The sequence below is a fragment of the Rousettus aegyptiacus genome, unplaced genomic scaffold, assembly GCF_014176215.1.
Source record: "Rousettus aegyptiacus isolate mRouAeg1 unplaced genomic scaffold, mRouAeg1.p scaffold_m13_p_1, whole genome shotgun sequence".
NCBI classification, from domain to species: domain Eukaryota; kingdom Metazoa; phylum Chordata; class Mammalia; order Chiroptera; family Pteropodidae; genus Rousettus; species Rousettus aegyptiacus.
The window spans coordinates 185,018,756-185,160,043 of record NW_023416284.1 but is presented as its reverse complement, the minus strand read 5'-3'; the positions used below and the strand labels follow the sequence as shown (position 1 = coordinate 185,160,043).

The window sequence follows — 141,288 nt, the reverse complement described above, 5'->3', positions numbered from 1 at the left end:
TTGGAGCGGCCTCTTCATTGTTCAGCTTTTGATGCCAAAGCCACCTTCTCGGGGGCTCCCGGCCCACCTACACCCACCCAGACTCGGGTCCACATCACCCTTGTCTTCTCCACGGCCCCACAAGCACCTGGCCTACTGTCCATCTCCTTCCACGGTGGGAAGTCATCTCCTACTGGTCACTCCGTGTGGTTTAGCGTCTCTGACACTTTGAAAATTCTCAGGGTGTTTCATCTGTAAAATCTTCAGCCTTCACCTGTGATGAAAAATGAGCATGGCTTTTCGGTTAAGCCAACTACTGTGAGCTTGACCCTAACTCACTGGGTGACCTGAGTGAGTGGCAAACCTCTGAGTCTGAGATTTTTCATCTCTGACACAAAAATGATATTTGCTCTAAAGAGTTGTTCTGGTGTTAAAAGAGAGAATGTGTAGTTATCAAAGAAAGTTTGTCATTGAGAAACTGTTTTTGCTGCCCTATGGGTGTTATAGGTCTAGGCTCTGTGTGGACTTTGTCCTGTCGACTCAATTGACAAACACATAAGAGATACAAAATTCGTCAAGGATTATTTGAGGAGCGAGATGTATGAAGATAGAGCACCTCGCAGTCTGCTAAATGAGACAGATGCAACATGAGTCTCATACGTATGTTGATATGTGTCCTGTGATGTACGTTTTGTGCATGTGTTTTATACCTAGTCGCGTGGAGACCGTTTAACATGTTACATACACACGAGGCCACCTCAGCGCTGAGCGGCAAGTCCCGAGGTAAGGGCAGTAGCACACGGGAGGGTGTGACGGTCGGCTCAGCACTCGCCAGCAGTGCAGGCCTGAGTCTAAATTTATCTAGAATCTGAGCTTGTCAAAAAATTCTTTAAAACGCCTTCATTTCTTTTATAAAACTTAAAAATATATACATAGCTTAAAAATTATATCGACCCGATTCTATTACTTTATGTGCTAGAATGCAAGACAACCCAAAATTTGTGCAAGCCCATCCCCCACACTTCCAACGAGAAACTGAGTACACAAAACTACAAAGATTTGACTAAATCAGCCAGATGTCTGCTGAAATTATCCCTCTATTAGTGTTTATGTACATAACCACTTAAATGACATGTTATGAAAATTATGCATTCATTTAGAGATGCCTCTTTTTGACCCTCCCATTTCCTGAGTAACTTTATTTAACTTCGTCACTGGCATTACTTGAAACCAATGACGCTGGTCGGCGGAGCCACCTCTGTCACCTGCCACATGCTCCAGATCGTATCATCTTCTTTCCTAAGTTATTGAGTCTGAAGCAATTTTAAATGTGTAAGACGAGGGGTGGGCACGGCTGACCCCGCCACAGGGCGGACCAGCCCCTCGAAGCCATGCCCTCCACCGAGCATGAGCTCCCTGCTCCCCAGTCATGAAACCGTTTTATGAGAAATGCTCAACACGTGCTCGTTCTGGCCAACCACACGAGAACGAAGGAAACGAAGAGTCCTCGTGAGCGCCACTGCCCCAACACGGCTGCTAGTAGGATTTGGCGAATCTCCTTCCTTCGGTTATGCACGAGGCTAGACTGTGTGTGTAGTTTCCTATCTTGAGTTTCTACTTAACATTTTCGTGTGTCCACCTTTAGCATTTACACTCTCCCTCAGTATAACAGTGTAACTTACACGATAGGCTCCTAAGATTAGTCATTTCTCTTTTTCGCCACCGGCTCTCCTGTCAGTGAGGCTGTGACGCACGGCTCAGTGCACACTGTCGCACTTAGTGTGGGGTTATCAGCACACGGAATGTGACTTTTAAAGAAAATTGGTGCATTGTCAAAATATTTTCCAGAAAGAGTATATCAGTTACGTTTTCCATTAGAGAAATGGAGACGGGCGCATCTCGCCGTACATACCCCAGCTCCGAGGATGTGAGTTTTCAATTATTTGCTAACTTCATAGGTGGAAAGAGCATTAGATTACATTTCCCTGCACGTTTGACATGAATTTATATATATTTTTCAGCCATTTGAGTTGTTTACTCATGTTCTTTTCTGTGATTATAGTATTCATGGCATTTGCCAACTTTTAATGCAATTTTTTATTATTTTTATTGGTTGTTATATGTGCTTGTTTAAGTTTAGCAAACATCATTTGTACTTACTGTTGCGACTTAGTTTATAAAGTTTAAACATCTACCTTTTGTTTATAATACTAAATTAACTGATATTCCTCTTACTATTTCTCGAGTTTATACTTGGGGAGCTCTTTCCCATCTTGGATTAAGATTACTATTCTCCCACATATGTGTTCAGTTCTTAAAAGGGTTTCCTTTTGATCTTGGTCTGGAATTTATTTTGAAGAACAGTATTGAATAAATATTTAATCGTATTTTTGTATAAACAGCCATTTTTTTCTCAGCATGATTTCTTGTAATCCTTTCCTGGCTCTTCCAAGTAAAACAGAATCGTTTCTTCATGCGTGAAAAGCGTCTCCATATGTAGGAAGCGCTGGTCACTCGTCTGTTTACTCTTGTTCTGAATTTCATGTCTCAGAGGTATTACCGTAACTGTTGTCGCAATTTTGGAAGCCTGAAAGACTTGAAGCCAAGCACAGATCGACCTCTGCGATCGTCGTTTCTCGAGTATCAGTTTAGGTATTTCGCATGTCCATTTTCATGGTGACTTTGTGTGTTTCTCCTTATAGTGTGTGGACTGTTGTTCTCACTAGTCACATGACCAGAAAGCAGACTTTTCTTCCCCGCCATCCTCCTCCACTTCATGGAAATACAGAAGACGTCACCGCCGCGGGGCGGGCACAGGACAGAGCCTCCGAAGGCACCTGCTCCGCACACGCCGACCAGGCGCCCGTGTTCCGAGGCAGTTTCAGACATGGAGGGTCCAGCCACAAACAAAACAGACAAAACTCTGCTCCGCGGACCTTAAGGGAACAAGTAAGTGACGTGTTTTCACGGCAGCAGGGGGCAGGGGTGGGGGACAGAGGTGGAGCTGGCCCACAGCCTCAGGAGAGCTGAGGGGTGCATTTCCCCCTAGCTAGTAATCGGTGACATTGCGGTGACAGTCTGACATAATACAGTGGGAGAATGTTTCTGCCAAAGCCACACAAATGCTACAAGTCAGGCTCTGCTTTTTCATGGGGGAGCCGATTTCTGGCGCTCGGTTGGTGACAAATATGAAAGGGAGAGTGAAGCGGGGGAGGGAGACACGGCGCTGGGACGGGGACCAGGACAGGACGGGGACCAGGATGGTATGGGGGCCGGGGCGGGATGGAGACCGGGGCGGGAAGGGGACCGGGACGGGACGGGGACGGGGGCGGGACCAGGACCAGGACGAGCGTCTGGGATTTAGGCGCGAGGTCAAGAGGCTGCCCGACGGCGTGACATCGCAGTAAAGACCGCGAGGAGCACGGGAACTCGCCCTGCAGATTCTGGGGAGGGGGCCTGACGGGGACGCAGAGGCCGGGGGCGGGGGTGTCAGGCGCGGGCAGAGGGGGCGGTGGGGCTGGAGCAGAGCAGCGAGGCGGGTGGGCGTGGGAACCGAGGTCCGAGAACGGAGGGCGCCTTGCAGGTCGTCGTGTGACCTTGGATTTCCAGCCGAATGAGGGTGGACGGCGGTGCACCGCGCCTGGTTCGTGGGCGCCCGAGAGCCCGCCGTCCTGCTCGACTTACCCCTCTCGCAGTCCCGCTGCACCGAATCATGCTGGCTCGGGCCACCAAGTGGTCGTGTGTGCCTGGTGAGGCCAGATGGCGGCTTGCGGGTTTCACCTGGGTCCTCGGGGTCACTCCGTATGAAGCCGGCTGCTAGGTCCAGAAAACGCTCAAGCAGCCCCGGGGAGCGGTCCCCTTGGAGAGGAGCCAGCTGAGCGCCCTCCCTTGCAAGTGACGCCAGTGGCTCCGAGAGACCCTGAGCCTGGGCCGCCTGAGCAAGCCGCCTCCACATTCCCCACCTAGGGTAAAGGCGAGGCCACAGGGGGACGAGGCTGGTGTGAGCCGCCGGGCGCGGGGGGCGCGTGGCTGCGGGAATGGCAGCCGTGGGCTCCGTGGCATCGGAGTGGCTGGGCGTGGAGGGGGCGGCAGCCTCGCGGGGAAGCCAGGAGCGGTCTCAGCAGGCGGGGCGGCCCGAGGACAGTCGACCCCAAGGGGCAGGTCTGAGCAGTTGCGAGGCCTCCTCCCGGCCACGTGATGGGTCGTGAGGTTTGGGGTGAAGCAGGGCTTTGGTTTGACCCAAGATGGTTCTAGAAAATACTGCAGGTGGCAGGAAGACCTGGTTGCCACAATGTCAGAATTAATTTTAGGAAATGTTGGGCCTGTGTGTCAAACTCTCAGCATCAGAAAGACAGTCTACCTTTCAGGGCGTGTTTCTCAGTCTGGCCGTGATGGTAGCGCTGCCCTCTCTCTGTCCCCTTCAAGGTGCAGCCGGTCTCTGCCAGCAGCGGCTCCTGTCACAGCCTGAACCGCCCCGCGCCCGTCCCTGGAGCTGCGTCGCTGAGTTTGCACAGCGCTGCGCGGGACACGGAGCCGGCTTTGCCCACGTCTCGCACCCACAGGCTCCTTTGTCTTTCATTATTAATAGAAAGTGAATGTTTTCCGTTCCAATTTGCACATAGCTCTATAACTTGCTGACTCTTGGATGCAGATGAAGAGTAAATGCTGTGTTTCTTCTTGAAACATGCAGGACAAAAATATATAGTTTTTCATTTGACCCACATGTGGACCATGGCCATCAGGGGCTAGCATCATTCATAAAACAGGCTTCATTCCAAGGCGAATTTGTATGTAAACTCAAAATCTATCTTAAAATTGATCTACGAATGAAGCAGACGTGGAAAATTGAGTGATTTGGCCAAGTATACATCCCCAGCGCTGGTAGCTGATGCACGTGGCCAGGCAGACTGCAGCGGCACGTGCCTGATCACCGCGACTTGCCACGGGCCAAGAGGGCGCCACCCCCAACAGATTTAAAGCGTATTTATATCTGTGAGTCTGGTCTCACTGGAGGACATGCAGATCACACTGAAGCAGGACTTAATTAAGCTGTTTGTGTCCCTCCGAAGGTGGCAGTGGCGTCACGTGACCAGGTCCTTGGGAGGTGATCTTGACTTTCTGGGTTTCAGGCCCCGTTTCTTGGTCTCCAAGGCTCTGTTTATCCTGATATCCTGCGTGATATTCATCTCCTGCAACGTCGCTCACGCTCATCTCAGGTGTGTCTCTGTGCAGGCGTGGGTGCGACCCGATAAATTAATCACTCGCATTTCTCCCTGTTTCCCCTGACCCGCCTCCTCCCACCCAGCAGGCCCATGAAACACCCTTTTCCTGAAGCGAAAAGAGGAAAGTGTCAAGTCCTGACATTTGATTTTCGAAAGCCGAGGCCGCAAAGCAGGGCTTAGGGAAAGGAGAAGCGCGGATCGGCTTCTCTCGGCACCTCGGCTCGCCGGCTTCCGCGCATGGCGCGGGGAAGAAACCCCGGAAGCAATGAAGAATTCAAGGCTGCCGCGCGTCCCTGGGCAGGGGCGCGCTGGCCGCCCCGCCTCTGCCAGCGGATTGTGCTGGAGGAACGAGAGGCCTGAGGGGACCGGGCGTCTGGGGACAGAAGCTCCTCCCCCACGTCTGGTTCGCAGCGGAGAGAGGAAGAGAAGTCAGGTCCAAGGGAACAAGCACGGCTCGGCGTTGCCCTGTGCCTGCGAGCACGGAGATGAGCAGCGATGGCCTCGCTGGCCGCTCCTGTGAGTGGCGTCGATGGCCACTGGGTCCCCGCTTGTGACATTGTCTTTTTTGACGCATGTAGAGATACATAGAGTGTGCTGATTAAACCGAAGGTAGTTCATGTGTGCAGATCCCGATGCTGGTCTCCCCAAAACCAAGGAGTCGGGTGGAGCCTAGGATCGAAGCACATGCCAGGGAGAAAGCAGCATGAGGCCACGTCTTCTGTGTGGCAGCCATGGCTTTCCCTGCTGCAGAATGAGCGTGACCGAACGGGTCGAGTCCTGGCCCCGTGGAGCTGGCTTCGCAGTGAGAGAGATCGGGACCAGACGAGGCGAAGCCACTCTGGCTGCCATGCTGGGGAGAAGCCACTGCCCCTCGCAGACGACACCATCCTGACCCCGCATGGACGCTTCGGGAAGACCTCAAACAGCTGATGCGTTCCCGGGGCCGCGGCGGGGACCCCGAGGCAGGCTGGGTCCTTGCGGCAGCGCCCTGCTGCACGGGGGACAGTCCCCCTGGGGCCGCGTTCTGCTCGCTGGTGCCTCCCGCAGGACGCCTGGCCTCCAGGACTCAGACATGCGCTGAGCGGCGAGCATCTGTTGTTTTAGACAGAGTTCCAGCCTGTCATTATTTACATACTTAAGACTGTTTGATTCCTCAACCGCAGCCCAAATATTTTCTTTTAAAATCTCTGTAAGTATCAAGACACGGTCCACAAAAAGCGCAGTGTGTTCGCCCTGAACACAGTCGCCTCACAAAATGCCTGCCTTGTCTGTTAGAAAAAACATGTAACTCATTTCTTGAGGTCCAGCCATCAGCGCATGGACAGAAAATGCTTTCTGAAGAAACAGTCCTTGTTAAATTAAAAATATATATAGAGATGGTGACTTTGCTAGGTATTTAGAAATCTCTCCCGTGGTGAAGGCGCGTGAGCCCTTCCCAAAACCATCTCGGGTTAAAACGATAAATTATCCGGAGTGACCCTCTCGTGGCAGGGTTTCTTCTGCCGCGTGCTGCAGCCCAGGAGCTGCGGCCAGAGCCCGGCTTCGGCCTCGGAGGTGGAGGAGCCGCGGCCGGCACCACGTGCATCATGGCGACCCGTGTGCGCCAGGGGCTCAAGAGCCAGCACAGCAGCCCCGTGTCCCCCGCCCATGCTGGGCTGGCTCTGGCCGCTGCACACGTGTCTCCGCGAGCGAGGCGTGTCCAGCCGGCTGGTCGCTCCGCCGGCAACCAGTGCCCACGGCGGTGCCGGGGCACCTGGGGTCAGAGACGAGCAAGGCCCGGCCGGCGGGGCGGCAGGTGTCCTGCCAGCAGCGAACACAGGCGAGGCTGTGGGGCGACCGCGGCCGGGGCTTGGCCGGGGCTCGTGTGCAGACTTTGGCTTGGCAGCCGCCGTCGCCACCGCCTGGATCCCCGGCTCGGCCCCGGCGCTCACCCTTTCCCTTGGCGTGGGTGAGGCGCTCGCTCTCCGGGCGCTGCAGGCCTGGAGGGGTGTGTGGGCGGTGGCTCCGCGCACCCGTCACTGCACCCAGTGTTCTGGGCAAGGCCCGCGGGCGCAGACGGCCGCTCGCCGCGCGGAAGCCTCGGTGCGTTCGCTTCTCTTCCTGGCTCGCCTTCCGCTCGGTGCCCTTTGTTCTAAACCCACAGGCCGGGGAGGCCAGACGGCTCGGGGAGAAGGCGCTGCAAGACAGAGGCGCCTTTACGGGTGAAAACCTAAGCGTAAAAGGCAGAAATTTCTGCGAGTCTATCGCCGAGTCAGTACTCTGTAATAATCGGCAGAAGAGAAACTTTTCTTGATACAGCATTTTACTTTTGGGAAGAAGAATGAGGAATATTGAGGAAAACAAAAAGGTGAAAAAAAATCTTATTGAATAAAAAACAAAGTCTCAGCTGCTGCTAGTTCGGTAGCAAAAATTCTACCAAATTTCCAGATCTAGACCAGCATAAACAATACTAAAGAATACGTATTCCTCCAAGCAACCGCTGCAATGAACTGTCTGGCCTCTCAGACAGGGCTCAGCTGTGGAAGACCACGAGTCTGCGAGTCTTGATTTATTCATTCACTTACGCAGTTAACATTTATCGAGTGTGGGCTTTTGCTAGACACTGATGTTATAGTGAACAGTCAAAGAAAAACACACAATAAATAAGTGAACAAATGCATAGACGAAATCATAGCACATTGAAAATGTATAATTGAAATAAATACGGGCCTGAGAGAAAGGGCACAGGAAGAACCCACCACGTCCCGGAAGTCGATGAGGCCCCGACAAGGACCCGTTCGCAGTGGTACCGAGGCCGAGACCAGGATGTCCCCAAACGGTGTGGTTTAAAGAAGCATTTGTGATCTCGGTCCCGCAGGCCAGGAACCCCGTGTGGCTTCCCGGGACTCTGGGCTGGGGCTTCGCACGGGCCTGAGTCAGACCCCGCCTGGGGCTGTGGTGGCCTCTGCAGGCGTGACCGGGGAGGGGTCTCACTATAAGCTCGCTGCCTTTGCGAGCAGGATGTGGCTCCTACAGGACTGGTGGCCAGAAGCCGACATCAAGTCCTCGCCTGCGGGCATCTGCTCAGACACTCCCAGTAAAACCACTGGTTTTATCAGAGGAGGTTGCAGACGTCACATTCCGTCAGTGGCATTCCGTCACTGTTGCCGTAGTCTGCTCATGAGGAGTGAGGCACTGGGTTCAACCCACACTTGGGGGATGGGGTTCCCCAGGGCGGGAAGACCAGGAGGTGGCCGTCACTGTCACTCGGGCAGTGAACGACTCTGGCACCAGGACACGCAGAGGCCAGGGGAGGAGCCCAGGAGGGATGCGTGTCTCGGAGCCGGCGGGGAGGCATGACGGGCCAGCGCTGAGGGCTCTGGCGGTGAAGCCCCCGGCGATGACAGGCACAGAAACTGGAGCGAGAGCCGGGAACGTCTAGCTCCGAGACGAGGTCATCGATCAGAGCCGTTTGCTGCTCGCAGCCCCGTTTTTTTCCATTTACTTTGGAGGACCGAGTTTTGACACATCAGCTCATTACTCTTAAAAACACCTGCTCCAAAGCCGTAACCCAAGATACGTTAAACACCGTCGCTGTTGACCTAGCACTTCATAAACGCGTCATCATTTCATAACTGTTTATTAACTTTGCATTTTTAGCATTTACAGAATCACATAAAAAGTCTGGTTTTACTTGCAGACCCATTAATAGCGGTTAACAGACGCTCTGGTCAGACACCACTCTCTCTGCTTCAGCGTCTGGCTCTGTGACCTTGCACACGTGGACAGACGCATGTGCCCAGCCCTGCGACCGGGTGCAAAGCACGGGCTTTGCGTTCGAAGAGCAGCTTTGTTACAGGTGCACGCGGCTCTCGCACGTGCACGGCTCTCCGAAACGTGGCTGTCGTGAAGCTTTCTCGTAAAATGCACACGGCATGCTTGAGATAAAACCAGAAAGGGGCCCTTAGGGACGGTGGGTGCACGTGTAGCAATTAGGACCGCGTAAGCTACAGCGTTACCTTCTCAAGGTACGTTTTCTGCTCTAAAATAATGCAGAGAGACCTAGATTTTAAAGATATGGACTATTTCAAATAAACAATGTTAAGTGGTTGACAATAAATCTAAGTCAATGCGTACCGTGATAGTTTCTTTTTTATTATTGTATTCTCTCTCTTTATAGAAATGGGGAAAATGTTTCTAAATTTTGTCAAGAGAAGAATCATGTGCTCCTTTGAATGAGATAGATGGAGACACGGCCCCAGGCCGGAAGCCGAAGGCCCGGGCCCTGCAGAGGCTGGAACAGCCGCCGGAGCCACCCGAGGCGTGGGGGCAGCAGATGCCTGTTCCTTAGCATGCGACATGAGACGTGATTGTGACGAGTCCCACAGCCGGGCGACTAGGCCCAGCTGCCCAGCTGTGGCCGTACCCCTCGGAGCCCAGGCTTGCCCCCCAGTCGGCCAGGCTGCCCCGCGAACCCGGGAACCTGCTCTCCAGAGGAGCACGGCTGTTGGCGACGCGATCTGATCCTGCCTGGAACAGGACGGGGGGATAAACGCGTCCGTCCACGACGGGTAAGCAGCTTCAGTCACGCTGTTTTCTGCCCACACGTTAACGATTTGTCCCTTGCAGAAACTCATCGGGTAACAGTAGTTCAGGACAGACCCTCTGGTTCCGGCGGTGGCACGGTCTTACTTTCCGTATGTGACTTTAAAGCGTAAGCGTGTAACGGGAAGCGGCCGGCCGCACACTCTCTGGGCGTTTGCCTCGTAAATAAAAACTATCGCAGCTACAAAAACGTGGTCGGTGTCCCCAGTCCCTCTGCGGACGGAGGTCCCGGGCCCGCAGGAGGCCACTCTTCCTGGAGACGGCCGGAGCACAGCTGGCGGTGGGCATTCCGCCAGCCCCGGTCAACGAGCAGCGGTGGCGCGGGCAGGACCCTGTGCTCACGCCACGGTTCACGGGCGCTGGAGACAGCGCGGCTCGGCCACCTCCCCGGGCACCCGGCGCCACTCCCACTGCATGTCGGCCGAGACGCGGGGGCGGCAGCTGGGCCACCGTGTTCCCCTGTGCCGCGGAGTCCCTGCCACCTCGTGAGGCGGGTCCTGGCTCTGCTCACTCCGCTTGTTAAAACAGCCCTCTGACCCCCGGGGGCACGGGGCACGGGCCTCCGGAGAGGCGTCAGGGTCCTGGCTGGTGGGCACCACCTGCTCACGTCCCGTTACATCGTTCCACGTCTCCCTCCTAGCAGCCGGCTGGGGACACCGGCCCGCACGTCCCCCGGGAGCGCACCAGGCTGGGCACTGTGCAGGAAATGCGGCCACGCATTCCTGGTGCGTTTGCACTTGGCTCGTGGACACCGCTTTCTTGGGGACACTTGACATCTGAGAAAGCACCGCAGCCTTTTCCTCGGCCCCTCCCCCACAGCGGCAGCCACCGGAGCACTGAGCCTGGTTTTCATGCCGCAGCCACACGGCCTTAAGCGGACCGAAAGCCCAGAGCAGAGCAGGGGCCTCCCCTCAGGAGCGGCGCTCCGGGCGCCTGGCGAGGGGCCAGGGCGGCCCGCGGCGACGCTGTGCGGACCGGCCTCGTTTGACCAAGGACGCCTCCGCCTCGGAGAGTTTGTTCACACAAAACCTCCCACTGCATTAAATAACGTTTTCGCGTGTAAACACACGAAATAGCAAAGCTTTCAGAAACCACGGCAGCGTGAGCGGCGTCCCGGTGGATGTCGAGGGAGGCGAGATTGTGAAAGCGGCCGAGGCCGCGAGCGCTGAGTCACCGCCGCCCCCTGCGACCCTCGCGCCCCGCGCCAGCCCCGGCCCCGCCGCGGCGCAGTCACACTGAAAACAAAGCACGGAGCATTTTTCCGAGGCCAAACGTGTGAACGAATCTTGTGCCGATCCGACCTTGTTTCCGAGCTGGGTGTTTGGGTAGCTCGGCGGCCAAGTTCACGAGGTTTTAAGACGCTGTTTCAAGACCTTCCTGAAAACAGAGCCCAAAGCTGGGAAACTGGCAGAGCCCGCAGGGCCCCGAGGGACAGCCCCGGGGCTCCAGCCACCGCTTCCTGTGCCACCTGGTGACAGAGCCGTCATGCTGTGGACTGCGGTTCCCTTCCCTGCTGAGCATCCGTCTCCCTCGTCATTCCTGAGAAACAGCCCGTGACACATCCCACCAACAGAGGCTATTTCCAAACATTTCCAGGACGAGGCCGTCGCCGCGGGCCTGGCCGCCGGCTCCCGGATGTGGCCTCTGCCCCGTGCTGACTCTGCCGGCCTCCCGGGCGGGCACGGACCAGCCCAAACGCTGCCGCCGGGCTTTAACCGTTAAGCGTCCCGGGAGCAGGCACGGGAGGTTAACGGAGGCCGCGGCTCGCGTCTCCTCCGGCTGTGACATCCGGGAAGGATCTGACTTAAGTCGCCACGGGCCCCGCGGACGCAAACCTGTGCAGGCAGGAAACGGAGCGGACGCCTCTTGCCTTGCGCTGTGGCTCACCTCCCTGGAATGTGACCTCCAGCTGCCACGCTTCCGAAGGTCACAGATCAAAACTAACGACCTGTGTTTTTGAAAACTGTGCTCTCAGCAGGCGGACGACACTGAACTGCGCACCAGCCTTTGACAGTCTGCAGACGGTGTCTGGGGCGCAGCCCGGGCCTCTGGGCCGGGTCCCCATGACGAGGAGCCTCTTAGGGGGACCCTGCGCGTTGGGCCTGAGCCCTGCGCCTCGTCGAAGCGCCTCCCTCTGCAGCCCGTTCACGAGCTGTCACAGCGCTACCCGCCGGGCTGCGTGTGTGGACCTGTGTCCCAGCAGCTCAGAGTCCTAAGCTGGGCCTAGGTCCTTCGAAGTTGGAAGTGTCTCTCGTCTTTGGACCGGCCGGAAGGAACCTCACCGGAGGCCGTCCCACCAGCGGTCCCCAGCCTGTCCCACCGCCAGCGGACCCCAAGTGTCTCACGTCACCTGCCCAGACATCTGGTGCGTGGGACCACACTGTTCCTACCTGGCCTTGAAGTGGCGTGTCACACCCCCCAACGTGACCGTGAACTTAGTGAGCTGCCTCTTCTCGAAGCGGTCACAGCGCAATGGAGAAATTTTATCGTTTTGTATTTTTTTTCTGGTTGCGAAGTAAATACATATTCACCACACGAGCAAGAAACAGTGTGAGGAGGGACCGCAACATGCCTGTCCCGTCAGGCCCTGGGGCCCCGCCGTCACCGCGTGCAGGATGGGCCGCACGTGGGCGCCGCTCGCCGTTCTGCCTGCTTCTTCAGGGTGACGGTGGCGCCTGAGGGGAACCGCCCGACTATTTGAAGCAGGGACCCGCCGCTCTGCGCCCCCGCGCACCCCGTCAGACCCGCCGCTCTGCGCCCCCGCGCACCCCGTCAGACCCGCCGCTCTGCGCCCCTGCGCACCCCGTCAGACCCGCCGCTCTGCGCCCCCGTGCACCCCGTCAGCGGCAGAGGCGCCCGGCTCCCCGCCTCCCCGCCAGCTCTCGCTATTTTCCTCTTTAAAAATCACAGTCACTCCCGCGACGTGCAGCGGCACCTTACGGCGGTTTCGATTTGCGTTTCCCTTAACGACCAACAATGTTGAACCTCTTTTCACGCACTTGCTGGTCATTGTGTTTAATTCTTTTTTAACATAACTCTGAGTCTGATTTGCTAGTATTTTGCTGATTTCACATTCATAGTAGTTGCTGATCTATAGATTTCTCATGATGTGTTTGTCTTGTTTGGGGTCTGGATAATGCTGACTTTATAGAACGAGATCTCTTCTAATGTTTTTTTATTGGAAGCGTTTATAAAAAAATTGATACTCATTCTTTAAAAATATTTTGTAGATGTCAACAGTACACCCATTTGGTCTTGGGCTTTTCTTTGTGAGAAGTTTTTTGTTTTTTAATTAAATCGATGTCTCCGTTTGTCATAGAGCTGCTCGGGTGACTTGGTTCTCTCGTCGGCCCTTTATTATTTCCTCGTGTTGCTTGCTTTGGGTTTAGTTTGCTCTGTTCTTCCAGTTTCTTAAGGTAGGGTGTTAAGTTATTTATTTGGAATCTTTCTTCTTTTAAAAAAAATTTGTTTACCTTCTTGGATGTGTAGATCAATGTTTTTCTCAAATTCGGGAGATTGTGAGCCATGACCTTTCAGACGTTCCTCCTGGCGAGAGCTCCGTGGCCATGCTCATCGTCACCCCTCTGCGCCCTGTCCCTGGCGCTGTTAAGGCGTGGTCTTTTTCTCGGTCTGCAGAAAGTCGAGTGTGATATGCTTGGTGTCATTTCCTTCACGTTTTTGTGCTTGAAACTTTTTGATCTTCGGGATCTGTGAGTGAATAGTTTTCATTAAGTTTGGACACATTCCAGGCAGTATTTATTTAAGCACTTCTCCCGACCCCTCGCCGGCTTCTCTTCTGCTGACTCCAATCACGTTTGTCAGTGTGCTTCAAATCACCCCACTTATGCCATTTTATTTTTTCTCCATGATCTCTTTGCATAGTATCTATTTCTCAGTCTTCAGGTTCACTAATATCATTTTTTTATTTCAGTGTCTAATCTGAAATTAATCTGATACAGTGTATTTTTCACTCCAGACATGTATTTACCAATACTTAAAGTTTGACTTTTGTCTTTTTCACATCTCTCAGGTCTCCTATTAAATTTTTGAACATTTGAATTCTATTACAATAACTGCTTCAATGCCCTTATCTGATAATTCTACCATCTGCGTCTGTTTTGGGTTAGTTGTAATTGATTGACAGTTTTATTCACCATGAATCATGTCTTTCCTCTGCTTAGCTGGCTTGGTAATCTTTAATTGGATACCAGAAATTGTATATTTTACCTGATTGGGAGCTGGGTATTTTTGAAGTCTTATGAATGTTCCTGAGCTCTGTTCTGGGTTGGGGTTGGTTTACTTGCCAGCAGCTTGGTCCTTTCTGGTCTTGCCTCTATGATTCATTAAGTGAGTGTGGAGCAGTGTTTATTTTAAGAATGATGATTTCCCACTATTGAAGCAAGACTCCCCTGACCGCTCTAACCAGCGCCCGTGGATTACGAGTTTTTCCAGGGTGGCTGGTGGGAAAGGGCGCAGTTCTCATCGTGTGACAGTGGCGGCCACCGTCCCCTCGACCCCTTTCGGATGGTTCACTTCCCAGCCTGTTGCCCGTGCACTCACTACTGCTGTGCGGAGTGCTGGAGGGGGCCCCCACACCTCCGGCTTCTCCCCAGGGGTATCGTTCCCCTCTCCAGCACTGCACCTGCGGGGTCCTACTCGCCTTGGTCTCACCAAATGCTCAACTCCGTCTCCTGCACTGAGGGATCTGGCAGGTTCTGCCCGGCTCTTTCCCCTGGGACTCAGCTGGGACGCTGAGGGCCGTGAACCGAGGCAGCCACAGGTCTCAGCCCATTTCCTTCCCATCTCTCGCTGGTCGCTCTCTCTCATCATCTGAGGGCCAGTGCTTTAAAAATCATTTTATATATTTTTTTCTGAAATTTTAAGACTGTTTCAGGCAAAAATGTAAATACAGACCTTGTTACTGAACCTTGGTGTAGTAACACCAATCCTAAAAATATTTTCTCAGGAACCGGAACAAGAGCGAACACTTCTCAGCTTGTTTCTGGGCTGAGCATCGCCCTGTTGCTAAGTCTGGGTGGAGATGCTCCAGGAGGGGCAGGGGGCGTGGCAGGGGCGTGGCGGGAGGAGGGGCGGTGAGGGGCGGGGCATGAGGAGGGGCGGGGCATGAGGGGCGGGGCTTCCCGGGCGGCCGTGGCCTGAGCCCCTCCCTCCGGAGCTCGGTCGCCCCCTCCTGGAGGCCGTGCCGCCCGCTGCGCGCCTGTCCCCTGCCACCTCTGTGACACAGTCTATGCCGCGCTCTATTCCTGGGTCACCTGTTCGAGTCCCGGCACGCGGCGCCGTCGCGAATCAGCAGCGCGGGCGTCGCGGGCCGTCGTCGGCGCAGGTCTCAGCCGCTGCGCGGGAACCCGAGCGCCGCAGCGCTGCCTCCCGGTGTCCGAGCTGCTGCCCCGCACGCCGCCCCCGGCGAGGCCTGGGGACCCTCGGGCAGCGCGGGAGACGGGGCGCGAGCTCCGCCCGCCCCGCGCGCGCCCCTCCCCGGCAGCGGGCTCCGCACGATCCCGTGGGAAGCGGGTTCGCGGACACCGCGCGCCTCCCGCCCGCGGGAAACCCGCAGCGCACGGCGCCCTGCGCCTGCGCGGCCCCGTGGCGCGGTCCCCGCCGGGCGGGCGGGGGCGTCGCCGCTCTGCTTCCCCCGGCGTCGGGGTCGGTCCGATTCGGACCAGAAGCGTTTCCGATGCGACCCACGCACTTGGCGGAGCTGCACGGAGCCGGGTCCCGACGCGGTCCGCGCCCCGCGCTCGTCCTGGCGAGCGGCCTGCGAAACGCGCACGCGCCGGCGGGGCCGGCAGGGGGCGCGGGGCGCGCGGGGCGCCGCTGCACGGGGCCGAGCCCTGCGCATTTCTTTCGCCATAAGCTGCCGCCGAATTCGCGATGCCGATGGAAACATCGGGCCGCTCAGCTTGCCGTGATCTTCGTGTGGTTTGGAAGTGTAAGAGACGCGCACACGGAGGCCCGGCCTGCCTTCGCCCCACGAGGCCCGGGAGCCTCGGATGACGGCCCAGGATTTTTAGACTTGGCAGGGACGCTCCATACAACAAACATATTTGGAATATAGTTAAACAGAGTTAGACAACCGCTTATGAATAAAGAGCGACGCCTACTCCTTGTTGCACATTTTCCTACTTCACACGAGTGCCACTGGGAGGCGGGACATGTGCGCACCTTTGATCTAGGCCGTGGGAACAGAGAAAAACAAGAAAAGTGAGTTTTCCTTAATAACTAATGGGCAGAAACTGCAGCTTCCTGAAGTAATATAACCGATGCGCAAACATTTTCAAAACGCGATGTGCTCTGCTGGTGTCCAGAGGCACGATGTAAACGCTTAGGCCGAGACGCTCCTCCCTTCTCCGTGGGGCAGCGAGCCGAGCCCCGCCCAGACCCGGCTTGCTGGTCATTCTGCCGACCCCAGGGTGAGCAACTCGCAACCCCTAGATTCCCCACTCTAAATGTCTGCACGCATTTCCCCTTGACAATGCTTTCCTCTTTTGTGACAATTTTTAGTAACTTGGATGTTGGAGTTTCAAAAAGACATGAAGACTATGTTGTAATGAAGAGCCTTCGATCGAGATGGGCCGGGCTCATTTCACATAGTCATCGGCTGTACTCTACACACCGGGAGATTTGTTTGTTTTAGATGCACGTTGGCCCGCGCTTCTGTCACTTGGAATTTCACCATCACTATTTGTGATACGTGAAGGAAGAAAGTTCTCCAGATCTGGAACAATCTGCATAACAGAAGGAGGCTGGGCCCGGGGACCACTCACATCCTGAGTATCATATACAGAGTTTTCAGGTTGGTTAAATATTAGGCGTTGATTTCATGCCAGGTTGCCCACGGGGGACTCTCGCTTGAGAAACACCGTTATCGAATAAGTTAGAGAATGAAGCGATTGCGGCAGCGGTGATTTTTAAACGAGCTTCCAGGGTCCCCGGCTTTCGAAAGCTCAGCAGGCAGCCTCTCCGGGCCCCTCACAGCATCTGCATGTGTCGGTCATCGCCGAAGACGAGGAGCCAGAGGGTAAAAAAAGAAGCAACGGGCTTGTTTATTTGCCTCAAAATGAAACCAAATATTTGTTTGAGGTTCCAAATATTTAGGTAATTTGCCCACTAATTTCTATTTTACTTCATGTTTAGAGCATCCTTTCCCAGAGCCGAAACGCCCTTCCCTCCACTTTATTTGTTGATTTAAATGTCTTGTGCAGAAAGAAACAGTAACGGATGGATTTTTTTTTTTAATGTGAACAGTGCAATTCATCTGTGCCTCGTGAAAAAACTTGATTTTTCTCACCTTTTCAAATATTTTCTTACGGTTTGGTCTTCAGTATTCCAATGAGGACTCGTCCTGTTTGTGAGTCACTAAACTTTTGAATCTGTGAGCTTTTGTTCTGAAGCACCTGTGGGAAGCTGTTAGTCATTACTCCTCCAAATAGTTTTTCTCCAAGCGTCGCATTCTTTCTCCTCCCGTCCTGGCACTCCGGGGATGAAATATCAGACTTCCGACGTCGTCCCGCGGGTTAAGAAGGCTCCGTGCATCACTCTTCTTCAGCTTTCTTCCTTTCTGTTATTCGTACTGGGAAATGTCTATTGATCTAGCTTCCCGTTCGCTGAATTTTTCTACATCTACGTTCTCCTAGGAGGTTCATCCAGTGGATTTTTTACTTCACCTCTTGTATTTTTCAGCTCCAAAATGTCCACGTGCTGCCTTTCCCGCGGCTTCTCATTCTCTGCCGAGCACTGCGGTCTCGCTCAGCTCAGGAGTGAGCACTCGGTCTAGGGAGCTCGGCTGCGGCGGTCGCCTTGTGGTCTCCGTGCGTTTCTACACCTGGGTCGTCTCGAGAGTGGCTGCCCTTTTCTTAGATTTGTACTTATAATTTTTTTATGTTAAAAATTTTAGATTCTATTCTGAACATGTTTTGATGTTACATTATGGAATTCTGGCTCCTGTGAAAATCCTCTGGAAAGGTTACATCTTGTCATCGTCGTTCACGTGCCAGGCCATCACCCAGCTGGGCCGAGATGTCCGCGCGCAGGTGGCCTTCAGGTCGCAGCTGGGAGGGGAGGGGAAAACCCTCCCAGTAGGGCTTCCCTCCTCAATGGGCTCCCCCTCCTCACCCTGTCCCCAGCAGCGGCCTTTTGATTTAATTGGCGTTTCCATGGTAATCAGGAGGCAGGCGGGGGGGGGGGGGTCTTGGCAGCAGCGGTGTGTGTTTTTCTCACGTTCCAAACTCCTCACCTTGTATCTGTGTGTGGATTGTGAACTATGGTTAGGCAAAGGGAGAGAGAAAGAAGAGAAGAGAGAGAGAGAGAGAGAGAGAGAGAGACAGGAGAGAGGGAAGAAAAGCATTGGAAGCTTTGGGGAGGGGAGACTTCTTTTCCTGGGACAAAGATGCAGAGTGTTGTCGCCTTGAAAGAGGAAGTAAAACCAAGGGCATCGGAGTTTCCTCCTTTCTTACAGAAAGCGGGGAAGGCCGTGTGCGGGTGGGGTGGGGTCTGCGGAGGAGGCCCGGCGTCTGGGGTGCAGCCTGCCCCCCGGAATCGCGGTGAGCTGGTCTGTGGAGCAGCAGCCGTCTGCGTGGCCGGGAGGGTACGACACCGTCTCTGCCCCCAACACGGGTGTGACGAGTGGAATGAGACCCAGGCGCGGCAGAGCCTTGCCCCGTGGGCGCCGCACACAAAACGAGGTCGGAACACAGGTCGCGCGTTGTCATGACCCCGTCACGAAGTTTACAGAGCGGCTCTGGCCAAGAGCACGGGCCTGGGCAGGATCCCGCAGAGCTGTCTATTGTCATGATTATTACACCAGGTCCAAGTCAAGGTCACCGAAGGCCTCAGGGGCTCCTCGCTTGGGCTCCCCGGGGGTTCTCCACCACAGCGAGGCGCCCCCTTTTCAACCCAGGTGGGGGGTGGTGTACGTTCTCCCATCCTCGCTTGAACATTCACGGGGAAGCTATTCTGAGAATGTGAAAAACTGTGAGAGTGTGCCTTGCATCACAGAAAAAGGCTGATTCCCGACTTCTGTCACAGAGACTGGCCGTGCCGGGGGTAAGTGTGAGTCCGAGTGCGGGAAGGGAGAGGGGACCTCATGCCTGCTCGGGGGCTTCAGGCAAAGGAGGATCAGACGGTGCGGCTTTAAATATCCTTTCTGAAATGGCGACGCCACTCAGCGCAGAAGCTACAGCAGCCGTCTGCTTGGGGCCGGTTGGTTTCCGGCAGGTGCAGTGGCCACTCCGTGGCTCATGGCACCTTTGGGGGTGGAGCTGGGAGGCTACAAACCACAGCTGGGACGGTAAATCTTGAGCCTGTGAATAAAAGTAAATAAATAAAAAGGTGAAAGCAGGAGAGACAATGGTCCCGGCCTTCCCCCGACTTGTCCGCTGACTGACAAGTTTGTCCAGGTGACAGATTTAATGGCTTCAACTACATCAGTCATTTTCTGGGAAAATAAATTTAGAACTGTTGGAGAGCAAACTGACAGGTTTACTTACAGTTACCTCTGCAAAGAGGTAAACTGAGGCCTGTCGTAAATGTTAAGAGTTCCTCTGAGCAAAACTGGACTTGGACCAGCCACACCAGGCTGACGGGGGTCGGAGGCCCCGGCGAGAGGAGCTCAGAGACGGACAGACGGAGGAAGCCGCGGGAGGGTGTCACTGTCCCCACGGCCCAGTCGGCTGTTTGTGACCGGCGTCCCCAGGCTCTGACGCTGCAGCCCGAGGCCTTTGCAGGCTGAGACTCCATGTCCCTGATGTGGATGCCCGCCCTGGAGCCGCACCCCGTTCCAGGCTTCCTTGTCTAATTAATTTAACACTTTCCAGGCTCTGTTTTCCATTTTCACGAAGCCACACTCCTGGCTTCCGGAAGGCCTCGAGAGTCCCCATGGACACGTGCGATGCCGTGGCCTCGCAGCCGAGGGCACGGCGGGTCCCGCGGCCAGGTCGCTGCAGACGCCCCTGCCGGGGGAAGGGCCTTGGCCGACGACGTGTTTCGAGATCTTCTTGAGTCTAAGAGGATTACATAGAATAAGTGCTTCTGGAGTTTATTACTTACAATAATGACCGTGTTTATGGGAGCGAATGGCTTACGACCGCGGGACCCTACACGGCCACCTGCTGGCCGGTTCTCGTCTTCCGTCATGTCTTCTGTTTTTACAGATCTGCCTCTTAAAAAAACTAGTGTCGAAGATACTTATTAGATCTTCCATAGTCTTTGCATAATAAAATAAAATATCTGCCCTATATAAAATTAGCCTCTAGAAAAAATGTTACTTTGTTTTATCTTTTGCAGGTGAGCTTAAAATATTCACATTCTCAGAAGTTGAAAACTGTTTGAATAATTAACTTGAAAACCATAGCGGTGCTATAAGTTATTTCTTTAATTCTGATGTCAGAAAGCATACACTATCCTCCCGTGACAGCAGACTGTTTAGATTTATAGTTAAATAATTTATTATATTATTGCACTCATTATCATTCTGTGGGTCTTCTTGAGATTGATATAAATCTTAATTAAATAAATGTCACTCCACTTAATTAAAAACGCTCAAAGCAGCTCATTAACAGAATCCATAAAACATGAATCCAATTCCTATATATAGTAGCTATATTTTTATGAAGCAGTCACTCAGAAAATGTGAGAGAAAAAGCAAACATTTGATTAGAGGCTGAATAAAAAAGCCACAGATAAGTATAAGAGGCCTCGAAACTCTGGGAAGATGAAAAAATGGCAATTCTCTTCAGATTATATAAAAATGAAAGCATCCTTATAGCAAATTTCACAAACACTCATTATAACAAAGCAATAACAGCAATGAGAGTAATTTTTTTCAAAATGTAAACTTCTTATATTTCACAATAGAAAAGAAAAATGAAGCATCCCAGACTCAGTATAGTAAATTCCGACTCGGCTTACAAATCGGAGGAGCGCTTTCTGGGTCAGCAAACTTTCCGACCTCGACGCTGTGTTGGGGACATGAGAGATTATGACGCGATGGTGGCACGTAACTTGGACCAGGGCTGTGCGGCCCGTGGGCCGTGGGCCGGGCCAGGGACGCTGCCCGTCCTCCCGTCACGACGGTGACTGGTGGGCGGTGCTGACTCGCCGGCCGCTGCTTGGAACCCGTGGGACAGCAGCCCCGAGATTTCTTTCTTCTGCTCTCGGGAACGTGTGTTCACACGGACTAGGCACAAGTTCTCGGCCATCTTCAGGCCCCGATCCCCACGAGGACAGAGCTGAGGATGAGTCCATCACAGGGTCCAGCATGGCCTGGACGCCCGGGAGTTGGGCTCAGTGCCCTGACCCCACGGGGGACAGAGCGGTGCCCGGCCCGGCCCGTGGCCCCGGAGCTGGCCCTCGAGGTCCCCCTGCTCCCCCGCGAGGACCTGCCACCCGGGGAAGGGGTGAGGGACGGCTGCTGGGAACGGAGAGTACAGACAGTCCGCCCGCCAGGGCTGCCCTCACGTCGACGAGCCGACCAGCACGGTCCACACCGATTCGCGGCATGCGGTCGGCTCACCCTCCCCGTCCCATCCCAGTGGCCTGACGTCCAGGACCCTGCCCAGCCTGTCCCCACCTCCCGCCCGCTGCACGAGGCTGAGCACAGGGCGCTGGTCTCCCCGCCTCTGCCCTCGCCTTCCCTGCCAGGGCCCACCCAAGGCCCCAGACCCTCCCCGTCCGGAGAGGATCCTGCCCATGCCCCTCCTGGCTCAGTGGGTGGGGCCCTGAGTGCCCCGAGCGACCCTGGCCCCTCACCCCCCAGGTCCCCGCAGACCCCCGCTGAGCCTGTCCTGCTGGACCGAGCATCACGGGCCCTCCCGGCCCTGAGCATGCTCGGGTGTGGCCCCTGCAGCTGGGGACAGCGGCCAGGCATGGGGACCTGGGACGGTGACCTGGACTCCGCGGGGCTGGGCGTCCGTGTGAGAAGGACGGGGACGGGCAGCGCTGTTGAGCTGACAGAGGCTCGCAGGGCCACTGTGCGGGGGGACCGCGGAGGTGGCTTCCGCACCCGGTCGCAGCCACGCTCCGTTTCTGAGCATCCCTCCCTCCCGGCCCACCCGGGGGCCACCGCCTCACGCCAGAGGCCAGGTGCCGGGGACCCGGCGTCCCAGCCGGAGTCTCATCAGCCTTGTTGGCGTGAACAGAGGGTGCCGGGGGGAAGGGCGCCGGGGGGAGGGCGCCGTGGGCAGAGCTGCCCACCCGCCGGGGGTATTTGCTTTCTCCACTTAAGTCACATTGTGCTGAGATAGGAGCTTTTCCCGTAGCTGCCGCCTCCCCACCCCCGCAGCCCTGGCACCCCCAGCACCCCACGGCACGGCGGCTGCCAGGCTCCCGGGTGGTCCCGCCCGGCCCAGGGCCCCGGGCGCGGAGCGGCTGCCAGTGTGGGGTTACGCGGTGCGGTCGTGCACTCAGAACGCCTTTCATCAGCACAGGGCCTCTGGCCTCGCTGTGTGGGCACCGGCGGGGGCCCCACGAGCCTGCTTGTCGGATGGGGGTCGCCTTCCTTGGGCCCCGGCTTCGCGGCAAGCTGTCGCCGGGCAGGCCACCGTCCTCCCGCCCTCATGCAGGCTCGTGGGGCCCCCACCAGTGGCCACGTAGGCCCCGACGGGGAGAGGGGCCGGTCCTTGGCGCGTGGGGCTGCAGGTGGTGGCTGGAGGCCATTGGGGCACTGTGTCCCCATTTGCCCCGGATCAGCACCGTGTGGCCGGAGCCCCCGGGTGGCCCTTCCCTCACCTGTCTGAACTTCACCATCCATGACCTGCAGAATTCCGGAACGGGTGGCCCCTAGCCCAAAAGGGTAGACGTGTTTATCCACAAATATGGCCAGCTCGAGGACCAAGTCCCATGAGGGTCACCATCCCCCTTCCCAACAAAAGGCGACTAATACGTTGAACTGCCCGAGGCTGACTGCCCACAGCACCTCCGTGAGGGGATGCCAGCCGCCTCCCCGGTCCCCGAGGCGGGGGGCAGGCAGGGCCTGGGTACCGTCCTAAGGTCAGCTCAGCCACTGGGCATCTCCAGGCCAAAGCAGAGCGACGGTGAGGTGGATACCCACATTCGTCAGCAGCGTTTTCAAGCTGCCGACCGGTCGCGGAGGCGGAGACTCACCCACCGACCCGGGGCCTGCTGCGCACCTGCCCCCCGGCCGGCGCTGAGTGCCGTCTCCGCGTGGCGACTGCGAGGGACGCCCTTGCTCGCTGGCTCGTCCTCCCCGCGGCCAGCCCAGGGCCTTCTGCCCGTGCTGTGTGCCCGGCCACTCCTCTGAGCCCCGGCACGGCTGCTGGCCCGCCAGACACAGCTGGGCTGACGTGGGCCGGGCTGCCGTGGGCTGGGGGACGTGGCCTGGGGGACGTGGGGCTGGGCGACGTGCAGCCAGGCAGACGTGGGCTGGGCTGACGTGGGCCGGGAGGACGTGGCGCGTGCTCCTCCCCCTCCACAGAGGCCCAGGGGCCAGGCTCCTTGTCACTCCCTCCCAGCAGGACATTGCAGGGTTGAAGGTATTTTGAAACGTAGCTGAGCATCTTGCTCCGTGAAGCTTCTCGATGACTTTTTATCCTTAGAGCACGGCCGTGCCTCCCACGCCCAGCCTGTGTCCTCCAAGTCACAGCAGTTTCAGGGAACAGGCATTTGGGAACAGACTCAGTGACCAAGACGCCGGCCACCCGCGACCTCCAGGGGGAGTCAGGGCACAGGAAGTCCACTGCGAACAGACTCAGTGACCAAGACGCCGGCCACCCGCGACCTCCAGGGGGAGTCAGGGCACAGGAAGTCCACTGCCTGGACAGGGCCGGGGTTCCAGATGCTGGCAGCCTTGCCAAGCCCGTGCCGAGGCCGTGGGAGCTTCCTGGGGCCCCGGGACAAAGCACAGCGACCGAAGAGTGACCCCTGCACGTCCCGAAGCTGGGAGGCCGGACCGAGTGCCAGGGCCGCACTCCTGCCGAGACCCGCGTGGACTCCGGCCTCTTCCTGCCTCCGCCCGGCTCTGCCTCGGGCTTCACGTGGATCCCCAACAGTGTCCGCGGCCACCGTGCCCATACGCAGGGGTCAGGGCCCGCCTGCAGAGACCCTGTCCCCAGGTAAGGCCATGCCCCCAGCTGCCAGAGGTCACAGCTTCAACACATGGTGCAGGGGACACTGGACCCACGACCGATGCCTGGTGATACACCTTCTGGTGACAGTCCCGGGGAGCCGCCCCGTGTCTCATGCAGCCCCCCTGCCCCTCTACCACACTCACGGAGACCCCCAAACTAAAAAATAGAACGGCGAGAAATATCACAGAAGATAACATGTTTTTCCACAACGTTTTACCCTGAATACAGTAAAGAATTCTGCAAAGCAGCTGCAATGTGGATCCAGCAGCCGTCCGTGCGAAGGGTCGTCCTGAGCAGCGGCCACGCTCTCACGGCGCTAGGAGTCAGGAACTCCTTAGGCTCAGCGGGAGGAAGGGCGCTGGGTTTGGGTGCCGGTGGGGGGACTAAGTGCTCTCAGTGTGGCATCGAGTAAAAATCAATCAATCAATCGATCGATAAAACCAAGCCTAAAAGTTTGTATGCAGAATTAGTCCAATTCTATAAATATATGCATAAAAAGCTCAAATAAAAAGGTTTACAGTAATTCTCACTGGGTGGCAGAAATGTAAGTTACTTAAATTGATTCTGTATACTCTCCCTGATTTTCTTCTCTAAAGTAAATAGAAATTATATTTCTATAGAACAAAAAGGAAAGAAGCATTATTTCAAAATAAATACAAGTTATTTTCTGACAGCCACAAAAAAGTGGGAGCCAATTGGCACAATTGGAAGGGAGGGGTGGGGGAGGGAGGGAGGGGTGGGGGAGGGAGGGAGGGAGGGAGGGAGGGAAGAATTGCTAAGCAGAATGACAGAGTGACTGGCAGTTCGGGTTTCTCGCCGACTCTGCTCGTTTACTGTCCTCGGCGTCCGAAGGCAGCACCTGCCGTCACCTTGCTCCAGGGACTGTCCGCGTGTTTGAATTTCAGCTGCATGAGCCCAAAAACTTGTCACATGTGGTATCAGGAAAGAACTTTTTAAAATCAGAATTAACTTTTTCAATCCCGATGTGAGGAACAGCTCATTCTGTTTGAAGACGGACGTGATTTACGAGTGTGGACTTCATTCTAACACGCTAAAAGGCATCGCGAGCCTTCTGCTTTAGTGAGAAGCCGGGAGGCCCTGGAGGCCCCCGGCCCGCAGTGCCCCGGGGAGGGGGCTGCAGCCCACGTGTGGCCGAGGCGCTTCTCCGGGCGTCTCTGTCTGTGGGTTTTTGTCATTTTCCTTTTGAAGGTCTCCTGCCCCTCGACCTGTCCCTCCTGTGAAAAGCCTCGGCAGCCGAGAGGTGCGCTGTTTCTGTTTTTATGAGCTTGTCGCCCCTCGACCTCCAGGTGTGAGATGCCCGACAAGCTTGAACTGTGACCAGTTTGGGTTGTTTAGAGAAGTTGCTCAGGTGTCTAAAGGGGCCAGCACAGCAGTCAGCAGAGCGCCCAGACGCTCGCGCTCCGGGCCTCTGAATCAGGCTGTTAGGACAGGTGGCTGCCAGGGTGCGGGGAGGCGGGGGAGGCGGGAGGGTGGAGCCTGGCCAGCGGGTGGCCTCGGACCACGGGGAAGTCCTCCCTGCCCCACCTCATCGCTCCGGGAAGGAGAAAACCACGAGCCGGCCACATGTCACCGCTGGACAAGCACGGTGCACACGAGCGGGCGACTAGCGTTACGCTTTTGATTTACGCATGTTGTTTTGAATTTCGGGCCTGTTATTAGGATTTTGTAAGAGGAAGGCAGTTTTCCGAGACGTGGGCCGCAGAGCCGGGTCCCGAGGGCCGAGCGACAGGGCGCCCCGAACATCGGCCGCGGCTTCGGTTCCACGTCCGACCTTGGCGGTGTCCAGAGTACGGAGCGGGACACCGTGTTTTCGTACTGGCCTTTTTTAAAGTTTATTTTCATTTCAAAATGTAAAATTATTAAAAAACGGTTTAATTGCTGGATTTGCTGTCTCATCTGAGCAAGCCTCGGCCCGACCTCCCCACCCCCCCAACCCCCAGCCCAGCTTTGAAGCTGTTGGTGCCTCTGGGAACACAGGAGTTTTTCCTAGACAGGGTTTTTATGGTTTCATTTTGTAACATTTAACTGCATGTTTGATGAAGAAACCACAAAACCTCATGGACCTATGTGCAATAACGTCAGATGAAATCTGCTGATTTTGTCCGCGGCTTCAATATCGCCATATGATTTCAGTCAAAACCATGCAAATTAAGGCAAAAGCTGGAGTGCAGACCAAATGACAGGTTTGGAGGCCCTGCGCACTGACGCGTGGGGGTCACCGGCCTCCCCGCGACCCCCGATGGCGTCACTGCTGCGGGCCGGGCCCTTCCCGGGAAGGGGACCGTCCCCGGCTGCCAGGCACCCTTGGCGGGGTCGCGGGCCGTGCTCTGGGCCTGCGGGGCGCGCGGTTTAATGAGCGTCCGGGGAGTGTGGGAAGCTGCGGGCGGCATCCACGGACCTGGCCGGAGCCGCCCCCGCGCGCCCGCGCCCGGGACCCCGGCCAGCCTCGCCTCGGCCCGCCCGGGTCGCCTGCCCGCCCGGCTGCGCAGACAGGAGAACAGACGCCCCCAAGACACGCGTGCGGCCGCCTGCCCCACGCGGGGGCCTCCCCGGGAGCTGCCTTCGGGCGCCGGCCGTGGCGTGTCCGCCCCGTGAGGCCGCGGCCTCTGTGCACACGGCCCCGGCACCGGCGCAGGGCCGCTGGGAGCACGGGGACCGGCGGGGACACGGAAGAGCCCGCTGACGCCCGGGAGCCAGCGCCCGCCTTCCGACCCCGTCAGCACCGTGAGAGGCAGGGAGGGGACGGAGGCCGCCGAGTGTGTCTAGGCCAGGCGTCCGCTCGTCGCTGTGATGCCGACGGCGTCCTCGTTACAACGGGCAGGGACGCGGCCTGACCAGTGCGGGCAGCAGCGTCCCCCGCCGGACTCCGCGTTACTGACCCAGAGGCGGCGTCTGGCCCTGCAGAGCCCTCGCCCCGTGGGTCCAGGTCGGCCCGCTTCACCCTCCCGCCCCAACCGCAGGCTCCTTCCTGCCCCAAAGGCCCCCCCTCCGGCTGCCCTCCTTCCCCGCTCTGCTGGCTCGGGGTGGGGGGTTTAGTCTCAAATACGGAAGACGATGTGAAGGGGGGAGAGGGGGATGCGGGGAGGGAGGGAGGGCGCATGGGGCCCCGAATCCTCGCGTGGGGCGTGGGGCGTGTCCCCTGAGCAGCCAGGCCGGCCGGCCGTTTGTCACACAGCTTCTGGGGCAGCCGGGGGTGCGAGAGCCCGCAGCAGGTGCTGGCCGCGGGGACTCCCACACAGGGGCAGCGCGGACGGCCTCGTGAAACCGCGTGCAGAGCCCAGTGGGCGTCACGTGGGAGGGGCAGGGAGCAGGGATTCGGGGCCCTCCTGGAGGTCAAAGCCGAGCGCGGGAGCGACCCCGGAGGAGTCAAGGTGCCGGCCGGGCTGGGCCGATCGAGGCGCGGCCGCACCGCCGCCCGCCAGGCGGTGAAGCGCCTCCCGGGAGCCCTCGGCGCTCGGCCTCCAGCTCAGAGCCGCCCCGTGGTGCCCTCTCCGCTGCGCCCGCGTCCCCAGCGGCGTTTGACGACCTCGCAAGTCTCCGCGGAGGGTGGAGACCGCTGACCGAGCGTGCAGAGGGGCCCCGACCCCGGCATTCTTCCACTAACCGGCGAGGTGACATGTGCTTACGGGCGGGAAGCTGTCGCGCCCGCTGCTCACGCACCCGGTGCTCAGCCCCACAGCCCGGACGGCCCCCAATCCCGCACCGCCCTCTACGCCACAGGCCCGGCTGAAAGGTCCCTACCTCCCTGTTTCCGTGGAAACGTGTGGCTCCAGGCGTTTGCCACCCGCCTTCCCTCTACTGCCCCCTTATCCAGGCCACAATAGCTGACCGCCACAGGCCGGAAGTCCAAGGTCAAGGGGCCGCAGGCTCAGTCCCCGGTGAGAACCCTCTATCCGGTTCACAGACGGCCGTCTCCCCGCTGTGTCCCACGTGGAGGAAGGGGCGGGGGGCTCACTGGGTCCCTCGTGTGAAAGCGCTCACCTCATTCACGCCCTCGGCACCTCCCAGAGGCCCCGCCTGCTAACGCCATCACCCGGGGGCTGGGACTTAGCACGTGGATTTGGGGAGACACGAACATTTAGTCCGTATCCTGCCGCCTACGTGTGCCCCAGGACCACAGCCTCGAGTTCAGCGATGACAGGGACCGTCCGCCTCCCCGTATACTCCCATCTCTGCCCCCTCGGTTCTGATCTCTCCAAATTTTACGTTACCGCGTTTCGTCCGCGCTCCACGGAGCCTTCGTGTACGTTCTGGCTTCGGGCTGATTCCGTTTTGTGCCCTTGCAACAGAAATTATGTTTGTTGATGACACCACATAATAAGCCTAGACTTCCAAAACAATGACGCCAAGTACACATCCGCTGTCCCAATAAATGCCAACAAAGAAAACGCAGAGAACAAGACACGGAGGAGTTGGTGCCGCGGCCAACGCGCCGGCCAAGGAGAGTTCGCGGTCATCGCTCGCCGACCGGCGTCCGCCCGTGCGATGTTCTCAGAGCTCTTCTGTCTGCCCTTCGGCGACCACGTGGCTTCCTCCTCCGAACAGAAACACCGAATGCGAAATCCGGTGTCAGCGAGGAAGCCCGGCGTAAGCGAAGAGAGAGGGTTCTAAGTAACTGACATGATGACGAGTCTAAAGGACGGTGTGGCTCGTGCGCTCGCTGTTTACCTGGGAATGTGTTAGCATTTTAGACATCGAAAGAGTAAAAAGTAAAGAGCATGTGTACTCTAACATTTATGAGTCAATTCTTAAATAACTACAATGGTGATAAAGTGCATTGATTAACACACAAGCTCTGCCAAGCACGCTGCGTTTTATGAACCATTTAATCTTTATTAAATTCTTAATATTAAATTTCATTTATTAACAATTTAATCTTCGCATCAGCCTATGAAATAGGCTCCGTCGTACGAAGTGAACCCCGCTTTTACTGGAGGTATAAATTTGCTCATGAGTTTTCTTTGGCCACATCACTCTTGTGTTCTTACCCTCCGCGACTCACATCAGAAACGTCTCCAGTTCCCACTCTTCATTACGATCACTCAAGACCATTCCAGTATTTAGTTACTGAGTCACAGTGTTGATAAACAAACGGAAAATTTCCAGAAAAGTGCATAGCATAAAATGTTTGTATTTAAATTACTTCCTTGATTTTGCTAAGATTATCATGCCATTATAATCGTTTCAAACAATACAGAAACACATCCTCCCCCGGCGAATATGCTTTATTTAATACCCAGCAAGGCTTCGTCAGGAGGAGACCCGCTGGGGAGGGGCAGAGCCCGTGAAGCCAGCCCTGTGGTCTGTGCCCCCGTCCTGCTGATGGCCCGTCGGGTTCGGCTATGACTCAAGGGTCATACAGAGAAGGACAGTGTTAGCCTATCTTTCTGTGCACTGTTCTTTCAGTGGAGTCCTCTTCTGGAGCCACGATGGGCCTCCGCCTGGAGAAAGAGAAGTAAGGGCCGCCTGGAGGCATCCGTGCTCAGACGCGCAAGGCGGAGGAGGAAGCGCGCCTCCGCCCTGGGGCCGACCGCCCGCTTCCAGCTCCCCTGCCTTGCAGGCGCGAGCGAGTTAACTCCGCGCAGCTTCTTGGAATCCAAGGTGGGGGAGGTTTCGCTTGTCTGGGGGAAGACAAACGAGGAGGCTCTGAAGACAGATCTCGGGAACAGGCGCCCGTGACGAAGGCCCCCGCCTGGCCTCACCTGCTGGGTCCCGCGCGCCGGGGAGGCCCCGGAACCGCAGTTCGCGTCTGACGGAGACTCGCCAGCTCTTCGTCAGGAGCCTGAACGGACTCCTTCGGGATGGGGCACACGCATGTGAACCGCATTGTCCATCTTGAATCCGCAGTGTGGGATTTTTTAAATGACAAATACGGAATTCTCTTTATACTTGTAAAGTTCCATGTGCAAACGCAACTGAAGCAAATTCGAAAGTTACAGATATCTAATAAAAGCCCTTAATGAAATTACCACTTCGTGTCCCAGAAAGTAAAACAGCAGCTTCTAATATAAACGCCGTTATAAAAACCCGTCAGAAAAATCTTGCCCACAGCAGCAGCAGAACGCAGGAATGTAAGTTCAAAAAGGCCCATAAATCACTTTAGACATACTCGCTTTCCCTTCGTCTGCAGAGAGTTATTCCAGATTTGGCCTGGACGGTCTGAGGCTGAGAGGACAGGCCGGGCAGGGGAAGGGCCGTCGTGGAGTACGCAGCGACCCCCGAGAGCTGTCTGCGCGGCCTCCACCAGGGCGGCCAGGTCACCCTGACGTGCGGAGTTGAGGGGCGGCGGGCGCAGCCCCAGAGGCACCGGTCCTGGCCTGGAGAGATGCTGCCAGACCCTGAACATTCGCCACAAGCCCACTCTGCACCGTGATGTGGAAAACGGGGCCTCGGGACCTGGTCATCGTCACGAAGGAGCCCGAGCCTCACGAGGCCACAAGGATGCGAGCATGGGGTGCAGTTCTGGGCTGCCGAGCGGGGCCTCGCCAGCCGCTGGCCATTAGGCGGGCCATCCGGAGGGTCATCGGGCGGGCCATCAGGTAGGCCATTTGGCGGGCTATCTGGAGGGTCATTCGGTGAGTCATCCAGCGGGCCACCTGGCGGGCCATCCAGCAGGCCCAGGTACATATCTGGGGAGGAATGAGACCTGCAGAGTTTACTACATTTCTCTGTCACTCCCTATCCTGTGCTGGGTCACTGTGCGTGAGGTCTCGCAACTGGCCTTGGTCACTTGCGTCCGACCTGACAGAATGACAAGGCGATGCTTTGGCTCCTAATTCGTCCTTCACCACGAGAATGAGACTTTGCTGAGGCTCTAGGACGAGCTGGATGGATAGTCTTTGCGCGATAATCGAGGACGCTGTTTCACGAGACCCCGACGCCCACGGCTGCCTGAGCACCCCCTGTCCGTCACGCGGGAAATGTCCCCCGACGGAAATCTAGAGACGACGATTGCCGTCCACCCGCTCTTGCCCGGCTCCCGGCTCGGTGCCCACACGTCCTGCCGTCTGACCCACAGCCCGGGAGGCAGGCGTCCGGAAGCCCTGAGTAACCGCCCGGGGCCCACGGGCAGCGGTGGGGGCCAAGGTGTGACCTGGAACCGGGGCTCCCCCCGACTGCACGTGCTGCCTGCTGGTGAAACCCGACCGTTGCCGGCCACGAATGTCGCTGTTTTTTGTTCGTTCGTTAATTTTTACTTTTTAAAAATTAGTCATGGTCAGAGTAAGAGAGTCTTAGCAGCAACTAAGAAAGCGGAGGCAGGTGGCATTTCGCACCATTCACCGTGACATAGGAGCGGCCTGGCCGCCCGTACGATGTGGACCCCGGCGATGAGAAAGGGCCCAGAGCGGGTCCTCGGGCAGCGGGCTGTGCAGAGACGTGGCTCTGAGGCCGGCGGCTCCGTCTGAATGCCGGGGGTGGGGGGTTATTTCCCTCCTGTGGCTCGCGACACATTTGCATTTCTTGCCGTTTCTTGTTTCGTGTCATTTCCTTTTCTGCAAAACACTGTGATCATTTTGGAGGCGCAGCGAGGGGATTGCACGAGGTCCCCCGACCCCGTCCCCAGGCAGCCTCGGTGGCCGCGGCCCTCCTCCCCCGGGGCCCAGGTGCCCGTCCCGGGACAGACGCGTGGGCCGTTCTCGTCCACTGGACTCCACAGGGTCCCGCGAGCTCTGACCCCGCCGGCTGCGGTGTCCCTGGACGATCGTCACTCCCGGCAGCCGCCGGCCCCACCGGCAAGCCGAGGGGACCCTGCCCAGGGCCCCGATGGGGCCGAACCTCCCCCGCGCCCAGCGGCGGCCGTGAGCGGGACCCACACACGTGACGGGGTTCAGACCGAGTGAGCGTGAGGACACCCCGGGCCCGTGCTGTACCCCCAAAGGGCCCGGCCTCGCCGCTCGAGAGCCACTGAGTCCACGTTCAGGAAGCCGTGGGCGGGCCGCCGCCATGCCGGTGGCTCGGCGTCACGGCGGTGGGAACGCTGCGGCACGGAGGTCGGCGAAAGCCGGAGTCGGGGCTCCCTTCGCGCGCTCGCCCCTCCCCCGCAGCCACAGAATGAAGACATTTTGTGAGCAATAAAAAATTTTACAAAAAAGATGTGATTACTTATAAAACTTCATGTTAACAAGTAGCTCTTAAAACCCATCATGAAATTCATTTTAAATTCTATCCAAAATCATGTAACATTGCAGTAATCACATGTTACTATGCAATTGGCCTTTTTAGTTTCCTTTCACTCTTCAGGTATAAACTCTGTCTTTACCCTTTTCATATATATATATATGATTTTTAGGGAGGATGGGCTGGGGGAGAGGATCTGGGAGGAAACAGGAATCGCGGGGTGCGGGCGCCGGCGGGCCCTGAGGTAAGATGGGGGCTGCCTGGTGCCCCCAGCAAAGCCGGTGCATCCCGCACGGCGCCCCCGCCCCGGGATACCGCCTGGACGGAGACGTCCCTCTCTGAGCGCAGCTGGCTCGAGGGCGACACCTGCCACAGGCCCCGGCGTGGGACGATGGGGGTCGGTGAGGAGGCTCTTGTCGCGGGCAGGTCGGTCCCCAGAAGACGCGCACACCCAGTAAGTCAGCTCGGGGCTCGTCCCGGCCCTGACTCATGAAGCGCGTTAGCCACGCCGGACACAGGCTCGTCCCCAGAGAGTCCTGTGGGCTCACGGCTTGCGCCGATCGTCTGAACACTCAGTGTGAAGACGAAAGTTTATGAAACCTGCCGTGTGCATTTCACTGCCACCGTCTCATTAATGCCCAGGCCGTCAGAGCTCCCTCCCCGGCCCCCCTTGGTTTCAAAGTGTTTTACACACCTGCTCTGTAATCTTATGAATTTACGGAGGGCGCCGTCTTAACATCTTTTGAGACATATGAGCTAAAGCCTGGTAAGTGGGTTAACGCGTGTGAATGTGCTGCTGAATCACTTCTTTTTTAGTGAACATTTTTAACAATGACAAAGGAAATAGCTTTATTGTAACCGATGGCGCCTAATGAAAGGCAAACAGGAAACGTTTCCCCCAAAATATATGATAACCGCTAACCGCGTTACCTCGGAACGGGCAAAGGTTTTCTAGAATTATTGCTTAGAAATACGGTATTCTTTGTAAATAGTGCTTTTGCAGACTGACAAGGGTGGACCCTAGCCCAATGTGACAGGGTCCTTATGAAAGGGGACGTCTGGACACAGGCAGGCGCTGAGGGAGGATCTCCACATGGGGACAGAGGGACGCGGGGGGCCACCGGGACTGGAGAGAGGCAGGTGCCCTCCGGGGAGCACCCGTGCCCCAAAATCAGGTTTGACTCCGGCCCCAGAGCCCGAGGGAACAAGTCCCTGCTGCTTCGTGCCACCGGATGGAGTGTGTCCCACCCCCTGCAACTGACACAGGGGACACGTTTCTACCGTGCAGAGAATAACTGAGAAAGAGCGCGTGCGGGCGCACGTCGGCTCACGGCACAGCCTCTGCGAGCGCGAACGGACACGGGACGCAGTGAGACACCGCCGGTGACACCGGTGGTGCCGGTGACAGCGTCCTCCCCGCGCAGAGCTTCTGCCAGAGCGGGAGCCGGTCCTCTCGGCCCTCCGCTGTCGCCCCGCGCCCCCCCGCGACCCAGGCGCGGCTCCCGCCCGAGGAGCCGCTGTCCCTGCTCATCTGCGGGACGCGGCTCCGCACCCGCCGAAGCCCCAGCGTCACGTCCCATCGCGACACCGCCGGTGCGCGGCCGCGTCCTCCTGCCGATCCCGCCCCGGCCGTGGTCACCGTCCGCGGTCACCGTGCCCCGGAGTCACCCATGCGGCGGAGCCAGCTCCTCCCGAGCCCCCGTCAGCGCCAACGCTCGGGACTCTGCCCGGAACCGCAAGCGCTCTCGGGGCGTCCGGGGAGGAGGACCCTGTCCGGAAGGCTTTCAGATTGCTTCAGAAAGTTCGAAATGTTGAGGGAATTACCAAAATGTGGCGAAGAGGCGCAAAGGAGCAAACGCCGCGTCCCGGACGCAGAGGGGCCTCGACGGAGCGCGGCCCGCGGGGCGGGCAGGCGCCGTCGCATCGGAAGCGGACGCGTCAGCATCACGGCGTCGGCGTTGGAACTAAACGGGACCCGCTTCCGAGTTAATCAGTAGTTCAAGTTCACGGTGACTCACACGTCACTGAGGACCGAGCGGCCACGAAAACACCGGTGTCCGAGGTTCGCGGACGCCAGCGAGCAGGCCGCGGGGAGCACGTGGCCGAGGACGGGGGCAACGGCAGAGCCACGCGTCCGTCCCGCTGTGTCGGCACCACGCCCATCGGCCGTTTGCTGCTCACGGTGATCCCGAAAGGACACGGGACTCGGGGTGAGCGCCCCGTCCCGGCCCTCGGCGGGGGTGGCCCACGGGGCTAGCTGCGCGGCCCGTGACCGCGCTCGCCTCCAAGCGCAGCGCGGGGCCAGCGGGCTGTCACCGGCGGCGTCTCTCTTGTCAGGCAAAGGACTTGACCGCGTCTCTGCCTCGGCTGCGGGGACCCCGGGTCCCCCGTGCCCCCCGCGCCCCCGCGGCCGCCACCCGCTCCGCGCGCCGCCTGCTCGCCAGCCTCGCCCGCGGCTCTGCGTCGTCCCCGTCTGCGTGCGTGGTGTCTCCGCTGACTTCCCAGCCAGTCGCGTTTGCCTTCGGGCGCCGCACAGAGCCCCTGAGCGCTGCGGCGGTTTGATCTGCGGCCGCCATCGACTGAGGAAACCATTGTGCCTTTGACCGAAGGAAAACCACCCCATAAACCTGTATTAAACCTAAATTAACCATGCGAGTTTGTCAGAACACAATGAAAGAGCGCGCCCCTTCGTTTCCCGTCCGCGGCCGTCGGCTCCTTGGACCACGCGTCCCGAGGACCACGGTGCCCCTTTTCCGACTGGAGATGTGGACGGTGTGCGAAGGTACCTGCGCGTCCACAGAGGACGCTGTCACGATTCGCCCCGGCCCGAAGTCATTAGCGCTAAGCCACGAATCGTTTTTAAGGACCCTCTAGACGCTGCTTTATTCACGGGCCTACATGGGGTTGAGCAAATGGAGGGCTATATTTTACCCCAAATGTCTTCGTTATGTTTCAAATAGTTTGGACACATTTGCTTCATCAGTATCTCTCTGCCCTTAATCTTTAAATGCGAGTGGGTTTTAAAAGAAATTATGACTCATCTGTTTCTAATTCCTTTATTCTTACTGGAACGTAGCTGAACGCTGCTTTGTAATAGTTATCTGATGTTGGACGTTTTTGAACTTTTAACTGTTTTCTCAAAGTCGGGATCTTATGTTTGGAACAACAATTAGCTTCAAACTCTACATAGTTCAGCTCTGAACTCGTGAGTTTTGGAATGACTTGTGTACGTGAGCAAACGTCATTCTCCGCAGATCGTTGAGGACGAGTCCCTGAAGTCCCTGGTCCCTGCGGTGGCAGGTGGGAGCAGGTGGCCTGCGGGGACGGGGCACGGGCTTGGGAGCATTGCGTCAGGACTGTGCCGAGTCTGAGTGAGGACCTGTGAGGGCCAAGCCGGAGCCCCTCGGTCCGCCTCCAGGGCTGGGCAGTGACAGGTGGGGCCCGTGGCTCTGGGACAGGGGGGGTTGGGGGGAGGCTGCCCGTAGCAGCGATGCTCTGTGGGGCTGGAAGACGCTGCTGTTCCAGGGTGAGCGGTCGGGGCCGACGAAGGCAGCTGCCACCTACGGAGATGGGGGACCTCGCTGCTCTCTGTGCCGAGGGGGAGGGTGGCGCGTCCCCTTCTCTCCCGAAGGCAGGGAGGAGGGACCGGCTCGGGGACCGCCAGCACTCAGACGCATCCTCCTCAGCTGCCCGTAAACCAGAGCTCTCCGGGGGAACGGGGCTCAGAAGCAGAACCCTAGCGAAACAATCGGCGTGTATAACGGCGCCCAGCACGAAGGGGGTGCTGCTCCTTTCCAATGTCTCTCTTTTGCAAAAAACAGAAAACAAGAAAAGATCGTTTTCTGCACGTGAAGACCCCGGGGCGTTGCTCCCGCTCCGCGCAGACGCCCCCTTCGCGACGACACCTCCGAGGGAGCGGCGACACCGTGAGGAGTCCCAGAAGCCCCGACACAGATGGAAACGCCCAGGCGCCCGACTCGGGACCCAGCGTCCGAGGCCGCTCGCCCGCATCTCGCTGCACGGACACCCGCAGCCCGCGTCTGAGGAAGCAGACTTGGGGTTGAGTGCTAGACACCCCAGTTCTTAGCTGTGCGACCACGGACAATGAGTCAGACCTACAAGCCCTGTGCTTCCTCATCTGAAGGACAGGAACCCTGCAACCCTGCTTCCTACCCCGTGCGCTTCGGGGCGGAGCTTGGCAGGCGCGTTCGGGAAGGGCAGGACAGTCCCAGGCGCCGTGCGGAGAACTCACGTGTCGAGTTTGTCCTCCGCACGTCCCTCCCCCACCTGCCCACCAGTGCCCCCCGGCGGCCTGGAGGCTGCTGTTCATCTCATTGGGGCCGAGGGTCCGAAAGCTGCCGAGCCAGAGCTGCGGCTGGGAGCAGGCGGCCCCTCGCCCGTCCTTACGTCACTCGCTCATTCACTCATTCACTCATTCACTCGACACTCGCTGCCTTTTGAAAATTTACCGGTCGCGAGGCCCTGTGTTAAGCTCCCCCCAGCAAGAAAGCGGCTCTGGGTGCTCAGCAGGCGCGTGCTGGACAGTGACGAAGGCCTTTGCACGCGGCCCTCCCGCCCGCCACCGATTCGAGCCAACTGCTACTCGCTTTCCACCCGTTCACAGCGGGCAGTGATCTGCAGATGCATGTGCACACATGCACACACATGCACACGCACACACACACGCTCACGCGAATGCTCGTGTCCCTCGTCCGGTTGTAAGCTGCGAGGAAAGGACCGCGACCCTGGTTCACCCCCTACGTCCGGGCGCCTGGCACGGTGGACACTCGGCATGAATCTGCCGGCTGAGGAAGTGTGCGTGTCCAGGAGCCCGTGCGCAGCCCAGGGTGCCGGCACGCTGTGGGGGGAGCGTGGCCTCGGCCGTCCCCTGGGCCTCGCGCCTGGCGCTGTGTGCAGCCCACTCCTGCGGCCGGGAGGCCCCACACGCCGTCTGCGGAGGTGTGCGTGGGCGTGGGCCCCGCCCCACCCCGGCACACGTGACCTCAGTGGTGGGCCAAGGGGACGTGGGACACGGGCCAGGCGTGAGAACCATCGCCTGGTATCATGTGGCAGAAGTTACCTCCTTCGACTCGTGAAAAATAACAGGGCCCAGAAGCACAGGTGAGTCCCAAGCAGCGGGACGTGGACGCATCAGGAATTTAGGGCCAGGCATGAATGTCATCAGACAGTGCCCGCCGCTTCTCACGCGTGAAGGTCACGCGACAGGGGTTCCGGCGAGGGCAGCAGGGGCTTCCTGCTCCCTTGGGTGTATCAGGCCCAGATCGTCGTCCTCCTCTTGCACCAAGCTCAGCCTCACAGGGCAGGGCAGCTGGCTCAGCCCGGCCTTCACAGAGAGGCTGGTGGCCCTCGCAGCCCATGGGGACAGGCGCTGCTCACCTTCCCATGCTCACGAGGCCTTCCAACGCGATTCTGTCCCTCCTGTTCTGAACACGCTTTCCTGGCGCGTGCACAATCTCCACACGGAGCTCCACGAAACCACGTTTCCCCCAGCGCCGGCTTGAGCCTGGCACAGATCCAGACGTTCTTTTGGGGAAAATGCCAGAACAACAGAAGAACGGATAAAGTTACCCAGCAGATCCGGTCCCTCGCTAATCCCTTTCATCTCTGTAAAGGAAACTAATTGTAACCTCGAGTGCTGCCATCTGCTGAGGACGCCGTCCCTGACTCCCGGGGTCCGCAGAACATCCCGGGACAGTGGGCATCTCAGCTGCGTCTACTCTGCCCTCGGCCTCGTTTACGCCTCCGGCCGCTGGACTCTTTGTGCGACGTGTGTGCCACGCCTTCCACTGGACCATTTCCACGGAACATTGAGGCGACGGGGGCAGGGCTGTTGGGGGGCCATTGGGGGGCCGTTTGGGGGCCGTTACTGCTGCTTCACCTCTGAGTCTTCAGCAGGACTGGAAGAGCCTCAGAAGAGCTTTTGAGCATGAAAACAGACCCCAGAAAAATGCACATCAACGCTCACGTGATAATCCAAGCCGCATGCTTCGGCGTTTCACAGACGTGAGCGACGGAAGCCAAGACCAAGTCCCGTTCAAAGCAATCACAGCTGTCAGTGGAACTCATTTCGCATTCACATGTTGTGAAGAATTTCAGGGCAGCGAAATGTGGAACTCGTTGTCTTTTAACCATTTTCTCTGTGATCCCATAAAACTCCGTAGCTTTTGACATGAGCCACAGGCGTCTGGGGGCTCCGGGGGGCTGCTGCCCCGCCTCACGCTCAGTCGGTGCTGCCAGCGAGAGACAGCATCGTGTCACGGTGGAGTTACGTCTCGGGGCGTCTCTTACAATAAAAATGTGCAGGCCTGACCCCGACCACTGTCCCCGCAGGGACGAAGGGGAGGAGCAGACTGTTAAGACCCAGGATGACATGAAGCTCTCGACACACAGAGTCACCCGAGCCGATGCAGAGTCATGGGCATCGTCCTTGCCAGGTGCCGAGGGGCCATCTTGGTCCCGCTGCGCCGGGCGCAGGGAGGGGCGAGGGCCAGACGCCGGCCGTGGAGCCCGGGCACGGCGTGCGCCTCCGGCCGTCTCCCTGGGGACAGGTCTTCCTCCGTCGGGAGGAGTCCTGCCAGTCTTTGCTTTTCCGCCCCGAATTCCCCCCATGTAGCACTGTCAGCTCTTCCAAGCGCTTCGGGGAGACGCAGCGAGGCGGGACCCGTGGTGCCCCAATTTGAGGGGAACATGAAACGGTGACCGCCGCAGCGTGAACATGCGACACGGTTTTTTTAGGAAACACGTTTGCACTGTGTTAGAAAACACGGACGCACGCACTGCTCTCACACGCGGGGGACCAGGAGCAGCGCGGGGTCCGGGGCCCACGTGCGGGGAACCGAGTGGGAAGCAGCGAGTGAGATGTCGAAGGCATCGAAACCCCCTCGGGATTGTTTTTAATCAAAACACAAACATCTCTCTAACTTTGAACTATTTCTGTCGTAATAACAAGACACGTGCTCCAGCCGGCTAACGTCCGCCATGTGCGGGCGACGGCGGGTGACCCGGGGGGCCAGGTGGCCGGTGATCGGCGGGCGGGCAGCACCACCGTGCGTCCCGTGGCCCCGCTGAGCTCACAGGACAAGCGGCCGTTGGAGAGCCTGTGAGATGCCGGGGCCCCACGCGGCCGCCAGCTGAGATGTCCCGATGCGCACCATCGGCAGAGGGGGACGGCGGGGCGTGGCCGTGGGGGTCCTGGAATGAGAAGAAAAACGCAGGCAGGTTTGGCCGAATTGAAGAAAGTGGCAACAGCACAGCTGGAGGTCTTGGGGGCGGCGACGCCCGAGTTCCGCGTGACAGGCGGGGCCTCCAGGCGGCGCTTGCGGGAGCCAGGGACGTGGAAGCGGGGACAGGCCCCGAACCCCGCGCGGCGGGAGCTCCCGGCAGAGGGGGCGATTGGTCGGCAGCAACTCGCCCACTTTCCATCGAGTTTCCCGTTTTTCTTCTTTTCAGTTCCATGTTGCTCCGGGACGCCCTCCGCCCCGCCCCGTGTCCTCGGCCCTGGCCGCCGTTGCTCCCTCTCCAGTCCGGCCTCCTCCTCCTTCCCCTTCATCTGTCCTCGGTTTATATCATATTTGAGGAACCGAGATCTCCATGGGGCCACCTACCACGGCCCCTGCAGCGGAGGGGGACGCTGCTCCCACGAGTCCCCGTTTCTCCAGTCGTGGGCTCCTCCCTGGAGCAGGTCCAGTAAGCTGTGACCCTCGGGGCCTCAGCGGGGGTGTGGATGGAAGCAGGGTCTCCTCTGGACGGGCTGGCTCAAGGTGCCACGTGACCCGGCCCCTGGCAGCCGGCCAGGCCCTGGCTCGGCGGGCCGGTCTCATCAGACAGGCCAGGTCGGAATTCGGTTTCTGCCTCTAAGCAGCTCCGTGAGCACGGGGACACCGCGGCCCGCATGCCCTGTCCCCTGCAGCTGGAGCGCGTGGTGAGTTCACCGCTCGTGTCGGAGGGAGGAAGGGCTGGGGGCATCAAGACACCGCTGAGCAGGCAGCGGTGAGCGTGAGAACAGCCCTTTGTGGTCGGGTGGTGGTCACTGGGCGCCTGTCACCACGGCACACGCCCCCTGTCCCGTTCCGTGAGCTCCAGCGTCACGCACCCCCGGCTGCTTGCAGATGCAGAAGCCAAGGCACAGCTCAGGGCAGTGCGCCCAGGGCAGGATGGAGCCCGGGGCTGCCCCAGCCGGGCTTTCACGCTGGCCTTGAAGGACGGTGGTGGAGAAATGACGAGGACAAGACAGCCAGCGTGGACGTCACCTGCTCCTGGAGTCCCCACGTCCGGCCCAGAGTCCCAGCCCAGGAAGGGCCGCAGGGTGGCCTCTGCCACGGAGGGGGCGGGGGGGCCGCCATGAAAGGCCCTAGCACCCCTCTTTGAGAAAGTGAGTCACGCTTTTACTTGAAGAAATAGCTATTTTTTTTAAGCTACTACAGACTCAAAACTCTGGCAACCACCTAAAAAAAAATTCAAGTGAACACTTTGCTAGTTATTTTACTGTCAATGTGTTCACTACATAAATAAATAAAACTTACTCTATCAGCCCACTCTTCAAAGGATCTGCTGTTACAGGGAATGGAGCAGAAGGAACGTTGTGGAGCCAGGTTTGGCTCGGAGCCTCGACACGGAAAACTCAGGATCGCCGCGCTGCGGCTCCGACGTCCTCGTGCTGTCGAAATCTGCTCTTAATTTGGAAATCCGTGGTTTTCCCCTTTAATTTTCCATCAAATGTTGCCCACCCCATGCCATGCGACGAGGAGCCGGTCCTGAACGCAGACGGCCGGCCCCGTGCGGAGCAGCCAGGAGTCGGGCGGCCGGAGGGACGGAGGCCGCGGCCGCCGGGGACGTGTGGAGGGCTGTGAGCCGGTGTGAGCCGCCCCCGCCCGCGCCCGCCCGCGTCACCGGCCGCCCCTCCGTCGCCCGTCTGCCGCCATCGTCCACCGTCGTCACGGCGCGCCACCCCCGTGCCCCGCCCTCATCTGCCGCTTCCACAATGTTTCGCCCGCGGGTGTTGCCTGGCCTTCCCAAGCTGACTTTTAATTCTGTGCTGCTGGATGCGCTGACATCCGAAGGGCCCATGCAGAGAACCTGCTGTGAGCTGGGTGGTCCCTCCAAATGCCGTGTGAAGCCCCAACCCCAGCGGGATGGCATTCGGAGACGGCCCTGGGGAGGTGGGTGAGGTTCAGGGGGCCCAGAGCCATGCGGCCCCGGGATGGGATCAGCGCCCAGACAGGAGACACGGGGCTCCCTCTCTCTCCGCCACATGAGCCCATCCATGATGCTCGTCAGCGAGCCAGGAGGGGAAGCTTCCCCGGACCCTGGTCTCGAACTTCCCACCCCCAGAGCTGGGAGAAACACATTTCTGCTGCCTGAGCCCTGGTCTGTGGGGCTCATCATGGCCAGAACCCAGGTGGCCACGTGCACGTCTGGCTCCCGGCCCTCCCAGCCTCGTGCCCCAGGCCAGCGGGTTTGCCTTGTCCATCCTCCTGGACCATGTGAGAAGCAGGGTGGAACCCCAGGAAACAACACACTTTCGGGTGCTGTTTTGCTTCAGGTACTCGGTGGATGAAGTGGGGTCGGTCCTGACCGGTGCCGCCAGCACAAGCCCCGCCTGGGCCCACAGACCCGACCCGAGGAAGGAGCCCCACGGGCCGTCAGCCAGGCCCGCTCCTCCCCGAGACAGGGGTCGGCACACGGCACACCGCACACTCCTCCATCGTGACCGCAGCCGCTCAGGCTGAGCCATCACGTCGGCTCTGGGCAGTGGCATCCGGTGGCCCACCCAGGTCCCCAGCCGCCGCTTGCCCAGACCTGACAACGGGTTTGGATGCTCCATGGTGGCACTGTCAGACCCTACATCAATGTCACCTCCGCGAGCCAGGTCCCAGGCTGCTCGGCTGGCCACCCCCGCACCGCCTTCGCACCAGGCTGTGTGCTGGACTCCCAGGACCTGGATCGCAGGTCCGGAGCCTTGTGCTTGACAACGGGATACCGGGCGAAGGGAGGTTTCCGGCGGTTTGGTTTGGTTTGGTTTTCGGCTGGGAGGCCCGAGAGCAGGCTGGGCTGACAGAGGACGCCGGGACCAGCGTGCGGGGACCGTCGAGGCCAACGGCGTCAGGTGAGGCGGAAGGGAGGGCACCGGAGCACGCGAAGGGCCGCGCCGGTGAGGGCGAACAGGGGGCACAGCCTCGCCGGTCGGGGGAGGGGGGAGCGTGGTCCCAGGTCTGTGTGACAGAGGAAGGGGGGACACCCCTGCGGCCTGGTGCGCGGGCGCATGCTGGGAACAGGGAGGGGGAGGGGGGACGGGAACAGACTGGAGTCCCCCCCCCACCCAGAGAATGGGGGCGGGGGGGGGGCAGGGCCAGGTCAGTCCGGCGCCGCACACAGCGATGCGATGATGCCGACTTCGCGGTGCTTCCCCAGCGATGGCCTTCGGAGGAGTGTCGGGCAGAGGACGAGGCCACCTGGGCTCGCCCGGCGTCGGAGTCGAGCCTGAAGGAGGCCACCGAGGGCGCCATGAGCACGCTGAGGACGTCGGCAGGGGGGCCGCCCTAACCACGGACCGCAGACCGACCTGAGGCGGCAGCGACGCGCGGCAGCGAGCGGCCGCCGGGCGGAATGAGTCCGGCTGGTCACAGCTCCGACGCGTTCAGGGACCGACGGGTCACGCCCGAGGCGCCCGCGGCTCGGAAGGAGCCGCGGCTGCGGGGGCGGCGCGCGGGGCGCAGGACTGCGGGGCGGCCGTGTGCCCGGAGGGCTCAGTCTCCTCCGCGCCTCGGGAGAGGTGGCCGACGCCGTGTGCGAAGCGGTCCCCGCAGAGAGGACCGCGGCGGAGTCGGGCGCCACGTGGAGGGAGAGGCCGATGCCGCATGGCCGTGGGGGGGACAGTGCCCGGGAAGACGCCGGCGAGACAGGGCCAGCCCGCCGGGCGAGCACTCGGGCTTCCACCGGGCGGCAGCGTGCGCGCCGCCGCCGGCCCCACGTGCTCCCCGCCGCGGCCCCGACGTGCGCGCCGCCGCCGGCCCCACGTGCTCCCCGCCGCGGCCCCGGCGTGCGCGCCGCCGCTGACCCCGTTGTACGGAGCGGAACCGAAACCGGAAGAGGGTTGGTCACTTGTCCAAGTCACGTGGCTGTCAGGGCAGAGCCAGGATTCAAGTTCATTCCAGCTCACGGTCCTGGTCCCCGCCTCTCTGAGGCAGACACCCCGAAGATTAAAGCACTATAAAACTTTGTATTTAGCCAGAAAGAAAAGGCTAACGCCAGTTTTGAGAGCATATTTTACTTTAATCTAAGAAAAATGATTAAATTCAGAAATATAAAAGATTATCCAATAAGTTCAGGATCATAAGTGTTTCTTAGCAATGATGACACACACTCGAGCTGGTTTTGTGGCCCCGAAGTTTCAGCGTTCATGTCGCACAGTTTAGATGCGTGAGATGCCCCCTAAAGCATCCTCGTGCACACGCGCAGAGCTCATGCAGCACGGCAGGTGCTGGAGGGGGCTGGGGCACGACAGTCTCTCAACACCCACAGCTCGGAGCTCAGCGTCAGCGCAGACCGTGGCTGCTCGCGGCCGGTGGGGCCAGCGCTGCGGGCGGCAGTTGGTTGTGCCTCAGGTCCGTCCCGGGGTCACGCTGTGAGCCTTCGGTCCCTGGCCCTTCACTCACAAGGGCCACTCAGAGGAGCTTCCCAAGGCCAGCCTCACGCCCTCGAGGCTTCCAGGGGAGCATGAGGGAGCACGCCCCGCCGGGCACGGCTGAGACCGGGCCGCCCAGGGCACAGAGGGGCCGGCCGTACCTCTTTAAGGAGGCTGTCCACAATTTGAGTGACAATTTACAGTGCCTCCGACTGGGCCGCAGTGGGGTGGGTACGGCCGGGTAGGGTGGCAGACACGTGTGCCTACACTGACCTTCTGACCTGGCTGGCACACCCGCGCGGGCACGAGGGGGACAGCACCGCAGCAGGTGACAAACTCCTACGGAGTCACGCGGCCCCCACGGCGCTGAAGGAGGCCGTGAGCACAGTCGGCTGTGAAGGCGCAGGCGGGCGTGAGCGTGCGGGGAGGGGCAAGGCACGCGGCCCGGTTCTGCTGTGAGCATGTCAGCCCAACCCCACTGGGAGCACGGCTCCCCCGAGGACAGACCCCAGGGTCAAAGGAGGACACATACACTGCGGGTGCCCGTCTCCTGAAGCCAGCCCCACCCTCTTCACAGAGTAAAGCGGTCCATTTAAATATCTCATTTCTACAGAGTGAATTTACATTTAAAGTACAAAGTGCAAATACTATGTGTTTTTGTTTCGGTTTTTTTAATTGCTTTTTGGTGAGGGTCTCCCACACGTCTAGGAAGGGCCCCGCTGCGTCGGCCCCTTATCCTTGCTTCCTCGGCTGGAAGAGAAAAGACAGAAACAGAGGTGTCGTTAAGAGGGTTGCATTCCTCGTCCGTGGAGACAAGCGACGTTTTCTAGGTGTGGAAGGGGCTGCTGGGCTGATCATTGGGTGTTGCGATTATTAACAAAACACAGTAGAAACATCTAGACGCTTAACTTCTAATACTTTCCTCCCTCTTAACAATCAGAAACATCAGAAAAATATAAGAGTTGACAAAATTAGCATTCACTCCTAACATGGTGAGTGGACTCGATGTAGTAAGTCTTCTGCAAACGTTCCCATCACTGTAGATTTATTATCCAAAAATAATTTTAATAATCTAATTTTAGCTTCGAATTTGATAGACATCATCGTTTTTGTTTTTTGTTCTCATTTTTCTCTTCATCTTTTCCATTCACTACGTGCCTAAGAATCACAACTCGAAACGTTTGTTGTAATTACTAGAATTCTGTCACTCGACTGCCGATGGAAAGCGATGCAGAGGCCAAGGAAAAGCTGTGGGCGGTCTTCGAGACTGATTTCTCCCGAGTGCGCTGATTCCTGCGGATACGAGGCGCTCTGAGCTCCCGCTGCATTGTGTAAAATGTCCCCACGCCAGCATCCAGGAGATTTCTGGCTGGCGTTTACTCCCGGATAGAGGAGAGCCGGTGGCGAGAAGGCAGGGTCTGCAGCCACCTGCTGACCCACTCGTGAGGGATGGCGCTAAGCCACCCACGCGCCCGCCGTGGCTGTGCTGGCCAGAGCTGTCCCCACGTCACACCGACGCCAGGCCAGCCTGAGGCCCGCCCCGCGCCTCTGAGCTGCGGTGGGAGCCAGGGAGGCCGCCTGCCGTCTGGCAGACAGCAGCGCGTGCATGCCCGGCCGGCTCAGGCTTCGGGACTTAACCGCGGGGTGGCTGCGGTGACAGCCACCTAAATGGCGGCATAGCGGTCAGCGCTGTCGCCCGCAGGCCACGGAGGGGCCAGACGAGCAGCTCTCGCCTTCTTCTTGGGAAGAGGCTCGGGACGGTTGTGGGCTCTGCAAAGACCTTGCTGGTGCGCGGCGTGCGTGGGGGCCCCGGGCACCCTGCGTGTGCGCGACCGTGGTGGGGCTCGCACCGCTGCAGCCAGGACCGTGGCCGAGCGAAGCGAGGCGCGCGGCTCCTGCGTTGGCAGCGCCCACGTCACGGCCACGTCATGGCCACGGCCACCACGGGCCCCTGCAGGGCGGCCTGACGCCAACCGTGGGCCACGGAAGGCGTCGCCAGTCAGCGAGGGGCCTGAGGGAGGAGCGCGCCGGCCCCGGGGGGGAGGACTGGCCCGTGCGCGTCTGCTGCGGAAGCCGCCTGCGCCCGCACCCCAGCAGCCTGTGGGTGCTCGTGGGACCGCCACCTAGCCTCGCGCCGGGCGGCGGTCAGGCTCAGCGCAGGGTGCGTGCCAAGCTCACCGCAGCAAACTGAAAGCCTGTCGGGCCGAACGCGTGTCTCCTCAGGGTCCCGGGATGGAAAGGGGATGTTCACCCCAATTCCCTGGGGGCATGGGGGCCGCCTGTCCCTGCGACCCCTCAAAAATGTGAGAAGCACATGACAAACCTCAGGAGAACTATTCAAGGATGACCATTTATCTCCACAAACCAAGAGGGCACGGACATTTTCCAAAAAATTGCAAAATAATTGGAATTTCAAATAGCAAAAAAAAAACAAAAAAAAAAACCATTAAGGCGAAGGCTGTAAACGGATGGCTTAGCACGCGGACTCCTGGGGCCCCTGAGAGGCTCTCCGGCTGCCTTCGCAGGGCGAGGGTCGGCTGCCGGCCGCGCCGGGACTGTTTCGTCCTCTCTTATTTTTTCTTGGCAGGTACTTTGCCTCCCACGTCTACAGAGCCCTGAGTCTCTACCGCCTGCAGCCACGCCGGCCCAGTGCTGAGGCTGAGGCGCGGACACACTCACCTGTCTGCTGGGCGCCCTCTCGGCGTTGCCTTTGGGGGCTGCGGGGACAAAGGAAGGAGACGAGAGGCGGCATTAGAACTCGGACGCTCTGCACCGCGACGGTTCAGCGCAGCTTCCCTGGGCGGGGCGGGCGGCCGGCGCACCTGCTCCCCCGGGAAGAGGCGCACGGGGAGGGGGCGCACAGGTCACCACGGCGCGAGGGGATGTGCTCTGGTCCCGCTTTAGAGGCACGTCCCGTTTTTACCAGCGCCACGGCCTGTCCTCCCGGGATAGCGGACTCAGCCACCGGGGTGCGAGCGAGGGCCCAGGCCCTGTGCCCACACCCGTTCTTTGAAACCTTTGGTGTAATATTTAAACCAGGAGAAACAAACAGGTTTTGCTCAAAATAAAATTTTCCAAACGCTCAGGAAAAGGAAGTGCCAGGGGGACATGCTCTGTGCGGTTCGTCCTGAGGCCTCACCGCCTGGCGCCTGGGGGACAGGCGGCTCGGAGCTGCCACCGCCACCTCGCCGTCCGCTGCACGAGAGAGAACGCCGGGACGGCCGCCCCGCCCCTAGCCCCCCGCCCCCCCCCCCCGCACCTGTGGGCAGCCGCCCCCTCTCTCACTGGCTCTAGGCCTCCCACACTCCGGCTCCCTGCTCCCCACCCACCGAGAACCGCCACGCGCCCCCCGCACCCCACGCCGTCGCCGGCCCCCGGCCCACGCCGTCGCCGGCCCCCGGCCCACGCCGTCACCCTCTCTCACCCCGCGCCGCCGTCCGCTCCAGCCCAGCGCCCACGGGCCCTGGGGGATACGGGATGAGTCAGGACTCTTCTCTCTGCCCAAGCCGCGATGACCGCTGGCCCGCAGCGGTCTCCTCCCCAAAGTCAAGGCTCTTCCTGCCCCCGCCCGCCTGCTTGCCCCCCAGCTGCCCCTCGGGGCCCCGCTGTCCCCTCGGCAGGCCGCCCCCCACCCAGCAGCCACTTGGCTCCTTCCTGCGCCCCTCAAGTCTGCACTGGAATGTCGCCCGTGGAGACATCACACCTCGTGCTAAACCTCGGCCCTCCCCCCCACGTCCTTCCCACGCACCGCCCATCACGCCGTGAACTGCGTGTTCCGATTTACCTGATTCCTCACTCCCACGCTGAAAGGTGAGCTCTGAGGGAGGAGGACCTTGGTCTGTTTTATCTACTGCTGTTTGCCAGGGCTGGGACCAGGGAGCCATCGACAAACAGCTGTCTAGTGACTCGACAGACATGGGGGCGGCACTTTTCACCCCAAATGGCCGGACTGATTGCTGATTTCTGTCTACACTCAGAATCTAAAAAAAAATGCTAAGAGCAAAATCACTCTATTTTCGAACCCTGATCCTCTTGCTGAATCAAAGCAAGCGGAAGCACGTGAAAAGTTGAAACACAGCTGTGCTGAGCACAGCGCAGAAACGTCAGACAAGTAGTGGATAGACGGGCTGTTTTTTTCAGTTGCAGGTTTGAATGATTCGAGTATTGGGGTAATCGCAGACACCCTTGACTTGACTTTGCCCGAAACGACTACTTTACTGAAAAAGTAGACGCTGGGGCCATGGGTGCAAATGTAAAGGATGTTAGTGATGCTTCTGACCCATTCTAAGCCGGTCCGGCTAGTCAACGACCGCCAGCTTTATCTCGGTTTCTTTCACGGCCGACATCAGTCTGCCTGGTAATAGGACACAGCTACAGATTAAAGGCAAGTTACAGCAAGGAAAGTTCCATCTCAAGTGTGAAGAGGAAAGAGAAAACCTTGCAATTTCGTGACAAGAACATGAATTTCGTGAATGGCACCTGGTGGGCTAGTGCAGGGAAAATCACTCTGTAAAGCGTCTGAAGGGCAAGAACACCGCAAACTGCTCCTGATTGCTTCCAGCGGAACAGAACGTGACTGCGCGACGTCGACGTGCAGCCAGGCCGCGTCAGGCGGGGACATGGGAGTGAGGAGGGCGCCACGCGGCCCCGCGCTCGGGGACGCTCGGGGACGCTCGGGGGCTGACGCCGTCGGAGCTGGACGGTGCTGACTGCTTCCAGGTGACCTGGCAGACGATGCCTGGGACGTAAGGCGGTTTGCTGGAAGCAGTGGAGCTAGCGTGGCAATTTGGTTAAAAAAGATAATTTGGTCAAAAATGGACTTTTCCTAATTGCTGAGTTTCTGTGTAATGGCCACTTTGGAGAATCATGAGGGCATGATGTAATCTTCTGTGATTTTTTTTTCTGGATTCTTAAGAAATGTTTTTGGTTTTACCATTTCTTAATAGTTTTCAGATATTTTTTTCTTTCTCGCATTTTTAACAGTCCAAATTTAGATCAAAATTTCCAATCACATGTCTTAGTTGCAAAAAAATAAATGCAAAATCTTGTGCAATTGCTTAAAACAAGTGTAGTCAGAAAGCGTGTGTGTGATCACTTTTCATGGCAACATCGCAGCACACACACGTGCGGATGCACACGCAGAAACAAGCGTCGATCCGTACGGATCTCGGCCTGATCGGGTCTGAGGATAAAAGGGTCGTGTGTCATTTATGCCCTTTATTGGATTTCTCGTGTTTTTAAAGTAAAGAAAAAAAAAATGCATGTAAGATCGTGAGCAAACATAAAGAAAATAACAGAAACTGGCAACGGTCTGGATATTTAGAAAATCCCGACTAATCCTCTCCTGAGAATTTGGGTTCTTCTTACTTTGCACTAATTCCAATGACACAATTACACAGGGCAGGGAAGAAGAACTGAGAACCGAATTGGAAAAAATAACTGAGAACGAAGTAGGAATAAAGCGGGAAACTTGGAGGGACGCGGCAGGGACGATAAAGGTGCCAGCGTCGGAGACCTCGGCCCCGGTGCCGAGCGCCCACGCTTGACAGCCAGGCCGCCCGAGCGGATTCTAGCTCCTTCTGGGCTGGCGGGTCACGCACGAGCGTCTCGTCGCTCTCAGAGAAGAAAGCCCAGGCAGGCCCGGCATCCCCAGGGACCCAGAGAAGGTCACTCATCATCTGCCGTCACGTAACAGCCAGCGAGTGCTGACAGTATCGGGTGACGGCTGTATGCGGCTGCCTCCCCACGGCCCTCAGGGGTGCGGAGACACCCTCGGGAACCTTTGGGGTGAGGCCACTGGGACCGAGGGGATACGCCTGACCCCAGGGCCTCTACCTCCCCCGGGAACGTGTGGCCGGGGCCCGGGCTCCCGGTGTGTGGACGACTTCTCCTCGTCCCACCCACCCTGGAGCACAGCGCAGCTCCCACGGCCCCGGGCACCCAGCCAGGGCCCCGAGACGCAGCGCGGCGCACGGCGGTGACGTCCGACCCGGGCTCTCAAGATGTGCGGCGACAGAGAGCTTCCTCTTCGCTTCCAGAACCCCACGTCACCTCCGAGTTCCGGGGGTGGACGGATGGCCCAGGCCCGGCGTCCTTTCCCGTCCCCTCTCCCTCGACACGCCTGTGTCACCACGTGCAGAGTCTCCCCAGCCGGAGGGCTCTCAGTGGGCCCCCAGGCCGAGGGTGTAGGGCCACACGCAGGGTGAAGGCCCACGCGTCCTGCTGCCAGCGAAGCCGCGCCGTCCCCCGGGGTGAGCCCAGTGGGGCCGCCCGAGCGTCTGCCTTCGGTCTCCAGCCATTTCCAGGGCCACCTGAGATGCTGGAAGCGCCAGGGGCCCCACCCGGACATCGTCAAAGCAGCCGAGTGTTTCCGGAACCAACGTCTCAGCAGAAACCCACGAGAGACATTCCCGTTACACCGACCAGCCTGGGGCCGAGCTCGGCTGGACGGTGTTGAGTGACGTTATGCCCAGTCCCGGCGGCTGGCAGTGCCTGGGTGGGCGGCGCGGCCCGGGCCCCGGGAGCGGCACGGACGTGGGGGCCGAGGAGCGCGCGGCACACGCGCCCCCGACCTGGTCGCACGCGGCTTTCTTGCCCCCCTGTGGCACCGTGTTGCCGGCAGAACAACGGGCGAAATGGTGGCGGGAGGCCCTGCGGGGACGTCCGGGGCCGGACGCTGCAGGCCCAGTCCCCCCGGGCAGGGCTGGTCAGGGAGGCCCACAGGACACGGCGCGCTCGGCTGCGGGCCACCACCAGGGAGACGGCGGGCGTGGGCGCGGGGCGAGCCCCTGCTCCGGCCGGCGGAGCGCCAGGCTGGGTCCCCGCACGGGCGGCCGGTCATCGCGGCCACCCCCGGCCCTGCGCCCCAGCCCAGCGGGCACAGCGCGGGCGCGTCTGCGGTCACCCCCTTCCGGCCGGGCTGCTGCGGGCCGGCGTCGCCCCTCGGACAGACGACCCGCCACCCCACGGTGTCCTCCGCTCTCCCTGCGCCCCAGATCCCGAGGACGACAAGCCCGAGGGGCCCCGCGCCGCGAGGGGGGGGGCCGGGGCCGGAGGGGCGCCCCGCGCCGCGAGGGGGGGCCGGGGACGGGGGGCGCCCCGCGCTGCGAGGGGGGTCCAGGGACGGAGGGGCCCGCGCCGCGAGGTGGGGGCCGGGGACGGGGGGCGCCCCGCGCCGCGAGGGGGGGTCCCAGGGACGGAGGGGCGCCCCGTGCCTCGAGGGGGGGTGCCGGGGATGGTAGGGCGCCCCGCGCCGCGAGGGGGGTGGCCGGGGATGGGGTGGCGCCCCGTGCCTGCGAGGGGGGGGGCCGGGGACGGAGGGGCGCCCCGCCGCGCGAAGGGGTGGCCGGGGACGGGGGGCGCCCCGTGCCACGAGGGGGGTGCCGGTGGTGGAGGGGGCCCGTGCCGCGAGGGGCGGGGCCTGGGACGGGGTTGCCCCGTGCCACAAGGGGGGGGCCGGGGCCGGAGGGGCGCCCCGCGCCGCGAGGGGGGGCCGGGGACGGGGGGCGCCCTGCGCCGCGAGGGGGGGGCCGGGGACGGGGGGCGCCCCGCGCCGCGAGGGGGGGCCGGGGCGGGCCTTACGGTGCCGCGGGCGCGCGCCGCCTCTGCCGTCCTCCTCCGCCACGCCCAGGCAGCCCGTCAGCTCGTGCAGGGACAGGGACTTGTCGCTGTTGGCGTCGCAGTAGTCGACGAACCTCTTCACGCACTTCTTGGGCTTGGACTTTTTCCGAAGGAACCGCTTGAAGGGCTTGAGCTCCTTCTTGCCGATGTCCCCGCTCGAGTTCTTGTCGAGCAGCCTGAAGTACCAGTGGACCACTCTCTCCTCCAGCGTGTGGCTGGGGTCGGGCTCGGGCAGCCTGGGAGACGCGCAGGCGCACACGTCGGCTCCGGGCACCCCCCACCCCCGCCCGTGCCCCCGCGCCGCCCCCCGCGCCCCTGCGGCCCCTCCGCGCCCCCCGCCTCTGCGCCCCTCCACACCCCCCCCACGCCCCTGCGGCCCCTGCGGCTCCACACCCTGCCCCTCCGCGCCGCACCCCTGGGCCACCCCCCCCCCCCCGTCCCCCTCAGCCCCACCGACCCCCCTGCGCCCCCCCCCTCGGCCCCCCCCCCCCCGCGCCCCTAAGGCTCCACACCCTGCCCCTCCGCGCCCCACCCCCGGGCCCCCCCAACCCCCCGTACCTCCGCGCCCCCCCTCAGCCCCCCGGCCCCTCTGCAACCCCCGGCCCCTCCGCGCCCCACCCCCCTGGCCCCTCTGCACCCCGCCACCCGCGGGAGGTCTCTCGCGGGTCCCCTGGTCACTGCCACAGCCCGATGCCTCGGCCCGCCTGGTCTGCCGTTCAATATAACTTACTTTAAACTAATTGAGAGAAAGAGATTTAGCAAGATTTTCAAGTTGGGTTTGGAACTGCGAAGGGCACAGCGAGTTTGCACGTGGCAAACGTGCACGTGGCGTTGGCCAAGCCCCCGAGGACCAGAGCAGCCTCGTCGGGGCTCCTGCACCCTGGGGCTGGAGGCAGCCGCCGGGACCCTGAGCCCGCCAGGGCCCCCTCGACCCGCGGGCCATCGGCACATCGCTCGTGCCAGGTACACCGAGAGACACGAGTAAAAATGCGTCTTTAAGTGACAACCGGACGCTTTCCTTTGGATTAAAAAAATTCTATATTTTAAAACATAAACAAACAACACCTCTTCTAGAAGGCGTGGATTTGAAACTGTCCCCAACGTTAACACGGGCCTTGTCACTGAGTGGACGGCGAGGGACAGGGTGGTGGACGTCCCCTGTCCTCCCCTCGCGGGCCAGCCGCACGCGGGGCTGGCTGGGGAGGGCCCTGAGCTCCCCGGGTGCGGACAGGGCCGTCCACCCAGGGTCACGGCCGCCGGGCCCTGACGCTGCTGCTGCCTCCACACTCGGGGACCTTCGCACACAGCGACTCGCTCCCCACTTTCGTTAATTTTCTGGATGAGAGCAATCTTTCCAAGAACGTAGGATTGCTGAAATGTAGGTGATTTCTTTTTCTTTTTCAGTTTAATTTACTACCCCATTGTGACAACTTCCATGAACGAGGCCTTTTTTTCCTTCTCGAATCATACCCTCCAGCAAAAGGACAGAGAGGAGGGCCCTTCCGTGAAGCCGCTCAGAACCCTCAGCGACCCGGAAGAGGCGAGGCCATCGAGCGCTTGGGGGCAGGCGGTGGGGGCGGCCAGTGCTCCGGGGACATAGAGATAAGGAGACTCTCCGCCAGTGAGCGTTCCTTAAACAAAGAGGCGCGAGCCCGCCGAGTCTCAGGGGTCCCGGCCTGGCCCGTCACAGCCTGGCAAGGCCATGAGCCGCCCTCATGCTGGCTCCTGGCGACAGAAGCCCCTCAGAACAGGGATGTGTCCGTCAGGAGTGAAGGGCTCGGAGTGCCCCCCACACCCAGAGAGACGCCCCGTTCCCGAGGCCGCAGCGTGGACACTGAGCTTCCTCCCAGCTCCCCGGCCGGGGTCGAACGTGGCTCACCTGCCGGGGGTGGAGGGGTCGGAGACGGCGTGGACCATGTCGGTGGACAGCGCGTCCAGGACGCTCGTCAGAAACTCGTTCTTTTTGGCACCTGGACAACCTGAAAAAAACGAAGCGTGTGTTTCTTCTCACACGTCGCAGAACTCACAGGGGACAACAGACTCTTCTCCGTGACGAAGGGAAAAGTGTCCTTAACATCTGGAAACCAGTCGGGGTGTCTCCAAGGAGGGAGCGCGTGTGCGGCACACCGACGTACACACTTCACACCACAGCCTGCCGACTGCAGCGTCTAACGCTTACTGAGACCGAGAGCCACCGGCACCACCGGTCCTCAGAGCACAGGCCCCGGTAGCTGGTGTCACTGTCCCCGGTTACAGGCGAGGCACGCGGTGCTTGGAAATGTCAGGAAACGCCCCGAGGCCACCCTGCCACAGGATGGCACGCTGCAGCGCTGTCCGGGCGAGCCTGCGTCCACCGGCGGCACAGGGCCGAGTGTGCACGGAGCACACGTCCCGCGGGGCGCGGCGCGGCCGCAGAGCCCGTTCATGCCGAAAGGAGCTGATGCGAGGCGTTTAGTTTACTCCTAAAACCAGACACGGGAGGTCACTCCCGCCGCAGGACTCGTTACCGCGGTGTGGATCACAGACCGAAGCACGCAGAGCCTGCTGAGGAGAGCGTTTCTCGCGGCTGAGAGGCGCTGCAGTCCAAGAAGAGGATACGTCTCGTTTTTATTTGTGAAGACCCTGGGCCGGGGGCAGATTCGGGGTCGAAGGTCGACTGTATTTGAGCAGAGGTGCCGAGAGGTCGGAGGGGCAGCGCTGACCTCGGCCTCTACCTGAGCGTCTGCGTCTGAGCCCGCGCGGCTGACTCACGGGCACCACTGAGGGGACACCCTTCTGACGGGGTGCGAGACCCCCCAACAGTCAGCCTGGTGTAACACCGGTCACTATGTCATGGGAGCTCGTAGCTCGAAGCTATCTCTAAGAAAACAAGACGAATAAAAATGTGAAGTGAGAGCAAATCGGAGAAGCCAGGGAGCGCCTTACCAAGAAGTTCACTTTCACTGCGTGAGAGATGGCGGAAGTGGCGGGAAATCGAACTGGCCTCGCCACGAGGCGGACCAGGACTCCCCATGCGCGAAGGCACCGCCCGGCCCCAGCAGACGGGCCAGCAGGCCGGCCCCGCCGTGCGGCGCGTGGCCCGTCCCCACAGCCGCTCTGCCAAGCAGCATTTGCAGAGGGGGGCCGGGCTGGCCTTGGCGAAGTCGGAGCGGAATCGTGGCAACGATTTGCTTACACATCTGGCAAAATCGAGCCCACGGCTCAGCGGCAGACGCTCGCCCGGTGCCATCTGACCCTGGGATCCGCGGAGACGTTCGCGCCCTGTTGACGTCTTTGAAAACTGTCCGTGCAGACTGTGAGGACGTTGCAGTCCACACGTGACCAGCAAAGGGCGCTCGTCTCCTCGGGGAAGACCCTTCTCATGCGGGTGGGGAGGGGGTAGTGGGGCGTCAGACGGCCACCCACCCGTTTGGCCGATCGCTTACAAAACAAGAAATAAAATCGCTCAGATTCTCATTTTCACAGATTGTCGGAACCATCTAGCAGAGGAAGGGGGAGGATGTTGGCGGCGGCCATGAGTGCGCGTGCCGGAGGAAAGGGCGTCTGGACACACAGACACGTGTGGAGGCGCCCCCGCCCCGCCCCCCGCCCCGCCATGGGGGTCACGTGCCTGCTGCAGGGCTGAGTCAGAGGAGCGAGCACAGGGACAGCCTGGGGTGGCGTCGGGTGACACAGACGCCTGCTGCTCGTGGGAGAAGTGGCCCCGGGAGGGGGGGACCCCGCTAAAGAGGGCCGGGCCCCCCAGGGTTCCGGGGGTCCCACCAGGGGGCCGGGCCACCTCTGGCATTTCGTGATGAGTCAGGGGTCAGGAAAGAGGGACGAGAGGTAGAGTCACTCTACTTTCGAGAGGGCAGCCCCGGGCCGCGGTGCCCGTGGCCGGCCTGACGGACTCTGCTCAGCGACGGGGACAAGGGGACAGGGGGCTCGGCCTGGACATGGGCCAGAACCTCTGCGCCTCAGGAACGAGTCCTCACGGCAGAGAATTTTTAACGCCAAGCTCACTGCAAACATGGATGGACAAACGCAAGGAGACCCGTCCGCCTTGACGGTTTGGGGAACGAGGCGGCCGCGTACTTGGCGGAACCCGGCCCCTCGCGAAGGTGGCCCTACCGCAGCTCGGGGTCTGGCCGTGGCCTGGAAGTGACCGCAGCCACGAGTCCTCGTTTTCCTCTCTACGTCGAGACAAGCCACCCAGAGCCAGAAATGGCAGACTCGGTCGGCAATTTGATGGATGAGATGAGAAACGATGGCCGAATCCAAACAAAGAATTCTCTGTACTGAACACTTAACGCCTCTGAAACCTTTCTGGGGCAAAGAAGCCCAGCCCCGGGGGTCCTCGGGCCTATTTTATCAATTTTCCTCCGTCCGCATTTGCACGAGGCCAGGTCTCACACCGAGTAAGCAGACGCGAACGAAACCGCTTGGGAACCGTCTCCGTTAAAGAAGTTTGCTTTTCCCTGGAATCACTTCAAGTCTTTGCATAAATTCTAAACTCTTAGATTCAGAAGGAAACAGCTGCGGCCTCCTCACGCAGGGCCGAGCAGCGCTTCCGGCCTGCACGCCCATCCCCTGCCCACCCTCCCCGGCCCCTGCCCGCTGCCCCGCAGGGGAGGGCCACGGGCACCCACGGGGCTAATTCCAGTGTACCCCCCGCCCCCGCCGAGGGAAACCCGCCATGTTTGTCACCGGCTCTGCGTCGGCCCCCGGGAGCCCGGTGTTCTCGATACCCCTCGTCCCGGGACCCCACTCCGGGACCCTGTAGGCGGCTCCCCACCCCCGCCCCCCGCCAGCCCCCCACACTGCGTCCCGGCCCCCGGCACCACCCCGAGAGCTGAGCTCACGGCAGCGGACGCAGCCACGAGGGACACCGAGGAAGGCGCGGGCACCTCCCGACGCGACGGCTCGCACGTGTCTGAAGTTGTGGCCCCGGCGGGCAGACAGCGGGCGTGGCCCGTGAGGGGCGGCCTGGCGAGCAGTCCGTGAGGGGCGGCCTGGCGTGCGGTGCCCACGCGCTCTGAGGACGCTGGCCGCTGGCCGCGCCGCGTGGCCACGGTGCGGGGTGCAGGGGCGCACGCGACTCCCTCAGATGGAGCATGTCCCTGAGCCGGCCGCACGGCCGGTGACCGAGGTCCAGGGCGACGGTGGCCTCGGGCGCCCTCCGACCCGCTTCCCGGCCCAGCGAGCGGACGGGGACCCTGGGACCACCTTCTCCCCAAACGCGCTCACGCTGCATCCGGCCACCGAGGGGCGCCTGGCTCCCCGGCGGGGCGGAGCCGCCGGGCTGGAGGGGCCCTCGCCAGTGTGCCCGCCCTGGCCGTGCCCCTCACACGCCCCTCGCGCCACGTCCCGGTGCGTCGCACACTCGCCTCTGCCCTGGACGCGTGTGTGACGCCACGCCCCACTCTGGCCGGAGAGACCCTGAGGGAAAAGCCGCCCGTGCACCCCGCCTCGCGCCTCGGAGCAACCGAGTCCAGGAGGGGGACATCTGGAAGGCGCGAGGGCGTGGGACGCGCCTTCACCGGGAGTCGCGGCGACCGGACCCCGCGTCCTCTCACGGCCCCGGGGTGAGGCGCAGGAGTGTCAGGAGCGGGCGCAGCAGGACGTGCCCGGCCGGGCAGCCCTGGGCGGCGGCCCTGACCTCGGTCACTCGGGTCCCCCCAGTGGTTTCGCGAGGGGCTGCCACTGCGTCCTGGGACACCCACATCCTTCCCGGTTCCTGAACTTCGGCCGGGTGCGCTCAGCTCACAGCCCCCCCAGAGTGGTGACCAGCTCCGCGGCGGGCTGGTCCCACGGCGACCTCGGCAGGGACGGCATGGCCCACACGCCGTGGGGGGAAGGCGGGCGCGCTGCCCACCGCTCCGCATACGACGCATCGCGGCAGGAAAACTCGCTTTACGAAGCAGGTTCTGGGACGAACGAATTGCTGTGTGCGGCCGGAGGGCACCGGGCTGTCGTGATCCGGTGGGCACCACCCGCCCACACGAGCCCGCCCTCCGCCGAGCAGCGGACCTGATACCCGGCCGGGGACGCGGGCACCGGGCGCGACTGCACTGCCGGCAGGCGGTGGGTCCTGTGGGGACCGACGCGGGCCCCCCAGCTGCCCGAGGACGCTGCGCCCCTCCCCCACGTGGCTGAGGCCTCCTCCTCGCCCACAATGGGCTCTCCACGCCCACGGGTCTGTCGCCAAATTTCCATTTCTGTAAAAGTGCTTTCAGTTAGAAGGACGTTGATTGAGGAGGGAGGAAGTGTTTACGTCTGCTCCGTGTACCCCCTGGAGCGGTCTGCAGCGCGGCTGGTCCCCACGGCGAGGACCCCCTCAGACGACACACTCGCAAGGCGACCGACCGTCTCCAACGCGGGGTTAAAACACACACGCACGACACTGATGGGAATGAACACACGGGCGGGGAGGGCAGGTGCCCGCCCGGGGGCCCCGGAGGCTCTGAGGCCGCGAGCCCGGCAGGTGGAGGGAGCGGGGTGTCTGCGCCCCCGCGCCCCCCGCACCCCCGCCCACAGGCGCCAGCTCTGTCCCCGTCCGCTCTGCCCGCACTGGCGCACGTCGCCTCGGCCCCGGGGACGACCATCTTCTGAACCCCCTGCAGCCTCTGGTCATTATCCCCCGGCTGGGACCGGTGCCGGCCGCGTCCCGCCAGGAGCCGGGCCGCACAGCAGGCGGCGAGGGCAGCGTCGTCCGTGGTCACGGCCCCCAGCCCCGCCGCCGATCGTCGGGCGTCACACACTCTTCGGGGCACCGGCCCCTGGTGCCTGAAGATCAGGGACCGCAGAGCACGGACCCCGGCGGGAGCAGAGAAGGGCCCTCGATGGGCTGTGCCCACCCCCACGGGACCCGAGGCAAGGGCTCCGGCGGCTGCGGTGACGGGGGCCCGGGCCCCCCTGAAAGGGCACGTGAGCCGGGGGCCCTGCACTGCAGCAGGGCTTCGGACCGACGCTGGACACGACGTTCAACAGACTCGCGGCCTTAGCACGTCGGACGCTCCGAGGCTCGGCTCGCGGCCCTGGTCTGGCCGCCACCCCACCGTGGGTCTCGCAGGCCGGCGGCCCCTCAGTCGGGCCGTCTCGGGCAAGGCGGGCACAGTGGCCCCACCTCCTGGACGACCCCAGGGCTGTAGCCCAGGGGCTCCCAGACACACAGCGGGGGCCCTGGCCACAGCAGGGCCTCGGTGGGCGCTCTGGCCGAGTGAGTCGTAGCCCCAGCTGCATTAAAATTTCCCTGATAACAAAACGCTGATTTGACTAAATCCTCAGAAGCCATTGCTCCACCGCCGAGGCCGAGTGCGACGCCTCCGCCTGGTTCCTCCCCTGGGCCCTGGTGGGCCACCCCCAGCCAGGGGCCTGACTCCCGCCCACCGCTCCGCTGTCCAAGGTCGGGCGGCCCTGTGACCGTCCGTCGAGGATGGCCTCGCGGAACGGACACAGGACACATGGTGAGGGGCGACCCCGTTGTTGAGACTCCCGCCTCCTTGGTCTTCGCCTCCTCTCGAGACGCCATGCAAGGCCACTTACAGACAAAGGGGTCTTCAGGCCGGAACGATGGCCCGACTGTCAGTGAGTGGCCCGTCTGTCTGGCGGGGTCCCGACCTCCCGCCCACACGGTAAAGTGTCGGCCCCCGTCCACTGGCGTGAGCTGGGGCGTCCACCAGCTGCCCTGGACAGGACACCAGGAAATGTTTCCAGTCACAAAACCCCCCAAACCAGGGAGCTGTGCAGCGGACCAGCCCCAGCCTAACCGGGGACACAGGGGCCTTGCTGGTCGCGGTGCAGAGAGCCCCTGGGAACCAGGGCGGCCCCTTCCACGGGCGGCGCGTGAGCCCGTGTGGGCCTGTGTGGGCCCGTGTGGGCCCGTGTGAGCCCGGGCGCCAGCCCCTGTGCTGCCCCGTTTTGGAAACGGCCTTTTCCTCTCTGCCCAGAACAGCCTCCGTCCAGGAGTTATTTTAAGACCCACTTGTTTTTCCCTAATAAGGATAGTTATCTCTGAAAAATCAGAGTGATTCGTGGTCACGAGCCGCCCACACCCAGCAGCCCGGCGGCGGAGTCGGCCGTGCCCCACCCCCCAATGCTGGACCTGAAGGGCTCAGAGGTCCTCGCTCTGCGTGGCGCCCGACGCCCACACGAGCCGTCAGTGACATTTCACGTTCTCAGCATTGACGATCAATGTCCCCACGAGCTAAATGACCATCCCAGTCACTGAATCAAGGAGCCCCGTCTGGTGTCCCGTGTACGCGCGGCGGGGCCGCCCCACAACAGGGACAGGAGGAGCTGCCTCTGTCGCTGTGAAGATCCCGACAAGACACCCTAAGTTACGTGCGTGAACATGTGTGAAAACCACACGCAGCTCGATTTAGAAATAACACAGTTTTATGTCATGAAGAGGAAATAATTAGACTCTTGGACCCTCAGAGACAAAGGACGGGGCGTTCGACGTTTATGTGACGAGATCAAGACAACCTAGGAACAGCAAACGCACGCTCAGCTCGTCACCCCGGGGGTCGGACGACGTGCTGTCCACTGGCATTAAAACCTGACTCCGAGGCAAGAGATCTCACCGGATCACGGGGGCCAGGAGAGCTCACCGGGGAGCGCGCCAGCCAGCCGCGAATCGAGCTCCTTCTACGGGCAAGACACCCCGTGTACAAAAGGCGCCCAGCTAGGAATGTGCATCTTCACGACCCGCCTTTTCCACGCCCCCCCCCGCCCCCGTCTGCATCTCCCCCCACCAAGAGGCAGAGAGCAGCCTGACTCATGAATCACGCAAAGGAACACAGTGTGATGAAAATAACGCCACCGACAGATCCCGTGAATCTGCCTCGAACAGGAATGCTGGGGACACGGGGCAGGGACCCAGCGAAGGCCTGAGCCGGGCTCGGACGAGCGCAGGGTGGCCGCTGGGCCGGCCCCGCCGGCAGGAGGCTGGTCGCCGTCCCCGGGCCCTCACTGCCCGCTCCGCGTCCTCGGAGGCCCGTCCTCATTCCAAACGCTGCCGCGCGGCTGCACAAAAACACACACAAACCGCCGACGAGCCGCTCAGCGGGCAGTCGGCCTCCTCCGCCTTTGTCCGCAGAAGACGTCTTTGCGTCCTGCAGCTCAGAGCCTCCCGTACCAACGGCAGGATGAATGATGTGAGGACCACGCAACTGCTCTGAACCGGCATTTACCAGACCCCGGGTAAGGCCCGGGGCAAACGCGCAGCCTGCAGCAAAGATGTCTCGCACGATGCTCATGGTCTCTGAGCTGTGGCCGAGCGTACAAAGTCTGGGGTCACTTAAAGGGAAAGAAGAGGCTTGAAAGGAAACAGACTGGTGACGAGCTTTGACGGCCTCACTGATGCCGTGGGACTCGCCATGCGCGGCGGACACGGTCTCTGCAGCCCTCGACCTCCCCGGAGGACCGAGCGGCGGGACCGCCGCGGGCGTGGCCTGCACGGCCCTGGCCTTTCCTTTCCTCTCGGGGCGGTGCCCGGAGGCCGTGGTCTCAGCCGCCCGAGCAGCCCGGCGACCACAGACACTCGGGGCAGGGCGCGTGCACAGCCTGCCGTGAGTGTGTTTGAATAACCCCGAGGGCGAACCCTCCGCCTCTGCACCGTGGCGCAGACCTTGCTGTGGAACTCGCCTGCCACCAAGATGGAGCTCGAGGCCTTGAAACCTGAACGGCAGCTTCTCGCCCAGCAACTCGGCAGGGACGTCGGGAGCCGGCGCGCGAGCGCCTGCCTGGCTTCGCGCCGGGTCACGGGCGCTGCGCTGGGGGCTCCCTGGGCGTGTCCCGAGCCGGGGACACCGCGTGTCCTCTGAGGTGCTGGCCTCAGACGCGCCTCCCCCAACCCTGCGGCATGCGCGGGACCCGAGGCACGGCCCCACTGTGGGCGCCACGCTGACCGCGGACCGCGGACCCCGGGGCGCGGCCATGAGGCTGCTGCCGCTGCCACTCCGAGGACGCTGCCCAGACAGGGGGCCACGCGCGCGGAAGCACCGGCCCCACCCTGCCCCGCCCCCGCGCCGCCGCCTACCTGGGAGCTGGCGGCCCTTGTACAGGTCCCGCGCCTTGATCGGGTGCGCCCGGGCCGTGTGGTCGCACTTCGGCTGCTCGTACCTGCGAGGAGGGAAGGAGAGCCACGGGGTCAGACTCCACCACCTGCCCACTCACGCGGGGGGCTCCTCCCTGGCCCCCCGCACAGACGTGGCCCCCGGCCACCCACGGGCGCTGTCCTTCGCACGGGCCATCCCCGGCGACCGCACGTGACAGTTTCCCCTGCAGGGCCCTGCACGGGAGGCCAGGGCGAGGGCGGGGTGTGGTGGAACCGTGGGCCCCGGGCTCCCCGCCCCCCGCCCCCCGCCGCGGCCTCACCTGGTGGACGTGCCGGGCACGGGGCGGCCGGTGTCCACCAGCACGCACCAGCAGTAGCCGGTGGACAGGTGGCACTGCACGGGCTTGTAGAGGCCGCCGTGGGCGCACTCGGGGACCACCACGTTGTCGCTCTTGGGCTGCCTGGCCTCCTCTAGCGCCGACTGCTGCTCCTCATCACACGAGGCCGCTGCAGAGAGGGGGAGCAGGCGTGAGCAGGCACCGGGGGCCGCCCTGGGAGGCCCCAGGAGGCGGAGATGGGGCGGGTGGCGGGAGGCGGGAGGGGTCAGGGGCCCCCAGCACTGCGCCTCTGTCAGTGGTGAGAGCATGGTCCTCGTGGACACACCGCACGCAGCTCTGAGGCCCGGCGGGTCCCTGCGGCACAGGTGGGACGACCTGCCAGGGCCGCCGGCCGCTTCGCTGCGGGCCTGAGTCAGGGACGCGCCCAGCAGGCCAGTGGCCCGGCCCGAGGATCCCGTCCACCCCGAGGAACCCGCCTGCCCGAGGAGCCCACCTGGCTCCCTCATCTGGCACGGTTCACACCTGCAGGACCCACCCCCAGCGTGGTTCACACCTGCAGGACCCCCCCTCACTGCTCACACCTGCAGGACCCCACCCCCTCACTGCTCACACCTGCAGCACCCCCCTTCACTGCTCACACCTGCAGGACCCCACCCCCTCACTGCTCACACCTGCAGGACCCCCCTCACTGCTCACACCTGCAGGACCCCCCCTCACTGCTCACACCTGCAGGACCCCCCTCACTGCTCACACCTGCAGGACCTGCCCCCAGCATGGTTCACACCTGCAGGACCCCACCCCCTCACTGCTCACACCTGCAGGACCCCCCTCACTGTTCACACCTGCAGGACCCCCCCCCACTGTTCACACCTGCAGGACCCCCACACACACTGCTCACACCTGCAGGAACCCCCCTCACTGCTCACACCTGCAGGACCCCACCCCTTCACGGACGGCTTTGTCCCCTCACTGCCCAGGCCTCGGTCACGCTCAGCGGGTGGAGGTCTGGCGGTTAGAGGGAGGACTCGGGTGGCTGGAAACAGTGACGATGAGTGTCCTTGAGCACCGCACAAGGACACAAGCGAGTCAGCCATCGGTCCCAGAAATGACCACGAGAATGACCCGCCTTATTTATTTATTTACTTTCCCAAGCTTATATTTTTATTTATTTTTTTAATTTTTTTTTACCTTTCCCCCCTCCTCCCTCCCCTCTGGGAGCCACTAGCCCGTTGTCCATGTCCCCGAGTCTCTGTTTGTCCTGTGCATTTGTTGCCTTTAGGTTTATATCCCACATACAAGTGATATCATGTGACTTTTCAACTTTTTCTGTCTTGCTTCTTTCGCTCAGCATGATTATCTTCGATTTCCATCCAGGTTGTCGCAAATGGCAGCATTTCCTCTCTTCTTACGGCTGAGTCGTGTTCCATTGTCTACATGTACCCCAGCTGCTTTAGCCAGTCACCTATCGTAGGACACTTCAGCTGCTTCCATGTCCTGGGCACCATCAATAATGCTGCTATGAACATCGCTGTGCAAGTATCTTTTCAGATACAGGTTTTCAAGTCTTTGGGGTGAATACCCAGTGGAGGGATTGCCGGATTGGACGGTAGATTAATCCTTAGTTTTCTGAGGACCCTCCATACTGTCTTCCGTCGTGGCTGCACCAGTGCGTAGTCACCAGCAGTGTACGCGGCTCCTTGTTCTCCGCGTCCTCTCCGACACTCGTCACTACCTGTCCTGTCGGTTACAGCTGTTCTAACAGGCGTGAGATGGTGTCTCATGGTGGTCGTGACTGGCATTTCCCTGATAGCTAGCGATGTTGAGTTCTCTGTAGGACTGGGACCGTGATAAGCCATCCCAGACGCCCAACGCCCAGGCGGCAGGCGCTGCTCCTGCTTGGAATGTCCCATGTGCCACGCCACCGGCTGCTGCGCCCAGCGTTTTCAAAGCCCACGACTGCTGTGTGTGTCCCGGGAGGACACAGAAACCGACGTCACCTTTCAGACTCTGCGCGCCCACGGAGGAAGGGCCGACGCGCCGACAGAGCCGAAGACCGGAGCCGAGCGCCGCGTGTGTCCCGGCAACACCCTGTGGGACGACCTCAGAGCCGCCCGGGGAGCATTCGACTGTCACGGCAGAGGCTCAGGTCGCGCTCGTGAGCGAGAGAGGAAGGAGACAGCGGCCGCGCGCCCGGCAGGCACCCCGCTGCCGGGGAGGGGCGGGGGGGGCGCTCGGCTTGCGACGCGCGACCGGCCAGGCGCACTGCTCCGTCCACACGGGGCCAGCCCTGCCCCGCCGGGGCCCCGGGGCCGGGACGCAGCTGTCGGGGCTGCTGCCGCTGCACGAGGCGCCCGCGCGCCCCCGGCAGGCTCCCTGGAGGTCCCCCGCGGGCCCTTGCTGGGTTATCCCATCCGCATGATCGCACGCCCATTCCCGAGTGCGGAGATGAAGTGGGGGCCCCGGGGGGCCCCGCCCGCCCCGCCCCCACGCCGGCTGCCCTGTTCCGTGATGCTGGGCTCAAGCACAGGACCCAGCGGCTCCCAGGGTGACTGGAGGCAGGACGGGGTGTCTGCGTTCGGGCTGCTTTCCTGCGCCTCTGCCGGTGCCGAGAACAGTCCCCGACCCCGCTCACGGAGGGCTGACGGGCATGTCAGGAGCTCGGAGCCCCGGCGAGCCCGGCCGAGGTCGGCAGCCATTGAGAAAGGGACACTTGTCTGGGGTCGCTCGCTGGGTGTGCTGGTCACCCAGCGGGAGCTTAGGAGGCGGCCTGGCGGCCTCCGGGCTCAGGACATCTGCTCCGTGCTCTCGGAACCCTCCGGGAAACACACTCCACCACAGCACCAGGCGCCCGGCGTCCCCCGGCGTGCGGTCACCTTCCTGACACCTGCGCCCTGGACGGCCGTGCTCAGCAGGCGGCGGGGGCCGGACGCGGCAGGCCAGGGCGGGGACTGCCACGAGCTCCGAACGCCACGGAGGGTTTCCCGAAGCGCCCTGATCATGCCCGTGCTGTCAAACCCGGTGGCGAGCTTGGGCGAAGGACCAGGGACAAGGACCGGGGACAAGGACCAGGGACAAGGCCGCGGGGACAAGGACCGGGGACAAGGCCGCGGGGACAAGGCCGCGGGACAAGGACCAGGGACAAGGCCGCGGGGACAAGGACCAGGGACAAGGCCGCGGGGACAAGGACCAGGGACAAGGCCGCGGGGACAAGGACCAGGGACAAGGCCGCGGGGACAAGGACCAGGGACAAGGCCGCGGGGACAAGGACCAGGGACAAGGACCAGGGACAAGGCCGCGGGGACAAGGACCAGGGACAAGGACCAGGGACAAGGCCGCGGGGACAAGGCCGCGGGACAAGGACCAGGGACAAGGCCGCGGGGACAAGGCCGCGGGGACAAGGACCAGGGACAAGGACCAGGGACAAGGCCGCGGGGACAAGGACCAGGGACAAGGCCGCGGGCTGAGCCCCACGAGGGACGAGGAGGCCTGAGGCTCGGAGGCCGCGAGACGCACGTAACACAAGCAACAACGGAGCGGACGTCCGTGACCTGGACGAAGACACGCGGACGACCGAGCACGAGGGAGAAACGGCGGGTGTGACCGCCGCTCCCCCGGGGACCACGGGTCCCCATCCTACCGCGAGGCGCTCGGGCGCGCACGCGGCGACCTGGCCAGACGCCGAGTCGGGGGGAGCCCGGGGCCTCTGCCATGAACGTGTATAAACGCCACGGTGGCTCAGAAAATGCGAATTACTGTCTTCGACGCGGACACAGGCCGGCCCATGCAACGCACTCAGCCAGCGGGTGCTGACGTCGGCGTTTAGGGGAGGGCTGTGGGCGCGCAGGCGGGACAGCACGCAGGAAGGCGGGTCAGGGGTGCAGCGGCCTGCTCCAGGGGCTCTGCACACGCACGGGGACGCGAGCTGAGCGGGGCTCGTCGCCGTGCGCTGGTCACGTGTCACCGGATTCTGTGAGGTCGGACGCTGTTCCCACGTCACGCATGCGGCGGTCGGGTCTGGGGGGGCAGGCGGGTATTGCAGCTGGGGCCCTGCGTGGGGTCAGGGGTGCCCCGGACAGGACCCGAGTCGCCGCAGGGCCCCCAGGTCCCGTCCGGGCTGTGCAGACGCCGAGCGAGTCCTGCGCGACCACGGAGCCTGGGCTTCCGTCCGTCACGGGTTTCAGCGCGTGGGTTTTCGTTTCTGAGAATCGATTCCTTAGTTTTCACACGTGCTGCCTTCATCAGTCATGGAATTGTGCGTGGTTTTCTTTTTAATTACACAACACTTAGACGATCGAAAGCAAGAAGGTAAAACAGAAATCAGTGCCCCCTTAGAACCTGGTTTTCCGAGACGGGCGAGGGAGCAGGGAGATCGTGCACTTTAGTTTTGCTGGAATACAATTATTCACGTGTCCCCGTTCAGCAAACCCAGGCCGACCTCTTGCGGACCCCGCATTCCTGGGTCGCCCCTGCAAAGTCTGTCTCCACGTCTACAGAATGACAGCAGCCCCCACCTGCACCGCCGCCGTGAGAGTCAGACAGAACAGGACACACCGGCGACCCCGAGCTCCCGCCCCTTTCTCCCAGGTCACTAACTGGCCGGTAGAGAAAGCGCGCATCGGAGCACGTGACCCCACAAAGCCCACAGCAGTGCAGGACAAGAGGGTCTCTGCCTAGAGCCTGGGCCCTCACAGCCAAGAGAAACGGCGCCCAGACCCTTGCAGACCAAGCCCTGGGACATCACCGCCACGTCCCGTGCGAGCGCCAGGGAGCTGCGGCCGAGACCAACGCCCGGCAGGGCGGGAGGGCGCTGCCCCCGGCGAGCATGCGGCGGCTCCACACTGACTCGGCCTGGGGAGAAGCCTCACCAGAGAAGAGGCGCCGATGTCCAATAGGCATGTGAAAAGGTACTCGGTCTCATACGTCGTTAGGGGACTGCCAATCGGAACAGCAACGAGATGCCACTACGGACCTGAGGGGGTGCCAAAATCCAGAAGCTGACAGCACCTCATGCTGACGAGGACGTGGAGCCTCGGGAACCGTCACTCGGGGCTGACGGGGACGTCAAATGGTGCAGCCACCTTGGAGGACGGTTTGGCGGCTTCTTACAAAACTAAACCTGCTCTCGCCCCATGATCCGGCAAAGGCGTTCCCCGGTATGTAACCACATTCGCTGAAAACGTATTTCCACACACAAATCTGCACACGGGTGTGTATAGCAGCTTTATCATTGCCAAAAATCGGAAGCGACCAAGACGACCTTCGAGAGGTGATGGATAAATAAACGAACAGACCACGGTGCGTCTGGACGACAGACTGTTGGTCAGCGAGTGAGGGACATGGGCCACGGAAGCACGAGAAGACGTGGGGACGGTCACATGCGCGTCACTCGGCGAGGGGCCGGCCCGAGAAGTCCACACGCTGCATCACTCCAACTACGTGACTCTTCGGAAAGGGCGAGACATGGGGACAGTGGTGAGGGCAGTGGCTGCCGAGAGCTGGGGGGGGGCGGGCGGAGGACGCGCGGGGCAGAGGGACGCCCGTGTAGGTCGGCAACGGCGGGCACGCGCCGCGCCGCGTGTGTCCAAAGCCACAGGACGCGCGACACAAACCATAGAGCCTCGTGCAAACTGTGAACTGGAGTTACCGATCACACGCTAATCGGTCACCAGAGGAGACGCTGGGGGGGGGCCGTCGAGGGGCCACGTGGAAACTCTGCTGGCTGCACTTTTTTTTTCATGAAGCCAAAATTGTTGCAAAACAATAAAGCATATTGAATGTATAATGAGTAAATTAAATAAAATACCGATCACATCTGAAAAGAGACGCCGGTGTCACGTTCTAACAGTAGAAAAGACGCCCCCCCCATCTTCCGTGCGACCACCCGCTTACGCTCAGGCAGTTGGTCTCTGACCCAACCGAGACCTTCGGTCCCTGACGTCATTCTGGTTTCTGTCATTTTATTTGCTCAAAACTCTAAATCTTCGCTTATGTCACGTCTAAAAATGTCCGAAAAGATTACAGAATACTGTAGGAATCTCGGGCATTCGGTATTGTGTCCGGCCTCTACCCGATGTGCACCACGGCCTCACGGGTTACAAAAACTATGTGGAGGGACTGGAAGGCGTTAGTTTTTTTTAACACAGAGACAAGACAAGGAACAAAGAGAAAAATCTTAATTTATTAACATCCGCTTCAACCCGTAGGTAATTCTACTTCATAGACAATTTGGTTGTAACATCGTATTTCAAAAATCGAAGCAATGGCTTCAAATGGTTCAGCAAACACAAAAACACATGATGCTTGAAAAATGCTTAAAATTAAACAACAAAAAAATCTTGAGCTAATAAAAACGCTTCCCAACCAAGCATTTAAAAGAATGTTTTCTAATTTTTTAGTTTTAAAAACTGACTTCTAAAATGAAGAAAGTATTATTGCTTTTTTTCCTCATGCAGAGTCACACCAAACCAGAAAAACACACTTATTTCCAAGTTTCCAAACAAAAGAGAAAACATGCCCTTTCGTTGAGGGTAATCTTGGAAAATTTATTTCTCAAGTTAAGTTCGAAGGTCCTGAGCACCAGAAACGCGGGCCGGAGACAGCATTCCTTTTCGTCTTCGGTCAAGAATCAATGGAGAATGAGGACACTGAGCTCCCCTCCTGAGAGCACATCGTCCACCCCTCTCCACGGCCTCTTCCCAGCGGTCCGTCCCACGGCGGGGTGTGTCTTCCAGTACGACCGAGCGCACACTTAATATTTTGTGAAATCTAACTCTCCGTTAAAGTGCTGAGTGTTGATGGTAAAGGCTGAAAATTCCTTGGATGCTTTTTAGCTTAGCTAAAAATGTCAGTTCTTTCCAGATAAGATAAGTGGAAGCAGTTCATCACCACCAAACTAGTATGATGAGAAATGTTAGAGGGACTTCTCTGAGAAGAAGGGGACAAAAGATGAAAAGTATGAATAATAAAATGGCAGGAACGACACTTCCCTCAACAATTAGTTTGAATGTAAATGGACTAAATGCTCCAATCAAAAGAGGTAACGGACTTGAATAGATAAGAAAACGAGACCCTGCTGCCTGCAAGAGATCCACTTCAGACGGAAAGACACACACCGACTCAAAGTAAGAAAATGAAAAAAGACCTTTTGTGCAAATGGGAACAAACAAAACGCTGGGGTAGCGATGCTCGCGGCAGACAAAACAGGCTTCACAGTGAGAGACAGAGACGGCCGTTTCGTGGTAACAGAGGGATCGACCCGACGACAGGGTGTAACCCTAGAAAATACCTACGCACCCAACACGGCAGCACCTACATTTACGAAACGGAAAATGAGCATGGGGGGGGGCTGGCGGCGGAGCAGCCGAGCGGGGGCGGGGGGGGGTCGCACCTCACTCGCACCGGCGGGCAGATCCCCGGATGGAACACCGGCGAGGGAAGGCCGGCCTTCCGTGGCACACTGGAACAGGTGGGTTCAATTGATGTACTTAGAACATTTTGTCCCAAAGCAGAATATACATTATTTTCAAGTACACTTGGAACAAAACAAGTTGCAATAAATTTAAGAAGATTGAAATCATATCAAGCTTCTTCTCTCACTGCAATGCTTGGAAACTAGAACTCAATTACAAGAAAAAAAAAACTGAAAAACACACGAACACATGGAGGCTAAATAACATAATACCAAACCATGAACGAGTTAACAACGAGACCGGGGAAGAAGTCAAAAGGACACCTTGAGACAAATGGAAACTAAAACGCGACAACTCAAAATCTACAGGACACAGTGAAAGCCGTCCTAAGGGGGACATGCATAGCAATGCAGGCCTACCTCGAGGAACAAGAACATACTTCAAATGAACATTTAACTTTACACCTAAAGGAACTAGAAAGAGAACAACGAACACAGCCCAAAGTGAGAAGAAGAAAAGAAATAATAAAATCAGAGTGGAGATAAAATAGAGCCTAAAAAACAACATAAAATAGCAATGAAACCCAGAGATAGTTGTTTGAAAAGACAAACCTTTAATCGGACCCATCAAAAAAGAGAGAGGACCCAGATGAATAAAATCAGAAATGAAAGGAGTAGTACCTACAAACTCCACAGAAGAAAAAAGAATTTTAAGAAAATACTATAAACAATTATATGCCAACAAATTGAATAATCTGGACAAGATGAATAAATTCCTAGAAAAAAATGCTGTTTTCTAAGGCTTAATCAAGAAGAAACAGAAAATAAGAACAGACCAAATACTAACAAATTTGAACGAGTAATCAAAAAACTCCCTAGAAACAAAATCCAGGTAAATTTTACCGAACATGCAAAGAATTAACACCTGTCTTTCTCAAACTATTCCAAAATATTCAAGGGGAGGGAAGGCTCACGAGCCCACTTTACGAGGCCACCATGACCCTGAGTCTATAACCAGATGAGGACATTACAGAAAAAGAAAATTATGGACCAATATCCAGTATCACTGATAAACATAGATGTGAACCCCTCAACAAAATATTAGCACACCAAATTCAGCAGTACATCAAAAAACTCAAACACCGTGCTCACAAGGAATTTATTCCTGGGATGCAAGGTTGGTTCAATATCCACGAAACAATTGACGTAATACACCACATGAACAAGATAAAGAATAAAAATCATATGATCATATCAATAGGTACAGAAAAGGCGTTTGACAAAACACAGCATCCCTTTATGATAAAAACTCTCCGCAAAGTGGGAATAGAGGAAACACATCTTAACATAATAAAGGCCATCAGTGACAAGCCCACTAACATCAAGCTCTACAGGGAAAAGCGAAAACGGTTTTCCTTAAGATCAGGAATGAGACAAGAATGCCTGCTTTCGCCACTTTTATTCGACATAGTATTGGAAGTCCTAGCCGCAGCAATCAGGCAAGAAAAAGAAATAAAAGGCACCCAAATCAGAAAGGAAGAGGTAAAACCATCATTATTTGCAGTTGGCATGATACTATACAGAACCCTAAAGATTCCACCAAAATACCGTTAGAACTGATAAAGCAGGAACATACCAATGGCCGATTTTACCTCCGTCCTGACCCTTTTTACTGAAAGGTCTTGCTTTTGGTGCGAAACGTCCAAATGCAAACCAAATCAAAATAATTCTATTCTTCGTGTTATGGACGAAAATTCATATGATGAGACTCCAGCGCCCAGAGTGACTGCATCTGGAGACGGCTCTCAATGCGACCTTCTTCTCTCACCTTAGGAGGAGGTTAAGGTTAAACAAGGTCACAAGTGGGCTGTAGTCCCACATAACTGGTGTCCCTATAAGAAGAGGGGACCAAACACCAGGAAGCCGCACCCGCGGACAAAAGGCCGTGGAGAACTCGGAGAGGAGGCCATCTGCACTCAGGAGGCGTCCTCACCCGAAGCACAGCCTGCCGGCCCCTTGGACATGGACGTCCAGCCTCCGGGACTGCGAGACACGCTGTCCTGTGCTGAGGCCACCAGCGGTCCTCGGCCTGACAAACTAATACACTGGACTAACACTTGACCTCTGAAGAAAGCCGCAGAGCCTTCTCTACTGGAGATGAGCCACACGAAGTCTGTGACCAGGAAGGGCACGTGTCAGCAGGCGGGGCTGCCAGAAACACAGGACTCCAGGTCACTCGCGAATTTCTCTCTCACACACACACACACACACACACACGCACACACACAAATTACATGCACACACACGTGTACATATGCACGCACTCGTGCACACATGAACTGTACACACGTGCAACACATGCGCACGCACAAATCACATGCATGCACATGTGTATATGCTTGCACACATGCGCAATGCAGCATGCACACATGTGCACACACATGTGCACACACATGCACACGCACACACAGACACACGCACGCGAGGTTCCAGGAGACGTCCTCCCGTCACTTGTGAGGTCTGGCTCTGACCTCGGACGGGGACTTCCGGAAACTCGCTCCGCCGCTGCCCACTGACTGGGCGCTGCTGGCTGCGCGCACGGTCGCGTTCTGCGAGGTCGGCCACCATGCCCGTTTCGGAGACAGGATGCCGGAACGGGGGGGCGGGTGACCTGCTCTGGACCCCCGCAGGAATCCCAGTCGGCCCTGCGCCCGTCCCCGCTCTGCGCGGCCCGGAGGCCCTGTGTGGCTCTGAGCGGCCGGACCCGACTCCTGCGGGGAGAAAGGCTGGAGGGACTCACGGCCGCTCGGGAGAAGGGGCGGCCACGCCCACGATCGCCGCCCACCGCCTCCCTGCTGCGGTCCGTGAGCACGCTGTCCCAGAGCACCTTGGCCGTGCACGCGGCACGAGACTCCCCGTCACCCCCCGGCCCAGAGTGCCCCCCCCCCCACGCAGGCCACGGCAGTATGGCTCTGTTTGGGGTGTGAGCGGAGACGCTGCTGCTCCCCTACCCAGTCCTCGTGCCTGCGGCCTGTCCTTGCGCCCGCGACCGGCCCCCGCCCCATCGTGGCGCTTCCGGGGCCAGCCCCTCCCCCGGGCACAGGCCTGGCCACAGAGGGGCGCCCGCCCAGGGCCTGCACCCTCACCACTGTCAACGACAGGGCGCCCCGAGAGAGCGGGACCAAAGCAATCCCAGGGTGAGGCCCTGGCTTTGGGCTAGACACACGAACCTGACCTCAGGACACCGGTGGCAAAGGTGCGATCCCAGGACCACCCCCCCCCCGCCCCCCGACACTCAACGAGACGGGAAGCAGGTCACGCTGTGCGTGGCGGCGCGCGGCCCCGCCTGCCGCGCAGTGGCCTTCTGCGAGCCGCAGCCGGGCCTGCGCGAGGGCCTCGCTTGCCGTCAGCCTCACCGGTTCGACGGCGAATGCAAAGCCCTTCTCCCCACGCGAGTCGCAAAGGCGCGCGGCCACCAGCCAGGAGGCGGTCTGCTCGGGGTTGTTCCCGTCGTGTGGACTTGGGTTGAAATGCTATATCCTGATTATATCATCGTGGTTTGGATGCCGAAATCTCAGAACCAAATACGATTATAATGAAAACCCCCTTTTACAATCAGGAAAACTGCATAAATTCAGTTACACACATTTTGAGAGAGACTAATGAGTGTTTTCAAGTAACATGCTTTTATAGCCTACATTTAAAAGGAGCCTTTGATTTAATATTTTGATCTTTTCCAATGACCGAAACTTCATAACTCAAGAGTCTAGTTGGTATCTTGATGCTTTGGCAATCTTATATTTGAAGAATAAAATTAAAAAATGAGAAAAATTATATTTTAAAACGGAAATAAAGAAAACATAATTTATATTATTTTTCCCTAGGGCATGCAATTTACCATGATTTAAAGCAGAATCAAAGATGATTATCTTCTGGCACTAATTTTAATATGCTCAATAAAACAAAAATTATCAGCTCCGGAGAAAGCAGAGACGCGTCCCCACCGGGGGCCCCTCCAGCCGCGGAGCCTCGTGCGCACGGGGCGCCTGCGGGCCGGGGCGCGGAGCTGCTTTCGTGGTCTGGCAGGAAGGCGTTTCCCTCCCGAGCGGGGGGGGGGGGGGGGCTTCGGAGATGACAGACCGTGGCCCCACGTGCTCTCCGGCTCCCAGGCAAAGCTTAAAGGGGCAGTCAATGGAAAGGCCGGTCGTTGGGGCTCGTCGGGGCTGGGCGGGCCGCCTGCGTGTGTCCCGTGGGGGCCTCCGAGGGGCGGCCTCCTTGGCCCCGCGTCGGGTGTTGGCGGAGCCAGGGGCAGAGGGAGGGCAGACTCGGCCACCAGCCCGTCAGAGGAGAGGGAAGGGCCACCACGGAGCGCCACGCCCCAGCTCCGGCGCGGCCTGCGAAGCCTCCTCGTCATGGGAGACCCGGACAGGCTGCTGCGCTGGGCCACGCGGCCGGGCCCCCCCCCCCGCCCCCCAGGCTGGGCGAGACCCCTGTCGGCACCCCGTCTTGGCCGGCCAGGGCTGTGACAGCCCGGGGTCGGAGGCGCCGTGCCCTCGGGAGGGGTGACAGCACAGGTGTGCCCGGGTCGGGAGGGGGAGCCTCAGCTGTTAAACCCGCCGACCGTGGCAGCCGCGAGGGGGCGGGCGTCCGCACGGCGGCGCTTGTCACCGGCACACGCTTCCAGTGGGGGGACGGCACCCCTCGCCCCACAGATCAGCAGAGCTGACACCCGGGGGCAGCAGCGGGGACGTCGGCGTGTCCTGACGCGGAGGAGTGGCGCTGGCTCGGCTTCGCGGGGGCAGGCGCTCGCAGCGCCCTGACCGCCAGGCGGTGCCCACGGCAGCCCCGTGTCCCGCCGCACACGCCTCGTGGCGTCGCGCACTCGGGTGTCCACACGGGGAGTGGGGGCAAAGGCCGTAACTCAAAGACGGGGGCCAAGCGCGCAGGCGGCAAGCTCCCCGGTTCCCTCCTGACCCAGAGACGCAGCCGCCGTGTTCGGGAGTTTCTTGGTCCCGGCCCGGCCCCCGCTCCTTCTCGAGTCCGTGCAGCACCAGGTGGCACTCCAGACCCCGATTAACCGGCGGAGGTGGACACGAGGGTTCGGGCGCGGGTTTACGGTGTCTGCGGACTGAGAGAGAGAACACCGCGGTGGCGGCGGTCTGGTCCTCAGGTTTCATGACAGATCACGGCGCCTGAAAACACTGACCCTCGCCTGTTTCTCATTCTTTAATAAAAGATAATGGAGCCTGGAAAAGAATCGCATAGATATCCATGCGAACACAATTAGTTAGGAATTATTTTTTAATTCGTCCGTCCCGTCGAATAACCTCTCCGCCAAAGTCCTGCGGGGCCGGCCTTGCATTACCGGCACTCCCCGCCGTCCCCGCGGAGTCTCCTCACCGGGGGTCACGCTGTCATCGTGACGCAAGTGGAACCTGCACTGAGGGTGCTCCGTGGGCCTCGGCGTCCCCCTCGGCGCCCCCTGCCCGGCGGCGAGGCCCCCTCTGCTCCCTCAGGAGTGTCAGAGCCTCACACGTTCACTCTATAAAATGTTTTCATTACTCTCCGGTCAGCCAACCCTAAGCGCCCTGGGATCTGTCGTCATGAGTGGCACTTGCTGTTTCGTGGTGACCGAACGGCTGGTTCGACGCGCAAACACCTACGCGCTCTCTGCTGACGTTCCGCACTGATTCTACCAGTCGGGCAGAGTCCAGCAAGCGTGTGACGTGGGCCAGGAAACGTGCACCGTTTTACAAACCCGTGGGGGAATGTTACGTAGGTGAAAGACAGGACGTCGCGAAACGTCTCCCCCGGTCGAGTGCTGTCGTCAATTTTACACCTTCTATGCAGAGAACAATAAACCGAAGATAAGGGTCCGAGAAAGTGGAAAAACAAACTGACGTTCAATTACATATTGATGGGAAAAACCGAGTGATGCACTCCTAGGCAAAATGCAGTTTCGGATTTTGCCCGCTTACTCACTGTGTATCGGGTCACATGATGCAAGTGGAGCTTTCCTCACTTAGGGAACCCACAGGATGGTTATGTGTATATTGAATTTCAATTAATGAAAGTCCAGTGGCCAAACTGCAGTTGTACATAGATTAGCTCCCCTTTCTAGCTAGTCACTATTTATTTACTTGTTGTTTCATTTACTTTGTTTTAGAGGGAAAAAAGTAACAACGCCATAGGACCTGCCCATGTTGCATACGATGGTAAAACTCCTTCATCTAGCTCACGTTTTTACCACCCGCTGTGCGTGAATTTTCATAGACTGGGAGTGCTTTACTCTCCTTCACAAGGGCAGCCTCCCTTCTAAAAACGACTCCAGCAGCTGCTCCAAAACGCATTCGGCCACGTGCGCACAGTAGGTGCTCGCCACGCCGGCAACCGTATCCTAGGCCCTCGTAGCATAAGCAACACTGTATACGTTAGTAAGCTCGAGGGGAAAGCAGTACTTTCCACTGACATAGAGCGACAGCAGAGGAGAGCCACACGCCCTCGGCTCGGCCTCCCCCGTGAAAGGACCCGGTGGCCGGTCGGCCGCCCACACCCGCGGGTTTCGATGCGAGGTGCCAGCCTCCGCGGGCCGACAGCGGCCTGAGGCCCGGGGCTGGGAGTCTGCGGTGCGAAGGGCCGGCCGCGTGCATCGCTCTGTGCCGCCTAACGGACCTGGGGTCGAGGGCGCCCTGGAGCCGGCCCTCTCCAGAGACCGACGGAACCGGCACGCAAGGCGCATTTAAAAAAATACGGAATAGTAAACAAGTCAAAATACCTGTTTGTTCAACGTGCCAAACGTGCCTACATCTACCAAGTATCATTAGTAAAAGTACCGTTAAGAGTAAAAGTTGACTACAAATGAAACTAACTCTCCAGACAGTGAAATCCTAACGGCAACAGTGGTGGTGACGCGGACCCATGCTAGTCACCTCACTGCTCACTCAACGAGTTCAGTGCTGTGCTATTACCCGGAAGTGCCAGCCAGATCTGAGCCTTTCTGACCGTCAGAAAGCACACGTGTCTGCACGACTGGTGTCAGGCACAGACGTCACCAGGTCGATTCGTGCCCCACGTTTATAAATCAGCTCGATGTCCTATGCGCGGGAGCTGACCTAATCACGTTACAGCGTAGGGTCCTGACGTAACCTGGGGTTTCCCGAAACATAACTGTCAGTCCCACAAAACACCTAAAGCCTGCGCTGTTCTTACTGGTCCCTCGGGGCCAGAAAACCTGATAACGGCAAGTGCCGGCTGAACCACGAACGTTTCCTTGTTTCACGGGCGAATGTGGAGCGTACAGTCAAAACCCGACGGCCTCCTACTGACAATTAAAGTTGCCTTTAAAACAACACGCATGGCCAGTGACCTTGCTGACAACAATTTTATGTTTGTTTCTCAAAATAAGTTATGTTATTCTCCTGTGAGCAGCTTTCAAAGGCCACCAGTAAATCTGAACCGTACAACGTGCTAACTAATTTCCCAGCACTCATCCGTATGACGCACAAACAGGACGGATAAGGTAACTTCGAGGAACACGGCGACGAGACTGAACAAAACTAACTCGGGCTCTAAAGTCCCTAAGGGCAGCACACAGGTTAATATCTTCAGGCAATAGGCGAAGGTGCCCGTAACGGCCATTTCCGAGAGGAAATCACGCATCCTGGGACTCGGGCGGGAACCCCCCTGCCGGGCATACAGTGCGCCTGGTGGTCCGGCCTTCGGACTCTCGCTGCCGGCTCAGCCCGACGGAGCGGCGCCCAGACCGGGCCTTGTCCCTGCTCCAGCCCTTTCAGGGTGTGTGGGGGGTTGGGGGTCTCAGACTGCTACTGGCGCCCAGGCCTCCCGTAACGCTTTGACCCGTTTACGTCATGGCTGTGAAAAATGCCTTTGAAAGGGGACGCGCAGCCGCAGGTGGCCGCCCGAGGCTAAGGCCGCCCCTGTGCGTGGTCACCTGCGGGCGCCGCTCCAGGCCCACCTCAGGCAGCCAGGCCGGTGCCCAGTCCGTGCTCTGTGAACGGCCGAGAACTCAGACCTGGAGCGGCTGCTCCCAGCGAGGGCCGTGGCCACCGGCCCTGGAGCGGCCAGAGCAGGCACACGTGGCCCAGCCGCCGGAGAGAACCGCGACTCCAGACGCAGTTGGTCTCCACAGAAACGCGAAGCCCCCCGCAAGACACGCGGCCACTGCCACCCCGCTGTGGGCGCCCCAACTGCCCGTTTTAGGGTAGACGTTCTGTCAGACGCTGCTCTGCAGCCCAGCCATCCACGACGTTTCGAGGGGTTTGAAGTAAATCACCCAAGTGTTTTGACATCTCTGGAATGAGGTCAAAAGCAAATACTTATTATCAAATATTTTTATATCCAAGACAACAGTTGACTCGGCGGCATATGTAGAGAAACATTGTAAAGAATTTAGAAAATTCAATAAAAATACCAAAATTTGAACTGAATTTTGCTGGTCAAGTCATAAAAATTATTTGCATGACTCACTGGCAACCAAGGAAAAAGCTGCATTATACACTTAACTGGAAGGAACAAAACCAGCAGCAACAGGACGTCCTCTTACCTGAATTCTTGTTGGTCTTGTTCTGTCGACTTTTAACTTGCTCCGTCCAAAGCGTAGGGTAACGCGACGCAATATCTAACGAACCAAAACAAAAGGACGGTTATTTTTAATTCCTCATGAAAACACATTCTCTTAATTACGAATTCCAGCAGGCAGCCTAATAGCCAAAAAAAAAGATCAGTGTGATGAATACATGTTCCACAATTTACCCAAAATAATTACGTGCATGAGACAATAGAAAATAGTATTCATTTAAAAATTTTTACACATTTCTTTCATCCGAAATTATAAATAAAAGTTAAATGTCTCCAAAAAAAAAAGTAAATAAATTAGTGATGTGAGTCCAGACAGGCTCCACCTGGCGGAAGCAGGTTTTGGCAAAAAGCCCCGTGTCCAGAAACACTGAGGTCGAGGCAGCTGTTCGTGTAACACGTGGGGTTTCCGCTCGGGCGAAAGGCCCGCACCAAGCATGACACGTACGACCCGGTTTCGCGTGGAACCCTCGGGGCTGCGTCTTGCTGGTGACACCACTTAACAACTGTAACCGGATGGTCCCAGTGTGGCTGGTCACACCGCCCGCCCCGCCCCTCGCCGGCCTCCGGCCTCGGCCGAGCAGGTGTCCCCGCCTGCGAAGCGGGTTCCGAGGACCCCGCGAATGCCGAGCAGGGCACACCGCACGGCCCTCGTCGCCATGCCGACGCTCGCTGTCATTGTCGGTCATTATTATTTGCGAAGCACCATGTAATTCCACCTTTCAATCTCGGATTTATTTATTGTGTGCGTTCCTTATATTTTTGTCTTCAAACCCTGATCCCTTTTGACCCCAAAATTTATGATACACGGGCAAACGCCTGAGACACTCTGCTAAAGGCTAAGTGTGCGAATCCCCCTTGTCCCGACTACAAAATTCAGTAGTCCTGAGAACCGTCTTGTGTCCGTGAGACTTTCCAAAGCTTGTCCCACGCACCACACTGTGGCAGACACAGGATGTGAGGCGTGTGAAATACATATTTTACATGGTCCCAATCGCGAAGCCAGTCTACAGATTTTGATTTAGAAAAACCACCGTGGTGCTCTGCTACCTGCGAGCCCGCGGCCACGTTCAGGAGCCACGGGGAAGACGGGGCGCTGGAAAATCGGAGATGGCGCAGGGGGACGCGCCCGGCCACCCCGGTCCAGGACCCCCCACACCCTGCCCCCGCGCACCCCGCTTCGCCCGGCCCTCACCTTCTTCATCGCCTTGGGGCTGAGTCTCCAACGCAGGAGCTGAGGCATCATCTGAATTCAGAACGGAAAAGATTTGCAAGGAGACTACAATTATGAGAGTAAGTTAAGTAAGTGCGCATACGGGTGAGGCGAAGGATCTGCAAACAGCCCCCATCAGTTAACGCGAACGACCACGACCACCCGGACGCGGGGGGGGGGGGGGCGGGGGAGTGGACGCCCGGCCCAAGGCCAGGCCGAAGGCCACGCCCGCGCCTCGGCACCTGCGGGTCCGAAACCCCGCCCGAGGCTCCAAAGGGCTCCGTGAAGGAGGCGTTAGGTGGTGTGAGCGAGGGGTCTCCCAGCTTGGGGTCCGTGAGTCTGGGGCACTTGCTGTTCTAAGGAGAGAGGCTGACGGGGGCTGGGGGAGCGGACCATGACACCCCGGACACCCCTACTTCTGAGTGGGAAGCCAGGGGTCGCGCTGCGCCTCTGCGCCCCTGAGGCCTCCCGGCCACTTCTATGACACACGAGGGCCGAGGGGCGGGGACGGGGAACCAGAGTGAAGGAGATCAGGGAACGGAGGGAAGGCCGTGGTTATGGAAGAACTCTGGGCCGCTTCGCGGAAGACATAGCCTCCAAGGGGTAATCTTTGCTTAATTTGCTGGAAACACTCTGGGTCCCCTGGTAAATAAAGCACGAGGTGCCGAGGGTCCTGACCCACAGCGGGGTGAGTGGCAATGAGCTTCGGGATCCTGCCGATGCTACGTGGCCCCCCCCCAGGGACGCTGTCACGTGGCGCTTCGTGGGGGCTCCGAGACCCAGCCCGGGGTCTCTGCCCTGGCTGCCCACACGGCTTCCTCACGCAATGATTTCAGGATCAAAATACGGCAAACGGCGGCAGAGGTAAGGACCGCCATGCCGCTCATCTCGTCAACCACGAGCGCGACTTCCCCAGGCGTGGGAAGAACGAAAATGAAGTTTCTCATACGCTCTCTTCGGGGAGGGAGTGGGGAGGACCAAAACGAAGTTTAAAAATAAATCTTTAACGGTGAACGATCTCCTAAAAACAGTTTGCTATTTGTCAAAATACTGACGAAACGTAACATCATTTATTTGAAGTACCCCAGCCTGATATTGACAGTGACCCCGACCCAGCCGTCTGACTATTGCGTGTTTCGTAATTTTCTTCCAACAAACTGCAATGAACTGGGAGCGTATTTAAAGCACCTTCAACTGTCTTAAAAGAATCTACTGAGAAAGTCTTGGTGCACTCAAGGCCTTTTTAAATGGCAACCATCGACGACAGCGTTAGAGTTGTGTATTCCTACTGAGGCTGCAGCAGCTGGCCCACGGGGGCCACCGGCCTGTTCCTGAGGTCCCTGGGTCCATGCCCGTCTGCGTGCCCTGCTGAGGCCGCGGGGGCGGGGACGGAAAACGGGCCCATGCGTGCACCCCCCTCGCCCCCGACCCAGCACCCCGGGCCACTCCATCCTCCGCCTCTGGCCACCCTCTGCCTCGGCCTGGCTTTCGCAGGCCACTCCATGCCCTGGTCCCTCCGGTGTGCCGATCCAATGCCACAAACCCACTGGCACCCACTAAACTCCGCCCCGAGAAAACAGCTAACGGCAGGGATTGCTGCTCAGGCCCCTCGCCCCGTGCTGGCCGCCTCGCCGCGGCTGCAGCCGGCTCCGCAGCACCGGCTCAGGTGTCCCCTCCGACGTGTGCAGGCCGTGGGTCCCGGGGCCAGAAAGCCTTCCTCGGCTAGCCTCGTTTCTGTGCCACGCCCCCACTCCCGGGGATTCCTCTGGCTTTGGCTTGTTTTTGACAGCGGATGCCACAAGCGTCACGTGCACAAGGTCAGAGGGCACCCCCTGAAATAGCGTTTCCTTCCGCCTCCTCCCTTCCAGCACCTGCTTTCTCTAATCGTGAACATGGTCACGTCCTGTCCTCTGCACACTGCCATCGTGCCCACCCCAGAGACCTCACCGGACAGGCAAACGCGTCTCCGTCCCTCCCACGTGAAGCCCCAGGCCAGCGCCCCGGCTGTGCCGGCTGCTCACCAGCTGGCCCTCCGCGCCGAGAGCAGGCAGCTTCCCCCGACCGCTGGCTTCTCCTGTGCCTGCCTGCGTCTGCCCCAACCCGACACCCTGTCCGCTGCACCGCCTCCTCCGTGAAGCCCTCCCGTCGCAGCTGCCTCCTCCGACCCTCCGTGTCCTCACAGGCTGACATTTACTCACGGGTCACTCTGTGTGTATGTCCTAGTAACACACAGAGACTCTACCGTCCGCCCAGGGCAGGGACGGCGCCACCGGGGTCTCAGCAGACTCGGAAGGGAATGGGGTCGAATACGACTCGGGCCTCCTTGGCTTTGAGTCATTTTTCATTATCACTGGTGTACCTACTACTGCCTACCCCAGGCAAAGAAAGTACCTCAAATCAGGAGAAAGGGGCTGCCAGTTCCGCCTGGTTCCGGCTGGTACCAGCCCCAGAGGAGGCGACCGTCAGGGGGGAATAGTGTTCTCTCCCGCGGGGAGGAGGCGCTCACCTCTATCGGGGCCTCAGTGACTGCTCCGCTTTAGAATCACAGGGACCACGGCCCAGACACGGGACCTGGGTCCTCTCCGCAGGGCTGGGCTCTGGGGCGGGGGCGGGGGGCTAACAACACGCGCGGGCGCCCCGGCTCCCCGGACCCAGCCTGTGTCGGGGCCTAGTGAGCCTAGGGGCGGAATAAACGTTTGTCGAGCGACTGAGTCATCAGCAAACCGCTCCAGCTCCCATTATCATCCCCAACCTGCACCTGCGTAAATTTTAACTCGCGAAGCCCCTTCAGGGCACGGGTCGCGTGAGACGCCGCAGTCATCGACGGGAACTCGCTTTAGGGCAGTCACCTGTCCTTCCCGTGCCTTCCCGCTGGGGTAGCTTTTCATTGATGGAACCTAAAGGCGAGAAAAAGGATGGAGTTACTTTGGCTCTCGACTGGTCGTCAATAATTGTTACGCAAACATTTTATTCCGCTCTGATCAATCCGCAGCGCTCTGTCCCTGTCCAGTGACAGGACAGCTGTCGGAACCCCGAGGGGGCGCGGCCATCCCGCTCGGGTCCCGCCGCGGACGCGTGCAGTGACCCCCAACGCACGGCCCGTCTGAAAAGCGTCAGAAGCGCCTTCTCAGCACACACACCATGCTGGGGTCCTAAGACGCATTAAGTTAAAAAACGTTTTTAAAAAAATAAATAAATAAAGACACAATTAAAGGTAAATAAAAACCCGGTTTCGGCTGGATGCTGATCTATAGACAAGGAAACTGAGGGGCCATCTGTTTGCAGAGAACAAGAAGCACACTCAGGCTGACCAAGTAACTTGAGGCAAAATGCTGTAGCATTTACGCTAAAAGGTTTATGTTACGAGTATGAAGTGTGTTCTTTCTTCCCCCTTACACTGAAACTGCTGAAGGCACCAATACGTTTCCTCATCATTATTACAAATACTTAAAGAAATAAAAAAACAATCTGTTCAAAGTGGCTTCGCGGCGTATCTGCCTGTCCCATTCAGAACGCTCCGTCCGGGGTCAGACGCTGGATCGCACTTCCTGGCAAGGCATCTCATGAAATCGACCTCGAAACGCGTTTGTTTTTTCAGTTTTGAGCATGACATTGGAAACGGAGTGACACTTGTCCCAAAGAGAGAAACTTCGTGAGACCTTGAGACCGCCTGCTGTTCCCTGCGCTGGGAGATGCTCGGGCCCCCCTGGCGGAGAAGACCCTCAGGGGAAAGAGAAGGAGAGAGGGACCCGTGGGCCGCGCGCTCTCCGGTGCTGGGGCTGCTCACGCCCTCCCCCATTCTCCTCCAGCTGAACCGGGACCCGCTGGGACCCAGCAGGAGGCGACACAGCCGCTGGGAGCTGCGGGGGACACGCCCCTGCCTCCTGCCTCCCGCCTCGCGGCCTGTGGGCTAAACGAGGGGAGGACGCGCCTCGGAACCCTGCTCGCCAGCGGATGGGGGGACCAGGGTCCCCCCGCTCGGCTGCACGTTCCAGGCGCTCGGTGAGGCCGCGGGTGCCCCCAGCGGCTGCTGCTACCGCCAGATGGAACGTTCTGGCACCTCCAGGCGTCAAAGCGCAGGACGAACCCTGGTCACCAGCCCCCCCCCCCCGTGTGGCCCCCTCACGAAGCGCTCGGGATCCCACGTTCCTTGTTCCCCTGAACTGTCTCTGTACAAATCCAGACTTCTTAAGAGCTTAAGGTTCTTAGTCATCAGTTTATTTTTATCATGCGTTTCTGCAGTGAGTCAAAAAAAAAAAATGTTTTTCACTTCTGGCTGGGATTGTGAGAGTTTGGTAATATTTCTGAACATAAGTACGTAGGTTCTAATATTCTGAGCTGAATGTAAATGCCCTAAATGACAGTCGGCTGCCCCGCGAGGGCTGCTCGACTGAACGGACACGACACCGTGCGGTCTGAGGACTGCCGAGCCCGCGCTCAGGGAAGCCGAGAGCCGGGACGGCGTTTAGAAATTTCCTCTCCTCTCCGAATCAACCGAACTTCCGCTCGCTCACCAGCCCCCTAAATCCAACCAGCACCTACTTGAATAAATCCACACAGACAATAACTCCATCTTCTCATATGTGAGAAATAACTGCAGACCGGAACCACACGTCCCAGGAGAGCCCGGGTCCCTCCAGCTGCCTCCGGACAAGGAGACTCCCCAGCCTCCTGCAGCACCCGGTGCCCAGGGACGCGGCGGGCCGGCGGGCCTCGCTCTGCTCGTGGGAAGTGAGGACGGGCTCCGGGAGCCGGAGCGGGACGGCAACGCCTCGTCTTTCATTACTTTTTTCTGGAGATAGCGATTTGCTGAAGCCACCCCGCTCACCCCCCCCCCCGCCCCCGCCCCAGGAGTTTGGATTAGGATTCTAGGATGTCAGTGCGGAAAGGGGGCCTGGAAATCAGGGGTCAGGAAACAGCAAAGAGCTGTGTGGACTCAGGCTGGCCGGCTGCACCCCAGGACCCGAGCTCTGTCCTCAGACCTGACTTCAAAGGCCGCCGGTCCCATTTCAGCGCCATTTGAAGAGGGTGGCCTTGTTAGCACTCGGGGCAGGGGGAGGAGGCCGCAGAAGCGCTGTGTGAGGACGCCTGTGGTTTAGGGAGGGGTGAGAGCTCGGGTGGCGGTGGTCCCAGCACGGGGTGCGCGCCCAGCGCCCCTCGGCCTGCGGGAGGTCGCGAGGCTCTGCCAGCAGTCGGCGGCCTGAGGCGGCCCCTTCGCAAGGTCTCAATGCCCCAGGTGGCCGTGTAACCTGCAGGTCTCGTGAGGAAGAGACCTGGACATTTTCAGCTTCCTGGTGGTGGCTGCCGGAGGCTGTGTCAACCACAGGCCTGGTCCGGCCACCACACTGGTGACAGATAGGCCAAGACCGGCACGGAGCACGTCTCATCATCGCGTTATTCTGATTGATGAACAGGAATTTGCATGTTTGGCGTTAAGGCTTAAACGTGCGTGCCCGTGAGATGCAGAAACCCTCCCTCCTGAAGGCTCCCGGGGACACTGGGGCAGGGCCCACCCTCCGCCCGCCGGGCCGTGCGGTCCGCAGGTGTCTGCTGCCTCGCACGAGGCTCCGCCCCTGGTGTGTCCGCACATATTCGTAAGGGACACACGCATGCACTGTCACTGTTTGTGGCTAAACGTGAAGTCTCTTTTCCTGCCTGATAGCAGGAACTTAAACGCAAAGCCTGCTGTAACCTCCGGGACAAAGGTAACTCCCGAACACTGAGGTTCGCCCAGCTTTGATAAAGCGGACAAGACGCAGCCCGGCCTCCCCGGGCGAGCAGTGCACACGAGCCACAAACAGAACCAGCTCAGAACCCGCGAAGGGCGGAGGCCAGGCCTGGACGCCGAGGCCCCGGCCACCTGCGGACGGACACTCTGGACAGCTGTGGCCCATGCCGTCCGTCACGGCCTCCTGCAGAGGGGTGTCCTATCGCCCTGCTTCTCTGCAGTATTTGCGAAGTCGTGGCCACCTCTGGGGAAACTCAGCACATTACGCCAAAGTTTATCATGAGCTCTTCACGCATGCGTGTGTTTCTGTGTATGAACATAACCCTCCCCAAACTCTCCCTCAAACATCAGAGTTTTCTCAAAAGTTCATGGCAACGCCACAAAGGTTCACAGGTCCCCCCAACACAGGCACCTGCGCCCCCATGCCCACGACGTTGCAGAATAAAAACGTGCATATGACTGGGGGTTCACAGACTTTTTCTGTAACTCAGTGGGAGCTATGGGGTAGGTTAGCACCAGCTAGTTCGAGATGACCCTGGCCTAGCCAGCACGCAGGTCATGGCCACGAAACCATGCCGCGAAAGCGTGAGCGCATGCACGCACGCTCGTGGGGAGCAGGCCTTAGCGGCCCCTGCCCCGTCCACACTGAGACGTTTAATCCGAAAGCCTTCGCTCCCTCAGCAGCGTTTCCCACGCAATCGACACCAGACTTTTAAGCAAAGGGACAGAATGCTCTTCCTCCCATAACCCATCGCTTGGACCAAAAAACCCCCAACAGGCGGTGAAAAAAATGGGGTATTTCTGTCTGGTTAAGTGTTACCAGCACCTGGTCAGAAAAATAATGTGAGTGAACAATACAGCGGCTTGACCCCAAAAAGCAAAGACTTACTTGGAGAATGTAAGAAATTCAGCCACTTTTACACACGGCTTTCTAACAGAGTTCTTAGGGATACTATTTAATTAATTTTTCACATGGCATCACTAAAACCACAGAAACGGATTCCACCCACGTCCGCCTTTGCACGGCGAGGCCGGCCTCGGAGGCCCGGACGGGGATGGAGTGCGGTCAGCATGAGCAAGCGTCTCCCAGACTGACGGACGCACACAGACGCCAACTCGATGTTCTGTTTGTCTGTTTTCATTTACTCCGTGAGTTTGTGAAAGAATTATTAGGTGCAATGTTGGCTCACTAAAAATATTTTTTTCAGCCATTTTTAGGCCTTGGATGACAAAATAGTTTTTAAAAATAAATATATTTTAATTCCGCATCATGCACACCCCATGGCTTTTAAGTGATGAGCAGTCCCTGGAAATATCAGGTTTCACGTCACTGTTAATCACAGATGTCACCACTCCGGGGTGGTTATGAGTCCTGTCCTGTGCCCCGGCTCCTGTGTTAACGTCTGACTCATAAGCAGAACCTAATTAGAACATGCCTGCCTTTAACTAGAAAACAAGCCTAAAAATGAACTCTGTGTGCAAATCTTGCAACGTCATACACGGAAAATCAGGAACAGGCTCTGCGCTTTGTTACTGTCACGCAACGACCCACCCTGCCCGTTCCCATAGGTCGACTCCAGCCGTTCTGCTGCGGACACCGCGAAACATCCCAGCGCCCGATCCGATGGCCCCCACACAATCAATCAAAACCCCAGCCGTGGCCCCACTTCAAACAAAAACGACCTGCATCATTTACAGTGTTTTTGGTGAAATAGCAATGGAAAGCAGACTCCTTTACAGATTGTTCTCCTGCCAACACTGTCACCTTCGGCGCATCGAGCCTCCTCGTGAGTAATGACAATAACACAAGCGAGGCCCCTGGGCGCGGCGCTGAGCGCGGCGGCCACTTTCTCTTTGCAAACACATGCACGCAAAACCAGAAACATTTGCTCCTTTTCTGCCAAAGAAAATGCTGGGTCCCTTCCCCCGCTGACTGCAATGCTCGCGGTCACGTCTAAAAATGAAGAGTCCCGAATCGCCATGGCCACCTGTGGTTCAGACCCGGGCCCCCTCGGTAAGCCGCCTTAAACACGAGAGCCTCGAAACACTGAAGGGTTTGTGCAGGGATGCAGGCCGCCGTGGCTGACCGTGAGCCAGCCTCGGTGAGACGGTCAGAGCCTCAGCTGGCCGGCGTCCGGGGAGGGTCACCAGCAGACTGCCCAGACCTACCGGGGCACCTGGGGGTCTTGTGGGCCACGGCGGTGCCGCTGATGGGCCTCCCGTTGGACGTGACGCACCAGCAGTATCCCGTGTAGCTGTGGCACTGGACCTAGAGCGATGGCAGGACAGAGAGGTCAGTGCTGCGAGCGCCTCGCTACCGCCGCGGCCCGCCCTCCTCCTCGCGGGAGGCCCCGTGCTTCCCGCGTTGCTGCTGGACACTCGTCAAGGAGCCCGACGGCCTGAACTCAGGGTTTGAGAGGTAAAAGCCACCAAAGGCGCTTACTGAAAGCTACTGCGTGCTGGCACCTCGCCCCCTCTGAGATGGGGCCCAAGCCTCATGCTACAAATGGAGAAACTGAGGTCCCAGGTGCCAGGAGACCTGCTCCGTGTCTACCAGCCGGCCCAGCGCAGAGCCAAGGAGAAGGGGTGGCAGCAGGGGTCGGCGGGGCGTCTTTCCATGGGGCCCCGGGTCTCTCCTGCACCTGTCCCGCCAGCCCCCACCCCCCCCCCCAGCCCCCACCACACCAACAGCCAGAGAGTCGCGCCCTGTGCTGCTCCATCTCTCTCCTCAGTCTTTCTGGGTGGAACAATCGTTGTAAAAACACAGAGTTCCCATTGTTATGCAACACAGCAGGTCCTGCTGTTTTTCTACCAAAAGCCATGTCAGTTAGCACGGCATTTGAGGGGTTCTTCTTCCTTAACAAGGGACAACAGAATCCACAACAGTGTTAACATTCGGAGAGGCAGGACGGGTGATTTCCTTGACGGTGCCTTTGACCGAGGATGTCAAGAAAGTCTGGCCAAGGCGCCCCAGGTCCCCGAGTCTGAGCCCCGAGTCTGAGCCCAGAGCCTGCTGCCGGCCCCAGGCCTGCATCAGCTCCCTGCGACTAAAATCAAACTACAACAGGGTCTCCGCAACGCGCCGGGTGGGCGTGGCCGACAGCCGCACCCAGGAAGCTGTCCCGTTTCCCCACACCCGGGACCAGTGCGGACCCCGTAGCAACGACGTCAGTCCCACACCCGCTCATGGGAGCAGCCAGGGGGACCCCACTTCCGCCCTGCAGGGCTGGCCTTCCCACGGCGCCCGCCCCCTCTGACCTGCTGCGCCCACCCGCGGCCCCGCCCCTCCGGCCTGCTCCGCCCACCCGCGGCCCCGCCCCTCCGGCCTGCTCCGCCCACCCACGGCCCCGCCCCCTCTGACCTGCCACGCCCACCCGCGGCCCCGCCCCCTCCGACCTGCCCCCGCCCACCTGCGGCCTCGTCCCGCCCCCAAGGCTCAGGCGCAGAAGACCCCGCTGGGTCTGTTACCTACCTGGCTGTAGGTGCCGTCGTCGTTGCACTCCGGAATGAACACCTGCTGCAGCTCCTTCCGGGCCTGCTCCTGGGTGTACTTCCTCTCGGCCACGCACCGGGACACATCTGTGGGAGACAGCAAACGGAGGCAGCGTCAGGCAACGGAAGATGCGGGCGCACAGCTCCCAGAGGGGCATGGAGGTCGCCGGGGCCGGGAGGGACTGGGAGGGTCAGGCGAGCCTGGAAGGAGGGCAGGACAGGCGTGTCGCCCCAGCGAAAGTCCCGCGGGATCACCCTCGACACTTAGGAGCTCAGGGCAGGCCGCTCACTTAGCCAGACCCGGGAAACGTGGACCTGGCTTCATGGAAGAAGAGGAAGCGCCCGCTGTGGTCCAGCTGGCCGCTGTCTGGCTCTCCTCAGGCCCATCCGGGCACATGGGGTCTAGTCCACGCCCGCCCCGACTCTTCAGACTTTTAAGGTCATCACAACACAGTCTGATACCAACCTCGACGTCCTCACTGCCCGCTTAAGGAAGTATCTCCCGGGACTCAGTAAACTGGTGAAAATAGACGAGTCCAAAAACACAAGCGTGTGTCACCTGCTCCGGACACGCGAGTGAGGAGCCAGGCACCAAAGCCAGTCACCACGACCCCGGGCCGGCCTGGGGTCCCCCACGCCCGCGGGCACGGGCCACATTTGTTTGCAGCAGCACACACATAGCTCGTTTGAATTGTAAAGCTTGAAAAGAACGACTTTCCCAATGTTTCTTAAACGCTTCCAAATTTAAATAACAAGTTGTCTAGATCTTAAAGCCCGCTGGACTCCCGAAGATACTTTTTCAGACGTGTCCAGTGCCCAGCGTCTTTGGCTGGCGACGTTTTGATTGCCTGGTAGTGAAAACCGCTGGCTACGACTCAACACCATCTGGGCAGCAGCCCCAGGGCGGGCAGCCACGTGCGATGGCTCAGGGCGTCAGTGTGCTGGACAGACTCTGTGCTGGAGGTCCACGGCAGGCCACTGGCAGCCCCAGGGACAAGCTGCGTCCAGGGTGACAGGCCTGCACCCTGCAGAAACCCCCGCGGGCCCAGGGCCTCACGTCCTGGTCTGCGCTAGCCCTGGCCGGCCGGCGTTCAGCAGCATGTGGTTTTAATGCAGCCTGTGTTCTAGCTGAGCAGAAATCACTGCTTCGCTGGACTCCTGTCCTTGGTTTTGAGGACATCCTGTGGTTTAACTGCCTAAAGGAAAACAGCGTGAGCTCCAGCTCGCAGGGTCCCTGCTCAGTGCAAACGCAGCTACAAGTTGCTTCCAACGCTGGCGCTGCCATGGGACATGCGCACACTTCCCGAAGGTCTGGTGGGCCCCGGTCCTGCCTTGGAGGCCTTCTTGTAAAGATGTCGCATCTGCCACTGGTCGGACAGTTCGCAGCCCTGCGGCCCTCGTGCTGGCCGGAACCTGAAACCCCAGGTTGGTGCCTGCGTGTGGCTGTCCAGTCAGAGGGACCCGCGAAGACGCCGTGGCGTGGCGCCGCGGCCTGCGCCAGCCATCCCGAACGACCCCGTCACCACCTGTGGGACGAATGCTGCCGCCTCAAACCCCCTTCCGCTGTCCTGCACCCCGGGGCTCTGCAGCAGGGGCGCGGGGTGTCCTCTCGAGGACTGCGGATGGCAGCCACCAGGTCCGTCCTGAAGGCAGCCGGGGACGCCCCTCCGGCCTGGGACGCCTCCCTGGTGTCACTCGTACTGCATTACTGATTTTATCGCCATGAGAACGCAGAGCCCGAGAGGCACCCTCCGGAACGAGCTCACCGGGCCGTGCAGCCGGCCTCCGCGGCGGGCCTGCTGCATGCGCACGTCAGGCTGACTAAACGCCCCGCTTTACAGAAGTCAAAATATTAAGCCCACCCTCAAAGTTACATTATGCCCAGCTTCCCGTTTTGCCTGCCACTCTTGAAAGAACGCCGCAGAAAGGTTCGTCATTCTCCCCTTAAAGCTGCAGTCACGGGGGACGAATTCCGGCCCGTGCTGCATTTTCACTCCGCGCCTTCTTGGCTGGATTAGAAACTGGGCAGGTCCTTTGCCCAGGGCCTGGTTGAGGTTTCACTATGGACAATTTATTTTTGACTGTGCGAAAATTAAATCCTCAAAACACAGGCACCATAAGCTTTTTATTGTGATACAACTACGCAAAACAAAATTCATCATTTTAATCGTTTTAAGGTGTGTGATCCAGTGGCATTTAGTACAGCCACCACCTCTGTCTGTTTCAGGACACATTTTTACAGCAAAAGGAAATCCCGGCTCCCTGAGCGGCCACTCCCAGCCCCTCCCCCGCCACTCGCCTGCTCCTAATCTCTGTGGATTTGCCTTCTGGACACCCCGGACAGACGGAATCACAGACGACGGGGCCTCGCGTGCCTGAATTCCTGCTGCTGCATGTGCGGGCCCCCGTGTGGAGGTGTCCGTGCTTCCTCCTCGCGGCTGAATGCACCGCTTTGTGTGGACAGACCGCGGTCCGTCCGTTCACCGCGGATGGACGCGTGGCCACTGTGACCGCAGTGGCGCAGTGTGGGCGATCGCGGACGCGCCCGTGTCTGAACGCTCGCTCCAAGCCCCCTGGACATGCACCTAGGGCTGGAACTTCCGGTCTACAATAATTCTGTGTTGACTCCATGCTGGACGAGGGCTCCGGCTTGTCACGCCTTCCTCGCTGTTTGCTTCCTGTCACTTCTGTCTGAAGTCCTTCTCGTCACCCTAGTGGGCACGACATGCATCTCATAACATTTGGCTCAGAGTAATTTGTAAGCTACAGCCAACAGGGCCAGGGACAGTGCCCTTCATGGGTGGCCAGGACTCGACCATCCCTCGGCCCGAGAGTTCTCATAGGGACGCACGTGACCCCACCGCGGGGTCACCTGGACGTGTGACTAGAAACATGGGTTGTTTTCAGCCGGCAGGGGCAGCGTGTCGTGAACGCCACGCGCTCCACGAGCCTCTCGCAGGACGGCCAGGAGCACGGAGTCGGCACAGCATCAAGGCGTGTTGGATGCCGTCCCGGTCACAGGCCCACTGACACTGGACATGACCGCGGGCGCAGCACTGTTGACCCTGAGGTCATGCCAGCCTTCGGGGCCCAGTGGAGGCTGGCAAGGGCGGCGTTGGCGTTGGCATGCACGAGCTGGATGGCGAGAGCCGCTGGCCAAAGGACGCTGCACCCCTTGGCAGCAATCACGGAGAAGCAGCCCCGAGAGTGGCCGCCTTTTATTTCTGTTGGCGTCAAATGAAGGCAGACACTGTGTTTCAAAGTTGTAATATTTCACCCACCCCAAATTTTGAAGGTCAGACTCTGAAAAAAATGAAGAATTCTGTGCTGCAATGTTCTTTGGCCTAAGTAAAATGTTCTTTCCCTTCTTAACGCAGACAGATGCGCTGTGGTGGACCAGCGGGGCTCCGTGCCAGGCGCCCTGGCCGCCATGGCCTGCGGCGGTCAGCGGAGCCTGGCGGAGCCGCCCCCGGCCAAAGTATTTGACAGCTAGAAGAGAAAAGGAACTTCGTTCTCACTTTAAATAAGCATTATCATTTTCAATGCATAGAGACAGAAACAAATTATAACAGGAAAACCCCAAGTACATAATTAGGGGTGCTAAGTCATCAAGGAAAAAAAGTTAAGATAAACTGCGAACTACTGCAAGAACACATTATACTGAGTTTTTACAAGATTTCTACAGAAAACAACTGACCACATTATCTCTATGATACTTGATAACCGCAACTGTCAATATACCAGAACAGATCATTATGCAGCTGGTCACCCAACCCCTGATGACACCTGACGGGTACCTTCCCCAGACACAGGTTCTGCCCCAGCTCTCTGACACCTGGTGCCTCGAGACAACGAGGTTCGCTGAAGCCAACGGAAAAGAGGTTTTTCACATAATATTCAAAAACAGTCCGTCGTGTTTCTGATCACGGCTTGAATTCCGGAGCAGCGATGCCAGCTCCCGTCCTGATGAGTGCGGTCGGCGAAGGCGGCTGCCCCGCACGTCAGCCCTGCGAGAGCGCCGCAGAAGGGCCAGGTGAGCGCCACCTGGGCGTGGCTTCCGTGGGAGACGGCTGCGGAGCACCGTGCTCACCACTGCCTCGGACAGCGCACCCGCGGGCGGCACACCTAACTCAGGCCCAGCCTGGGGCGGGACGAGGGCCCGGCCGGCGGGCCGGGGGAGAGAGTCACACACACACGCATACACACACATATGCACACATATACACGTGCACACACGCACACATTGCAGTCACGTGTACACTGACACATGCACGTCTACGCACACATGCATGCACACATACATTCGCACACAGACACATGCACACAAACACATCTGCGCAGTGCAGTCCATGCGACGCACACGTGCATACATACACACGCACACGTGCACGTGTGCAGGCATGCATATGCCCACACGGACTTCTTTCGTGGAAATGCCTGCTTCAATGGAGAACGTGATCATGGGGAAACAGCTGATTTGTGGAAGCCGAGGGCACTCCGGTACTCGGTGCCCCTCGTGGGCTAGCCGGGCCTCCAGGCGCAGCTGCAGGGGACGTCCGGCCTGCCCCGCCTGCCTCACAGGACATCATCAGACACGCAAGGACAGTGGCAGGGGATGCGCGTCCTGGGTGAAGCCTCGTCAGCAGCACAGTTTATGATCGGAGGCACCTCCGGGTGGAAAGGACCCCTAGTGTGGTCCCGACTCAGCCCGTCGGAGAGCGTGTGGACGGATGGGCGTGGCCCCCGCAGGGCCCGGGGCAGTGCCAGCCCCCCAGGCCTGGTCTCCCCGCCCCGGCTCTGTGCTTCTCCACTTAACCAGGCGTCAGCAAACCTGGAGGCCAGCAAAATGCGGACGCGGGACCGCGCCCCACCGGCCCAGCCCAGCGGGGCCGGAGCTCAGTCCTGGGCGCCCCGGGGGACGACCCCAGCCGCACAGCGGGCCATGCCTCCTGTCCGGGCCCCGGGGAGGGCAGAGGCGGCATGGCCTTCACCCACGAGCACAGGAAGCTACCAGCGGGTCACAGGGCAGTTACCTCTGGGAGGCCTTCTAACACTTCGTACATAAAAGTAAACTAAAAACTACGCAGAGGACATCGAGGCGGCAATGCCAGGGTGAGCGGTGGGCGATACACACTTCGGGGGCTCTGCAGGAATGACACTGGAAAACCTTGCTAGTCTCAGGCATGATGAGGCCTGGTGTCCCCATATGTGGGTCACCACCTTCCACTGAATCTCCAAAAATGTGCGTGCACAGAACTCACGCCACCTTCCTGCAGGACTTGACAGAAGGCGTCACCGAGATGCCATCTGCGGGTGGCGCTTGGATCACACGTCCCCAGGAGGGCACTGCTGCCAACGGCGTCACTGGGCCTGGTCTCCCAGCGTGGACAAGCAGGCCTTTCCCGAGAGTGTGCTACTTCCTGTGTGGGCTGGAGGCAGAAGGAGGCTCTCCCAGGGGCCCCATCCTGGGTGCCCAGGTGTGCAGCCATCCCCAGCGGGCTACAGCTCCCGGGGGCCAGGCAGCTGCTTCTCAGAAGCCACAGAGCGCTGGACGAACGTGGACCCTAAGCCGGAGTCTGAGGCAGACCTGAGGCCTGTGGTCAGTCCCAAGACTTGGCCCCTCCGGGCAGCCCACTGATGCTGACGCGGCCGGTCCCAGGGCGCACGCTGCGTGGCTCGGCCCAGCCTGGCCCGTGAGATCCACATCGGCACCTGCAAGCTTGCATCCTAGACTCAGCTGTGCACTGCCACGCCGCACCTTAGGCACAAACCAAATGCCCCATTTGCTGCGTCTTTTCCTTGTTAACGTGATGGCACGATGAAATTGAATTGAAATTACATTTTCCCTTCAGCTTAGCCCTGGCCTCCCCGTGGCCTTGGGTGCTGAGGGCCTGAAGACACACGAACTTCGAGCAAACCGTGGAGGTGGGAAAAATCCTCAGGAACGTGTACCCGCCAGTTACGGCAGAGCCATGGGCATTCGCCTGGGGGCCGTTGGGCTCCCTGTCCAGGGCCGGTGGGGCTGCCACCTGTGCACCTGGGGACCGGCTCCTCATGGACACGGACCGAGGCCCCGGGGCCCAGGGTCTCAGCACCAGGGTGCAGGGTGGTCCCCAGCATGTCGCAGGAGCAGCAGCCAGGCCGACAGCAGGCAAAGCCCTGCCTCGCCATGTGGAGGGGTGACCCCAACCTAAGACAGGGTGCTGTGACAGGAAGAAAGCAAATTATCCAAAACCTGGCCAGGCCCGGGGCCGAGGCGGGAGGAGGCCCCATGGCCCTCAGACTCCGCTGTGTTTAGGGGACTGCTCGAGCCGGCAGCTGGACACCGGAATGCCATCTCAGGCTCTGTGTGGCCTTTTCTTCCTAGACAATAAGGAAGAGAAGGCTCAGTCTCTTTCTGAACACGATTCTGTTTGCTTGAAACGGCGGCTCGTTTTCCTGAGTCAGACCCTTCTTCAGCGTGGAAGGCATTGCAACGTTTTGCTCTGAGCATTTACTTAACTCTAAATCTGAGTCTCGAAGCAGGAAAATCAAAACTCACGAGTATAAAATTAGCACCAAAAAAAAAAAAAATCGCTGGCGAGGGCCCAGGGCCTTTGCAGAAGGGCCACTATGCTAGGACGGGTGGGAAGGACCCGGCGCGGTCCCGGGCGGGAACAGCTTGAGAAGACGCCCCTGGACAGCTTTGTGCCATGATGTCGCAACACACCCTCAGAAAAGAGCCTCAGTCAAGTGCAAAGTGAACCTGCTCTTGAGTCGCGGAAATCACCCTCCTTCCTCACGTGCTCGGAACAAAATGCACGAACACGGAAGCCTGGAGGTCCCAGGTGCGAGGCGCCCGCAGGGAGGGGGCGGGGCACGTGTGGGCTCGTGCGGGTGGCCGGACGCCACTCACCTCTGCAGTTCCCACGGTGCGCGATCCCCAGCTGCGGGTCCTTGCACTTGGCACGCTGGAACTCACAACGGGACAGGAAGGTCCTTCCGTCAGACGCACAGAGAGGCTTCTGGGGGGCCCCCCCGCAGTCCAGGCCGCAGTCTTTGTCCTTGTCTTGATCGACTCTCAGAAACTTCAGGAGGGGAAAAAAAAAAGAAGAAGCCAGACAGATTTACGGATACGTTCTGCAGAGCGGCAGTCACAGGCGGCCCCCCGAGGCCACTTAGCGTGGGGGTGGGGACCACAGGCAGCAGCAGCCGGCCAGCCTCTGAGAGGCCAGAGCCACCGTCCGCGGCACCGTCCTGGTGACTGGCAACCCCCGCACCTGGGGTGCACCCTGGCTGGCGGGCGCGGGGCCCCGTGCGTGGTGCAGTGGGCGGGCGCCCCTCTGCCCTGAAGCCGGCGCGGCTCCGCCTTCCTCGAGGCTGCAGATTCCCGAGCCGGTATGCTGCCCGGTCCCACTGCTGCCTGGAAGCAGGGGCAGGCGCCCCCCTTGTGAAGCGGCTCCGCACAGCGTCACCTGCGGCCCAGGCTCCCGTCGCGTGCACGCGCGTGAACCGGGTCATCACTTCGGGATGAGGGCCTGCCTGGGAAGGGCGCTCGTCTCTGTGGAAGGCCTGCCCGCAGCGGGAGTGGACCCAACGTCGGGCCTGCCCGCCCCAGGACCGGGACAGACCATTGGGATGGCCCCAGGCCTGCCCCAGGCACCCCATTGAGCACTCCAGGGCCCCCCACTGCCGTGGCTGCTCTGACGTCCCCGACACGGCACTCAGACCCCACAGTGCTGCCCAGCGGGGTCGCGGACTGGCCGCCCCTCCCTCACATGCGCCGCACAGAGGATGCAGGGCTCTGCCCCAACCCGACGCCCGACCCTCTGCACATGCTCCGACCGACCGCGGGGAGAAGACGGGACTCAGGAAGCCCATAGGCTTCAGGGGACAGGACGAATGGAGCCACCGCAAGCCTCCCCTCCCCGGCGCCGCCCGCCCCACAGAGCCGCTGCCTCCGATTGTGGGACCTTAGTAACGCACTAGAAGACAATGGGGAGCCAGTGGACCAGGGCTGTGGCCGTCACCGCGTGCTCTCCGGCGGCGTCTGGGCCCGGTGTGCCCGCGCAGCTTCCTGGAGGACTGCTCTGCCCCAAACGGCCCCTGGCTGTGGGCTGGAGGGGAACCAGGGCGGGGCTCGGCATGGGCTCAGGGACCCTCGTCAGCCTGCTCCTCGCAAGTGAGAGAAACAGGAAAGTCTCAAACTTAGGCCGCTTCGTTCCCTGAAAAGATGTCAACCTCCCCCAGGACGCTCGGCCACTGAGTGGGAGCTGAAGTGGAGATGAAGCCATCAGTGCAGAGGCCCCAGGGGACGGGGGGCGGGCCGCCGGGAGCCACGGGCCTCGCACAGAGCCAGCGAGGCCCCCACAGCCCCATCCTGGCAGCCCGGCGGGCGTGGGCACTGTCCCGGCATGCACCCTTGGGGACGGGAGGCCGAGCTTGGCAGTGGTCACTCCCCGACCTCCGCGGCAGGCGGCAACCAAGAACAGCGAGAGCCCGGGCGGTGGGCCTTCCACGCGGGCCACTGGGCGCAAGACGCGCCTCTGGGCCGTCCGGGGCCGAGGAGCACCCTCAGACCCGCCCTCGCTGGCGGGAGGCGCACTCGGTGACGATGGCTCGCTGCCTTCTCTGGGTCTCAGAGCAATGTCCTTCCCCTTAGAATCGGGCAGAGCGAGTGCGTGCGTGGGCCTGGATCCCGTCACCTCAGGGAAACCACTGTCGGCGTCCAGCTGCGGAGCGTGAAGGTGCCCGGGGCCGAACCCTGGGGAGCCCGTCCCTGACACGCCGCACCCTCACGCGGCTCACGAGCACCGGAAAGTGTGTGCGGACGGGGTCTCCCCACACACAGCCGGCCCCGTGGTCCAGCTCGGGGGCGGGGGACGCGAGGCAGCGAGGGGAGACGGCGGAGGGGCCGGGAACAAGGGGCAGAAGTGGACGTGCGGCCCGCGCAGGACCGGGCGCCACACGGGAGCCTGGCCCACCTCCCGTCTCAGCTGGAAACACGGAGCGACCCAGAGACCCCCGACTTCATGCGGAAGACGCGGTCCCTTCGCACTCCCGAACCGCTACGTGAAAAAATGCAGATGACTTAGGCTGAGGCGTCCTAATTGTCACTTTCTCTAAATGAACGAGACGACCCCTACATCTTTCAATACAAAGCTAAAGAAAATCAGAAGCCTAGCATTCACGCATGCGGAATGTGAGCAAAGTTCTTGATAATTTACTGGTGCAGAGCTCACAAAGGGGCCATTCTCTGCTGGAAATAAGAGAACATGCTCTGTGTGCATGTCCCTCCGCTCCCCGTTTTTAATAGAAATTAAATTCCAAGGGAGACAGCGCGGAGCGGGAAAATGAGCTTTCAACTGTATTCTTGAGTAAACAAAGCCCTTAAGGGAAAAAGGAATATTCCTCCACTGAAGAATTCGCTCCTTACTGGAAGGACGCGGCGGAGGGTTTCCACGCTGGTGGAGATGAAGGGCACTCCGCCAAGCTCAGGATGAATCGATTGGACCTTGAGCAACACCATTAAAAAGAAACAGGGCTTCGCGGCCCGGGGGCCTCCCTTCCTCACCTGCACGAAGCCGGGCTGTTTGCACAGGTGCAGGGGGCGGGGCTGGCGAGGGCGCACACGGCGTCTGCGGCGTGTGCATCGGTGGCTTTCACGTTGGAAGATAAGTAGGTCAGATGCAAATAGATCAGAACAGGACCTGCGTTTCGCTTAATAAACGCGTGGGTGTAAGCCAGAAAAAGTTGGAACAAGACCAAACGTTTAAGAAGCAGGTTAAAACACTCTTCAAACGTTAACACGGATGGATTTTCCCACCGTAATATTGATTGAAGACTATTTTTTTACTGTTTATAATACGGAATGGGTAAACATTAAGAAAAATGCCTCTGAAATGTGTAATTCTGCAGGTGTACAACTCACACGATCAAGAACTTTCTAAATAATAGGTCCCTGGGAAGTGCGGATGGCGGCCGTGGGTTTGCTTAGTCCACGGACAAGCCTCAGACACTGGGGGTGAGCTGGGCAGAGGTGCGTGAGGGCCCCGCGGGCCGCCGAGGGGCGGGTGGGAGCGAGGTTACAGACTCACGCTCGCTGTACGTTTTAATGCCCGCACTTTCTCAGATTCAGGAAAGAGCTCCCCAAGTTTCTAGCTAAACAGAGCACGTGAGTCTATGACGCAGATGTGGGGGTCGCTCTAGCGCCCCTCGCGTGCGGCTTCAAGGCTAACAGGGAGCCCGGCTTTCTCCCGGCGAGACTGCGGGGCGCCCGGCCGCTCGCTTGCTCGCTCGCTCACTCACGCATGCACTCACGCATTCCTTCTTTCACTTGCTGGCAGTAATGTAAGGCAATTTTTGTGCGTTTTAAAAACGTCCACTTCAGTATTTGACCGTCTTTGTCTCCTTTGCATACTCTCTGAGGACAAGACCTCATCTTTTTAAGATAAATCAAAAGTCGGATCCAGCTAAAATTACACTTATGCAATAATTTTGAGCAAACGCTCACGGCCAGGCATTTTCCCAGACTCCAAGAGGGCAGGAACTCAAAGGTGGGCCTGCCCTCCCGGAGCTTAAACTCAGGAAGGCAGATAATCCAGGATCACCCACGATCCCATCACCCACGGCCACCCACGGTCCCCACGTCACATACGTTTGCCTCCGTCACCGCAAAGCCACACGACACCTCGCACAAGGTCAGGCTGCAAGGTAGCGGGAGCCGCTGTCGACGGACCGCAGTCCAGCCTGGCGCCCCTCGGAGGGGCCCCCCGAGCTCACCCGCTTCCAGTCTCCACGCAGACTCGCGAGCTCTCGGTCACGGCAAGTCGTGAGGACTCAAGGGAAGCCAGGCTCCCGGGGACACGGCGAGGCCGAAACACGGAGCGTGCCCTGCTGTGCGCCCTCGCCTACGCCTCGCGAGCCCACAGCTCAGGGCACCAGGGAGCTGCCCCTCCCTGCGACGGCAACGCCGCAGGCCGGGGTCGCACACCGCCTCGGTCCGAGGGACGCCGCCCCGCGGGGCGGGCGCTTCCTGTGTCCTGCACCCGCCCCCTCTGGCCCCACAGACGGGGCCGTGTCAGTGCCGCTGGCCCCGCACCGCCGAGACGTCCGTGGCCGGAAGCAGCCTCGTCCTGCAGTCGCCTTACCCGCGGCTGCAACCGGGAAGTCTGTGGCCCAGACGCGCGGCGGCGTTTTCAGCCGGGCTCGCTCACCTCCAGCGCTGGCCCGTGTCACACCTAGAGGCGTGAACGTGCCGGTCGGGATCAACCGGGCGGTCGGCCAGCAGCCGCGACAGGCTGACAGCGCTGGGGCCACCGACGGAGGGGCCACGTCCCCCCGCACGGCCCCCGACGCTGCCTGCCTCTGACGGCACGGTAAACGGGGCGGGCGCACAGGCGGGGGAGGCGGAAGCCCTGTCAGTTAGAAACACGCTTCGTGCTTCCGCGTGGCACGCGGAGATCTAAAGGTCCAGGGTGTTCTCACGCGGGTGGGTTCAAGGTCAAGGGTGTTCTCATGTGGGTTCAAGGTCAAGAGCATCTCATGCAAATGGCAAGTTGAAACTTCCATTTCAGATACAACTAAGTTTTTCGATTGAAGGGGACAGGGCTCGTATTTTTGCATGCACAAAAATTTTTCCCTTCAAATACTACCTGTAATTGTTCATAAGTAAAAAATGGGGGAGACGTAATTCTGTTTTTAAAAATTCACTGGTAATTCTGGAAATGAACTCGATATCAGAACTAAAATTCGACGCGATGTATTAACATTAAGGAATTCAGTGTTAGAAGACACTTCTAAACGAGGCGCCCAGGTCCGTCGAGGCAGGAAGCTGAGGCGGGACGCGTGGGTGGCCCCACGGTGGCTTTTCTGCGTCTGTGGCCGACGAGAATGAAACATTCCCACAGCTCATATGTGCAGCAACTTCAGCCCGAGTGTCCAATCGCCAGTTGGTTTGGGGTTTCATCAAGTGCCGCTATCGGCAGAGACGGCTCGACCCTTCGTGCACGTGCAGCTCTGCCTGAGAGGCGAAGTCCCCGTGAGGACTTCAGGGCTCGCTGACGCCAAACGCTCATTTTAAAAGAGGGGTGTGTGGTGGCATCCTCTCAAGACGCCAAGCCCAAGGAGCCTCTCCAGGGCCTCCCGGAGCCCTCTCGGCCTGCCCCCCGCACTCACGTGTCCACGTTACCTGAGCGCCTGTAACTCACATGCACACACTTGTAATTTTAATAAAATAATGTCACCTTTCCCTTGGGCTTTGTCTATCTCTGGCCTCTTCAGAACCCGGACTCACCCAGCCTCCGCTGAACCCGGATCGCGCACCATCCGGCTCGGACACGTGGCGGCTGCCGGGCAGAAGTTGCTGCTGTGAGCTGGGCCGACCCACTGGGGATTCCACAAGACAACCCAGAAACGTCTCCCGTGGTCCGGGGAGGCCCAGCCAGAGCGGCGCAGGGTCGGCCTTCGCGAGGGAAAGCGGATCCCCGCCAGCGCCCTGTGTGGTCTAAGTGACAGGTACACACACTCGAGCCCATGCAGAAGGCTCCCGGCCATGTCCCGCCACATAGCATGAGCCGTGAGCTCAAAACCTACAGGCCACCTCGGCCCAGACCCCGGCCCGGCCGTGGTGAGCCTGTGGCCATGGCTGCCGGCACCAAAGCGCGGGGACAGGCCAGGGGAGACGCTCGAGGTCCCTGGCTTAGCGAGGACAAGCCTCACGGCGTGGACCGGTGCCAACCCGCAGCCTCAGAGGCTCCCGGCGGTGACCGAGGTACCACGAGACAGCTGGTCCCCATCTGGGGCAGACTTCCTTGTTTGTCGACCTGGGCTTGCGTCGCGGGTGCATTAAAATCTGAAATCTCCCTCGGCAGACACCACGGGTCGCAGCGCCGCCGTGGACTCCAGTGGGAGGTGGGCGCACGTGGCTTCACGGTGTCACCGTGAGGGGTGCCGCCCCGCCTCCCGGCAACGCCTTCCAGCACCGTCCCAGTCGTCCTCAAGGTCGGAGGCAGCCTCCCTGTCCCTCCCCCGATGCGCTTCACCATCACCACGGTCGTTCGGAGGCTGGTGGACCGGGCTGGGAACCAGTCCTGACCCCTCCCGCCTACGACACGGTCACATACACGTCAGGTCACCGAGCCCCACGGAGTCCGGCCGAGGGTCTCAAGGCCCAGGAAGGAGTGGGGTCAGGTGCGTCTCACAGGTTCCGCTGTGGCTCGAACTGTGTTCTCCCAAAAAAGTATGTGACTTAGTTTGGAAAAACAACCATTACAGACGTACTTAGTTAAGCTACACTGAGTCACGCTGCAGAACGGCGAGCCTTTAATTCATCGTGACCAGCTTCCCTGGTAGAGGCGGGCATTCGGACACGGGCACAGGCAGGGAGGGTGCCACGGAACGACGGAGGCGGGTCGGGGGGCACCAAGCACGGCCCGCAAACCACCGGAACCTGGGGAGCGGCGGGAAGCACACCCTCTCCCACCCCGAAGGACCCAGCCTGCCACGCTCGATCCCGGCTCCTGGCCTCCGGAACTGGGAGACGGCGACTTCGGTTAGGCCCCTGCGTCGGCGGTGACTGGTGAGGGAGGGCACGGGGGACACCGGGGTGGCCGTGGCGGGGCCGTCACACTGACACGTGCCCCGCTCAAGCGATGCGAAGTTTTACGGCGTTACATGTAAAAATGCATGGAAATTACCCAAAAAGTTACTCCAAAGTGGAAGGAGAGGCACGTCCATGTCACACCGCGGGCTGCGTGTGCATGTGACATCCGGTCAAATGGCAGGTTTGAGACGCAGCCCACGTCCACTCCGCGCCCACGCCGTGCGTGGCCAGGCCCGGGGGAAGCTCGCCGCGTACTAAAACGCACCGAACAGGAGCAAAGCCACACACGCTGCTGCATTCAGTTTATTCTAAAATAAAAACGGCCGCTGCCGTCGGCCTAACGAGTGGTAACTGGGCTGAATAACCCACGAGCGGGCGGCGGTCACTCAGACCTCCACGAGCTGCTTTCGGCTTTGGCCCCGTCCCCAGCTGATACCAGAAAGGCGGGGCGTGTGGACGTGGGGAGCAGGGCAGGCAGGGGCAGGAGGCCCTGTGGAGCGGGCGCAGGGGCCGCGGAGGCCGCTGGCGACCAACACGTGGGCTCCCGCACTGTGCTCGGCCCCTAGCAGGGAAGGTGACTCAAGGGACAGCCACACCCTGATGGCTCCACCGAGGAGGACAAATCAGAGACAGGGCGGGGAGCGTCTGTCTCGTGTGGCCGAGCAGGAATGAGCGGCTAACCTGGAGAGGAGGGCAGGGCGTGGGTGCCCTGGGGCCAGTCGGAGCGGGCAGGGGACAGGATGCTTCCCCTTAGGGACTGCGCTGCCGCCACCCGAATCCCCCTCACAGGTGAGCACGGACGCCACGGTCCCTGCGGCAGCCGGGGCAGCGTGGGGGCGCACAGGCGGGCCTGGCTGGGACGCCTGGGGTCTCCTCCGTGGCTCCTGCCCCTCCTCGGCCCCCACCCCCCGCTGCCCGCCACCTGTCTCCTCACATGCGGCGCACAGAGGGTTAACCAAAAACATGAGAAAATGAATCAGCGCAGCAAAAAGCAGAGCCGAAAACCCACTCCCGCATGACCGCCCCCTACACACCGGCCTAGACACTGTTGGACCAAGTTTGCTGTTTGCAACGGATGGTCACACGTGGAGCTGCCGGGGACGGCGCCCTGGACGGGCCGCTGCGCCCTGCTGGGCCGGGCACTTCACGCTCCCCGGGCGAGCCGCTTACAGGAAGGCAGAGCTGTGAAGGCCTCGCCCTCGCCCTCGACTCTGCGACCAGAAGTCACAAGATGCGGGTGCGGAGGGCAGCGGTTGGAACCAGGGCTATTTTCTTTGTAAAACACTGCAGAACCACAGCAGATTCTGAACAAATGAAAGAGGCCATCAGTCGCTTTTCCCGAATCGGCGTCCAAAACACTGTTCCTGATTCACGGGTGAGTCACGCAGGCTTGGACGTGGCTGCGGCCAGTGCCGGCCTGGGGAGGGGAGAGAAGGAGCAACTCTGAGACGGACAGAGGAAGAGGAGCGCCTCAGGCCTGGACGCGGCCCGCGAGGCCCGGTCGTCTCTGGTGTCTCTGGTCTGCAGAGCGGCAGGCGGACATGACATGGCGCGGCCTGAGCCCCGCCTGCCCCTCCCTTCCCTTCCGCTCAGGTGCTCAGGGCGCTGCAAGGCCCCCTCGAGGGCGACAGGACAGGAACTGAGGAGAGCGACGTGAGCGTCGGACGTGCGCAGTGCTGCTCTGGGGATCGCAGACACCTGCAACTCACGCCCCGTTCTGCATTGTTTTTTTCAGCGCCTGGGGGTGCAACCCGCTTGCTCACTGCTGTTCCCAGTCAGCATTAAAGGAGCCTGTTCCGCCTGCCGGAAGCTGGACAGGGACATGGAGACAGACGGGGCCACGTTAAGTGAAAAGGGGCCCTTTGTCAGGTGCACGAGCCGCCAAGGACGAACCCCGGACGGGCGTCCAGACTCTCGCCGTGGTTTCCTGGACGTGACTCAGGCACCAAGTGCTTCGAATTGCTCACAACGAGACGAAATAAATCTGTGATGCAGAGGACTTTCGGATTTGATGGAGAGGGACCTTCAGACCTCATGACCCACATGGAAGCCGCCAGCGCTCACAGTTTCCCGATTCTCTGCACGTTGTGGAACCGAGACGCCGCGCGTGTGTGTGAGCGGCCGCGCGTGGCAGGGCCGCGTGCACAGACCTGCCGCAGCTCCGCGAAGTGGGCTGCGCGTCAGCGGCACAGCCGCTCCTGCGGGCGGGGCCGTGCAGCACCAGCCGGCGCCTGTCGCCGCGGGCTCCCGACGCCCGCCTGAGCCCAGACGGAGGCCGGGACGGTGACACGCTCCCGAGTGCGGGGCTCGGCACGGAGGCCGCTGCAGCGTGAGACACCACGGAGCTGAAACTGCCTCCGGCGGACGCTTCTGGCCGAGCTGGCCAACCGGGCCCGCCATGACCCTGGACACGAGGGGACCTCGCCCTGCTCTTCAGACTCGCTCCCTCCAGCACCGCTGTCCATCTGCCTCTAGGCCGCCCGGCCCGTGCGACCACCACAGGCGAAGCCCCACACGTCTTCGAGGACACAGCTAACGTGCCGGGTCTCCGGCCACCATCACCACCCAGTCACCCTTTCCCATCCATGACCACCATCTCCCTCACACGTCCGGACACAGGAACGTGGGACTGTCCTCTAGGCCCTCTGCTCAGCCCCCGACTGGACAGCCGGTCTCCAAGGCCAGGGGCTGTGGGTCCCTCACGTCTGCAAACGGGCCACGGCGCGTGTCCACGGCACAGCGGGGACGCCGCCCACGCTGCTTCCCGGGCACCAGAGGCCACTGGAGCATGGCGCTCCCTGTGTCCTCACGGCCAAGCCCACGGACAGCCCGCGAGCCCCCGTCACTCCTCTCGGGGACGAGCGGGGAGTCTCAGAGCAGCTTCCCACGGAGCAATGAGGACACTGACGCCACCTCTGGGCGTCAGACGCGAAAACACTTTGCAGCACGCGCAACGCCGAGCGCCGGACGTGGTTGTGTTCCGGGTGTCGCGCCGAGCAGATCCCAGACGAGCCAGCACGTTCCGGAGCGGCCTGTGAGGCCACGCCGAAGCGCGTCCCCACCTGCCCGCTGCCTGCCCCCCCTCCCACACGCACGTGCACGCACACACACACACATGCACACACACGCACATGTGTGCACACGTATACTGCACGCATGTGTGCACGCACATGCATGCACACACATATATAGCACACATGCAGAGCACGCACTCACGTGTGCATGCACACACATGCGCACATGCATGCACGCACACATGTACACGTGCAGGTGTGTGAGCATGCGCACATACGCACACGTGTGCACACACATGTCGTGTGCACAGACGCGCACGCGCACACGCTCCAAGCTGCCCCCGGCAGCGAGCAGCGCCGCCCCTCCCAGCCCTGCTTCCGGCGCCATCCCCTCTCCCGCTCAGGCCTCCGCCCGTCCACAAGGGGGAGGAAGGGCTCAGTCACGTGCCCGAGGCTTCCCGCTGAACTTGACGGCTCTCTCAGGAAAAAGAAGTCACGCAAACTGGTCAGATGTTCCGGGGAGAGCAGTGAGCAACTGGACGTCCGTCCAAACCCATGTGTAATGACCACGTAGCGCGTGGCGCGCCCGAAGGCCAGGGCTCGAGCTCCGCAGAGGCGAGGGCCGGCAAGAGGCAGTCTGGAGCGGAGGTCTGGGGCCGGCCGGCGGGGTGGGGGTTGTGGCGAGTGGCCTCATGCACACGTGTGGTGAGGCCTGGACGCCTTCCCGAGCCACCCCCGGCCCTGGCCTCGAGCGTGGGCTGGCTGCCCACAGGGACACCGCTCTTCCAGGCCCCAGCCCGGCCGCTCCGAGCTGACACGGGAATCTGAAAAGTGCAGAACCACACGAAAATGAAGCTGCACAGATGGCGGCCTTTCAAGTTAGCCGAGTGACATGAGACTCGAAAACACTCCACCTCGGGTCAGCCTCGGTTAAAGGCTTGGCGTCGTCGGTACCGACGCTCACGCAAGTTCGTAACGAACACTGGTTCTCAGACTGAAACCCAAGGAAAGCAAATGTGCTGATTCTGAACTTTAAGTGGTGACTTGCTCCAAACAGCTCCAACAGCTCCAAACGTTGCATAAATACAGAAACCCTGACTAACTCTACAGTGCGCGTTAGAGGCCTAACGATTCCACGTACAAAATACATATGAAGAAAAAAATCAGAGAAGCACGCAAATATTTAGGCGACGTGTTGCTCACTGCAAAGTTATTTTAACAGTAAAATAAATCCGCAAGTCATTAAATAGCCAACAATAGAGGTATAGTTAAATTAATTGCTGAAATCCATATATCGGAAAGGTATTAATCCATTAAAATCATATGAAAGAGGTAGAAGATATTTTCAAATGAAAAAAATTAAATATGTAAACATAGAATATGATCCAAATTTTGCACACACAGAGATGCACATATCCAGCACACGTACGCGCGCGCGCACACACACACACCCTTGTGCTGCAAAGCCCCATGGGTGTTTAACCTCTGGGCAAGGACATTACAGGAGATTTCTGCTTTCCTCACAGGTTCTTCTATTTCCAAATTTCTACATTGGGCCTGAGCTAATATAACCACGTCCATCATCCCCACGGACACATATCAACAGAAAGGAAGGAAAATCATCAGTTATTAAGAAGAGCAAAGAGCAGGCAGACCAAACACGCCACGACCCTGGGTAACACGCATCCCGGGCCCCTCACACAAAGTCAGATGTCACCTCTCACCTAATGAGGGACTCGTCACATATCAGGAGAGCCTAGGCCGGAAATGAAGTTCCATCGGCATTACCGTCCAGCTGCGTCGACTCCCCAAACCTGTGAGGTAACCAAGGCATCTTACATACATTTCCAGGTGCCCCCGACACAGCTCAGAATAACCAGAAACAAGAGTTTGAACGAAATATCTAGCTTAAAATCCTGGCCCTGACCTTTCCACCTGGAACCACCACCCCTTTCCACAGCACTGGTGAGCAGTTCAAGGACACAAAGCGTGGAGGAGCCAGACATCAATGTCACTCGACTAGCTGTCGCTTCCCAAGACGCCTGGAAGTCGCCTTATGCCAAACTGGCTCCGCCTCTCGTCTGTCCCGCCTGGCCAAGGGCACCAGTGCCACCACCGATGGCATCTGAATGTGCACAGGGACCTGGCCTTCCTGCCACGTCTGCCCTCCCTTCTCCGGGCTCTCCCTCCTGCCTGCAGGTCACGCCTCCGGAGGGCAGTTCATCTCTACCTCCCACCGGAACGAGCGTTCTCCCCCCAGGGCTGGCGGGCTGCGGGCCACAGGTGTCCTCCCCTCCATGGCCCCAGCCTTCTGTCGCTCACCCGCAGGCCCGTGAGCCCGCCAGCTGCCAGCGGGGCGTGGACTCTTCCCTCCGAGCAGCTCCCACAGACTGCCCCGGGCACGGAGCTCGGAGCTGCCCCCGGCGGGCACATCGGAGTCTCCCCGAGACTGAGCGGAGGGGCAGGGGTCACTTCGCACGTGTCCCCGGAGTACCGGTGGCTCCACCCGCCTCGGCTGGGGAGAGAAAGGCGGGCGCTGAAGGGGGAGACTCGGCGCAGGCCGGGCGGCGCGCTGCCCGTCGCCCACTGACCCACCGTCCACGAGCTTCTGCAGACCTGGGGGGCGGGGTGCTCGGTCCACACCCGAGGACACCAAGAGGTCAGGGAAGTCAGCAGCACAGAGTCGCGTGTGCCAGAGCATCCGACGCCCTGACGCCAGCCCTCCAGCCTCGCCGTGCCCCCGAAGACGGCCGACCCGACGTGGGTCCGCACCCCGACAGTCAGCTCGGGACCCCCAACCGGAGTTTCGCTCAGCCACTTCCAGTCGCTTACGGTATTTTGCCATTAGAAACACGTCTGAAGCGCTAGCTGCAGGTTCGCGGCACCCGAATAAAATAAACCGTCCCCGCGAAGCCACAGCTGAGCCGGACCCGGTCCCGCGCTTCGGTCTGCGCCGGGGCGGGGGCCGCACGCACCCTGCGGACTCAGGCGACGCGTCCCGGTCACCGCGCGTCGCGGCTCATCTCGGCGGGGCTGCAGCGCGGGCCTGGCCGCGGGCCGGTGCGGCGGTGCGTGGCGCTGCGTCGTGGTGCGCGGCGGCGCGCGGCTGTACGTGGCGTTGCGTCATGGCGCGCGGCGGTGCGTGGCGCTGCGTCGTGGTGCGTGGCGGCGCGCGGCGGTACGTGGCGGTGCGTCGTGGCGCTCAGCAGTGCGTGGCGGTGCGTCCTGGTGCGCGGTGGTGCGTGCTGGCGCGTGGCGGCGCCGCCCTGGAGGAGGCCGCGCGTGTGCGTCGGGTTGGAGCAGATTCACTGGAAAGCCCCGCCGTGCACGTGCTGTTTAAAAAGACGACACCAGGAGACACGTGCGGGGCAGAACGGAGGGGCCGGGACCTGGCCCTGGACAGATGGGCCGCCAGCTCCACGCAGGCGAGGGCGCAGGCCAGGAGGGGTGCGGCCGCGGAGCCCGCGGGAGCTTTCGCGGGGAGAGAGCCTGTGGACTCCAGGTCCCCACGGCCATTTCAGGCGAGTTAGGATCTGCACCCTGTTCTGCGCGGAGGGGAGAACCAGAGGCCAGGCTGTCTTCGCCACCTCGGGGAGGGGGGACGAACACTGACGGTAAGTTCCCGGGACTCTGCAGGCAACCAGCGTAGCAAGTCCGGGTGGTGGCGCAGAGGAGGGGACACCTGGCCGCGTCCTCCGCACCTGCTGAGCTGGAGCCCTGACCTCAACCGCGCTGTTGTGAGCCCTGCCCCAGCACCAGCTCCAGCCACCTCCCCAACCCGTCCCAGGCAGGCAGAGGTGGCTCTGGGCCCCCACTTCCTGCATCAGAACTTAAGGGCAGAATCGGGATTTCTATCACTTCCGGCTGTAAGGACAGGCTGACAACCTTACACACCAAAATACGGTTCCGCCAGAGGACAGGATCCCGCCATCCTGGGCGACAGCCAGTGGGGAGTGGAAGTGGGTGTGTGCGCATGAGTCATAACCTGCTCCCAGGTGCCCTGAATCACCAGCTGCCATCAGGACCTCACAGGGGAGAGAAGATGGCCTGGGGCAGGTGGGGAAGGACGTGGCTTTTCCACACGGCACAGGCATGCCAGACTGTGCTTCTGAGCAAGACTCCAGGGCCTCTGAGTACAACATGAAACGTGGAATGTGTTGGCTTTCTCCGGCGGTGGCCCAATTCAGGCCTCAGAGGGAAAGACGCCCGTGTCTGCATCTGTTTGCATGGAGGACGGTATCTACCATCTCGTTTGGCAAAGTCTTATCGTGCCCTTACTGGAGAATGAAGACACCCAAAGGCAACAGCGATTCAGTATCTCGGCAGTGTGGAAAGTTCCATCCACATAAACACCAGGCGGGGTCGTCTCCTGCCCACGCCCAGAACACGAGCCCGCTGCCCACCTGCAAGCGGCATCACTGTGTTTTTAGAGGAGCATTTTAAAAATCTTTTAAAAATGACTTGCACATGTGGAAATCACAGTACTATAAAATTAAATAGATACAGCAGAAAAATATATGTACAGTAAACTCTCAACAGCCCACATTTGCTATATTTTTAAATGTTTTGGTAAGAATTATTCTGGACGTTCCTCAGATGGCCATGGAGAGAAGCCAGACTTCTCTCAATGTTCAGCATCTTGGGGTTTGTGGCCTGAGATGTATCTAATATGACCTCATCAAGAAATAAAATGTCAGAAAAACATTCTACAGGATTCTGGACTAGAAATCCTTTTCAAAAAGTTGATTATCCTCTTTTGGCATAGAACGAAGTCAGGTCACAGGTGGCCAGGTTTAAAAACGGGATGTTTGCAAAGCCATAAACGGGGCACACATGGTAAAACAGCTTAACTGGCAGCAGGCCTTTTTGATGAAAAAGGCGTTATACAAAGGGAAGAAGGGGAGCCTTCTTTCTGAGGCTTTTATAGAAAGACGAAAATCCGATGGGCAATTCTCACGCTTTGATGTGCATAGGGACCTCCCTGAGACCCCACTTTTAAAAAGAGCGAGTGGTTCCATCCCACCCACCTTGATCCCGGGACCAGAGCGGAGGGAAGTCTGCATTTTTATCTGTGTGGTGGATGGTCCTGATGGATGTTAGCCTGACTCCCACGATGAGCATCTCTGCCCAAAATCACACACGGTCACTCAGAAAACCAATTCTGAGAAAATGAACGTATTTAAAATTATGTATGTATTTTCTATGAGCCAATCAAGCTTAGAGAAGATTATTGTTTCTAATTGAGTCTTCCAGCTCAGAGACAGGGAGGAAAACACATGCACAATTTCACTGAATAAACTGGAACTTTCCACTCAATTTTCTTGAAGGATGAGAATGCTTCTAACGAGACCAAGTAAAGGATAGTGGCCACGGTCGTCACGTGGTGACCACACTCTGTCTTCATAAGTGTCGTCCACACTGACCAGCACGGTTGGCTGGGAACCAAACGCTCCTCCTGTTTTCACCACAAAGGCGTGGGATTTGGCTTTTGGTGATGGCCTGGATTTGCATGATGCTCTGAATTGCTAACGTTTATTGATTTCAGGACACCGTTTACAAACAGAGAGATTTAGAAAACGGCTTCTGTATTCAAGCCCTGACCCTTTTAACTCTGTTGCTCGCCTCTGCTCAACCAACCAAATCTTCATGTTTATGTAAACTAGTGAACCCACATCTGTTTACAAAACACAATTACCCCAGCAAAGCCCACCCCGCCGTCAGCTGTGCCAGACTTTCCTCGCTGAGGAATGCACTGCTCGTTTAGGAATTTCCAGGAGAATAAAAAATTTCAGGAGGCACTACTGAAGTCCTGTCTCTTCTGGTGTTCATGCAGGGAGCAGAGACAAGACCCTAGAGGAACTTTTACCAGCTGTGGCCACAGAGGATCATCCTACGATCAAAGAAAGGCGCCAAGCCCCAGGAGGCCAGGAGCCCGGCCTGGCAACACGAGGCAGCACCGCCCCGCCCCCCATCCCGTCCGTGTCCAGGACGGGCACCAGCAGGAGGACATCGCCAAGTAAGAAGCTACCAGAGCCATCCGTGAAGGGTGGCCAGATCTGCCTTAAACAATTAATCCAAAGTGACCTAATCCACAGATGACCTAATTGTTGTACTTACACTACAGTGGCAGTTTTCTTTGAGACCACAGAAAAGTAGGATTGTCAGGAAAACTGCTCAACTTAAAACATGAATTAAGCACTTTAGGAACATTTAAAGGTTGATGCAGAAATGAGCTTTGCACTTTAAAAACTTCATTATCGACTTCAGCGCTCAAAATAATATTTACACGGTGCTCCGTCCCAGCGGCGGGGAGCAGGGTGGTGGTTATTGGTGTTTCTTATCCACCATCTACCCAGGTGAAAGGAGGGCTTTGAAAACTCACTAAGCAGAGAAGCCTGCCAACACTCCGGGACATGTGCGGGGAGAATCAGAGCAAGGTCAGCGAAGGCCTGACACATACGTTCCTCACCTGCTCTAATCACTGTGGGAACCGAAAACCCCGGAGGTCTCTGTCCGCCTGTTACAAACACGGGGAAACGTGGGCACTTGGTCTGCCATGCCTCATTTTGTTCCCTGTTGTGGGTACTCATTCAACAAGAGTGTCTTAGCTGAGCCGAGGCATGGCCAAGAGTGCAAACCTAAATGCTTCTTGGAGTTGCTTTAATGGGATAATTATGAGTGAAATGCACCCACGTTTTAAAAACAAAGATATAAGGGCTTCAAGATAGGCAAACGCTGTGCTTATCTCCTCTCAGCACAGCAAAATTACAATTAAACTAAGAACAACCATCATGGAGAATCACCTCAAGTCTAGCTAAACATAAGTCCTACAACTGAGGACACACAGAAGAGGCCACCTTGAGACTGGTAGGAGGGATGGAGACATGGCATGGACTGGTCCCGTACCCACATGTGGTGATCAAGAATCAGGAGGGAAACCTTGGCTGTGGGGGTCCCCTGAGAAGCGAGGGGTCCTGGCCCCACACTAGGCTCCCCAGCCCAGGGCTCTAATCCCGGGAAGAAAAGTCCCCACCAGGCTGGCTGTGAAAACTGGCCGGGGACGGTGGCTGAGTGAGAGAAGGGGTGCGGGAGTCGCAGACTTTCCTCTTAAGGGCCCACGCTCAGATTCACCGCTGACGGACTCGCTCACTCTGAGTTCTGGCGCTGGGGACGCAGCTCGAAAGGTGCCAGGGACACAGGGAGGAACTGGATCGTCTGGCTTCAGGGCGAGGGCTGGAGGGGCGGCTTCCTCCCAGACACAAGTGCTGGCAGAGGGTACTGTCCCTTCATTGAGTCATCCCACCTACCGGTGTGAGGACGCAGGCGGCCGCCATATTGAGTCTCCACCAACCTGGCTGACACGACTCGCCACGCCCACCCACCCACGTGACGCCCTGAGGCCCCGCCCCTCCCAAGATGCGAGCTACCCAAGCCGCCTCCAGTGGCTTTGCCATGCAAACGACCTGTCCTGGCTCATGCTGTGAACTTTCCTAAAATCTCTCAAAGGTTCACAAACTTCAAACAGGCAGCATCTGGCCTCGGCGTGCCCTGTACCTCTTGCTGAGCAGTGCCAAGCCCGGTATTGTCGGCAGCTGGCCTCAGTTCACAGCTCAGTCTCTGTTATGCACCTCCAAGCCCAGCACAAATGACAACCATCTGGAGATCACTCGGTAGTTCATACCAAGTGGCTCCAGGCAGGGCACACGCAGCAGCTGACCTTGGCCTGCAGCAGAGCCCCTCCCAAGAGGCCCCAGCGCCAACACACTGGTTGCCAGCTTCAGACCACACCAGAGCGCCACCAACCACCTCCATGAACGACACACCCAGAAGGCAGACTCAGCAGGCACCAGAGCCTGGCTAAAGCGAATCCTGCTCCACAGGGTCAGCCCCCATGCAACGGCTCCTCCGGCCAGTCCTCACAACCAATCAGCCTGAGGGTCAGTCCCTCCCACTGGTGTGCCAATAGTAATCATGGCTCAACTACAACAGATTGGCACACACGACCCACACAAGGGACACACCTGGAGTACCTGCCACAGGTGACCTTATAGAGCATGTGTCCCACAGGACACCTACTATATAAGGCCACTCTACTCAGACCAGGAGACATAGCAGCCCTACCTAAAACATAGGGGGGAAAAAAACACAGGGAGGCAGACAAGATGAGGAGACAAAGAAGCATGTGCCAAATGAAAGAACAGAATAAAGCTCCAGAAAAAGAACTAAACAAAATGGAGACAAGCAATCTACTAGATGTAGTGTTCAAAACACTGGTTACAAGGATGCTTGATGATCTCAGTGAGAACTTCAGTAAGAGCTAGGAAACGAAAATAGAGATTTAAAAGAACCAGTCAGAACTGAAGGGGTCCCATTAGAGCAGAGGTCCCAACCCCTGGGCTGCGGACTGGTACCAGTATGTGGCCTGTTAGGAACCAGGCTGCACAGCAGGTGAGTGGCAAGCAAGCGAGCAAAGCTTCATCTGTATTTGCGGCCACTCCCCAGTGCTAGCGTCATCACCTCAGGTCCACCTCAGGTCATGAGGCATTAGATTCTCATAGGAGCACTGGTCCCTTGTGCCAAAAAGGTTGGGGACCCTCTGCATCTGAGGGAATCAACAGTAGATTAAATGAAGCAGAGGATCAAACCAGTGATTTGGAAGATAAAGTAGCAGAAAACACCCAATCGGCACAGCAACAAGAGAAAAGGAGCCAAAAAGGATAGTTGAAGGGGCCTCTAGGATAATATCACGTGCACCAACATTCGCATCATCAGGATACCAGAAGGAGAAGAGAGAGAGCAAGGAATTGAAAACCTATTTGAAGAAATAATGGCAGAAAACTTTCTTAATCTGGTGAAGGAAATAGACATATAAGCCCAGGAAGTGCAGAGTCTCAAACAAGATGAACCCAAAGATGTCCATACCAAGACACATCATAATTAAAATGCTGAAGGTTAAAGACAGAGAATCTTAAAAGCAGCAAGAGAAAGCAGCTAATTACATACTAGAGAACTCTTATAAGACTGTCAGCTGATTACTCAACAGAAACTTTGCAGGCCAGAGGGCTTGGCACAAAATAGTCAAAGAAATGTTAAAGGGACTTATTTAAGAAGAAAATAAAGATCAAAAACATGAATAATAAAATGTCAATAACTATACATGTATCAAATTATTTTAAATGTAAATGGAGTAAATGCTTTAATCAAAAGATATAGGATGACTGAATGGCTAAGAAAACAAGATGCTTACACATGCAGCCTAGGAGAGACCCACTTTAGATCAAAAGATACACACAGACTGAAAATAAAGGGATGGAAAAAGACATTTCAAGAGAATGGAAATGAAAAAAAAAAAAAAAAACCTGACGTAGCAATACTATACCAGACAAAACAGACTCTAAAACAAAGGCTATAACAAGAGACAAAAAAGGACCCAGTAATTCCACTCCTGGGTATTTATCAAAAGAAACTCAAAACATAAATTCAAAAAGATATATGTATGTTTATTGCACCATTATTTATAATAGCCAAGATATGGAGGCAACCCAAGTGTCCATCAATAGATGAATGCATAAAGAAGAGGTGATATATATATAGAGAGAGAGAGAAAGAGAGAGAGAGAGAGAGAGAGCGCACAATATTCCATCATATATATACATATATATGATGGAATTATTACTCAGTTATAGAAAGAATGGCATCTTACCATTTGTGACAACATGGGAGGCCCTTCGGGGTATTGTGAAGAGTGGAGTAAGTCAGACAGAGAAAGACAAATACCATCCGAGTTTGCTTATATGTGGAATTTAAAAAACAAAATAAATGAACAAACAAAACAGAAACAAACTCATAGATACAGGAAATATTTTGATGGTTGCCAGATGGGAAGGGGATCGGCAGATTGGGTGAAAAAGGTGAAAGAATTAAGGAGTACACATTGGTAGTCACAAAATAGTCACAGGGATGTAGAGCACAGCATGGGGAATATCGCCAACAACGTAACCACCACGTATGGTGTCAGATGGCACTAGACCTCCCAGAGCGCTCGCTTCCTAAGTTATATAAATGTCTAATCACTATATTGTATACCTGACACTAATAATAATATCGAATGCCAACCGTAATCGAAAATAAAAAGAGTATTTAAAAAACAGACATAAGTGGTGCTTCCTTAGAAATGTCGATGGCTTTGCAACTTTTTGCTATAGTTTAATTAAATATACAATAAATCTTTTCAACTAATACATATTACAATGAATACGAGAAAAGTCTAAATAAGAATGACACGTGACAGGAACAGCACAAGGAAAATCATCCTCGATCAACAGAAAGTGTCCAGTGAACTCGGCAAGACTTCTGAAAGCAAAATATAGCTTTTTACAGGAGACCAAGATGCATTTCACGTGGTACTCGCATGGACAAGGCACCGTCCATGTTCAGTGGGACCGGTTTGCTCTTGCCAGCGCTGCCCTTGCCACGCAGGCATCGGAGGGTGGAGCATCCGGGGTGATCCGGAGCGGGCGAGTCAGACTCCGGCGCTCTGGTCCCCGCCTCCCCGCCCGGCTGCCGGCCCACGCACGGGCCTTGGCCCCAGGGAAGGAAACACAGTGCAGGTGCGCCCTGCACCCCGGGGGTGGGAGATTTGGCATCCGTCCCACCCTGTGTACGCACACCCTGAGCAACGGGCTTCGCTCTGGACACTTCTGGAAGCACGTCTGGGAAAGTCGAGCGGAGAAGGACGAGCTCCCGCAGCTGCGGCCCTGGCCGCAGTGATGGCCGTCCATCACACACACAAGCACACACACCGCACACACACACCCTGCGGGACGCGGCCCAGACGGCCTGTGGGACCTTCCCCGGCTCCCAGCTCCACAGGACCCAAAGTCACCCCAGTAATTTCTCGAAGCACCATGATTTCTTCTGATTTCATGTCAGGCTCTCATAAAATATGCCATTTGAACCGAGAATGTCACGGTGGGAAAAGAAGAGTGTGTAAAAATCACAAAGCAAGACGACAATCTGTGGGCGACACCCGGTGACCCGCAGTGGAATCTCTACAAACCTCTTTCCAGCCGACGGCCCATTGGGGAACCCTCGGGTCCCTAACGTGCCTCTCAAGCTTCACAGCTGGAGCACGCCGTCCATGCCGAGCCCAGAGTTCTGGAGGGCACTGTCCCCGAGTCAGCGGTCCCTGCGTTGGCTCTCTCACCGTCTAGAAGTCGAGAGCACAGGCGGGCCACTACCCGTGAACGACAGAGTTTAAAAATAAAATCCACTGAAGGGGAGAGCTGCAGGCGCGACTATTTTTCTGCTGAGCAAAAAAATATATATAAATCGAGAAGGAAATTCATTTTTGTTTAAAAAAGAGAAAATATGTTGAAGCTTTGGGGAAAATGGCAGATTAAATAAAGAGGCAAGAAATTGACAAGATTCCCCTCGCAGTGGGCAGGCCAGGGCTACGGACGCGGTCTGGCTTAGGGGCTTCATCTCTGAGGGACATGGCGGGGGGGGGGGGTGACCTGCGGAGCCTGCTCAGGACACCGATACTTCAACCCTGCTACAATGACAGTCAGGCCTCCACAGTGTGTTGGGGACACACAGAGATTGGTCACATCTTGGGCTTGTGCGGTGCCTTCAGAGCCTTCTAGGTCCCTTCCCACACTATTGGATTTGGAATGTCCCTCTCTCTGGTATGTTATGCATTTCATTGCCCTCCCAAACGGTCGTCTTTCATTCACACTGTCCCAGAGAGCCTATTTCTCTGTGGTGGAGTAAAGCCAACGAGGACGGTCCTGAGGGGGCTGTGGACACCGTCCAGTACGACTACCTGCAGTAGGGGACGCGTCTACCATCTGTGGCACACGGCAGCTGCAGGCCAGGCTGTCCTGGCTCGTGGGGGTGTTACAATAGTGATACCTGGCCCTTGGGTTCCTGAACCTCGGACGCAGAGGGTATGCTAAAACACAGCGGAAAAAAACTAACCGAATTCCCATGAAACTGATTATATCTGAGCCAATCACTTGCTAATAATCCCAGAGGGTCTTTTCCTTCCTGGGGAGCCCGTTTACTCACCAGCAGTGAAAATGATATGTCAGAGATGGGGGTGGGTAGCTGCCCCTCGGCGGACTTTGGGTGGAGGACAGTGACAGTTAATGTCACACTAGACATTGTGGAAGGAATCTCCACGGGGCCATCCCCAGAGCGGGCACCATCAGGGAGGGAGACGCGAAACCCCCGCCAAACCGCAGAAGAGCAGAGCCCGGCCCTGCTCCTCGCCCGGGGAGTCCCCGCCCCCTCTCCCGCTGCCCCGCCACGGGGACCCCGTGCCCCGCGTACAGCTCTGCCCGCGCCCAGCCCTGGAATCCGCGTTTCCCGTGCGCTTCCCTCACTTCGGGTCCCCACCCCCAACCCGGGTCGTCACTGCCCTCCCCCGTCTGATGTCGGGTTCCTTCAGCTGCCTGCTGGCATCGCCCGGAAAAGTCAGAACCACCGGGTCCCCGCGCCTGCTCCCACTGCTCACGGCGACTGCCTTGCCCTTGGCGCTTAGCGGCCGACCCTGACACACTGAAATTCATGGTGCGCCCAGCGCCATGGGCAAATGAGGCCCTATTTTCCTTATCCTTTCACCCAAAACACCACATAGGGCGTGGACATCTCACAGACACTGCAAGCATTTGGAGCCAGGGTCCAGGGACCTGCCCCAGCCCTTTCTCATGCCCTCCCCAGTGCGGGCGTCAGGATTGTCGCTCGACAAGCACTTAGACCGAAGAAAATCCACATGACCTTTACATTATCCTGCATCTTTAACGTTTAAAAGTGCCGCGACTGCCTATTACTGTGTTCCCACCAGAACGTCTCTTGCAGCAGAGGCGAGGATGCTGAAATTGTTCTCGATAAAAATCTGGCATCGAATTTCCCTTTAAACACCGAGCCAGCAAGAGCGTGGCGGGGTGCCGGCGAAGGCCACCGCCGGGCTGCACTCCACACCTGGGGACACGAGGGGACCCGTGACAGGCATGCGAGCCCCCAGAGCTGGGGGTGTGGCCCGTGTTCCCTCCTGGTACCCATCCGACCCCTCCATGGCACCCGGTAAAAAAGACAGAAAATTCTCACCACGACAATGTCCTTCAAGTCACGGTCCTGAGTAGGACACCCCCAAACGAAGCAGACGTGTCGGGTGGTACCATCATGAACCACTGGGTTATTTTTCAAAACATCTGTTACATCGTCACGTTGCTTCTGGAATTTATTTTTTAATCTCTAAAAAGGGGCGCCCCATGCGTTCTTTGCAAACATTGCTTGCAGACCCGGGGGTTCAGGCTCCATTCCGCTTGAGGAGGGCACGCGTCTCGGCGGGCTGAGTCGCATGTGAGTCTGGGGCCAGCAGAGTACAGATGGGGAAGTCTTTGGCAGCATTGATCAAAGTCAATTTCATCTAATTTGCGGTAAACTAAAAGGCATCTTCGAGGGGTCTCTGCGCAGTTCAAAACCTCAGCGAGAGGCACGAGGAGCCGCCGTTCGGTGGGAGCTGAGGTGACCAGAAGCACAGGGAGAAACGCGGCCCGGCACCCCGTCCCGACTGGGGCCGTCCCCAAGCACACCCTGGACCTTCCCTGGCGGCACGCGGCTCCTCCGCCCAGGCGCCCGCAGGTCCCTGGCGGCTGCTTCTCCCCAAGGTCGGCACCGGCGCTGGCTTCACCGACTCGCTCGTCCCAGGTGTGGCTCATGGGAAGAAGGCTCCTCTGGCTCGCCTTAAAGGCGTCCCCTCCAGATGCTGCCACATGCTTCCTGCCCGGGACCCAGATTCTACGTCCACGGATCCAGGGGACTCTGTGGCACCAGCCGGAAGACCCTGCGAACCCTCGCTCAGCGAGGCCGCGGCTGTGGCCAGCCCCTCACCCTGAAACCTGGCCACGATCCTGCCCCTGACCGCCTGCCAGGCTGCCACCCGCCGGCCCGCCCCTCAGCCCCGTGTCCCGGGCACCCAATCCCTCCGTGTCCTGGTTCCCTCCTCTGCAGAGCGGGGCGGCGAAGCCCCCACTGCACCAGGCCCTGCGAGGGACAGAGGAGTCACTGTGGGAACGTCGCCCTGGACAGGGCCCTGAGCACCACAAGGCCACACTGACCGTCAGCCATTAACAACGCCCACAGGTTCACTCTGCACCATGCTGGTCCCACACATGGCAAAACCAGCGCTTAGTTATTACATGATGAGGTCGCGACAGCACAGGCCCCACTGAACGCCCGGTTCTGTGCCCTGAACATGGAGCTGGCATTTGGGCCAACCCAGGGGGCTTCCTGGAGGAGGAGGTGGTGTCTGTGGAGAGTGGGGCACGTGGGCGGGGCTGCACAGAACATGTTTGGCATCACCAGGCTGAGGACGGCCTGAGGAGGGGGGGGGTAGGGGGGTAGGGGGGTGGGGGGTGCAGGGCAGGGCTGGTCGCCCAGGGAGTTTTCCGTTCTGCCGGCTCCCACCCCACTCAAGATCCGGACTCACGGAGGGAGTGGAGTTGACAAGGACAGACGGAGATCACGGGGCATGGTGACGGAACAGGACAGTCCCCTCACAGCACAGAAGACCCACCCCAGCAGCCGCTGCAGCCCCCGTGAGGGCACACACCAGGATCGCGACCGGGGTGCTGGCACCGGAGCCCGGGCCCCAGGACCCGTGGCATCCTGCTCCCCACAGGGCACGTGGGCCCCACCCCAGGGGAGGCAAGCTCAGTCCTCCCGCCCACCGGCCACCAGGCGGCGGGCCACAGAGGGCCGTCCGCCCACATGGAGCCCGAGTCATCACCACCAGCTCCCGCGACCCTTTGCCAGAGTCCACGAGGCCCGGGGTGTGCTAAATTCCATCGGTCTGTCTCACCAGGGGCCTCCTGTGCCCTTTTCATCGCAGAGAAAGGGACTGGCCAGCGAGCCGCGCGGCACCAGGGAAAGGCGTCGCAGGCGGGGTGAGGCGGCCGGGAAACACGGAAAGCGGAGACGCGGACGAGAGTGTGCGTTAGAACCGGAGAGAGAGGGGCCGCACCCTCGGGGCCGCACCCTCGGGGACGCCAGTGCGCCCGCCGCGGGCCGGCGGCGCTCCCTGCTGGGCGCGGGGCGGCAACGCAGCGACAAACGCGCAGCCAGGGCCGAGCCGCAAACAGGTGCGTGTGTGTCCGCGCGCCTGGCGCCTCGGCGCGATGGCCCGCACGGACCAGCGGCCGGGACGACCGCAGCTGTCGCCGGAAGTGCACGAGAAAGAACACCGCTAGCAAGCGGAAACGGGGGGCGGGGGGAAGAATGCACATTTGAACGGGGGCCAATAATGATGTTTTAAAGTCTCCTCCAGACTCTTGGATGCGGAGGAAGGCGCACGGTGTCTGAGGCCGATGCGGGGAGAGGCCAGGCAGAGCGCGCCGAGGGCGGTGGCGGCCGGCTCGTCCCCGTCCCAGAGGACCGCTGCCCTGGCACGTGGTGACAGCTTCGCGGGGAAGGGCCCTGGTGACCCCGACGCGTGCGGGAACTCGCGCCCTGGGGAGCACGGGTCGGAACGCAGACCTCGCAGGCAAACGCGGGAAGCCACGACGCCCCCCGCGGCCCCCGGAGCGCGAACCCGAGCCCCACCCAGGACCCCCGACGGCAGCTGACGGACGGCGCAGATTTCAACACGCAAATCCCAGACTTCCAGGTTAGGGCGCAGGGACATCGCAGAAAGTCCCTGGTGTTCCCTCCATCCCCTAATTTAGCGTCTCTGCTTCCTGCGCCGAGTCTTTAAAACCGGAGAGTTGCACGCGAGGCCCGAGCTCACGCTAAGGGGCAGACAGTGGGGCTTTTCGTCGTCGAGGTGGCAGAAGCTTGGCCGGGGGTCGGACCCCAAGCCCCACCTCCCACCTGGTGCCCCTGGCGGCCAGGCTGCTCTTGGGCGCCCCCCTGTGGGCCGCGTGGGGAGCGGGCTGGGGGCGGGGCCGCCACGCAGGACACGCCCTCAGGCTCAGGTGGAGGAGGCGGAGGCGCGAGTGCAGCACGGCGCCCCAGGGCCGCACCTGGATCGCGCACCTGGAGTGCACCTCCGAATGGAGATCAGTCCTTGGCAGCTGCCTGCAGACGACGATGCCTCGCGGAGGCCGACGGGCACGAGCACACCTGCGGCCGCGCCCCGCCGGGACGTGTGTGCTCAGGCCAGCGCTGTCCCTCGCCTGCCTCGCGCTGTGGAGTGTCCGGGGACACACGCCCGCGGCACACACAGTGGCTTGGCTCGGCCCGGAGAGACGCGAGAAGCCACCAGGGGAAGTGTGGCGGGAGCCACGCTGCATGGATGGGGTCCGCACGTCCTGGCGGGAGCCACGCTGCGGGGACGGGGCCCGCACATCCTGGAAAGGGGGCCCCGGAGCTTTTCCCTAATAGGCAGGGAGGCTGTTGTCGTCTGGAACCCTAATCCCCAAACTGGCCAGGAACTTTCAAAATGCCATCATTTGACAGTCTTGACCTTGCTGGCCACCACAATATGGGAGGACACTAACTTCTTTTTTCCAAAGGTCATTATTCTAAAATTACTTTTAAATGTACTGTTTTGTTTCTTTTTTTTATGTGTTCATCACACACACCCAAGTCCTTTGTAGAAGCAACTGAATTCCACAGTGAATCTACAACTGAAAAAAAAAAAAACGACAACAATGCACTAAATTCTGCTGTAATACCTCCACTTAAATCTCTTGAATTGTTTTTTAAATTATAAGTGTATATGGAATGTGTTTATTTTGTAACTTCTGTTTTTTATTTTAAAGCAATTGGCTCTTATCAATGGATCGACAGGCGCCTCAGGGAGCCTTTTTATATCAACTTGATTTCAAGCGTGAGGAAGGGTGTGAGAGTGGCCTCTGAATGTAAGAGGGAAGTTATGCAGAGTGCTTCTGTGCTATTTCTTTTGATTTGTTAATTTTCTTTGGTTTTATGGCAGAGTGGGAAACCGCAGGTGTGTGAAGGGAATCTCACACAGAGGGGTCACGCTGTGTGTCCACGAGGCTGGTGGTCACAAAATTGGCCTGCAGTGAAGTAAAGGTGAGTCTGAAACGGGCCATAGATGTGGCTACGCGGGGACCAAGACGCGGAGAGAAGGGTGGCCTCAGGCAGGACCGAACTCCGGGGCTGAGGTTGGGCTGAGTCGCACCCGAGGGCAGCGACGCCTCACGCCATTGGAGCGCTGATGACACGGAAGAGAGTCGGTGAAACGCGTCTGCCAAACACAGGCTCGGCCAGGGCCTCGCAGCCCCTGCCCCTGCAAGCCGAGCTGTGCGCGCAGAAACCCAGGCCACCGGCCCGGCCGCCAGCACTGCGCCCTTCCATCGCTGCTCGGACAGCTGCCAGGACACTTCTCGGCAGCTCCCTGGTGCTGGGAGGTCCCCTGCTCCCCGCCTGCTCCCTCGGCTCTGGCAGACAAGAGCCAGTGTGAGTCTGCGGCTCCACAGGGTGGCAGGCGCCTCCCCCTCCGCTGCTCAGGAGGCTGTGGGAGAGGAGGCCACGCGGGGCTTCCCCAGCTCGGCCACATGCGGTCACCCACTGTGACATTCAACCCTCACAGCTGGCCTGGGCCCGGCCTCCTGGGTGCTAACCATGTTCCCAGCATCAAACGCCCTGGCTGGGTCCACAGAAGTGTCTACTACCTTCTTCAGTCCATCACGGCTAGTGTGGCATGGACCCGGCCAGGCCAGGCAAGGCGACGGAAGCCAGATTTTCCTGACCCCGGAACAGGGCTCTCTGTGAGTGGGGTACACGCACTGTTTCCAGCGCCTCGATCACAGAACAGAGGAGCAGAGAAATAAACACAAACGCCCAACTTGGCCAAGGTCGACCTAAACACTACAGCATTTTCTGCCAAGAAACTGATGAACTTGGTCTTTAAGTGACTAAACCCAGCAAATCAGGGACCATTCAGAAAGAAACGGGCCTGATTTCGGCCTGCGGAAGTGTCCGAACCAGGATCAAACACACCGCAGATCGTTGTTTGCCTAAAACCTTCGTGTTTTCTGAAACTTCATTATTATTGGAGGACTCCATGCCCGCAACCTCAAATGCCAAGAGTTGGTTTAAAACGCTCTCACAAAAATAGAAAAAGAAAAACAAACGAACAAACAAAAAACCTGCCGTAGGCACGGGCTCGTGACATGCTGCTGCAGGTGCAGAGACGGCGGCACCGGCCACCGCACCTGCCGGACCGGCGCTGGGGACAGGTGCGCCCGGCCACCCGCCCTCGGTGGCCTCCAGGACCGAGAAGGACACACACTTTCGGAGGACAGAATGTGAGGAAGGGAAACTAAGGAGACCTCAGGGAATTTCAGCCCGGCCGCAATGCCACCGGCAACACACTGGTGACGACGGAATCCGAGCCAGTGACTGTGACTTGGGTGGACGTGTGAGAGGCAGGAAGGGGAAAGGGCGGAAGCGGAAGGAAGGGGGTCCTCGCGCACCGCGTGGACACCCCGCCCCTTAACTGGTCACACACCCGTTGTGTCACCCACGACAAAAACCTGAACATAATTACGGCTTCGGCAGTCGCGCTGTGACCACCACCGTGCTGGAAATTCTCGTTAACTTTGGCTAGATGTTGCGGTGTACAAGTTTCCACTTATAACTTTTTAAAATCCTAACAATATAAATGTGAGTTGACATTTTACTTGGTTCTGTTCATTTGTGTTTTATCACCAACTTTCGCTCTTGGATTTTTCAGCCCGGGACTACAAAACCACCTGGGAATGCCTGTTATTTTCACTTTTACAATAATTTTTTCTTAACCCATACGAAATTAGAATTTCATTTTCTGAACTCTTTCCGCTGGTGGGCTTTGGTTAAACATGCAATAGGTTGATATTCGAAGTCTGCAGATGTGCAAATATTAATAGTGAAAGCTTGTCGCCAACACCGTCACTCAGAGAAGCGTAAAGGTGACAATCCTAGTTTTCTATAAATTAACTCAGAAGGCTTTTTTCTTATTTTTGCTCTATAATGACAAGATCCTACTGCAAATCCATCATTCTCGATCTGTGTCTCGTATATGTGGAACAGGGTACCTTTTAATTTAAAAACACGGAGATGTCACCCTTGCCCAAAAGGCAACGCTGCTCATCTCAGCGACAGCCCCATTCTAACACACTAGCTCGCTGTGCAGGTTCGTTTTGACTAGCATTAGAAGCCCACGGCCTCAGGAGCCTGCAGCAGGTGTGCGGGGCCCACGTCCTGCGCGCTCGGTGGGGCCCCAGGCGGCTCCAGTTTACGCCAGGACTTGACACCACACCTGATGTGGCTCCCGCTGGTGCTGGGGCCGTCAGTCGCCATGGAAACGGCTTTCCGGTGTTGGTTTCTTCTCCTGACCCGCTCTGGTCCCCCTGGGGCTGTGTGTTCGTCCCAGGTCCCGCAGCATGTAAGGTGGGAGGGATAGGGGACCCTGAATCGCGAAATGGCTTGCGGAACCTCAGGCGCCTTTGGGAAAGCGCAGACCCGGCGCACGCGCACTTTGACGTGCGCGTCTCTGTGACCTGTGTCAGAGCTCATGGACATGCGACTGACGAAACTCTAAAACTACACGTGAGCAAAGGCCGCTTTCCCACCTCCTGCCCCCCAAATGCATGCGCACGGGGCGGAAGAGGCCGCGCCCACCCTGGGCACAGGCCCCAGACCAGCGCGCCCCCGGCCCGGCCCGCGCCCGACCCCCGCGGGGACGCGCAGCCGGCCAAGCGGTCTGGGACAAGGTGGCACCGAATTATAAAGTCCCTTGAAGTGACATCAAAACCTGTGCCGGGGCCACGCCCACCTCGCCAAGGGAGACAGACCCTTGGGCCAAATTTAGAGGCGCCTCCGTGGGCTTCGCGCGTGCGGACTTGGGGGGCCTCGGGAACCCCGCTTCCTCTCCTCTTGAACGTGACACATCGGAAGTTTCTGGTTCGATCGTTGTGACGGTGAAACGAGAACGCAGACACGAAGCGCCCTTACACAGTGAGCGCAGCTCAGCGACACCCATCACGACGGAGTCCCTGGCCGGTCCCCTGGGGGTGAGAACGGGCTCAGAGGGAGGTGGCTTGACCCCCCCTCACACGCGCGCGGGCGGAGCTGTTCAGACTGCTCTGGGTGACGCCTTGGGCTCAAGGCCTGGGGACTCAGGGCGGGAAATGTCGCTCCTCAATGGTCCCGGCTTTCCAACTGTCCACCAAAGCCGTCTAACTGCACCTCTGCCAAAGCAGAGGGTCGTGACCTGTCTGCGTGGCCAATGACCTATGCTGGAAGTCATTCTGCAGTCTCTGCCCTCCTCAGAACTTAAACACGGCAGCCAGGCCCTCAGCCAGCAGAGGTGGCCTGGCCTTAGGCTGCACCCACTTCAAGGAGGAAGCCGCCTGGGCCCAAGTCGCAGGGCATTAACACACTCAACGGCGCCATCTGCTGCCCGGAATACCGCTGAGGTCTGACCACCGATGACCAGGGGTTACACAAAGCCATCCAAAGGTCGTCAGAAAAAAACACAAAGGGTCTGACAGTGCCGTTCCTAAAGGATGACCGTGGTGAAAAATAAAATGGTAATTATCAAGCAGATCAGACTCTCTGGGTCTTGAACACAGAACAGCAGAAGTGACCAAACCCAGTGACGTGCTCAGGCAAACTGTGCCCCAAAACGCAGGGAGAAAGGAGACAAGCGCGCAGTCCTGAGAAGCCACGTGACGACCCCCACGACCCCAAGGGGGCGGGGATGCCCCTGCTTCCGGCCAGAAGAAATGGACCGAACGGAAGGAGGCGTCCCCTGCTGCCCGTCCAGTCCACACGGCGCACCTCTCCTTGTCTCACTCACACGCATACACACACGCGGAGAGCAGGCAGCGCGCCCCCCACCTCTGTGACGGGTGGGAACACGTGGGACCAGTACCCCTGCACGCCTGGTCACACAGCAGCGTGCGAAGTGATGACTGCGGAATTTAAAACCACCTCGTGTGGACCAGTGACACAGGTGCCCTCGGACACGGTGTTACCTGGAGGACTCACATGCGCCAGGCATATTAAACGCCTCGTCTTTAATCCTACACGTGCTAAGTAGCTATTGTTACTTTCTTCCCACTTTACAGACAAGGAAACTGAAGATGAGGAAGCTAAGTCACTCCCAGCCTCCCACGACTGATGCTGCCTCTGGTTAACCGCAGGTCACGTGGGTCCTGTGGCGAAAAAGCCATTCCTTTGTCTGCAGAAGATCTCCCGAGGACTAGCAAGCAATCTGCAAAGAGACAAGCTGCACAGGAAGATGCGGCAGGCGCAAAGCTTCCTCGCGACGTCCCGGGTCGGGGGCGGGCTGGGAAGGAGTCTGCCAAAATATTTTACGGCTTTCAGCTTTTCTCCTGGATGCAAAAGCAATGCGGCATTTTATTTGCAAATGCCGTTTATGAGACCAAAAGTGTTCTGGAGCGGAGCAGTGAAACCGGCACCAGGAGCGTCTCCCTCGCGATGGGCTCCCCGCCGGGCCCCACGTGTGGCTGGCAGCCCAGGAGCCCCTCGCAGCTGGCTTGGGACCGCAAGGCACCAGAGGCAAAGCAAGCAGTTCAACTAAAAGAGGGGAGGGGAGGGGAGGGGAGGGGAGAATCTGCAGATTTAAATGGTTCCAGTAACTAACCACATGGATCCTGCTCTTCCTCCCAGGGACCACCCGGCTGAGGCTCCCCCCAAGACAGCAGCAGATGACAGTCTGCTTTCTGCACTTTCAGAAAATCTGTGGCAACGGCTGGCAACGTGCTGTCACAGCTCCAGAAGGGGACACTGGGGTCTCGCTCTGAGAACTGGTCTGTCTCTCCACGGCCTCCGATCCAGTCGGCAGAGCGTCTGTGTGCGTGTGTGTGTGCGTGTGCGTGCGGCTCTGCGTATATGTACATGTGGATGCGTGTCCCCAAGAACACACGCAGGAAGTGTCTGATGGTCCCCCTGGGGGAGTCGGAGTTCTGATGGGAAGGCCAGGCGTGCGAAAGTTAGCAGTTTCTAATCGACAAGTCATTGTGAGACACAAGGCAGGGACCCCAGGACGGCTGCAGAAGAATTTTAGGTATGAACCGCGAACGCACTAACTCCTTCCCCCCTCACACTGCTTTGAAAAAAAAAAGAAAGAAAGAAAGAAAAAAAGAAAGAAAGAAAAAGGCTCGCAGGAGTGCTTCAGATTTGCTGAAAAGCAGAACGGGACCACAGCTCATTCCAAGCGTCTATTTTCGATACAATAAACCCTTGAGGACAAGTCCCTGTCCACTTAAAAGAGTCCCTCCGCCAGAGGTGTTCTCTCTGCCTTCGTGTTTTCTCAAGCACTTGTTCAAAAACACATTTAAGTGGAATGTTTTCGTTTCTGCAGATTGCATTAATTATGGGTTTGCAAACACTGCAAGCCCACGAGGTCCGCCCGAGCTGGGGGCTGCAGACGCGGCCCGGGCCAGCGGCCGGTGGCTTGGCTCAGCCCCCTGGACATGGCTCCGCGCTTGGCACCGTGCGCCTCGCCGGCCAAGGCCGTCGTCTAGAAGTTTCAGCTAAGAAAGAAAAACATACAGCGGTCAACCGCGGTGACCCATGCGCTCAGGCGCGAGCCGGCGTGCGCACAGCACCGGCCCCGGGAGAGGACCCGCAGGGCAAAGCGGCCACAGGACGGGGAGGCGCCTCCTCCCTCCCCTTTCTGCCGCTTACACGAGTGACAGATGATCCTTATTTGTAACGTCATCTACTTTTCCCAGCTGCACTTCGGGAGGTCTCCGGGAGAGCCAGGCGAGGCTTGTGGGCCCGAGGAGGGCCCACGACTTCCCCAGCGCACGCGCACAGAGCCCGCGGAGACGCGCGCTGGGAGCCGGTGGTCGGCGGCACCGGGCGCCGAGTCCGTGGCGGGGCCGGCGCCGGCGTTCCCAGACCCTGTGTCCGCGCGAGGCCCTGCTCACCCGCGAGTCGCGGAGCGCACCCCAACTCCCTCCTACCCGTGGCGGTAGGACCCCAGGAGCCGCCCGCAGCTGAGCAGGTCCTCCAGGCGGGTAGGGGTCCCCGGAGAAGGGCGGACCCCAGGAGCCCACCGAAGACGGTGGCTGTCTGGCCCCGGCGCGCACACCAAGTACCAGCCTGGGACCCACCTGCCCCGGCCGTGCCAGCGGGCGCAGGCGCCACCTCCTCGAGGGTCACCTGCGCTCTGCCTGGGCGCTTGGGCCGGCGGGGACGCGGGCACGGGGCCGGGACTCACCGTGAGCGCCGAAAACTTCTGCGCGGGCGCCGGCGGGAGCAGCCCCGCAAGCAGCGGCAGCCAGCAGAGCCGCGGCAGCAGCATGGTGCCGGCGGGGCGCGCGGCCGGGAGCCGGACGGAGGGCGGCGGCGGCGGCTCCTGGTGCCCTTCCCACCGCTCCACGAGGCCCGGACTCGACCAGCTGCCCTGCGGCACTGCGCCGTCCTCCGGTCCTTCCCGGCTTCTCTGGCTCCTGTCAAAGAACTCCAGAACGTCCCGGAGCCTCCTCCCTCCCTCGGCCCTCCTCCCTCCCTCCTCCCCGAGCCCCACCTCCCGCGCCGGCGCCGCACCCCGCTCAGCTCCGATGCCCGCTCCGGCCCAAGAGCCGCCGCAGGCGGGGATCTCCGCGAGCGGGAGCCGCAGAGGGGCCGACGGGCCGTGCTGGAGCTTGCCGGAGCCGTGCGTGGTGCCTCCTTCCCTGCGCGGGCGCACAGGCGCGCGCACACGTGTGTGCACATGCATGAACATACGTGTGTGCAAATGTACACGAGCACTCACGCACACACGCAGGCACGCAAATGCGCGAGCGCCATGGGGGTACTCCCTGGCACAGCCGCCAGGTGCACCCACCCTTCTCCTGCCCCAGGACCCCCAGACACCCACCTGGGCTGCACTGCCAGCCCCAGGGGGGCCTGGTCTACCCACTGGAGTTAATGGGGGGACACCTAGGTCAGTCCCCAGCCCCCCCGTGGTTCTCCTCAACCCCTTGACACTAATGCCACCTCTTTCAGCCCAGAATGTCCCCTCTCGAACTTGCTGACTGACCTGCTGGCTCTCCAGCAGGGCAGCTACCAGCACGGCCTCCTGCAGAAAGTACTCGCAGGGAGCTTTCCGCGCCTTTGTGCAGGTGAATCCACGGGGCGGGTGTTTTGGACCTGCAGGTGGGGGCTGCCGTGGCTGCAGTGGCTGCGGCCCGCGGCGAGCGCGGAGGCAAAGCGCCTGCATTCAGGCAGCTCTGTGGAGGCCGCCGGGTGTTTACGCGGCAAGTGCAGGGCGTAGAGGCTGCTGGCTCCCTGGGGAGAGTGGGTGGAAAGCACGAGAATCCTGCACGCCCGGCCCCTGGACAGTGCCCACTGCAGGCAGCATAGCTGGAATAGTTCGGCTTTGGCTTACGACGACAGGAAAAAGCCCCAATTCTGGCTCTCACGGAAAACCAAGAGTGAAGACTTTTCGAGAACAATGGGTCAATTGACTTGCCCAGGACACAGGAAAAAAGGCCGAAACATAGAAAATCCAAATCTGGCTTTTAATCTGCTGTTTAATCCGCAGCTGTGGCTATGAGTGGGGGTGGGGCAGGTGTCCTGGGTCTGGCCCCTGGGACAAAGCCTGTGCTGTTCCAACCACTGGGTCCCACGCAGCGGCGGGGGGTGGGGGGCGGTGGGTGGAGAAGGCTCCCCATCTCATCAGGAAAGTGACGGACACCAGGCCACGGAGAGATGGGGGAGAGAGGCATCGTGCCCCAAGTGGCCCACTCCGAGATTGCGCCCTCAAACTCCAGGCCCAGAGATCGGTAGAGCACTGTAAACACATTCCTGCTGGCCTGAGGGCTGCGGAGGAAATTATAATAAAACTCCAGGGACCGCTTCAGGGTCCCGAGAAACAGGTGAGCAAACCAGCTGCCAATGATTAAGTAAATAGGAATGCTATTAAAAGTGTTAATAAAAATTAAAGTAAAAATAAAAAAGTAAACACCGCATACCACCAATTCTAAGATCATCCAAAGAAGAAAATTACATTCAAAACTGACATAAATCCTTCAAAAAGCATTTGCTATTAAACATTTTGTTTTTACTTTCTACTTCAGGGAGAGGACTGCAAGCCATTAGCAGAAATATTTATTTGATTCTGTGCATTGACCTCCGGAACTCAGAAGATTGCAAAGCTATTCATTCACTCGCCCTCATCGACTTCACAGACAGACAGAGGGTGGACTGAGTGATCCCCATTCCGCAGGTGAAGAAGGGAAATGGAAGTGTAGGTGTCTCAGCCAGGTCCCATAAGCAACGGAATCAGGGCTCGGTCCCAGGCACCCACACTCGCAACGCTGGGGATCCCAGAAGCTCAGACAAAGTGTTCGTCCAAGAGTGACCAGTGAGGGTGGGCTGGATCTTCCAAAGACCCTCAACGCCTGAATGCCAAGTACTAGTTTCTGTCCCCAAAAGGCCGAAAGGGCAGTCTGGGGACAGTTCTGTGCACATGAAGAAAATTGATACATTTATTAAAAGCACTAGGAAACCGTTACATTGAACATTCTCAAGCCTCCAAGGAAGTCACGACTGGCATGAAATGCCATATAAATACCCCGTTGAAGGGTACACAAGGACTTCACTTGGTTCCAAATTAAGACAGGAAGTAATTGGTTAATATTTTCCAAAAGTTTCTCTAGGACAGAAGAAGTTTCCCTGGAAATGTGTTTTTTTGGGGTGGGGGAAAGTTCAATTAATAAGTGATAAGGGCTCATCCTAAACCGCGTCTTCTCTCTCCGAGGGGGGAGCAGCAGGCGGGGCCGGCGGTTCTTCACCTGGCGCTGGCCGCGCACGCGCTCGGGTTTTAAAACCGCCTCGGCGCGTCGATTTTCCGAGCAGCGGTGTGTTCTGTAACTGCGACGCGGCAGGCAGCTCTGGCTGGCCACACGGCGTGGGCGACCCGTCAAGGTGGTCACTCATTTCCAGGGACCACAAAGTTTGTTTAGAGTGAAGATTTTAAAAAATAAATAGTGACTAGGACTCTGCTTTGGTAGGAAGGCGTCATGGGGCATAGCATTGATTCGAGCTCCCCCAAATATTAACAAATTACGTATCTGACAAAAGAAAGGACTCGCAACCAGATTATACAGAGAACTCTTACAACTCAATAGTCAAAAAGAAGTTCCCATTAAAAAATGGGCAAAAGACAGGAGCAGACATTTCACCAACGAGGACTGACCCACGATGCCTCAGGTCGTCGGCCACCGGGGGATGCCGGCTAAAGCCACGCGAGGTCAGCGCGTTCTCAGGACAGCCCAGAAATGACCCCAGCCAGCGCTCGGACGCGGAGAGCCGCCGGGTGCCGCGCCCTCTGCCGGTGGGATTGGGGGACGGCGCCGCCCTGGAAAGCACTGGGCCCGCAGAGGCGCGGCCACGCCGCCTCCGCCTCCCCGGCCTCCCCGCCTCCCCGGCCTCCCCGGCCTCCCCGCCTCCCCGGCCTCCCCGGCCTCCCCCGCCTCCCCGGCCTCCCCGCCTCCCCGCCTCCCCGGCCTCCCCGGCCTTCCCGGCCTCCTGGCCTCCCCAGCCGGACGCTCTGGGAAACGGGATCGGCTCTGAAGTCCTCGTGCCCCAGACATTTTGCGTGGGCCACCGCCTCCGCTGCCGTGCCTGCCGCGCTAGAGCTCCGAGTTCGACCCCGCCCCCGACGCCGCCTCCTGTGTGTCTGCACGCCCCCCCCACTCCCCGCGCCCCCACACCGTCCAGCCTCTCTAGCGAACCCGCTGTGCCCCGATTGTCCCCCGCCCCTTCTCAGCCTGCATGGCCGTGTGCATGTGCTTGCTGCCCAGCACCCCTTTCTCTGCGCTGGGTCACCTCCCTCCCCACCGTGGCCCGATCCGGTCCCTCAAAGCTGGGCCGAGAGGGCAGGCGTCGCGGCCCGGCCCACTGGCCGGCGGTGCGGGCGTCAAACGCGCGCGCGGAGATCTTCCACGCGTTACCTCGTCAAGGCCCAGAACGAAGCGGCTCCGCGTCCACTTGCGGCGCAGCGGTCGGTGATTCTGCTCCAGGGTTTCACGCGCACGGAAGATCAGGACTCGGCTTGCTCGCTTGGTCGGTGTTCTGGTCCGGCGGGCGTCCGTCCCCGTTGTACACACAGATGTCCACTTTTCCTGGGCTTCACGGGTCTCGGTTCTCTCCGCTCCGGGGAGAAGTGTTTTTATAAAAATGTTATCTTTCCTGCGGTATTATTTATTTTCTCTCTGACTCCTCAGACCGGCAGCCCCTGACCTTCACTCTGTGGAGGGTCCGTCTCCATGGCTGGCTGCGATTCCGACTCCGGGGACCGTTCGCAGGGGCGGATGGCTCTGGTTCAGCAGATCCAGCCGGCCCTCCCACCGGAGCTCGAACAGACCGCCCCGGGTGCAGCCCCGGGGGGCCCGGCAAGCGGTGGAGACTGCGCGGCGGGCTGGCTCGGGCCAGGGGGCACTTCTGCCCGCGCGGGTCGCCGCGTGGCACGGACCCTCAAAACACGTTTGTTTGTAGGACTGACTTACAAAGCAGAGATGGGTCTTTGAGCGAAGCTGCAGAGTCTCGGCCTCCGTTTTAGAGAATTCCAGGATGGACTCTCCAGCCCTGAGCTGAGGCGGACGTGCCTGGAAAATGCGCATGGTCCAGGTCGCAGGGGGTTAAACCCCTGCGGGCGGCAGGGAAGCTGACGGGAGATGACGCGGAGCTGCTGCTTAGGGACAAGCAGGAGGTTCCGGCAGACACTGGGAGGAAGGACGACGTGAAGCCAGCTGGCCAGCGTAGGTCCGGCCATCGCGGCAAAGTCGTACCTAACACAGCCCTCGACCGATAACGCAGAAGCCGCCGTCCCTTCCTGGGGCTGGGGAACTCGGGAGCCCGCCTCCCAGGCAGACTGTGCCCGTGAGACCAGCCCGCGCGTGGAAGGGGCCGGCGCTCCGCGGTGCTCGGGGCTGAGCACAACACTCCTGCCCCGCAGCGCGTCCCATGTTGTCGTGAAGTCACGCACGACGGAGGCCGACGGGTGCGGGACCCTCACGTACCCACCTGCTGCGTGTGGAGGCCCTAACCGCTAACCCGCAGTGGCGGGTCTGGGACCACTCGGTCTTCAGGGCGGAGCCCCGGGACGAGATCTGTGTCCTTCTGTGAGGGACCCCCCCAGAGATCCCTCGCCCCTTCTGCCACCTGAAGCCGCGGTGAGGAGCGCCTGCCTGAACGAGGAAGCGCCCCCCAACCCCCGACAGCAGACCCGCCAGCACCCGACCTTGGCTTTCGGCCTCCAGACCTGGGAGAGACAGACGCCCGCCGTGGGAGCCGGGCCGCGGTCCTTCTGCTCAGCAGACTGAGCGCGCTCGGCCCCAGGTGTGCGCCGGTGTCGGTAACGGGGGAGGCACGGCCAGGCCCCCGGCCGCCGGGGTTCTGGGGCGTAGGAAGCTGCCGGAACCCGGCCGCGCCCGCCTCCCGGTGCTCGGAGCAGCTCGCAGCAGCGGGTGGACGGGGCCGCGCCCTCGGCTCTGAGGACCGGCGGAGCGCCCCGCCTGCGGCGCATTTGCGGGGAGGATGGAGAAATCCACTGACGCGGCCTGGCCGCGGCGGCTCCGCACCGGCGCTGAGTTTTGTTTGTTGCGTGGTTTGGCGGGTTTGGCGCCAGGACGCGGGTCCGTCCCTGGCAGCTCAGGAGCTGCCCGAGCCCTGCGGGGTGCCGGCCGCGTCCCCCGGCCCTGCTCGCCGCCCGGCGCTGGCGGCAGACCCCGGGCCCACCGCGCGTCCGCAGCAGCCGGCGGTGGCCCTCGCACCCATGGGAGCGGATGCGCATCGCGGAGCGACGCTGCGCGCGTGAGTGAGAAGCAGGTCGGGCCGCGGGGACCCTGCCTGCCAGGCCTTTCTGTGGGCGCAGGGAGCCTGTGTGTAAGTCACGTGGCGCCGGAAGCCGGCTCTTCGAATATCTGATCGATAGCTAATGAAGAGCTCGTGTAGTTTTCTTATAAAGAGAAATTTCCTCTTCACCAGGAGCTGGCCGTGTAACTGCACACCGGCATCTCTGACCGTGCGGCGCACAGCTGTCTCGCGGGCGGCCGGGAGCAGCCAGCGGCAGGAGGAGCCCCGGCCCTGCGCTCCACGCGTTTGGGGCAGACGCTGCGCCAGGCAGGGGGCGGGGAGAGGAGAGACTGCTGGGGGCGCGGGGCGGGGGATGGAAGCGGGACATGTGGGGATGGGGGCAGGGGCAGGGCCGCCCGTGGGGCTGCAGACCCCGACACCTGACGCGGAGTTCCGCAGCGGGTGAGGCTGGACCCCAGCACGCAGGGCCTCGTCCTTCCCCGGCCGCCCCTCTCCGTGAGGGCAGAGCCGCTCCCAGGCCCTGCTGGGGTGGTGGGGCAGGGGCGTGGGGAGGGGCTGGCTGCAGCCTCAGGCAGCTGGGGCGACAGTTCCAAGCCAGGAGAATTTCCCTCCAGGTTCGATGCTTGCGTGTGACATCAGACCTCGTGAGACTCTGTCCCCTCGGTATAAAATGACGGCACCCGTCTGAAGTGTCCTCGGGAGAGCCAGGCCTGGAGCGGATGCTGCTGAGCCCGTGACAGAGACAGCACGGGCGGCCACTGCAGAGGCCAAACTCCCCAGACGCCAGCAGGCCACGCTCGTCAGGCAGAGGCCCCCACAGCCCCACCACGTCGCGGGTGCGGGTGGGAGGGCCCCACAGCACTGCTAGTTTGTCATCAGCACCGCGGGAAACAGACACCAGGGCGCAGTCTGAGTGTTTAAGTCTGAACACCTGTGCACGCAGCACGCACCACGCACGTGAACGCCTGTGCACGCAGCACGCACCACGCACGTGAACGCCTGTGCACACAGCACGCACCACACACGTGAACGCCTGTGCACGCAGCACGCACGTGAACACCTGTGCACACGGCACGCACCACGCACGTGAACGCCTGTGCACGCGGCACGCAGCACACGTGAACGCCTGTGCACGCGGCACGCAGCACGCACGTGAACGCCTGTGCACGCGGCACGCAGCACGCACGTGAACGCCTGTGCACGCGGCACGCACGTGCCGGTGGTGCAGCTGCCTCACAACGGCCACATGTAGAGCATCTGTTTCTCGGGACGTGTGGGGGCGCAGCGGGCCGGTGAGGTCGGTTAACTGGGGAGGCCCCTGCAGGGGCCGAGCCCCAGCCGAGCCCTCGAGTGGCAGGGCCGGAAGGAGGTCCCGGCAGGCTGAGCGGACCCGGCCTGCTCCGCGCGCCCCGGCCACGTTCCGTCTGCAGGGGTGACGCCCCCGCCCAGCACAGAGCATGGTGCTCCCCTGCAGCTCACAGACTCTCTTTATAACCCTGTTCCCAGTGACTCACAGCTCTCAGAAGTGTTTGGCTGAAACTATTTGATCAAAAGAGGTGAATTTTGTTGTGACTGTTTAAGACTGAACAAAATCGTGTTTTATTTTTGAGTCATGGGAGAGAGTATTTTAAGAAATAGTCTTCTTTGCTCTCCAGCATAATTTCTAAGCGGTAGAGCCAAAGTATTTAGATTTCATATGCATCTGAAGAATGTCTGGGCCGGTGCTGCCCCTGGCCGAGTTTATTTGTGGACATGCTGTCTTTTTATACCTACCAAAGGGCCACACATTTGCCATCCCCACCCCAAAACGCTGGAAGCATTCCTCACGTAGGGAAGCTGGTTTGATTTCATGGGGGTGCACATGCCTCGTGGTGGGGGGCCTCGTGTACAAAGCTGAGTTCGACAGCCCCCACACACACACACACAAAGCACCTTAACCCGCCATGCCAGGGGCTGAGGGCGGGGCCTTGCCCCTCGAGGGCGTCTGAGAGCCCACCGCAGCCTGGCAGGGGTGACGGTTACGACCTGGCCTTCCCAGACAGCGCACAGGGAGGGACGAAGGGGGGACCAGGGTGGAGAGTCGGCAGAATGCACCCCACATGAGGAGCGGCGGGGTCCGGGGCCGGAGTCCCTCGTGCCTGTCGGTGGCTGACGGTCTTCAGCGCCACCGCCGTCAGTGTCTGCGAGGGACGGGGATGGCATCGGGAGCGCGGTGAGGCGTGTCCCGCGGAGCCAGCCCGGGCCACACTGGGGCCCCCGCTCCAGGCTCCCAACCCCCTGTGTGCAACGATGTGGGACGTGTGGACCCTTCACACCCCCGGATCGTGCGGGTGGAACCTGTCGCGATGGGCAGCTCCGCGTCCTGCGTTCACTGCCAAAATTAAAAATTAAAAAAAAGAGAGGACTAAGGGGGGAAGGAGACGGCACCCAGGCCCTGGACACAGTTCCTCCCAGCCGAGTGGAGTCCCCTTCTGCAGCCGGCTCCGGTTGGCAACGAGAAGGCGGCTCGCCTGCGACCCGCGAGCCTCGGGGCCACCGCCGCACGTCACCCCGCCGAGGACGGGCGGCTCCACCGTGTATCACACTGTGTCTCGCATGTCCACCCCTCCGACGTGACGGGAACCTCCCTCGGAGGCTCGCCCATTTTCTGCTGCAGCGCCTGCCACACCTGCAAACACACCTGCGGTCACACCTGCGGTCACACCTGCGCACACACGGAAATGCGGGAGGAAGCAGGTGATGCGCGTGGGAAACCCGGGTCCGGAGCAGCCTCGTCGGACGCGGGTCAGCAGCTCCACGTCAACCCCCGGCCGCCCGCCGACGACATGCTGCCCCTTGCTGAGATGCTCCAGACGCTGCTACGTCGCAGGATAATTGGCTCGTCGATGTTGTAACCCTGGAAATAAGCATGGAACAGCCTGGGAAGCCGGGAAGCAGAGAGTATCGATGGAGCCGAAATCTACATCAACTGTGTCTGAGAAACTCTTTAGAGCAAAGGGATGTGCAAAGGTATTTATCCAGGAGAGTGAGGATTTAACCACAAGAAGACACAGCAGCAACAAATTTCCAGAAAAGCAGACGAGCATCCTAAGTGAGCCGAGGGTCAGGGTCACTCTGCCTCCGTCAGGATGGGAGGCTCCAGGCACCTTTGGAAATGGGCGTGAGGGAGGGGAAGGCCGGAGCAGCTGGCCAGAGGGGCTGGCCAAGGCCGGGGGCTGTGAGCAGTCAGCGAGCCTCACTGTGCGCGCCGGGGCCCGGCTCTCACCCTGGGTGGGGCTGGTGGCTTCTACAGAGATGTGGGGATGAGGGCTCCGCTGGGGAGTGGCCCCAAAGAGGGAGAGGCTCACGCTGAGGGCTGCGGCTGAGGTGGCCCGGACCCCGTCCCCAGCTCTCCCCGTCGGTGTCTGTGGATGCTGACTGAGCCACGGGGGTGAGCGGAAGGCCGTGGCCCCGGCCACGCCAGCAGGGACCCCGCGCCCAGCAGAGCCGCTGGCCACCGGGCCTTTCCCAGAATTGGCGTCTGCCACGTTGCAGGGCCCCAGCCGGTCCCCTGGGCACACTGAGGCGACACTGGTCAGCATGCAGGGGACCCTGGACCCCGTGCCCCACAGTGGGGGCGGGGTCGGCCCCACACAGAAGAGCCGTGGCCGCGTCCGGAGCAGGAAAACGCGGGTGGAGACATGGCCGCCAGCATCTGATGGAAATTGTCTCCAGCCCAGACGCCCACCTGCACGCAGGCCAGCTGCGACCGACTGCGGGGGCAGTGGGGATCCCGAGACGGGGGCGCGACGCTCGCTTCCCGCGGGACTCCGGGAGGGGGCGCCACAGCGGGTCTGCCCCTGGGCCCACTCACCGAGCCGCCGGGCTTCCCCGCCCGCGGCCCCCCCAGACCACCGGCGTTCGGACGGGGGCTCACGGCAGGCCGACTCCCTTGTCGTGGGCTGAAGTGCGCCCCACTGTTTGCAGGCTGATCCCGGACCCCGACGTGACCGGACGCAGAGACGGGGCCTTGAGGGGTGAGGGCGGTTCAGCAAGGCCACGAGGCGGGGGCCTCATCCGGGAGGCCGGCAGCCCCCGCAGGGGGAGGGAGACACCGGGGCGCCTGACCACTGCCCCACGCGCTCCGGGGAGAGGCCACGTGAGGACACAGCAAGCCAGGAGGAGAGTCCTCACCAGAAACCAGGCCACGGACACCTGGAGCTGGGGCTTGCAGCCTGCGGCTCCGTGAGGGCCAGCTGTCTGGCGCTGGGCCGCCCGCCTGTGGGATTCCATTCGGGGGCAGAGCTGAGACAGCGGCGGCCCCGTCGGGGCGGGCGTGTGGCCATCAGGAGCTGGGACGCGACACCACAGGGAAGCTCGCCCCTCTCCGACCACATCCGGCCTCAGGCCTCAGCCCCGAGACGCCCCCGCCAGGGCCCACCCTGCGTCTCCCAGGATGCACTGGCATGCTGGCCGCGGGCTCTCGGGCGAGGCTTTCCCGCAGGCCGGACCCAGAACAGGACCGCCAGACGCGGTTCCGGCTTCCGCTCCCCGGGACGTGGCAGGTGCCGACAGCCGGGTCGCCTTCCTCGCCCAGCGGGGGGCCGCGCCTACACCTCCGTCATCAGACAAATCAACGCCCACGCCCGTACGCTTCCGAAGACTTACTGACGAAATGGGAAGATGCTTGATCGTGAAACGGGAGAGAGGCCATTTCAAGTGCCGCTTACCCGGGAAGACGCCCTCTCTCTGTCAAAACCCCCAAAGCCGTGGAACCTGGTGTCACCGCGCGTTGGGACAGACTCGAAAACACACCTTGCTCAGCGAGAAAGGGCGCTGTACTCGTCACACACGAGGACGAGAGTAACCAGAGAGAGAGACGCGGCCTGTGCCGCCGCGGGCCCGTTGGTCTGAGGTTTGCCTGAGGCAGCCGGACAGACTGACAGGCCCCTGAACACCTCCGGGTGACAGGCGGGATGGGTTGGCTTCCCGCCGCCAGAGCTAGGTGCACGGGGCTGGCGGGGAGCAGGCGAGCAGGACCCAGCGCCCTCTCCGCCGCCCTCCTGGCTAGAGGTCAGAACCGCAAGGCACCTCGGCGTATTTTTAGCTCTTCTCATAAATATTTGAGTTAAATCTTCAGTCAGTTGCATGTGATTCATTCTGTAATTATGGTCGGTCCTCCTCAGTGAATCGGTTAGTGTTTCGAGGTTCCAGGATCTAAGGGAGCTTTCAGGCACATTCGGGGGCCACACCTGAGGCTGGGAGCCGGAGCCCCCCAGTGAGGACTGGCCCCTCGCCCTGGCAGACAGACAGCCGGCCTGGGCACCCGGGGCGGTCCCACCAGGCCCCTCCCCAAGGGAGCACCGCCTGCTGGCCCCGCCGCCGGCCCCCTGGTATATCGGAGGGGTCGGTCCAGAATCTCGGCCACCAGCGTGGGGGAGGGGAAAGCAGTTTTCTGTAGAGATTAGGAAACAGCGATATGTTTGCCAACAGCAACTCGAAGAAAGGTCAGGTCGATCGTGCGTGTCCTCCAGCCTTGCTGCCTGGTCCCAGGGACCCCTCTCGTGGCTCCGACCAGGCCCACCGGCCCGAGACGAACACACGCCCAGGGTCGGCCCACCCCGAGCTCTGCAGCCCGCCCGCGCGAGGAGCCGGCTGTCCACTGCAGAGGGCCGCCCTCCGCCCACAGCGCGGCCTCTCGGGAGCGGCCGGCGGGCAGCTCCTCCCTCTGAGGGGTCCTCACCTCAGGTCGCCCTGGCCTCCCTCGCTAGGGCCGCCGTCGACCTGGTCCTGGTGCCGAGAGCCTCTGAGCGCGGAGGCTGACACTCGGCCCACGTGGCTGTCACTGCTGTCTCGCACGTGACACCACCCTCTCTGTTTCTCTCTGACGGCGGCACAGAGTTGAGGCTGTCGCACGTGGCGGACCCTTCGATGACACCCATGGCTCGTGGGAACAGGCCATACGACCCAGAAAATAACGTGCAAGATTGAGCTTTCGCAACTCCGACTTTTTCCAAATTATGAAAATAACACTCCACATGGATTAAGAAAATTTCGACAAGTGCCACAGGGCGCGAAACGAAAGGCAAGTGTCCCGCCTGTCGCCTGTGACCACGGCCCCACAGCCGGCTCTGACCCTACCTTCATGATGCGAAATAACACGTACACGCCACTCACATGCCAATGCCACTGGCTTCTGTCTAATTTTTCACGAATAATGTTATCGTGACATGATTTAAAACCCAGGTTGCTTGGAGACGCTCCGTGGAAAATCTCCCTCCGGCCACGCCCCCGCCCCATACGTAAAGGGTCCTCTCTCTCGGAGTCTTCTTACGCACATACAGGCACATATAAATCTAGGTTCCTATTTTTAACTAAAGACAGCAAAATGTATACAGTGTTCGGGACCTTGCTTTTTTTACTTAACAGTTGACCTTCGAAAATGTCTGTACCTAGAAACGCCCCCTTCTCTGTTCTAACCCCGCAGATGGCACAGTTTACCCGACGAGGCCTCGCGATCAGAACCCGGCTGCTTCCGGTGCTGTCCGCAGGTCACCGCGCATTTCTGCAAGGGCGCAGGGCGACTTCCGCAGGTGCGATTACTGCGTCGAGGGTATAAAAACGCGTCTCCGCCTCTGATCGGTAGCCGACCAATTGGCTTCCAATGGGAATTAATGAAATTGACGGATCAACTTTGCCCAGTTGTCTGCCGACGCGCAGGCTAAGAAATTCAACACATTCGCACTGCCTCTCAATTCCCCTTTGCTGCCACGTCCCAATTCGGGTAACTTCTATATTCGATTCCTCAGCTAGAGGCCGTGTCTCTTGGTCCCGCTGTTACGGCTAACTGGGCGAGCCGGGCTGTGCTCCTCGGCCTCTCCCCGCGGCCTCTCCGCCTTCCGACTGTGTCGGTCACATCCGCCCTTCTAGTTTATCAGGGGTGATTATTACATTTTCTATGCAGCGATCCTGAAGTTTTTCTTGCAACGAGTCTCAGCATTGAAAAATATGTCATTTACCTTTTACCCTTTTATACAAGTTATTCATGGCGGCATCAAGTAGCTTGACTCCGGTGACCGCTCACAGGTCAATATATCTGCCATCGAGGCGAAGTGGATATTTCTTCCCAACGCTCTTGCCACGGATTGAAATCACGCTGAACGTGTCCGCGGCTTCACGCAACCACTGTTGCTGGAGCCTTGACGAGGAGCCAGGCAGGGCGTCTTCCTCGGAGCTGGGGCCCCAGGAAGGAATCGGAGCCCACGCAGCAGCGGGGGGAGGGGGGGGGCCGGGGCAGGAAGGGGCCACATGCCGCCGTGGTACAGGCAGAGGAGAAGGCCTCATGCAGGCCGTGACACCTGAGCCGCGACGTGAGGGCGGTGTGAGGAACGCCCTTCGGAATCGGAGAAAGAGCTCCCAGCGCGGGGGGCAGAGACGGCCAAGGCTCAGGGGCGCGCGCAGGGCAGTGGGCAGACGCGGCAGCGGGAGGGGGCCCTGCGGAAGGCGCCAACGCAGGGGTGGGGCCCGGCGGCCAGGGCGCACGCTGCCCCGGCTCACGCAGGCCGCGCTCAGGCTTGGGATTCTGTTCTCACAGCGCCGGAAGCTCCCGAAGTCTTTCGACCAGAAGACTGACCTTACGTGACTTACGTTGTAAGTGAGGTCACTCTGCCTGCTGTGTAGATGGTAAAGTTGGGGGACGAGGGATGGGGAGCTGCTGTTCCAGACCAGACGTGACGGCGGCTCAGGCTCTCGGAAGCTGTGGGAACCGGTCAGAGCCTGGGGATGCTTCGAAGGCAGAGCCGAGGGAGTATCCTAACTG

At 59.6% G+C, this 141,288-nt stretch overlaps 1 protein-coding gene across 4 annotated transcripts; it reads right to left on the bottom strand.

The window, feature by feature from the left end:
* Positions 1-43,297: 43,297 nt before the first annotated feature.
* Positions 43,298-128,176, bottom strand: SMOC2 (SPARC related modular calcium binding 2). 4 transcript variants are annotated; one of them, XM_036223670.1, is made up of 13 exons: positions 127,906-128,176; positions 94,999-95,170; positions 88,084-88,190; positions 86,781-86,880; positions 81,733-81,780; positions 78,866-78,949; positions 77,639-77,713; positions 61,650-61,836; positions 61,312-61,394; positions 53,170-53,269; positions 51,365-51,526; positions 46,350-46,387; positions 43,298-44,420 (listed from the first exon to the last, which is right to left on the bottom strand). In XM_036223670.1, the coding sequence occupies exons 1-13, from the start codon at positions 127,987-127,989 to the stop codon at positions 44,278-44,280; spliced, it is 1,383 nt and encodes a 460-aa protein (XP_036079563.1). In that variant the 5' UTR covers positions 127,990-128,176; the 3' UTR covers positions 43,298-44,277. The 4 variants fall into 4 exon arrangements, with proteins under 4 accessions (XP_036079563.1, XP_036079564.1, XP_015980568.2 ...); XM_036223671.1 differs by having other exon boundaries at positions 78,866-78,916; XM_016125082.2 differs by having other exon boundaries at positions 44,258-44,420; positions 51,252-51,526.
* Positions 128,177-141,288: the final 13,112 nt, after the last annotated feature.

Coding starts and splice junctions, on each gene's coding strand:
- SMOC2 (XM_036223670.1), bottom strand. CDS start 127,989: ATGCTGCTGCCGCGGCTCTGCTGGCTGCCGCTGCTTGCGGGGCTGCTC. Junction 61,837..77,638: donor CAAGACCAACAAGAATTCAG/GTAAGAGGACGT, acceptor CCCTCTCTGCAG/CGGCCTCGTGTGATGAGGAG. Junction 46,388..51,364: donor CCCAAGAAGTGCGTGAAGAG/GTTCGTCGACTA, acceptor TTGTCCCCGCAG/CCCCCAAAGGCAACGCCGAG.